This window comes from Nicotiana sylvestris, chromosome 12 (genome assembly GCF_000393655.2).
Source record: "Nicotiana sylvestris chromosome 12, ASM39365v2, whole genome shotgun sequence".
Lineage (NCBI taxonomy): Eukaryota > Viridiplantae > Streptophyta > Magnoliopsida > Solanales > Solanaceae > Nicotiana > Nicotiana sylvestris.
In genome coordinates, this window is record NC_091068.1 from 2,710,306 (window position 1) to 2,854,117 (window position 143,812).

Here is a 143,812-nt window from a genome sequence, read left to right on the forward strand (position 1 = left end):
CCAAAAAGTGATCGCAGCGGACTCAACCTAAGGAAGAGTGGGCGCTAATACTTTTACCCAATAGCGGTATCGGGGTCAATTTTCCAAAGGGAGCTTCAATTTGGAGTTGAGTGTTTGTATGGTCTAGGACTATGTTTTAGCTCCTAATTGATCTTCTAACATTTTTGGTTTTCTTTTGATTATCAACTACAATTTATCAACTACAAGTTTAAAGCTAAGTTAGGCTAAGATATAGATTCTAAGTTGTATGCAATATAGAGAAAGGCACTAGGGTCGTGGCGTGTACCTAGGTGGTCAACTAACGGGTAGAGATTCCTAATGCAAGAATGATGAATATGGGACTTATGCTATAACCGTTGCACTTTTGCACCCACTCTCACACCTCTCGGTAGAGAGAGTGATTTTGCCCAATTGACTCTCTCGAGACCAATTGGGTAGGCCAATTTGCCCAAGCAACTTATGGTTCAAGTTGGGTAATTACTCTCTCGAGGTTTAACCCGTTAATTGGGACTACCATTCTCATGGGTCCATCCCAATTCCTTGTTGGAATTAATCTTGGGGTCATAGACTCTCTTTCTCAAGAAGAGTCAAAACTCACTAAGCTAGACTTAGTGTTTGCAACCACCAAATCTTAATGAAAACATAAGATTAATCCAAATAACAAATACCCAACATCATTCATGCACTAAACAATCACACCCATTAATTACCCACACTAGGGTTGAGCCACAACCCTAGCTAATGAGTTTAGCTAGCCATAATAGAAATAGAAATTGAAGAAATAGTAGATGAATTGAGATAATAATTAACTACAATGTTAATCTACTCAAATCCACATTAATACTAGAAGAAATTGCCCAAAATGGACTAAAACTATAAAGTCTCGAGTTCAGCTGCTATCTGATAAAAAACCAAAACTGAAAACTGCACCTAAAAAGTAAAATATTCTATTTATACTACACAGGAAAAATCGGACAAAAATACCCCTGAGGGTTTGGCGCGGACCGCACACAAATGACGTGCGGCCGTGTAGGGGTTTGGGTCTTCATATCTTGCTTCTGACACTTGGGGACGCGGATCGCACAAATGCGATGCGCGGCCACGTAGGGAGTTTCCACGCGGACCACACTGATTAGGTGTTCGTCCGTACGGGCTTTTGCCTTGAATGACTGAGTATCTGACACTCTTGGGCGCGGACCGCGTGTAAAGGAGCGCGGACCGCGTATCTTGACTTGAAAATTGCATGGTCTCTGAACTATCCTGCGCGGCCGCGTGGCAAAGCAGTGCGGACCGCGCAAGTTGACCTGGAAATTGCCCAGCCTCTGAACTCTCTTGTTCGGTCGCGTGACAAATCAGTGCAGACCGCACAGGTCATTTTGTTCCCCACTTCAGTTATCTTTTGACACTTGGCAGATTTCACTCCTTTTTTAGCCGATCTTTGGTATTTGTCATCTTGTTGCTCAAACCTGTAATCAAGCGCAACTTGTAAGCATTTTGGGACTAATTTATGGCAGTTAATACACAAAGCTTAGGTAAGAATGGATATAAAACATGTAGAAATCACAGTTATCAGCCAGCTAGAGGTGGGGGTTGAGGTGCTAGAGGTGGAGGTAGAGGATTTAGAGGTGGAGTTCAGGCCACTAGATGTGGAGGCCAACCAACTGCAGGCCATCCCAGAGATGTAGTTCAGGGTAGTGGGGCCCAGCCCCGATGTTATGCTCTTCCAGCCAGGCCCGAGGTTGAGGCCTCAGATGTAGTTATTATAGGTACGGTTCGGGTTTGTGATAGAGATGTTTCAGTGTTATTTGATCCAGGGTCCACCTACTCGTATGTGTCATCTTATTTTGCACCATATCTGGTTATGCCTAGTAATTCACTCAGAGTTCCCGTTTATGTGTCTACACCGGTGGGTGATTCTATTATAGTTGATCGAGTCCATCGTTCTTGTATTGTGGTGATTGGGGGTCTTGAGACTCGTATATATTTGTTGCTTTTAGACATGGTTGATTTCGATGTTATATTAGGGATGGATTGGTTATCACCTTACCACGCTATCTTAGACTGTCATACCAAGACTGTAACCTTAGCTTTACCGGGTATGCCTCGTTTAGAGTGGAGAGGGACTCCTGGTCAGTCTACCCGTAGTGTTATCTCTTATGTGAAGACTCGGTGCATGGTCGAGAAGGGGTGTTTGGCCTATTTGTCATATGTTCGTGATTCTAGTACCGAGGTTCCTTCTATTGATTCTGTGCCCATTGTTCATGAGTTTCCGGAGGTATTCCCTTTGGACTTGCTGGGTATGCCACCCGACAGGGATATTGATTTTTGCATTGATTTGGCTTTAGGCACTCAGCCCATTTCTATCCCGCCGTATCGTATGGACCCGCCTGAGTTGAAAGACTTGAAGGAACAGTTGCAAGACTTGCTTGAGAAGGGATTCATTAGGCCCAGTGTTTCACTTTGGGGTGCGCCGATGTTGTTTGTTAAGAAGAAGGATGGGTCGATGAGAATGTGTATTGATTATCGATAATTGAACAAGGTTACAATCAAGAAAAAGTATCCATTACCGAGGATTGATGATTTGTTTGGCCAGCTTCAGGGTGCCAAGGTATTTTCAAAGATTTATTTGAGATCTGGCTACCATCAGTTGAGGATTAGGGCATCCGATGTCCCTAAGACAACATTCCGCACTCGGTACGGGCATTATGAGTTCTTGGTTATGTCGTTCGGGTTGACAAATGCCCCAGCAGCTTTATGGATTTGATGAACCGGGTATTCAGACCTTATTTGGATTCGTTCGTGATAGTCTTCATTGATGATATTTTGATATACTCCCGCAGCCGGGAGGAGCACGAGCAGCATCTCAGAGTGGTTCTTCAGAATTTGAGGGATAGTTAGTTGTATGCTAAATTTTTGAAGTGTGAGTTTTGGTTGAGTTTAGTTGCATTCCCGGGTCATGTTGTGTCAGCATAGGTTATTCAGGTTGATCCGAAGAAGATTGAGGCAGTCAAGAACTAGTATAGACCAGCATCAGCTACAGAGATTCGGAGTTTCTTGGGATTGGCTGGTTACTATTGTCGGTTTGTAGAGGGGTTTTCATCTATCCCAGCCCCGATGACTAGGTTGACCCAGAAGGGTGTCCAGTTCAGATGGTCGGACGAGTGTAAGGCGAGCTTTTAGAAGCTCAAGACAGCTCTGACTACGACACCGGTGTTGGTTTTGCCCACAGGTTCAGGGCCTTATACAGTTTATTGTGATGCTTCTCGTATTGGGCTTGGTGCAGTGTTGATACAAGATGGCAAGGTCATTGCCTATGTTTCATGGCAGTTGAAGATTCATGAGAAGAACTATTTAGAGTTGGCAGCCATAGTTCACGCATTGAAGATTTGGAGGAATTATCTGTATGGCGTGGCATGTGAGGTGTTCACGGATCACAAGAGTCTTCAATATTTGTTCAAGCAAAAGGAGTTGAATTTGAGGTAGTGGAGGTGGTTGGAGTTGTTGAAGGATTATGATATCACTATCTTATATCACCTGGGAAAGGCCAATGTGGTGGCCGATGGCTTGAGTAGGAAGTTAGCTAGTATGGCCAGCCTTGCTTATATTCCGGTCAGTGAGAGGCCGCTTGCTTTGGATGTTCAGGCTTTGGCCAATCGGTTTGTGAGGTTGGATATTTCTAAGCCTAGTCGTGTATTGGCTTGCACGATTGCTCGTTCTTCTTTATTGGAACGTATCCATGATCGGCAGTATGATGATCCCCATTTATGTGTCTTTAGAGACACGGTGCAGCACGGAGGTGCCAAGCATGTTACCTTAGACGATGATGGAGTTTTGAGATTGCAAGGTCGAGTTTGTGTGCCTAATGTGGATGGGCTCTGAGAGTTGATCTTAGAGGAGGCCCATAGTTCCTGGTACTTTATTCATTCAGGCGCCGCAAAGATGTATCAGGATTTGCGGCAGCATTATTGGTGGCAGAGAATGAAGAAGGATATCGTAGAATATGTGGCTCGTTGTTTGAATTGTCAGCAGGTCAAGTACAAGCATTATAGGCCTGGTGGGTTATTTTAGAGGATTGAGCTTCCTGAGTGGAAGTGGGAGCGGATCACTATGGACTTCATTACTGGACTCTCGCAGACTCGGAAGAAGTTCGACGCAGTATGGGTCATTATTGATAGGCTGACCAAGTCAGTGCATTTCATTCCTGTGGCAGTCTCCTATTCATCCGAGAGGTTAGCTGAGATCTATATCTGGGAGATTGTTCGTCTTCATGGTGTGCTTGTGTCTATTATTTCGGATCGAGGTACGCAGTTTACCTCACGTTTCTGGAGAGCAGTTCAGCGAGAGTTGGGCACGCAGGTTGAGCTGAGCACAACATTTCATCCTCAGACGGACGGGCAGTCCGAGCGGACTATTCAGATTTTGGAGGATATGCTTTGAGCTTGTGTCATTGACTTTGGAGGCTCGTGGGATCAGTTTTTGCCTTTAGCAGAGTTTGCCTATAACAACAGCTACCAGTCGAGTATCCAGATGGCTCCTTATGAGGCGTTATATGGTAGACGGCATTGGTCTCTGGTTGGATGGTTTGAGCTGGTAGAAGCTCGGTTGTTGGGTATGGATTTGGTTCAGGAGGCCTTGGATAAGGTCAAGATTATTCAAGATAGGCTTCGTACAGCTCAGTCCAGGCAAAAGAGTTATGCAGACCGCAAGGTTCAAGATGTGGCTTTTATGGTCGGTGAGCGGGTATTGCTCCGAGTGTCACCTATGAAGGGCATGATGAGATTTGGGAAGAAGGGCAAGCTTAGCCCTAGGTTCATTGGTCTGTTTGAGATTCTTGATCGAGTGGGAGAGATGGCTTATAGACTTGTGTTACCGCCGAGCTTATTAGCCGTGCATCCAGTGTTTCATGTATCCATGCTTCGGAAGTATCACGGCGATCCATCCCACGTGTTAGATTTTAGCATTGTCCAGTTGGACAAGGAATTGTCTTATGAGGAGGAGCCGGTAGCTATTCTATACCGGCAGGTTCGTCAGTTGAGGTCGAAGAGTATTCTTTCTGTTCGTGTTCAGTGGAGAGGTCAGCCTCCTAAGGCATCGACCTGGGAGTCCGAGTCTGATATGCGGAGCCATTATCCCTATCTTTTCCCCGACTCAGGTACTTCTTTCTTCTGTCCGTTCGAGGACAAACAGTTGTTTTAGAGGTGGAGAATGTGATGACCCAAAAGGTCATCACTTGCTTTAAATTAAATTCTGTGTTCTGAGGCCTTGGAAACCTCATTTAGAGTCACCTAGATTTGCATGCACAGTCCAGACGCATAGCTGGAAAACTTAAATATGAAATTCTGTGAAAAATAATAAAATTTGGTTATAAAATGAGTTAATTTGACTTCGGTCAACGTTTTGGGTAAACGGACCCGGACCCGTGATTTGACGGTCCCGGAGGGTCCATAGGAAAATATGGAACTTGGGCGTATGCCCAGAATCGAATTTCGAGGTCCCAAGCCCAAGAAATGAATTCTTAAAAGAAATTGTTTTCTGAAACTGTTTAAGGAAAATTGAAATGAAATTTGCTTAGAACATGATGGTATCGGGCCCGTATTTTAGTTCGGGCGCCCGGTACAGGTCTTATATATGATCTAAGATGTTTCGTGAAATTTAGTGAAAAACAGAGTTTATTTGACGTGAATTGGACTTCCGGTTGAGGAGTTATGAACTTTGAGAGTTCTTGATGAAAATGTTAAGTTTTGAGGTTTAATTCATGATTGTTCATGTTATTTTGATGATGCAATCGCACGAATAGGTCCATATGATATTTTTGAGTAGTATGCACACTTGGTTTGGAGTTCCGAGGGCTCGGGTGAGTTTCGGGTAGGTTTTGGAATGTTTTAGGCTTAAAATCAGAAGTTGCAGGTCTCTGAACCCCGCCAGTGCGGTCTGCGGTCGACCTTGTGCGGAGCGCGGTGAAGGCTGTGCAGCCGCGGTCGACTTTGTGCGGTCCGCACAGGGCACTGCTGTGCAGCCGCAGTCGACTTTGTGCGGTCTGCACAGGGCGCTGCTGTGCGGCCGCAGTCTACTTTGTGCAGTCCGCACAGGGGGTCTGATAGGGGTATAAATAGATGTGATTTTCAGTCATTTTTCAAAATCCCAAAAACATAAGAGGCGACTTTTCAAACAACCTTTCTTCTCCATATCAATTGTAAGTCGTTTTTAACTAGTTTTCTTCAATCATTAACATCTTTTAACATGATTTCAACTTCAAATCAATAATTTTAATGGGGGAAATTGGGTTTTTTGGGTAGAACCTAGGTTTTTCAAAAATTGGGGATTTGGACCTTGATTTGAGGTCCGATTTCAAAATAAATTACATATTTGAGCTAGTGGGGGATTGGTTCGAACTTCGGGTTTTGACCATTTAGGCCCGGGGGAGATTTTGACTTTTTGGGTAAAACTTTGGAAAACTTATTTTCATGCATTTGATTCATTTAGCGTTTATTGATGTAATCAAGTAACTTGTGGCTAGATATGAGCGAATTGGTGGAGGAATCAAGGGGTAAAGCTATCATTGAAACTTGAGTTGTGTTCGAAGTATCGGGGTAAGTGTTTGGTCTAACCTTAACTTGAGGGATTAGGAGTTGTGTCCTATTTTCTATTTGTTCCTTGTTGAGTACGACGTATAGGCATGGTGACGAGTATCTATGCGTTGGTGTCAAGCATGACCGTGAGCCTTATATTATGATTTTTATGATCTCGTTGTATTATTCATGCTTTGATAAAGATTTCTATTTGTTTTGTAAAGTTGTGGAAAGAATTGTGACCTATGAACATTGAGGAGCGTTGACTCCAGTTGTATAACGAATTGTGAAAATATAAGTGATAATCAAAACTCTAGAGTATCGGTTCGAGTTGTGAAGTGAATTGTAAAGTAAAAGTGAGAAAGAAAAGAGATCATTGTGTTACCCCTTGCCGGGATATTGTTGAGTTGAGGTTCCCTTGCATTGTGTTCTTAATTGATATTACTGACGCTTAGGTTGATGATTCTTTGTGCTAGGTGTTGTAACAAGTTAGGTTATAACTGAGGTAGTTAAATGTTAAAACTAGTTGAGTTATAGTTGAGATAGTTAGATGTTGGAACAAGTTTGGTTATAGTTGTTTCTCCCTTGCCGGGACGGTTAAGTATGATTATTGTTGACTGTATATTTGGAACGGGTTGCACGCCGCAACATTATTATATATATATGGATCGGGTTGGACGCCGCAACAGATATTATATTGGATCAGGTTGCACGCCGCAACAGATATTATATTGGATCGGGTTGTATGCCGCAACAATGTTAAATGATAAGGGATCGGGTTGCGCACCACAACAGTCATATATGTGGATCGGGTTGCACGCCGCAACAATGTTAAATGATAAGGGATCGGGTTGCACTTCGCAACAGTAATGTTATTGTATTGTTGTAGATATTGAGTTGTCCTTTCATAATTTATTAAGTTCTGTTGGTCTTGATATGTTTCCCCGAAGCATGTACCCCCTCCCACTTTAAACTACTCATTCCTGTTTATTTTCTGCCATATATTATATAACTGCACATGTTTATCTAGAGTCTGGTCCTAGCCTCGTCACTACCTCGCCGGGGTTAGGCCAGGCACTTACCAGCACATGGGGTCGGTTGTGCTGATACTACACTCTGCACTCTGTGCAGATACCGGAGCGGCACTTGATCAGCAGCAGTAGGGAAGTCAGCCTTCAGTCCACCGAGACACCGCTATAACCTTGCAGGCGTCCACATGCCCGACGTCTCCTCTATCTTTTATTATGTTCTATTATCTCATGTATCCGAGACAAACAGTGTTATTTTTTCTTCAAACTGTTGTATGTAGTACTCTTAGTAGTCCGTGGATATTGTGACACCAGTTTCTGGGTAGAGGCATGTGTTGACTTTCGAAACTTTGGTTTTATATTTATTTAAGACTTCCGCTTTAATCTCATATTCCGTTGTCATTTAGATGTTTATCACTTGTTAATATAAGTTGTAAAAAGGATTAAAACAGAAGAGCTAAAGAATTCTAGGTTCGTGGCTTGCTTGTTAATATAAGTTGTAAAAAGGATTAAAACAGAAGAGCTAAAGATTTCTAGGTTCGTGGCTTACCTAGCTTCTACGAGTAGGCGCCATCACGACTCCCGAGGGTGGAAATTCCGGGTTGTGACACTTTATTTTGCACATACAAAATATACCTTTTTCTCGAGAACCTTATCTAACTTTTCTCCCACGATCCAAGGAGGATTCGAATATTCAAAGGCTCGTCAATCATTCATCATTATCAGAAAGAATACTAAAGAATCTCACTCTTTTCGGGTGATTCACATGCTTTTATTTACTTAAATATCATTCATTACTATTACTGTTATTTAATGCTACCTCCTTCATTTTTGGATCATTGAATATAACAGTGTTATCACCATTTATTGTTACTTAGATAATATTTGTATTATCTTGCTACAAAATCGATTAATATATCTTTTAGATATTAATATTAGCTAAAATTAACTCTATTTTATTAGAAAATCTAATTGTTCAAACCTACATCTAATTTTTGGGTCAAACTTTGCTAATGTTGTATAGCTAAATTTCAAAGTTTCTTCAAATTCCAAGTTTTAGATTATACATCGATAAACTGAACGTGTTAAAATGAAATGGCTGCCAAGAACAACTGTCATAATGTTCTAAGAACAATCAATTTTGCCATAATTGCGTGTTAGAATTTTTATTTTTTTTGTAGTATGGATTCTATAATTAAATAAAAAGATTAATTTTCAAGTTACGGCTACTTATTTAATTTGGCCAGGACTACTTATTACTTCATATCACGAAATGTCGTGTTAATTAATCGACAAGGACAGACAAATGACTTGCAAAATTGATTCATTAATTTTGATCTTTGATTAGTCAAGACCTTGTTATAAATTGTAAGCATGATGGATACGCAACTACCTCCTACCAGGTCAGGAGCTAAAATACGGGTTCGGACGGATTCAGTAATTTTTATTTAAATTCTGTATTTGTATTGGAAAATTACTAACTACATATAAATATTTGTTGTGAACCAGTAACTAAAACAAGTTATAGATTTGATAGCAAGTGAGCAGTCGGAGATGGATCCATAATTTAACTTTATGGGTCCGAGTTTAAAATTCTACTACTTCCTCCGGTCCACTTTAATTGATTTTTGACTATTTTCACACATATTAAGGAATCAACCTTTTAGCATTAATTAACAAGAGAAATTGACCATATTAACCTTAATTTGTTCATTGAATATAACAAATACTCCTAGATTCTTTACTTCAAGGGTAACTTTGGAAAAAAAATTAATTTATTTTTTATATTTGAAAAAATCAAATATTGCAGACCACAAAAAGAAGGCCAAAAGATTAATTAAAGTGGATCAGATGAAGTATAATTTATCAGATTTATTGGTTTGAAATCAATTATTTGGATTTCTGTAGTAAATCAAAGTTATTTGGTTCAAATCAAAGTATTTACAGGGTATGAGTTCGATTTAATCATTAACTTGACATACTATTTACAGGGTTCATGAAGTGGTCCTTATTCACTTTCTTTTGATGTTAAGTAGATATTTAAAAACAATTATTCATGTAACTCTTGATTAGTTAATATATAGTGTACTTATCTTTAATGCAAATGTATATACTCTCTATTTTTCCTCATTCTTTTTTTGATTTTTATAACTTTTGAAGGTGGGGATGAGATCACGACCACTTTTACGCCGGGGCAGAGCTAGAGAATGAGTTATGGATTCTAACGAACACATTAATTTTGGCTTAATTTTTTATTTTTGCATTTTAATTCAGCCTTGTTTCGTTTTGGCCCTCCAACCTCATTTTTTTTGTTTCACTTTGACATAAATTTTTTTCTCTCAGGTAAAAATACAGCGCGTGCAAATACCCAGCTGCTACCCCCCCACCCCACCTTTTTTTTACTTTTTTTGTAATTTCAAATTATTATTTTTTTCGTTTTTTCTGCCCACATCCCGAGGAAAAAATATTTTTATTTATATATTTTCAGTAATAACTACGGGTTCAACTGAACCCATAACTTTCGATGCGAAGCAAAAATTTGTATGTCAAAATTCATTAAAATTGTAAAAAAATAGAGATAAACCCATAACTTTAAAAATATAATGGGTTCAATGTTAAAAACATTAAAATTGAATCTATCGAATTTAAATTCTGGATCTGCCTCTACGTTGGGAGTATGAAATTTGGCTTAAAAAATGGCTCTCACACGCCTACAAGGATGAGACAAATCACACATGGAATCTAGTCAACTTTTGTGTCAAAGTGAAACAAAAAAAATGGGGTTGGAGGGCCAAAATGGAACAAGGCTGAGTCAAAGTGCCAAAATGAAAAATTTGGCCAAGTTTAATGGGCTGTCTATGTATTTGGCCTATTTTATTTGTATTAAAATTTGTATTAACTATATATAATATTTAATTGTAAATTCAGTAACTAAAGTAAATTGTGAGTTCATTGGCAAGCTAATTACTCATAAATTTCAAATACTAACTATACCTCTATTTATGGCCACATGATGCTAACATAATGACATCATAAAATGGTCATTTATGTTCATCCTTAACGACATCACATGTTATTTGATATCCAAACAATCAAAATTTTCTTTTTATACTAGAAAAAAAATAACACATAATCAAACCAATAAATAAAATACATAAGATTTTTGATGAATAGGCTCAAAATAATTTTAAATTTTGGGTTGTATCTCAAGTAAATTTATTATGAATGCTAATTAAGCAAACTTTGTGGGGAAAAATATATGAATATTTAGATTCTTTGAATCAAATGGGGCCACAGATTGAAGAAAAGAATCTTAGATGAGATTCCATATAAAAAGAAAAAAGAACAAATTTCCAAGGAGAAAGGATCACATGAGAATGGGCCAATTATTTATACAAAATCATAAATCAAGGGTCCCAAATGCTAACATAATGATATCATAATTTTTCATTAATGTTGCAACATTGACTACTATATCTTATTTACAATGGTTGCTTTAAAGAAAATATTATGGTTGCTGCTTGTATGTTACCTAGTTTTTAAAATCTTATTTTGTATGTTACTATATTGTCAGTATTTTAAAAGGCGAAAGCGTAAGACGGGACAATTTATTTGATACGGGACGAAGCGTAAGCTTTGAGATGGGACATAAGCTCCGCGGATCTTTAAGTTTTTTAATTTATAATTAATAATATAAACTATAATACAGAAAACACAAAATATATATTAAAAGTTCAAAAAATTTAAAAAGAAATCATAGAAACAAAATTTCTAGCATATAAACCAACTACAACGCCTTAACTTTCAAACAGTTAAAAATCATAATTTCTTAAAAAAATATTAACAAATCTGCACATTTTATCTCCCAAAAAATAAATATTTAATAAATTTTATCAATGCTATAATTTAAAATATTATTATTTACTCCTTCACGAGTAAATGTAAAATTAGTTTTAAATAGCAAAATAATAAATGCTAATAATTAGGTTAGCTAAGATAAGAATTCTTTCCAAAATTTTCTATTTTGTTGGTGGCGGCTACAAAAAGACAGGATGAATTGACTCAACCAAAATGTTAGCCACTTAGCTGAATCAGTAAGAAAATAATTAATACGGTCCTGTAACTTAATTTTGTATAATTAAAATAGTAAAGTCTGATCAAATTAATATATACTACTATGTACGAGAAGGGGAGCCTTGGCGTAACTGGTAAAATTACTGTCATGTGACTAGAAGATTACGGGTCCGAGCCGTGGAAACGGCCTCCTGCAAAAACGCAGAGTAAGACTGCATATAACAGACTATTGTAACTTAATTTTGTATAATTAAAATAGTAAAGTCTAATCAAATTAATCTATAGTAGTATGCACGAGAAGGAAAATATTTCATAACCGGTAAAGTTGTTACTATGTGACTAGGATATTGTGGGTTCGAGCCGTGGAAACAGTCTCTTACAGAAACATAGGATAAGGCTGCATACAATACACCTTTGTGGTCCGACCCTTTTCCGGATCTCGCACATAGCGGATGCTTAGCGTACTAGAATGACTTTTTGTTTTTTTTGTTTTTTTACTATGTACTATGTTTCAAAAATTTAAATTAAAAAATAAAAATAATCCTAATAATAAAGATAGAGAACACGTGCTGGTTAAAACAGGAGAATTTTATTATTTATTCAAAACCAAAATAGTCCATAAGAGACTGAATTTCAACAATAACAACCCAGTATAATTCCATTTAGTGGGGTCTAGGTAATGTCTACGCATATCTTACCCCTACCTACCTAGACTGTTTCCAAATAGACCCCCGTCATCCTTCCCTCCAAAAACTTCCCGCCTTGCTCTCGGGGAGACTCGAACTCACAACCTCTCGATTGGAGAGACTGAATTTCCTTAACCATAATTATAAATCTTCTCGTCACCTCCTCCTCTCTATCAAAAAATTAGGAGAATTTGCGGATTTCTTCGTTAGCTATGAAAGAAGAAGAAGAAGAAATCTAGAACATATGGAATTTGCAGAATTAGCACTTTTTGAGCATATAATTCCAAATTTGTGTGCAGATTATCAATCATAACCAGGAATTATCTGTTTTTTTCTCTGTTTAAAAAATAGCCAGCTCGAAGTACTGTTGCTATCCTTTTAAGATTCCATTGGATTTTCTGAATCTCTGTTTCTGTATAAAAATACAAAAAATTAAAATTAGAGCTTTGTGTTTGTTGATGCTCATCTAAACAAAAATCTTCTGCAAATTACGGACACGTATAGATCAAGGTAATGTTTTCCATTATCAGAAACTTTTTGGAACTTTTCACGTGAATATCTGCACACACACACACATATATCTGTACATATATACATACACACACATAGAATACACACACATTTGTGTGTGTATGTGTTCGTCCCAATCATGTACTGCTATTGCTCATTAATTTGGCTTCTTTTTTAAAAAAAAATTGTGCTGTTTGGTTACTTTTTGTGTGTGTGTGTGTGTGTGTTTTGGGAAATTTTTGAGCTTTTTATATGAATGCTGAATTTTTGCTTATAAAGTTGCTGCCATGTGATCAGGGGGACACGGGTTCTAGCCGGGGAAATAAACTCTTGCAGAAATATCGGGTAAGACTGCGTACGATAGACCTTGTGGTTTGGTACTTCCTCGGACCCGGCGCATAGCGGAAACTTAGTGCACCGGCTGCCCTTTTTGTATGAATGCTGATTTTTTGCTTATAAAGGTTTGGTTTTTATATGGGATATGTGTGTGTGTGTATCAGTGTATGTATTAGATTGATTTGGAATTCTGTCAACTGAAATGATGTACAGCTATTGCTATTTAATTTCCCCTTTTTTTGAATTCTGTATTTTTTGTGAAATTTTAGATCACCTTTTGTATGGAATTTGAAGTTTTTTTCTGATCAAGTTTTAATTTTTAATTTGGAAATTGTAGTGATCAGGGGGGAGCTAGAGTGTCGGAGCAGGTTCGGCTGAACCTAGTAGCTTTAGGTCGAATCCTGTATTTGTCTAAAAAATTTCAGAATCACGTAAATTTAAACGATTAGAATCCCGAACCCATAAGCTTGAAATTCTGCCCCGCCTCTGGGAGTGATACTGGTGTAATCTACTTGAATTGCATGTGAATGACTGAGCTTTGATATAAGCATGTGGAAGAAAGAGAGTTTTGATGAGCTAGTTACTAAAGATCTTTTAAAACTCAAGTTTTGATTAAATTGGTTTGAATACAACTGGTCTCTGGTTCTGTATAAATTGCATTAATTTTTCTTTTTTTTCTCAACTGAAAAATAAGCATGTTTTCTTTAGCTTGAAATTGAAGATTGTAGAGAAAAAGTGTGTAATATCTAACTACAAAGAAAAAGATGCAAATCATAACATATTAGAATAAAATGAGAGGATGCCTTCGCGTTATTTCTGGTCAGAATTTCCAATGCTTGACTTAAATCTTGAATTGTTCCTTCCCTCTGAATTTTCACATGACATTTAAGTTGTTTAAGGTTGCCATGATATGTCAAACTTAAATGGTGTTTAACAATAATTTTGCTGATGCATTTCGTTTCTACATATAAGATGATTTTGTTCCCCTAAACCATAGCAAGGACTTGACAGCGATCTTAGCGCTTGGTTATTTCAGTAAGTCTAGCTGTGTTAATATGAAATTGGGATTCGTATAATTTCTTATTCGATGTCCAGAACCCAAATACTCTAGCTGCATACTCTGTGGAAATCAATTTCTCATCACTAGAAATGTGGAATCGCAACTTCTCTCATTCCCCTTATTTCTTTTTGGTAAATGCAGATAAAAAATGGTTGCTTTTGGGAAAAAGTTGAAGGATAGACAAATCCAAGAATGGCAAGGGTATGTCCATTGTCCTTTATGTAGAGTTAGTTTCCGCACTTTTTTTTTCAAGTTGGTGGAAACAAGAGATTGCACTAAATTTTTGTGTAAAATTATGCAGCAATTTGATCTTAACGATGCTCTAATTCTACATTTCTAGATGAACTTTTGAACTTGCCACGTTTCTTTTTAGTAAATATACAGTTCTAGAAAATGTCGCATTGTGAACCTTTCGACCACAAACCTTATTGCAGTCCTAATAAGACAACCCTTCTTATGATACTAATTGATAATGTGTCTTGATAATAAATGTAGTAATAATTGTGGCAATGCAGAAAAACAAAGTTTGCCTATTACATTGAATGGTGAAAATCAATTTTGTTGCAGATACTATATCAATTACAAATTAATGAAGAAGAAGGTTAAGCAGTATGCTAACCAAAGCCAAGCCGTAACATTGGATCGGCGATATGTTCTCAAGGATTTCTCCAGAATGTTGGACAACCAGGTGAGGAGATGGGACTGATGCACTTGTATCCTTAGATGTGCATATCAACTCAGTCGTATTAGATATTTTGTTCTTCCTGTGTTAATGGATCAACTTTGGAATTTATCAATGTTTATTGCGAGAGGTTTCTAGGATGTTGTATTATTAAGAGTGATTTTAAAGGCTCTTCGATTGACTACTAATTCTTCCACTAAATAATATTTGATCTTTTCTTGAATCAGGAAAAAGACTGTGTATATGCTATACATTAGTTTCGTGTACCTTTGAGTGACTGAAGCAACATCAGTATTCAGTCTCCCAAAAATAATCAGTTGTTGAACCCTCGTTTTGGAGAAAGATTTTTCTTCCTAGATGAAACTTGTAGGAAAAGGCGTTCTTGTTTCAATCACTGTCTTACTTGCCATATTTGTTTCCTGCTATGGCTGTTGCATCATTTGTTTCTTGCTCTGTTTATGTTCTAATAGGTTTGGAGCGGTAAATAATATTCCTTAGAAATTAGTCTATCTTTATTTGCTCGTACTATTTATGCATAATTGGATCAAAGGAATACTTCTTATAGCGAAGAATGCTTCAGGCACATCATGGTGATATGATATTCTTCTTCTTAACTTTTTGCAGATTGAAACAATAGTTCTCTTTTTGTTGGAACAACAAGGAGTTCTTGCGAGCAGGATATCTGAACTAAATGAAAAGAAAGATTCTCTTCAAGAACAGCCTGATATATCAAAAATAAATGAGCTACGAGAAGCTTATCGAGCTGTGGGACGTGATCTTCTAAAGCTTCTCTATTTCGTTGAAATAAATGCTATTGGATTACGGAAGATACTTAAAAAGTTCGACAAACGTTTTGGCTATAAGTTCACCGATTACTATGTCAAAACCCGAGCTAATCATCCATATTCCCAACTTCAGCAAGTTTTCAAGCATGTGGTATTATGCTAATTTCAAAGTGCTATTCTACTCTTCTACTTCTACTTTAATAATGCTACTGCTGCTACAACAACTGCCATTTCTTCTGAGATTTGCCTTTTAACTCATTACTACTACGTCGTTTCTTGACTAAACATGAGACTTGTATTTGTTTGCACTAGTGTTACCTAACGCAACCATCCCTGAATGATGATTGCAGGGATTAGGGGCAGTTGTTGGAGCAATATCTCGTAATCTCGCCGATCTGCAAGACCGTCAGGGAAGCTACTTGTCAATTTATGACCAGCCAGCTCTTCCTCTCCAGGTTTTAGTTTAACTCTGTTAATCAGCTTTGGTTATTTATTTAGGTTTACAAAAATTATAGTCTTGTGCTGTTAAGCTCTAGATTTAAATTCTAGACATGCTCGACTATTTTCTTATCTGGTTTGCAGGACACTGTAGTGGACTCAATGCAAGCAGCTGTTGATAGATTGAGTCATTCAACAAACTTCCTTAACTTTTTGGCTCAGCATGCACTTATCATGCAAGAAGAATTACCCTCTCCTGTTGAGGAAGAAGTTGATGATCAGAAATATCATTTTATGTCGCTGCTGTTAAACTTGGCAAATACTTTCCTTTACATGGTTAATACATATATTATTGTGCCAACAGCAGATGATTATTCTATGAGCTTAGGTGCTGCTGCAACAGTTTGTGGGATTGTGATTGGAGCCATGGCTGTCGCACAGATCTTTTCGTCTGTGTATTTCAGTGCTTGGTCAAACAGGTCTTATTTCAGACCACTGGTATTTAGCAGTATAATTCTTTTTATTGGGAATACCATGTATGCATTGGCTTATGATCTCAAATCAATACCGGTTCTGCTTATCGGTCGTTTATGTTGCGGGTAAATATCTCTACTCCCTCCTCTCCATCAAAGTGCATCTATACATGTGTTTTCATTTATTGATATTTTAAATATTTCTTTTTTGTACTTGGGACGGGGGTGGTGATGGTTGGGGGATAGTTTATTGTGTATTTTGTGTCTTCTTTTTATGTTCTTAATTTTGCAAGTGTGTTATCTAAACTTGGTGATACATTGTCAATCTTGTAGAAAGCAAAGTCGTTTAGTTAACTTTTATGTATTTGTTTTTAACCCTTAAGTACATTGTCGTCGATGGATTTTCTTAACTGTTAGCTATTTAAATTACATGACAAGATAGACCTAAAGTCACGTGAACGGAAATTGTATACAAGAACCTACAATCTCTCAGAATCAATATAAATTTAGCTAAGAACAGAATACAATAGAAGTAAGGATTCTATAAGAAGAGACCGGCTAGTTGGAATTATGATATATTTGTGGTTGTTAAACTTACATTAGGTTCGGTGTTTTTTAGGAAGATAGAGACTTATATGTCAATGTAAAGACAAATATGATATTTAAAGGATCTCTAATTTTGAATAATTCCCTTCAATTGCCCTTAACAACAACAACAACAATAACCCAGTAAAATCTCACAAGTGGGGTCTGGGGAGGGTAGAGTGTATGCAGACCTTACCGCTACCCCAAGGGGTAGAAAGGCTGTTTCCGATAGACCCTCGGCTCAAGGAGATGAAAAAGATAATATATCAATACCATCAACAGAAATAATAACAGCATCATAAGTACCAGAAAATAGATGAAAAGCAATAACAATAACACGTAAGTTATGTTGCTCGGACTCTCCGAAAATGTGGCCGGATACGTGTCGGATCCTCCAAAAGTAGTGCATTTTTGAAGGATCCGACACAGGTGCGGCTACATTTTGGAGAGTCCGCGCAACATAGCACGTAAGTAAGGCTCTCAATTGCCCTTAAAAACAGGTTATTTATATAAGAGTGCAATAAGTCTGGATAAATCAGAATTAATATTGAGGATTCATAACCTCGACTAGTTTTGGGATTGAGGAGTATTTGATTGATTGAGTTTGCACATAATTATAAGACTACAAGTTGACAAGATGGTGGCTTGCCCTTTTTGCGGAATTGCAGATTTGGTTCCGCCAGAGCAGTGAACCGTCGCTACATCAGTGATTGTGTGCCACTTAGACTTCGGATGCAGGCTTCAGCAGGTTTTGTTAGTGCTAGCGCACTTGGAATGGCATGTGGCCCTGCACTTGCTGGTTTACTTCAGACAAATTTTAAGATTTACAAGTTGACCTTCAATCAAGATACTTTGCCCGGTTGGCTTATGGCTTTTGCATGGTTAATTTATTTGGTATGGCTGTGGATCTCATTTAAAGAACCCGCTCGCGAGGCTGAAGTAAACAATGTTCCTCAAGAATCTAATGCTGGTAAGTTCTACTTCTCGTTTTGGTTATTAGAGCTGTCACTACCCCAAACTGCATATATTAGTGCCGTTGCGCTCTCCTTTTCCCTTAATCTTTGTAATCTGAAGAAAAAGGGGAATTCAGGAGACTGTTGTGCGACTTTTAAGCAAAAATAATCACAAAAAATTGTAAGCTTGTAAGTAGCATGGGAGGTGCATTTAAAGATAATGATTAATGTCATTACTCATTACTGCAATACAAAATCCAAGATCTAGAGTGCTCTCATTCAAGGGGCTTTGAATGAAACCCACCTATATTAAATTCAATTCAGAGAGGTGGCAATGTTGAACATTTTTCTTTCCTTCTCTTCTATGTAGTTTAAAAATCGTATAATATTCACATGTGTGATGTGCACAGCGTTGTCAGTATTTGATATTCTGTTAAATGGTTCTCCTGAATAATAAACTTGGATTGGTAGACTTGCCAATCTTTACTCGGGCGAACTTTAAATATGACTAGAAGAAACTTTTCGTAACTTTTTGTGGACCTGTTTTAATTATGAGCCCATAACTGCCATGTATCGGTGTCTTCCCAGCGTATATTCATGTCGGTCGACAAATCTAGTCGCTCACAAACATACATTTTCCAACTCATATTTGAACCTTGTAGACTGGATTGAAGCATTATTGAAGATTAGGGTAGAGTGTGCTATTTACCCAATGTTGTGTAAGGGAATTGCAGTGTGCTACTTACATTTTGTTTCTTTAAATGTTCAAAATAAAAGTGTTGGTTTGTGAAGTAGGAAACATTCTCATGATCACTGTTTTCATTACGTGCTTCTATGGGTAAGGATACATATTAAATTTCTGTTGCTGAAGTAGGCATTAATGTGTAAAGACTGGTGTCATAAGGTCCATACTTATTAAATAGGATCTGATAATTCATCTTTTGGTTGCCCGAACCAGATGCCCTTGAAAAGGGTGTTGTGGAACCATTGCTATTAAAATCACCAGAGAATCAACAAGATGAGGATGAAGAAGATGGTGACGAGAGTGAAGAAGCTTCCAAGGAGTCTCATCAACCTGTTAATTCCATAGCAGCAGCATACAGATTACTCACTCCTTCTGTGAAGGTATGTTCAACTCTAAGCTCCTTGCTTCTTTTTGTTTGACAGAGTGATCCAGTGAAATCACTTGCTTTTATTGCGTGGAATGTTTTGTCTCTTTATATGGTTTTGGGCAATCCTTAACTCATGAGCTAACTTTTGGAGTTGAGTTAGATCCAGAGTTCTTTCTTTACATGGTATCGTTGTTACTTTGTATCCCAATATTAGGTCCCCGTGTTATGTTGTCCATGTAGGACCCAAAAAAAAAAAGTGAAACATTGAAAAAGATGAAAAAGAAGTCATATTGGGTGGCTTTGAAAATTTAATGGGCTGCTGAAAAAAAACATGGGCGGCTGATTTGAATGAAAAAATTTCCAAGTTGGGCGGCTGATTTGGTTACAACTTTGCCTATAAAAGGGCGTTTTGTTTCGGTTAAAAACACACCAAAATAAAGAGAGAAGCAACATATAGTTAGTGAGAGTAATCCACAGATTATTGTTTGTGAGATAATTAGTGAGTGGTAGTAATATTGTAGTGAAGTGTGTTAAATAAAGAGTGTTATTTCTTTCAAAGTTGTAGTAGTTTCTTGACACTACTAAGTTGCAATATTATAGTGATAATATTGCTCCACTCGGGTATTGTATTTTACCCCGCTAAAATATTTGGTGTCATTGTTACTCTCTTGTGTTATTATTATTTGCTGTGGATATTATTCCTGGGCGAGATTATTTATTTTATCCCAACAACGTGGTATCAGAGCCATGACAAATAATGGCCCGCTATCTTTTCAGTACCCCCGTCTCACAAAAGATAATTATGAGAAATGGTGTCTACGTATGAAAGCCATTCTTGGCTCCCAGGATGTGTGGGAAATTGTAGACAGAGGGTATGCAAAACCAGATAATGAGGAAGCTCTGCCTCAAACTGAAAAAGAAGTCTTGGCAAAGACAAAGAAGAAGGATCAACAAGCCCTCACGCTCATCCACCAATGTTTGGATGATGCCATGTTTGAGAAGGTGGCAGATGCTACCACCTCAAAGGAAGCTTGGGGGATTTTACAAAATTCTCTTCAAGGAGTTGACAAGGTGAAAAAGGTAAAACTTCAAACTCTAAGGGCTGATTTTGAAGCTTTAAAAATGAAAGAATCCGAATGCATCTCGGATTATTTTTCAAAAGTGAAGGCTGTTGTAAATCAACTAAGAAGATACGGGGAGGACATAGAAGATGTCCGTGTGGTAGAAAAGATCCTTCGCACTTTAACACCTAAATTTGATTTTGTGGTGTGTGCTATTGAGGAGTCTAAAGATTTAGACTCTATGATGGTGGAGCAATTGGAAGGTTCTTTACAGGCCCATGAAGAAAAGATCAAAAGGAGACAAGAAGTGCCATTGGAGCAACTTCTTAAAACTCAGGCATCCTTCAAGGATTATGGAGGTGAAACAAGCTATCGAGGAAACGGACGAGGACGAGGACGAAGTCGAGGAGGTCATGGAAGAGGAAGAAGTAATGGTAACAACTTCAACAATGAAGTTAAAATCCACCAAACATTCAGAGGTCGTGGTCGTGGACAAAGAGGAGGAAGAGAACGTGGATACTACCAAGAAAATAATGGACAAAGGTATGACAAATCAAAAATTGAATGTTATAATTGTCATAAATTTGGCCATTACTCTTGGGAATGTCGTAGCAATGTTGAAGAAAAGGCTAACCTTGTTGACGACAAGAAAGAAGAAAATGAGTCAACGTTGTTGATGGCACTCAAGGAAGAAGACAGAGATGATTGCAGCTCGTGGTATTTGGACAATGGAGCAAGCAATCATATGTGTGGATGCAAAGAGAAGTTTGTGGAGATCAATAAAACAGTGAGAGGTAATGTGTCCTTTGGAGATATCTCAAAGGTTCAAATCGAAGGGATATGTACGATTCTGATCTCCTGTAAAGATGGTAGTCACAAGTTAATTCAAGATGTTTATTATGTGCCAAAATTAAAAAGTAATATTTTAAGTTTGGGCCAACTTCTTGAAAAGGAATATGACATCCACATGAAAAATATGCATCTTTGGCTTAGAGATTCAAGTGGAATTCTAATTGCTAAAGTGCATATGACAAAGAATAGATTGTTTTCTCTGAATCTTAAAACAATTGATGCAAAGTGTTTGAAGGCTAATGTGCAAGATGAATCATGGTGTTGGCACATGCGATTTGGGCACTTAAATTTTGAAGCGCTCAAATCAATGGGAGAAAAGAACATGGTACATGGGATACCATCAATCAACCATCCAAATCAATTGTGTGAAGCTTGTCTTCTTGGGAAACATGAAAGGAGGAGTTTTCCAAAGGAGGCCATGTCAAGATTAACCAAGCCGCTCCAGCTTGTCCACACTGATGTGTGTGGACCAATCAATCCACCTTCTTTTGGTAAAAGAAAATACTTTCTGCTTTTCATTGATGACTTTAATAGAAAGACTTGGGTTTATTTCTTGAACTAAAAATCTGAAGTTTTTGCTGCTTTTAAAAATTTCAAAGTACTTGTAGAGAAAGAAAGTGACTATGAAATTAAAGCTCTAAGGTCCGATAGAAGAGGGGAATTCACCTCAAACGAATTTAATGACTTCTGTCAACTTCATGGAATTCGTCGCCCTCTAACGGTACCTTATTCACCTCAACAAAATGGTGTTGCAGAAAGAAAGAATCGAACGATTCTTAATATGGCTAGATGTATGTTGAAAGCTAAAAGTATGCCTAAGGAATTTTGGGCCGAAGCTGTTTCTTGTGCAGATTATTTGAATAACAGGTCTCCAACAAGAAATGTTAGAGATCAAACCCCTCAAGAAGCATGGAGTGGAAGAAAGCCAAGTGTCAAGCACTTAAGAATCTTTGGGAGCATAGCCTATGCTCATGTGCCACATCAAGGGAGAGCGAAGCTTGACGATCGAAGTGTCAAGCATGTATTTGTTGGCTATGATACGAGTTCAAAAGGCTACAAGCTATACAACCCAAGCAGCGGCAAGGTAGTGGTAAGTCGTGATGTTGAATTTGATAAAGAATTGGCATGGAATTGGGAAGCTGAGGAAAAAACTTCATATGATTTTCTTCCATACTTTGGTGATGAAGAAGAACCAGAGACCGTGGAACCTGTGCAGGACACAACTCCACCTCCTTCTCCAACAAATGTTGCATCTCCCTCTTCTCAAGAAGGTTCAAATGAACAGCCGCAAAGGACAAGGAGCATTCAAGAGCTCTATGAGGACACAGAAGAAGTTACTAATTTTGATTTTTTATGTTGTCTCTTTGCTGACAGTGAACCAATGAACTTTGATGAAGCTGTTACAAACAAAAGGTGGAGACAAGCCATGGAGGAGGAGATCAAGTCAATAGAGAAGAACAACACTTGGGAGTTAACAACTCTTCCCAAGGGTCATCGAGCAATTGGAGTGAAATGGGTATACAAAATAAAGAAGAATGCTGATGGAGATGTGGAGAAATACAAGGCACGACTTGTGGCTAAAGGCTACAAGCAAAGGCAAGGCATTGACTATGAAGAAGTCTATGCACCTGTTGCCCGCATGGAGACAATTCGTTTGCTGATCTCTTTGGCGGCGCAAATGAAGTGGAAGATTCATCAACTAGATGTCAAGTCAGCCTTCTTGAATGACTATCTTGAAGAAGAAGTCTATGTTGAACAACCATTGGGCTTCGTGGTCAAAAACCATGAAGATAAAGTGTTGCGATTAAAGAAAGCTTTATATGGATTAAAGCAAGCCCCACGAGCATGGAATAGTTGCATCGACAAGTATTTTCAAGACAATGGGTTTACTCGTTGTCTCCATGAATATGCTCTTTACCTTAAAGTTCATACTAATGGAGATATTTTACTTGTTTATCTTTATGTTGATGATCTTATTTTTACGGGTAATAACCCAAGTTTGTTTGAAGCTTTCAAGAAAGATATGTCCCGTGAGTTCGAGATGACAGACGTAGCGCCCATGTCATATTACCTGGGCCTAGAAGTGAAGCAGATGGAGGATGAAATTTTTATCTCTCAAGAAAGCTATACAAAGGAGATATTGAAGAAGTTCAACATGCTCGATTGCAACCCTGTGAACACACCGATGGAAAGTGGGACAAAATTGTCCAAGTTTGATGAAGGAGAAAAAGTGGATCCCACATTCTTCAAAAGTCTTGTGGGAAGTTTGAGGTACTTGACTTGTACCAGACCAGATATACTTTTTGCAGTTGGAGTAGTAAGTCGCTTCATGGAGGCTCCTACCTCTACTCACTTGAAGGTCACTAGAAGAATTCTTCGTTACCTAAAAGGTACGATCGATTTTGGGTTATTTTATTCTTCTTCTAATGATTTCAACCTTATGGGATTTTGTGATAGTGATTATGCGGGAGATATTGATGATAGAAAAAGTACAACTGGTTTTGTATTTTTCTTGGGTGATTGTGTTATTTCTTGGAGTTCAAAGAAACAGTCCATTGTTACTCTCTCGACTTGTGAAGCCGAATATATAGCAGCAGCGTCATGTACCTGTCATGCTATTTGGCTAAGGAGATTATTAAAGGAGCTCAATTTGCCACAAATGGAAGCTACAAAAATTTGTATTGATAACAAATCAGCGCAGACACTCGCAAAGAATCCAGTGTATCATGATCGAAGCAAACATATAGATACAAGGTATCACTTCATCAGAGAATGCATTGCGAAGAAGGAAGTCAAGCTCAAATATGTGAAGTCTCATGATCAAGTTGCGGATATCTTCACAAAGGCTCTCAAGTTTGAAGATTTTCAAAGATTGAGATCAAGACTTGGAATGAAGAAGAAAAATCAAAATTAAGGGAGAGATTTGTAGGACCCAAAAAAAAGTGAAACATTGAAAAAGATGAAAAAGAAGTCAAATTGGGTGGCTTTGAAAATTTAATGGGCTGCTGAAAAAAAAAACATGGGCGGCTGATTTGAATGAAAAAATTTCCAAGTTGGGTGGCTGATTTGGTTACAACTTTGCCTATAAAAGGGCGCTTTGTTTCGGTTAAAAACACACCAAAATAAAGAGAGAAACAACATATAGTTAGTGAGAGTAATCCACAGATTATTGTCTGTGAGATAATTAGTGAGTGGTAGTAATATTGTAGTGAAGTGTGTTAAATAAAGAACGTTATTTCTTTCAAAGTTGTAGTAGTTTCTTGACACTACTAAGTTGCAATATTATAGTGATAATATTGCTCCACTCGGGTATTGTATTTTACCCCGCTAAAATATTTGGTGTCATTGTTACTCTCTTGTGTTATTATTATTTGATGGGGATATTATTCTTGGGCGGGATTATTTATTTTATCCCAACAGTCCACGCTCTAATTGGAAGGTCTAGGCGTGTGGGAGGGTGTTGAGTGTCCCGCATAGATGAGATGTGGAATATTTGGTCTATTATGTGGTTTTGGCAATATTCACCTCATGAGCTAGCTTTTGGGGTTGAGTTATGTCCAAGGTCTATTTCTTTACCTGGTATCAGAGCTAAACCTATTGCAATTTTTTGTTTTCCGGTATTGGGTCCCATGTTATATTGTCCACCCATTAGATGTCATATCCTAGGCGTGTGGGTTTTTTTGGGGGGGTGGGGGGGTGGGGGGTCTCTTAGAAGAGGAACGAATAGGCGTCTATGCTCTTAGGCACTCTTCACCTCATGAGCTAACTTTTTGTACTTGAGTTAGGCTCATTATATTCAAACCCCATACCAATTTTTGGTTTACCCGATATTAGGTACCCATATTAATTATGTTTGTCCACACTATTTGACAGGCCTGAAAATGCAGGGATGTTCAATTGCCCCACATCGGTGAGATGTGGAATATTTTGTCTCTTTATATGATCTTGGAAAATAATCATCTCATGAGCTAACTTTTAGGGTCGATTAGGGCCAAGGTTCATTTCTTTACATATTATTCACTGCGAATTTGACTCTTGGAGTTCAACAACTGGTATCTGTCACTTGCTTCCCTGATGTTGTTTGTTTACAAATACACATTGTAGATAAACATGTTGTGCTTAATGAATACATATAGAGCTTGTCTTGCTAAATTCAGCATACGACTGGCAAGGTTATAATGTCTGACAATTCCATATAATTACTCATTATAACCAGATCCCTGAAGGAAAATCTCTTTGTTTGCTGGTGGTCGTACATGCTACGGATCAAATTAGAACATTTCATCTTTTACTACATTGAAATAGTTATATGTGAAGCTTGTATCTGATATTATGTATTGTCCTCTTACCTATCAAGAAACATGAACTGTATTCTCTTTTCCTGATTTGTCACACAAAGTGGAAGATACATACTGCTAACAGATTTTTTCTTCTTGGGCACTTTTGAAGTCTATATTTTGGTTGTCTAATAGAAAGGCATTTCATTTAGTGACCACTCACACGACTCTTTGTTGTATTCAGGTTCAATTGTTAATCTACTTTATGCTGAAATATGCCATGGAGATTTTACTTTCAGAATCTAGCGTCGTCACGACATATTATTTTGGCTGGTCAACAAGCACTGTGGCAGTTTTTCTTGCGTGTCTTGGCCTCACCGTTCTTCCAGTAAATCTTGTTGTTGGGAGCTATATTAGTAACATGTTTGAGGACAGGTAATTTCTTTTGTACAAGAATATACTATGGATGTTTGCTTTCTAAACACTTGTTCACTGGTTCCTTAAATTTCTCGCCGGAATGATCATGCATGTAATCTATATTTTTCATGGCTTCGCCTAAAATGTTTTGGCAGCTATGTCTGCATAAAAATATAACAAACTAGTAAACTTACCCGCGCTTCGCGCGGTAATAACGTTCACTAATCCACTACTTTATTACAAATGGATTGTCTTAAATCATTTTATTAGATCCCTATAAAACAAAAGGATATCTAAAATTGAAATTTTGGTTTAGTAGCCTTTTTTTATATAGGTCAGTTAGTAGCTTGTATATTTTTATAGGTATTTGTGTCTGATACATGTCAAACACAATACCTTAAGAATGGTATGATATATACACCTATAAGTAATTAATATATATACATATAAGTTAATAAAATATTAGTAGCATTTACAATTTCATTTGAAAAAGTAAACCGTAAAAATATAACCGAAGTTTTTTAGATCTAAATCGAATTCTAAAATCTTTCTAGCTTGATCTATAGAAAGATAATAAGGTGATCATCTAAAAAAGACAATGATGTTATATGTTGTTTTATAAAAATAAGTATTTGATTCCCTCACTCGATCTCTCTTCCCTCTGCACTCTGTATTCAATGTTCATCCATTTCCCAGCTCCCTCTTCTATTTCCTTCATTTTCTTATCCTCTTCACCAAATGCAACTATTTATAATCATTAGATAATACTAACATTGCTTATCATTACAGAAAATTAGTAGAAGGAAAATAATAACTGTTTGTAGTCATTAGACAACATATAAATGTTGCTTTTTTAATTACAAAAAAAAAGAGAGGAAAATAACAATAGTGTAAACTCTTATTCTTGCAATAGGATTGAATACAAAATTAAAGAGAAACGTTAAAAATGAGGAAAACGATAAAATGGGAATATATCATGTTGAGTAATAGTATCCTCTTGAGTACACAGTAATAGTAGTGCTAGTGCTGCAAGAGAAAATATGATCAAAAGGAGAGCTAAGCGATTAGTTCCATTGAAAATAGAGTTAACTTGCATACAAGAAAATATTTATCAATGAATGAAGACTGGACTTGGAGGGTGTTTGGATTGGCTTACTTTAAGTGCTTATTAGCTTTTAAGCACTTTTTTAGTTTGTGTGTTGTTTGGCAATGATAAAAAATGCTTAAAAGCACTTACGTTTAGGCATAAAAAGTACGAAAATAAGCCAAAAGCTAAAAAATGGTATTATCAACTTATGGCTTTTAGCTTAAAAGAGTACTTTTTATAAGCCAATCCAAACACCCTCTGAAACTTTAGAGTGTCTCATTGAGAAGAATAATGCATATCTCTAATTTTTCTTTTAGATGAAGGAAGAATACTACTACATACTTTAATAATTAAATACTGCTTTAGGGATGATAGTGATGGCAAGATTATCATTAAGAGACCACATGGTGCAAACATTCTCTCTAATTATGTGTAATGGATGAAAATAGTTAAAATCAAACCGAATCAATCCGATCAATGCCACACGGGTGATTTTGTCACTAAATATGTATATTAAAACAAAGGAAGATGAAGGAAGAATTTGAGTACATGTGAGAATCTTTAAGAAAAAATAAAACGAAGAACAAAGCAAAACAAATTACGAAAAGTAAAATATGCTAGGTTAGAAATAAAAGTAAGGAACAAAAATGTACAAAAGAAAAACAAAAACAAAGAGAAAACGAAGGAAAGGCAGCTTACATGATTTGGTTTTTGTTCTTCATTAAGCTTAAAGAATTTGGTTATGTGTGGGTAATATAAAGGGAAGCTAGAGTGATCCTTTAATGAGAATTAAGAGCAGAGGCGGATCCAGGATTTAATGTTTATGGGTTCCTGCAATGACTTCGAGTAAATTTTCAATAGTAACTGGGTTCACATTTAAATATTTGTAGATATTTAATGAATTTTTAAAACACATTTACACTGTTTGGACAAAAGCTAGTGGGTTCACGGGAACCCGTAGATGACATGCTAGATCCGCCCTTGAATTTAAGAGGTACTATCGACCTCTTCATATTTCACCATTTCAGAAGGGTACGTTATTGATTCAAATAAAAAAAGAAGAGGAAACTAAAGAGAAGCTGAATCTTCTTCTTGATTAATATGTAGTCTTATAGAGATTATTGGGCTACTAAAAATAAGATAAATGCAAAAATGAGGGGAAAAACTCAAAAAAAAAGGAGAAAAAAGATATGTGAGTTTCTTGGCCAAAGAGAGGTGACACCTCACACTTCTATTTCCCACAATTATATATATATAGATAGATAGATAGATAGATAGATAGATAGATTAAAGTTCAAGTCTCATCTTGTAATACCTAGCTATTAATATTGCGATCAAGGTGAAAATAAATGCATTTAATTAGACAGAAATTAAATGCATTACCCTCATATGAATTTCTTGTTTATATTTTCATTAATGTGGTGCTTATGCTTTCCTGAGTCGAGGGTCTATTGGAAACAACCTATCTATCCTCACAAGGTAGGGTTAAGGTCTGCGTACACTACCCTCTTCAGATCCCACGGTGTGAGATAATACTGAATATGTTGTTGTTGTAGTTAGACAGAAATTGGGCAACTTTTATTCAACGGTAAGTCAGGACGATAAATCTTTACCATCAGAATTTGAATATTGAGTTTCTTTTGTTTGCAGGCAAATTTTGTTGGCATCTGAAATTATGGTTTGTCTTGGTATACTCATGAGCTTTCAAGTTGTATTCCAGTATTCTGTGCCACAATATGTCTGCTCAGGGCTCTTATTGTTTGTATCTGCTGAAGTTTTAGAAGGTATGATCCCTTATGTTTTCTTCCTTGAAAAAGCTAACTGTAGCACATTTAGATAAATCAATCTTTCCTTAACAAAGGCGGATGTAGCCTTTTGACTATGCTTTCATCTGAACCCGGAACTTTCGATAAGAAATACAGATATGTATGTAAAAACCTGTTAAAATCTCAACAAATATTAGATCTGAAGTCGTAGTGTTAACAATATAAGGAGTTCAGCACAATAGACCCTTGTGGTCCAGCTCTTCCCCGGAACCCGCCGCATAGCGGGAGCTTAATGCACCCGACTGCCCTTTAATGAATTCAGTGCAATATTGAACCCATTAAATTTAAATCCTAAATCTGCTTCTATTCACCAACATATGTATATGTGGTGTTCATAGTTATATAGCACTTCTTTGGCATATAACAAAACTTATAAGGTGGCGATCTTCTTGATGAAAATGGCGATTTTTTTTTACTTCTTACACCTACATTATAAATCGGTGTTTTCGCTTGCTCCAGGTGTAAATTTGTCACTCCTATCACGAGTCATGTCCTCTAGACTTTCACGTGGAACCTACAACGGCGGCCTCTTGTCTACAGAAGCGGGAACCATCGCTCGGGTGATTGCAGATGCGACTATAACTCTTGCCGGGTATTTAGGGGAGAGTATGCTCTTGAATGTTACTCTTCTTCCTTCACTTTTTATATGCATAGTCTCCATTCTCGCCACATTTTGGACCTACAATTCTCTCTACTGATATTGTCTCATGTAATTAGAAGATATTCTCAGCACCTCTCAATTATTTTACCTTCATTCCTTCCTTTATGGTTTATCAATCAAAATGTTTCTTGTACTTTTAATTTATTATTGCTATATAAATTTGGAGCGAGTAGTAATTGTAAAAAAATATTTTACCTTGTGAAATTATTTTATTGATAATTTTTCTAGTGTTTGGTTCGATATAAAGTATAAAAGTTCCATATGATAATCATACTAGGTGCAAGCAACTGGTGGCAATTGAATGATCATGTATAAGTTGTGTAAATATAGATATAATATTTTCACAAATTTATATCCAACATACACATGATTTGAAACGTGTCTAATAACTTAAAAAAATTATGCCGCTGAGTTTATGTTTTGTGCACTGATGTTGTCATATTAGTTGATTTATAACAGACGACTTTCACATTAATAATAAGTATATAATTATAATATTTCAGAAATTAATGACTAACATACGTATCGATTTAAAACGTGCTAATAATTAGAATGGTTATGCCATTGAGTTTATAATTTTTTAAGTTGACTTATATTAACATACTGTCGCATTGATAGCAAATAGCAAACATTTAACTTAATCTATGCCTAGACAATAAATGAACTGTACGTCATGAAGCTAACTCGAAGTCTTGAACTACCATAATAAATAGTGCATGGTTATGATATCTTAAACTTCTTCATATTTCGTTGCACTAAATTCACTATCCACCTCGAGTGCAAATTTGAGGACGAGCCGACGGACGCGGGAGTAGAAGTGGGCTTGACTCTCAAGTCATACCTAAGAGGGGTAGTTTCAAGTACCTTGGGTCAGTTATCCAGGGGATCGGGGAGATCGACGAGGATGTCACACACCGTATAGAGGTGGGGTGAATGAAGTGGAAGTTAGCGACGGGAGTCCTGTGTGACAAGAAAATGCCATCGTTACTAAAAGGTAAGTTTTATAGAGCAGTAGTTAGACCTACCATGTTGTACGGTACCGAGTGTTGGCCGGTTAAGAACTTACACATCCAGAAGATGCAAGTAGCAGAGATGAGGATGTTGAGGTGGATGTGCGGACATACAAGGATGAATAAGATTAGGAATGAAGATATTCGAGAGAGGGTGGGCTTGGCCCCCATAGAGGACAAGATGCGGGAAGCACGACTTAGATGGTTCGAACACATTCAGAGGAGGAGCACTGATGCACCTGTGAGGAGGTGTGAGCGATTGGCGGTGGTGGGTACGAGAAGAGGTAGTGGGAGACCTAAGAAGTATTGGGGAGAGGTGATCAAGCGGGACATGGCGCGACTTAGGATTACTGAGGACATGGCCCTAGACAGGGAATTGTGGAGGTCGAACATTAAGGTTGAAGGTTAGGGGAAGTTGTGAATATTTCTACAGCGTACTAGAGTGAGCCTAGCCAGTTAGGAGTTAGGCTTAGGATGCTACTGGTCAGCTACTGATGCAGGGCTTTATGCGCTGGGTATTAGATTACCTTCCATCTCGCTCGTATATACTATATTCTCTTATATTCCTGTTATTTTGCTATTTTAGGTTCATTTATGTTATGTTATGTATTTTATGTTATTTTATTAGGAGTCTATCGATGGTACTAATATATCGTCACTTGGTGCTTTCTTGAGCTGAGGGTCTCCTGGAAACAGCCTCTCTGCCCCTCGGGGTAGGGGTAAGATCTGCGTACATACTACCCTCCCCAGACCCCACTTGTGGGATTATACTGGGTTGTTGTTGTTGTTGTTGTAAATTCACTATCCAAAGTTTCTAACCTCATTTCTTTACCTCCTAATCCTAATTTGAAAAAAAAAAAGAGAAGACAAACAAAAAAGAGATCGAAATTCCTGATTTTAGATGAGTCAGTAATTAATACAACCACGAAAAATATTTATGGAATCATGAAAATTGAAGATGTATACGGTCAAAACGGGGTTCATCTATTGCATGACGGATCGGGACCGAAACGTGATAGATTGAAGATCGACTCCGGATTTCATCGAACCAAAGTACGAAGTCAGAATATACGTCTTCAAGATCTTCGAGCCCGTGACTCTGGTACGTACCCCGACTCCGAGGAAACATTATCGGACCCAATATCGGAAAGCCGAAATATCTGCAACCGGTTGAATATCACGGCGGGAATCTCGGCACGTATCAATGAGAGACCGGTTAATTAGCATATAGAATTGTATCTAAAGCAGGACTCCCCTACTATAAAAAGGGGGTCTGATTCTTTGTAATACATATTGTAACACACATCCAGAAGTAATATACTGTTGTTATTAGTTCTTATTATCTTATCATTCTGTTCCGGCATCGATTAAGACACTTTTGACTCGAGGGTGACCAACCTTCAAGGCCAATATTGTCCAACTTGTGTGGTTTGCAATTACTTTTCTATTATTAATTTCAATATTAATCTGATTTCTCAATTTGTATCAAGTTAGATCATGTATCCTTAAAACCACGTATAAATTCAATTGTTATCCGATTTTGAGGGTAAACAGTTTGGTGCCCACCGTGGGGCTAAGGATAATAGTGGTTATTTGATACAAATTTCCATAACACACACTATTTTACACTTGTTCTTTGAAGTGTCTCTGATTTCAGGCCTAAGCTCAAAATGTCAAACTCATATTAGCACCTCTACCTGCTGACAATGCATCTGGTCACCGCGGTGAAAACAATAACATATCGCTCGGTAACGAGGTACCTCCCGTTAATCCCGTCGGAATTCTAATTACGGATCTGCTAGATGTTAATTCGCACGTGGCTATCGACACAAGCCCCCTACTGACCCCGAGAATAGCATCCGTGGTGGATCCCGGTCGACAGAACAAAATACTCAAAACAATGGAGGAGACGGTGTCAATCTACGGATGATCTTCAAAATGTTACAGGCTCAACAGGCGGCAAAAGCTCAGTTGCAAAACCAGAGCCGCGTACTGAGCAGGATCGAGCCCGACCCGTCTCGAGAAATCACTCGCAGGGAGGAACCGGTCGCGGAAAGGTCGAGTGGGTACGCGTCGGGTAACAACCCCGAGATCATAAAAATGCTCGAAGAGCTGACAAAATAAACAGAATCAGTGGAGAAGAAAATCGAAGCAGACGACAGCAAGGTCGAAACCTACAATTCTATGGTCAACCAGATCCCGAGAGCGCCGCCGATATTGAATGGCTTGGATTCCAAAAAGTTTGTACAAAAAACTTTTCCTCCGAGTGCGGCTCCAAAACCGATCCTTAAAAAATTCCGCATGCCTGAGATTTCTAAGTACAACGGAACGACTGACTAAACGAGCATGTCACTTCATACACATGCGCCATCAAAAAAACGACTTGGAGGATGATGATATCGAGTCTGTCTTGCTAAAGAAATTCGGAGAAACCCTATCAAAGGGAGCTATGATATGGTATCACAACTTACCCCTGATTCTATTGTCTCATTTGATATGCTTGCAAACTCTTTTGTGAAAGAACACACCGAAGCTATCTAGGTCGAAAACAGGAAATTAGACCTCTTCAAAGTAAGGCAAAAGGATAATGAAATGCTCAGAGATTTTGTATCTCTGTCTCAAATGGAACGGATGGATTTGTTACCAGTCGCTGATGATTGGGCCGTTCAAGCTTTTACCCAAGGACTCAATGTTCGAAGTTCGGTGGCTTCACAGCAGTTGAAGCAGAATGTAATAGGATATCCGGCTGTCACTTGGGCTGATGTGCATAATCGATATCAATCGAATATCAGAGTCGAAGATGATCAACTGGGGGCTCCTTCCGGGTCCGTTTATCCTATTAGACCCATCGACAGAGTCAAGAGAGATATCGATCGTGAACCACGACCAAATAGGGATCGGTATCAGCCGTACAATGAGGATCAAATAAACAGTGGGTCCGGACGGGGTTCTATGCAAAATGAAAGGAAAAATGACCAAGGCTAGAGCAGCCGGAGACTCATGAGCAAGAATACTTTTAACAGGCCTATCGGACCTAAAGAAGCACCAAGGTTATCAGAATATAACTTTAACATTGATGTTGTTGCCATCGTATTGGCTATCGGACGCATCAAAGATAACAAATGGCCTCGACCTCTACAATCTGACCTAGCCCAAAGGGATCCAAACCAGATGTGCAAATATCATGGCACTCACGGCCACATAATAGAGGATTGTCAACGGTTGAGGGAGGAGGTGGATCGGTTATTCAAAAAAGGGCATCCTTCGGGAAAGACATAATGATTGACCGCTTCCGATCAGGATCTGCACTCGGAGCCGGGAACCAGTCCACTAATCTCGGACTCGAAGAAAACCCAATGTTTCTCGAAGACGGTACCTTCTTTGATAGCGATAAGTCACCAAACCCGGTGACGTCCTCTAAGGCGGTAAACTCTAAGCCATCAAAAGTTATTGAAAGAATTTGCTGCCCCTTGAGGCCCCTCGTGTGAGCACCCTTTCAGCATATGGGCCTCGTTGATCATGAAGTCAGTAAATAAAGGTGATCCGGAGAGATCTATCACCCCAAGTTCATCCTTCGAGTCACTTTCCTCTGCTCGAGGAATATTGGCCATGGTCTCCTTGTCGACCTCCCTAACTTGGGGCAAAACGACCTCGCCCCTCTGTGGTTCGGAGGCCTTGGCCACTACCCCCTCAGTAGCCTCCCCGGCTTGAGGAAATGCTATGTTGCCTCGCACATGGGCCACTAACTCGGAATTCTCTTCTTTTTATTTGGACTCAACCCTAAGTCGGTGGACTGAGTCCGAGGGAGAGCGCCAGTGCTTTCCTTGGGTTGCGTTCTAGCCTCATTTTTGTTTTTTCTTCTCCGAGTTCGGGGAACTCAGAGCCCCTTTTCTTTTCTTCTCTTTATCCTACCTCAAAGTAGGTGATTGTGGGAGGATATCTTCATTTCCGGATGGGGGCCTCATTTCAACATCTTTGTTAGGCCTGCAAAGCAAGGAAAAGTGAGAATGAACATGGCAAAAGAGTTAAGTATCATTCATTCAAATGAGGAATCTCATCGTAGGAATGTGACTCCCACCGGCCCTTTGAAAGTTCGGGCCATGCACGCTCGAAATAGGGTTTTTATGATACGATGCCCTCGACCCACTTCTTGAGTCGAGGAACTGCATCCGGCATCCGAGCAACAGTTGCACCATGAAACATCGATAAGAAGGGAGGAAAATAAAAAGCAATAAATGAAATCTTAAAGGCAAGTTTATACTTACGTTTAATGTTCCATTTCTCGGGAAATGGCATGTCCTCGGCTAGGATTAAATTCGAGGTTTTCACTCGAATGAATCGGCCCAACCAGCCTCGGTCTCGATCCTCATCTATGCTCTTACAGAAAGGGATGATGACCGGGTCCAAAGGGCCCAATGTGAAGGGATAAGTGTAAATACTTAAAAAAACTTCCACGTAAGTAGTATCGATTCCTCGGATGTAGGCACCACTATGTGCTACCGACCCAATTGCAATTTTTCTTGACCATGGTGAGGAGACTGTCGGTGATCGAGCATATATATCTCGAGATCGGCTCGCACCGAACCGGTACGGAAGAGGTTTTCTCAACCTTGAAATCAGCATTGGTCGGGCACCCCGCTGGAATGTACATCTTCAAGGAGGGCTCTGGTGTCTTTTCCTCCGTAGCAGCAGATGGAACATTTTCCTCTTCAACCGGTCGCGAGGCAGATGGAGCTTCTTTTTGGGGAACGGACTTTGAGGTCTTCGCCATTCTTTTTGGAACGTTAAGAGAGAAGAGGGAGTTAAAAGGATATGCTTGATAATTTGAGATAAAGAATAGAAGTTCTATAAAATTATTTCAGGGTAATCAGAAAATTGATGTTTGGGAATATAGAGATTTCTAATGTACGAGGGCAGAGGTTTTTGAAAGTAAAGTTTGAATGAAATGATGAGGAGGTAATTATAGTTGCAAATAATGGTTCAAAACATGTAATGGCCGACCAACAACTGGCGAACATTTAATGTTATCAAGACGTGATTGACGAGACGTTTCGTCAGTGTTGTCGTTTCTAGCGCGAAGTATCGAGACAAGGATCGAGGGCTCATATCGTTTCTCTTCATTTACTCTCTAAAAAATTAGAGGACTATCTGTATGCGGCCGAAAACGGTCTCATCTATTGCATGACGGATCGGGACTGAAACATGATGGATTGAAGATCGACCCGGATTCCATCAAACCAAAGTACGAAGTCAGAACATACGTCTTCAAGATCTTCGAGCCCGTGACTCCAAAACCGACCCCGACTCTAAATAAGCTCGAGAAAACATTATCGGACCCAATAACAGAAGGCCAAAATATCCGCAACCGGTCGGATATCACGACGGGAATCTCGACAAGTATCAATGAGGGACCGGTTAATTAGCAAATCGTGAGATTTCTTACCTTTTATAGAATTGTATCTAAAGTAAGACTCCCCTATTATATAAAGGGGTCTAATTCTTTGTAATACACATTGTAACTCGCATCCAAAAGCAATATAATGTTGTTATTAGTTCTTATTATCTTATCATTCTGTTCCGGTATCGATTAAGGCACTTTTGACTCGAGGGTGACCAACCTTCAAGGCCAAGATTGTCCAACATATGTGGTTTGCATTTACTTTTCTATCATTAATTTCAATATTAATCTGATTTCTCAATTTGTATTAAATTAGATCATGTATCCTTAAAATCGCGTATAAATTTAATTGTTATCCAATTTTGAGGGTAAACCGGAGAAATTGTATAACTTGGTGAATAAACTTTGAAACTTTTAAATAAAAACACTTGATGTTAGGATTTGTTGAAATAAACAATAAGCAAGACAAAGAAGGTGAAGAGAAGATAAAGGAAGAAATACATAGAGAAGAATTCATCTTAAAAAAAATTGAAATTCCAGTAGGTCGCTGAAACAACTAGCGACTTATTTTTTTGGGAATTAGGTTTTTCTTTTTTCCAGAAGTTGTGTTCTTGATAAGAGTAATGACATTTTGTAATTTCTTACACTTTCCAATAATTATTTGATATTTTTTAAAGCTACACAATCACTGCTTTGGGCTTGAAAGTATTCTGGAAGGTAGCATATATTATGAAGAAAAAGATAAAATTTGAGTAATCAATTTTTCTCCAGAATGATTCAGTTATGTTACAAATATATAATTCGAATTGAAGATATTGAGTACGTCTATTTTCATACTATCACGTAAACTATATATATATAAAATAAAATAAAAATCACCCCACCTGAAAATTTCTTCTATACGTTTATCATACAACAACAACAACAACAACAACAACCCAGTATAATCCCACAAGTGGGGTCTGGGAGGGTAATATGTACGCAGACCTTACCCCTACCCCGAAGGGTAGAGAGGCTGTTTCCAGGAGACCCTCGGCTCAACAAAACAACAGGAGTCGATATATTAGTACCATAAAAATGCATAATAAAATAACAGCATAATAAGAGATATGAAATACAGAATACGAAATACGAAATAGATGACTGGTATAGTAAAACTAGCAGGTAAAGCCTTGCATCAATAGACGACCAATGACATTCTCAGTCTAACTCCTAACTGGCTAGTCTCACTCTATTGTGCTGTAGAAATATTCATAACTCTCTCCTAACCTACAACCTTAATGTTCGACCTCCATAATTCCCTGTCAATGGTCATGTCCTCAGTAATCCTAAGTCGCGCCATGTCATGTCTGATCACCTCTCCCCAATACTTCTTAGGTCGTCCTCTACCTCTCCGCATGACCACTACAGTCAGTCGCTCACACCTCCTCACCGGTGCATCAGTGCTCCTCTGAATGTGCCCCAATATTTATCATATTGTTTGAAAATCCAAGCTTATAATAGGTCTTGATCCTTTTAAAATGCAGAAGATATATACAAAATATGAGAAATACTTGACAGCTGTTGAGATGGCCGAGTTGGTCTAAGGCGCCAGATTAAGGTTCTGGTCCGAAAGGGCGTGGGTTCAAATCCCACTCTCAACACAAATTTTTATTTTGTTTTAAATACATTTTCCTTTGATTTCTGAGATAGTTAATTAATTATTATGATCTGAACAAAAAAAAAAAAGGAAAAAAAAAAAGCATCCAGTTCTACAAGAACGGGAAGAAAAAATACAAGTAATTCCATCGTAAAAATATTATTACTATATATTATTGATTTTCTTGATGAAGCTTGTACAAACATTTTCTTGATTACTAGCGGTAAAGTTTGAAGAGGAGTCTAGAAGCAACAGTTAGGTTCTTTCGGTGTAATCTCTAGGTTACGAGTTTGAGCCGCGGAATCAACTACGGATGCTTGCATCAGAGTAAGCTGCCTATATCACACCCCTTGAGGTGCCTTCTTTCTCCGAACCCTGCGTGAACGCAAGATACTTTATTAACCTGGTTGTCTTTTTCTTTTGCTAATGGTAAAAGTTGAACTTAACTTCCACCTAAACAAACATTTTCTTGATTACTAGTGGTAAAAGTTGATAGAGGAGCCTAGGAGCAACGATAAGGTTCTTTTCGTTTAACCTATAAGTTACAGGTTTGAGCCGTGAAATCAGCTACTGATGCTCTGCATCAGGGTAAGTTGCTTACATCACACCCCTTTGGAGTGCAACACCTTTCTCTGAATCCTACGTGAACGCAAAATACTTTGTGTCTCGAGCTGCTTTTTTTTTCTCTTAGTGATGAAAGTTGAACTTAACTTCCACCTAAATAAAATAGAGTCAAATGGAACCAAACTTTCTATGATTCATGGCCTCATTCCATTCTAATATTATATGATGTTATACCACTACTCAATCACTGTAGATTCCAATTATTGCCTAGGCCTTACATAATAAACAATAAATAAAAATAGATAAAAGCTTACTTAAGCTATTAAATTGTTTTGAAATATATATATATATATATATATGATGTTTATATTAAATCAATAAATGACCGATATATATCTTGTATAAATACTTTTTAACACTTAACTATGGTTAAGTTATATATATATATATATATATATATATATTACTTTGATTAGCTAATTCTTAAGATTAATTATTTAATTAAGGATAAACACCCGATATAAATAAATATTTACCTGAGGGAATATATACATGGGCTATGTTGAAAAAAAATCTATTTAAAAAAAAGGTAACATCATTTGGGCAAATCTTCAATTTCGGTTGCTGAACTCAATGTATGTGTGGTGGCTACTTACTCCTGTTTGGAGTAGTACTCTATTGACTCAACTAAATCCTATATATATATATATATATATATATCAAAAGAAAATATTTATATACATACATATATTTATGTATGTATATAAACATCCGTTGTAAGCCATTTAAATTCAGAAAACCCATGGTCAGGGGCAGATCCAGAGCACAAAGAACGGGTTCATCGGAACCTAGTAGTTTTTGTTTATACTTTGTATATGTATTAAGAAATTCATTAAATATCTATAAATATCACATTGTGAACCCATAAACTATATATATATATATATATATATATATATATATATATATATATATATATATATATATATATATATTGTATATTAAGTTGAGATTGTTGTAGGAACCCATTAACTTTAAATCCTGGATAAATGCAGTCTTTTTTAGTTGTTTTGAAATAAGGAATTTAAATTCTACCCATTGAAAGTGTAGAAAATATGTATAGTAGATCATTTATTCACTAATTATAGGTAAAATACCTGCTGTCAAATATTAAAATTCAACAACTCTATTAAATTGTTGAAATAAAAATTAAATTTATCGATATAATAATCAGAATAACAAGTGGTCGTAAGTCGTAACACTTCCTTTTTTGACTAACTGTATGAAGTTGCTCAATGGGTCAAGTTTGGCTGTCAGCACCATATTAAATTTCGTTAAAATATTCAATTAAAAAACAGAATTTGTAAATTCCCATTTAACCAATAAAAAATTAACTTGGTAAAAAGATAAAAATTCGAATTGAAGGTTTTCGACTTTGACCCATTTAATTAGGCTTATTTCATACTTTAATTTTATATTCGATATATTTATAAGTGGGGAGGAGGAAGTCGCAACTTATTTAGTCCCAAAACTTAAACTAAAAACTAGATCTAATCTTGCCAACTTAGAATTACATTAATAAGAAAAGTTTTCTTATTATTATCAACACTGCTTTTATTGAGCCGAGAGTTTATAGAAAATATTAGATTAAAAGAGAGTGAATGAAAAATGGAGGGGAAAATGAAATTTTGATTTTCTCTTCTTGACAAAGGGACATTGTCCCATATTGGAGGAAGAAAAGACATTTGGCGGGTATATATATAATTGCTCTTCTTCTAGCTCCTAAAGAGTTAAGAAGAAGGCAAATCTCGTGTCGTCATCGTTGCTCGACTTTGGTCAAATGATTTGATTGATTAATTTTGTGGACCAAATTTATTTGTTAATATTAACGCAATATTAATTAATCCAAATTAGATCGTTACTGTAACGATAATTTAATTTTTCTCAGTTTTAATTTTCCTGTTATAATTTGAATTTGGAGGTTTGCAGAAATGGCCGTTTTATAAAACACTTACATAAAGAGTTGTAACTCTTCGGTATGACACAACGTTTTTTGATATAAATACATGAACTCTCCCTCAGATTTTCCTTCCGAAAATTTTGATTTCTCCTTCTTTTTTCTGCATTGTTTTAACAGAAAAAAAAAACAGTAAGTGTGATTTACTACTGTTCTTTGCGTTCGTTCACTGGGGTTTGAAGTACCGCTACACCAGTGAGGGGTAATCCGTTCTATCTTGGGAGAAAATAATCATAAACCTCGGGTACTAGGAGGGGATTAAGTTTCTTAAGAAAACACTGTGAATTTAGTGGGCTCGTAATAATTCTGTTCTTCTACATTTATGATTTTATAGCATTTTTTATTTTTTGAATATATTTTCGAATACAGTTTATAACAAATTCCCAGATCGTACTTGTGGGATCACACTGAGTATATTTTGTTGTTGTATCAATACGAGTTTTGATGAAATAATATGTACTTCCTCATCCTTAATTAAAGGCCTCGGATTCGAGCTCTAAATATGAAGTCGTCTTTATTAAAAAAGTGTTTTACCCCTCAAATATAAATCTTCTCGATGCAAATTTAAATTTAATCGAATCTCAATACAAATATCAAACATCGACTAAAAGGGTAGCTTGGTGCACTAAGCTTCGGACTCCCACTATGCACGTGATCCGGGAAAGAGCCGAACCACAAGGGTCTATTGTACACAATCTTACACTATATTTTTGTAAGAGGTTGTTTTCACGACTCGAACCCGTAACTTTCAAATCATATGGTAATAACTTTATCAGTTACGTCAAGACTCCCCTCAACTACGAGACAAAAAATAGTTATTTATTTATTTATTTATTTATTATTATTATTATCTAGCTATGGCCCCGGACAATAAAGAACACACTGGCAAAAAATAAAAGGGAAATTGGAGTCAAGGTTGGCTGTTTAGTTGTACAACAGGTGTGGGGTCTTTTAGTTTTATTTCTATTTTTAAATATATATCTTGAAAGTGGATTTGTCCCTAGTGACAAAAAAACAGATATAGATCTGGTAATTTTCCATGTACCTTTTGAAACTAAAAATTCTCTTTTTTATTTCTTTTAAGTTTAAGTTTAAACCATTTCTAAATTTAATGTAATATGTGAATTTGGCGACAAATTAATTAACGCTCACATATTAATTATTAAATTGTCATAACATGTTTAAGAGCACACGATTTTAGGAATTTTTTAAACATGTTAAATATTTAGCTCATGCATTAAAAGTTCCATGTTTTAAATTTTGTGTCTAGTCAAAAACCGGTCTCATGAAAATATGTATTTCAAAGTACCGATTAAAGGCCACTTTATATAACTTCAAATTCTCATTTACCATTAACGAGATGATTTGTAACTATACAAATATTTGTAATCATTAACGAGATGATTTGTAACCATATAATTACAAATGTAATTTGTTTTGGGTTATAACTTAAATTTTATGCTCAATTAAATACAGTTATACAAAATAAAAGATAGAGTACTCTTCCCCTCCTAATTTATATGACACTCCTTCTTTTTTAGTCAAAGTTCCCCGGAATAATGACTTTTTTTTTATATTTAGTAATAATTTAATTTTAACCTACTTTGCTCTAATAAGATGATTTATAGCCACACAATATACAATCGGATATCTCTATAACATCATCCTTATATAACAACACTTTACTATAAAAGCTATATTTTTTCGGAACCAAATATTATATTTTGTTATAATATATGTTCTCTATAATAACAATTCGCTATAACAGCCAAAAATATCCGGAACAAACGAGGTTGTTATAGAAAGATTTGACTGTATAAGATTTGTACTAAACCATAACTTTCAAAAGTCTTAAACTCCATGTTCAGTCAAACACCACTATATTCACGGAATGCAAATTCTAAATCCGTATCCAATCAAAAAATTTAAACTCATTTATTTCTTAAACTCTGTGTCCAGTCAATTGCGGAATAAGTCTGCGGAATATTTTTTTTTTCTTTTTTATTTTCTCCATAAGTCTGCGGAATATCAAAGTGGAAATTTCTCACCTTTGATAGTATAAATATGTAACTTAAACATGTGAAAATCTCCACACAAATCATTCGCTCCTCTCTCTTTATAAGCTTCCACTATTTCCTCTTCCCTTTCTCTCTCTTCTGCAAAATATTTTCCAGTTCGAAGAAATTTAGAGAGAGAAACAGTGTGTGTGCGCGCACCGTTACTGTGTGTTTTTCGATCTGTTCCGTTCTCCGTTTAGTAATACAGAGAAGAAATATCAGAAATGGCAGCTCAACCGAAGAATGTCGGAATTCTCGCCGTCGAAATTTACTTCCCTCCTACTTGCCTCCCACAGGTAAGGGATTATTACCTAAATAGCCGGCTAGATTCAATATTTATATTTTATAGCCGATATATATAGATTATATATGGTTATACATATATTAAATATAAATAATGCATATATTATATATCTAACTGCTATTTTTAATTTAAGAGATTAAGTAGATGGGTATTTGAGTTAAATCTTCAAAAGAAAAGAACATATTACTTTGACTAATGACTATATTTACATAAACAATATACTAAAAAATATTTACATAATTAGCTCACTTACAGTTAGAAGTAATTACAGTTAAAATCTCTATAGTAATTCAGTAAAAATAATACTCTATGTGTTTCAATTTAGGCGATATAATTGGCTTATGGAGAGTTGATTTGACTAAATTTTGAAGCTAAATTGGATTAATTTAACTCATTATTTTAAAATTTAAATTAAAATATTTAAAAACTATATGAAAAGTAGTATAAGTTGCAACTTTTTTCAGGTCAATATGATCAAAAAAAATATATTTAAAATATTGGTCAAAACTCGTACAATTTGGCTCTCATAAGCGTAAGCCATTTAAATTAAAACGGATGGAGTAAGGAAAAATCTTTGCATTATCAGTCTATATAATTTAAATTCATACTTCGGCAAATGAATAAGTAGAAAAACTTGATCATAGATATGTGTAGTAATTACTTTGATTACTGAATAATTAACATAGCTTTAAAATATTTTTAATATTCTATCTGTATCATTTTATAGGACAATATTACTATTTGAGGACTAGATAAATAATTTTTCACATATTTTAAAAATAATACTTAATTATTAAAAAATGTGATATGTAGTTTATACCAACATGTCATGGATATTTTGTACATTTAATTCGTGACTGTATAGCATATTCACGTGCTCTGTTCTGAGATTATTTTTTGAAATCAACGTTTTCAGTTTATTTTATTTTACTTTTGGAATCCCATATTGCAGCCTTTAACTTTAGTCCGTTAAAACCTATGTGCTTTTTAAGGGTCATGTAATATTCAATTATTTTATCTGATTTGCAGTAATTTGGATCTGCTAATACAAGTTTTTTAAAAAAAAAAAACCCCTCCCCTCCCCCCCCCCCAAAAAAAAAAAAAAAACTAGAATAAATACCACCATAAAACTGTATAATCAAATTCTTGGCATAAAATCACGCACTGCCATGTGTCTATTTCGTAATTTTTAAACCGTTTTCTCTTTCTTATCCTATTACATTTTCTTTCTTTTTATTTTTCTTTTTCATTCTTTCTTCACATCCAAATTTTCCCCGGAAAGAAAATGCAGTCTGGTGCACTAAGCTCTCGTGGGGTTTGGGGAAGGATCGGACCATATTGGGTCTTTAAGTACACAATGTGGCTTGAACTCTTTAACTTTTTGGTCACGCGGCAGAAACTTTCTTATTGCGTCAAGACTCCCCTTCATCTGCTAATTTAAGGCAATATTCTGATCACTTAAAGAATTTAAATTATATTGTAATTGTTATATAGGAAGCATTGGAGGCTCATGATGGAGCAAGCAAAGGAAAATACACAATCGGTCTTGGACAAGATTGTATGGGCTTTTGCACTGAGGTTGAAGATGTTATATCTATGAGGTATACATCCATTACTCTCGCCATTCCAAAAAGAAAACTTTTCATTTTACCTTTTAGTGACAACTGACAAACTTTTACAGCCACACAAATATTATTGCATGATTAAAACCACAAGTTTCAACAATGTTACAACCACATAAATGTTATAATATATTTAAGAGCACGAGTTTCAAAAGTTTTTATTTTTTTCTTAAACTATATGCCGCGTCAAACTGTGCACCTATAAATTGAAATGAAGGGAGTAGTTTGAAAGTGTTTGTAATTTCTTCTGCTAGCTGATTAATTTGATTTCTAGAGTAAAATAATTTAGCTTGTGTAATTTTGGTCAATATACTGTTTCTAATTAAAATGTTCATATTCAGTTTGACAGCAGTTACTTCCCTTCTGGAGAAGTATGAGATTGATCCTAAGCAAATTGGTCGTCTCGAGGTTGGAAGTGAGACTGTGATTGATAAGAGCAAATCCATCAAAACATTCCTCATGCAAATATTTGAGGTACTGGCTCACAGTTCTAGCAAATATTTGAAATTTATTGGTTCTTCACGTATATATAGCAAAGGTCGCATCCACCTCTGCTCAATGCAGACTAGCTCATGAAGCAGAATATATGAGTTCATTGTTTGTTGTACATCATCCTTAATAATTGATTGTTTGGTTGCACCTTTTTTGTTTTTTTGTTTCTGTTGACCTTCCACTTCACCAGCAAAGCTTTACATTATGACAAACAGAAATATTGTTCAACAAAAACTTACCCTGCTTCTGTACCGTGTGAAACAAACAGAAATGTGGAAATACTGACATTGAAGGAGTCGACTCAACTAATGCATGTTATGGCGGAACTGCTGCATTGTTCAACTGCGTGAATTGGGTCGAGAGCTCTTCATGGGATGGGCGCTATGGACTTGTTGTATGCACTGACAGTGCGGTATGATCATTACAATATTGCGTATGCATTGCTCATTTGTTGCATAATTTGCAACGAACTTGAGCCTTTTCTTGATTAACATGCACTTATTCGGAAGCTTCTTTTGACAGGTCTATGCTGAGGGAGCTGCTCGGCCAACTGGAGGAGCTGCAGCAATTGCTATGCTAGTAGGACCAGATGCTCCTATTGTATTCGAAAGCAAGATTAGAGCTAGCCATATGGCCCATGTCTATGATTTTTACAAGCCCATCCTCGACAGTGAATATCCAGTAATTATCTTAATCCCCTGCAAGTCTCGTTAATTATTCATTTTCACAAGAATGCTCCGATTTGTTGTTTCCTGGACACAATTTAGAAGAAATATAGGATATTGTTGTTTGTACATGAATTTATGGTAATTGTTTGTTGCAGGTGGTTGATGGAAAGCTTTCACAAACTTGTTATCTTATGGCACTTGATTCCTGCTACAAGAGCTTATGCGACAAGTAAGCCGCTGGTTGAGCACATTTTCATATTCCGAAAATCTCTTTATTATCTTCTTTAATAACATCTCATTCACATTTTTAGATATGAAAAATTGGAAGGCAAGCAGTTTTCAATTGACGATGCAGCCTATTTTGTTTTCCATTCACCATACAACAAGGTACTTTATGGATCCAATACAGAATTTTGATATTTTTTTCCTATAATAAAGCGATGGTAAGGATTACCTGAACGTTTTATTGAATCCTGCAGCTAGTACAGAAGAGCACTGCTCGATTGATGTTCAACGACTTTACAAGAAATGCTAGGTGGGTTGCAAATAATCCGTATTAAAGGAATCATTTTTTATTTTGTGACCGGGATTCAGTTGACTGATCTTGTTTGGTTTTGCATTTGCAGTTCCATTGATGAGTCCACCAAAGAAAAACTTGCACCATTTTCATCCTTAACTGGTGATGAAAGTTATCAAAGCCGTGATCTTGAGAAGGTCAGTACAAAACCTTTCATATTCTTTGTTCTCCAAAAAATAGTTTTTTTGTCATTTTCAGATTTATATAAGTTGAGATTGGAACTAACTAATGAGTTATAAATTTTGCATATACAGGTATCCTGGCAAGTGGCAAAACCATTTTACGATGAGAAGGTGAAACCGGCCACGTTAATACCAAAACAAGTTGGCAACATGTACACCGCGTCTCTCTATGCTGCTTTTGCCTCCCTCCTTCACAATAAGCACAGCTCATTGGTAAATACAAGTTACTTCTTTCCCTTTTGGTCCGGTTTCTTGTTAACATCTATCGCGTTTCATCTAATTTTCAAATGATTTTGGCAAACTCAGGCTGGACAGCGAGTAATCTTGTTCTCTTACGGAAGTGGATTGACTGCAACAATGTTCTCATTAAGGCTTAACGAAGGTCAACAACCTTTTAGCTTGTCAAACATCGCAGCTGTTATGAACGTTGATGAGAAATTGAAGTCGAGACATGAGGTATGTTAAGATTTTGTTTTGTAATTTACTCGTGGACTTTGAACTCGTTACCAACTCTGTAATGGTTAGAGTTCCATAACTATCTTTGACAACCTATCTTTTGTGCAGTTCACTCCTGAAAAATTCATCGAAACGATGCATATAATGGAGCACAGATATGGTGGTAAGGACTTTGTGACAACCAAGGATTGCAGCCTCTTAGCACCGGGTACCTACTACCTCACAGAAGTCGATTCGAAGTACAGAAGATTTTATGCCCAAAAATGTGTTGAGAATGGACTTGCCAATGGTCACTGAAGATCAGTCCTAACATGATCTAATGTCATGAAGTTGGCTTATGCTCTTTTAGTTATTGTCAGCATATAAAAGAATAACTATTGCCAATATTATATTTTTTCCTAATGTTCAGCGCCTTTTTAGTTTTCAACAAATTCAATGTTTTTTGGTTCACTTGTTTGAGAGATGATTGCAAAATCATCAATGTAATGTAGTCCATATTTGAATGAAATCCATTGAGCAAATTATCTGAGTTGTGCCTTAATTGTTTAAACGCTACGCCTTTGGGAACTCTTAAAATGCTAAAAGTAGTCTGTGTGTCGACAATATATCAATCAACTACAATTTGGGATCGACTGTATGAATTCATTATATCCATTTCGCCCTATTATCTATTAAGATTTAGTAGCACATCTCTAGGGTAGGAATGTTGCGATGAATTCATCATTTAAAGGTTTCATGATGTTAGACTATTCTTACTATGACCGTTAACCTATCACAACTTCTCTCTTTTATCTAGAGCGGGGACAGCTATGACCGTTAACCTAGCACATCTCTAGAGACGTATAGCACTACCAATTATGAGCGTGTCAAGAGTTACATGTTGTATATCAGTTTTAACGCGATAATGTAAAAAGTTCTTTATACTGTCTATGTATAGATAGAAAAATGGCAATACTCATAACTAAAATTGTATCGTAAGCTTTTCACTAGTGAAACATCAGTCCATACAAGAACAATCGCAAAATAAAACTCGAGAAATGATTAAAAAGTTAAGAATAAATGTTGCATGACTTAATCAATGAAAATTGACATTGGCTTGATAAGTCATTCCTACTTGCCAATTAGAAGGTGCAACATTAATAGCTATAATTGTTTCATGTGATGTGTAGGAAGTGAGTTTAAATGAAAGTGCTTGACCACTTAGAGTTGCGAATGCTTGATATGAAGCTCCCCAATTATGGCTCATACTTAACCAATTTGTTTTAGTTCCTTTTACCCACATACTAGCCACATCTCCACCTCCACCAACATTCATCACATATACCAATAACCAATAGCCATTTCCTTGGAAACTAAACTTGATTCCACCTTTTCTAACACAAGGTACCCTGCAACCATGAAGCAATAGTGCATGTCAGAGGTAGTGGTCAGCGGTGGAGCCAGAATTTTCAGTAAGAAAATTCAAAACATAAAGAACTAAATACATTAAAAGCTAAGTGGATTTAATATATTGTGTGTGTATACATATATAAATTGATTTATCCACGCAGTGTAGTTTTTCGGAGCGAAGTGTGTCAATTGACTTCCATCGGACAAGGGTAACTCTGTGTAATAGCCCAACCTTCTAGTGATGTTGTTCACTTTGAGCCTAGACCCGCACCGGCTTTAAAATACGTCACTAGAGTCTAAGGTTTGTCTACTTATATACTCAACATCTCTCCCGTATTTTGTCGATGTGGGATTCCCCTCGTGCAAACTTGAACGGTGGTGGGGCTGGGCTGTTACACTCTGCCCCTAATAGCAGGTATTTGATAGAATAGTCAAAGCGTGCATAAATTGATGAGAACACGACCATACGAAAAAGATAGAGAATAGTAGAGGCAAGTAAATTTAGGGTCCATTTTTGCTGTGTTTCGTGGATCCTTAGGTTGTCTTGATTTACTAATCATGTTGAAAGTGTGTGTTTGAATATGGATTTTGTGAAAAAAAATATTCAAAATACTTGCATGGCATTGTCAAGAAACGAATTCACGATCTAGATTCAGTAGGTTCACAATGAGTGCAATCTTATACTAACATCCACAAACATTTTAATTTTTTTCCGTTTATATGTATAGTTAGAATAGAAAGTAATCAGTTCAGTTGAATCATACCTGCGATACGAAACAGGAACAATGCCAGCTTTCCATTGAGCAATTTTCATGAAAGCAGGTTTAGCCATGTCAAAATGTGTACGAGGTGGGTTGCACCAACCACCATGATCTGAGTCTTGTGACCAATTTGGTGGGCAGAGATTGGTTGCAGTGACTGTGACAATGGTTGGGTAGCAATCTTTTGATTGTGTACATTTTATTTGGTAACATTGTCCACATGAATATCCATTGCTATATAACACTGAACTCAATGCTGCTGTATCTGTTCCATAACCTGAATTGAATAAATTTCCATATCCACAAGCTCCACCTAAAAAAAATAGGAAAAAAATAAATAAAAACATTAGACTTATTAACTAAAAGAAATTTAGTATTTGCAACGGACATATTCGTCATAAATCCGTCACAGAATCCAGATTGTGACGGATTTGTGATGGATAGATGGTCGTCTTAGGAAAAAATGACGCAAATTCTTCTTTTGACAGATCTTCAATTTCGTCACAAATTCAAGATTGTGACGGATAAGTGAGGCTTGCTCTAGTGGCAGAGCACCTCTAACCTCAAGCTATGTGGAGGGTAAGAGAGAACATAGTTGTTCTTCTTACAACGGGCCAACCCCTGATTCACAAAGCATCGTGTGTTCACGCAGGATTCAAGGAAGGTCGCACCCCAATGGGATGTGATATAGGCAGTCTACTCTGATGCAAGCATCAACGGCTGATTCCAGGGTTCAAATGTGTGACCTATAGGTCACATAGAGATAATTTTACCGTTGCTCCAAGTAAAATTAAAATGACAAGAAAAACGAAAAGATTGGATAGGTTTAATAAAATGTACAATATTTTTTAGCTTCGTGTAACGCACCCATTGTCTCACTTGCAGTCTCATCGCCATAAAACGTGGCATGAGCGAGTTGCCAAGGGGTCGCTTTAAAGGTGACGCTAGGGGTGGAATAGCCCGCGGCGTGTGCTTGAGCGATGAGTGCTAGTGTTGCAACAATGAAGAAGAATGTCAAGCTCCATCTATGGTGGAAAGAGGCCATGGAATTTAGCTCCTTTTGAGAGGAGGAATGATGTTCTTTAGAAAATTGCAATTGCCTTATTTGATTTTGTAAATATAGGTCTTAATATATAGTTTTTGTATCTAAATAATGTTTCAAATGTATAGGCTTCGTGCTATCACGAACATATGTAAAACTTACAAGTCAACTTTTGCATTTTAAAATTGGTTATGTTTATATCTTGTAAGTTGTAATCCAGCTTTGGGGGGGGGGGGGGTTGAAATATTATGTAAACGTGCAGGGGAGTTATAAACTTACATAGTTACATGTTATATCATACTATTAGGTTTAGTGCCTATTCTTGATTTAATGCCTTAATAATGGAACCCAAATAGAAGAACTAAAACTAAAACCTTATATTATCTTGTATTTTCTGAATTTTGTAATGATTGATTACACCTCCCTTTTGACAGATCATTGAAAGAAAGTTTCAAGATATTAATAACAATTAGTATATTAGTAGTTATGAAGGGCAGCCTCAGCGTAACTAGCAAAGTTGTTGTCATGCGACCAGGAGGTCACGGGTTCGAGCCGTGAAAATAGTCTCTTGCAGAAATGCAGGATAAGGTTGTGAAGGATAGACTCTTGTGGTCCAGCCATTCCCCGGACCGCCCCGCGCATAACGGGAGCTTAATGCATCGGACTGCCCTTTAATATTAGTAATTATAATATTAAGAGAAGTAGGATGCATGTAATGCATGTAAATAGATGAGAGGAAAGATAAGTTGTCTAGATTCTCAAAGTTAAAAATCTAGGCGTAAATGATTTTTACCCTCTTCATAAACAAATTTGAATTTTGCTTCTACTGTCAACTGCTATCTTTTGGAAATTTCTTTTCAAGTTAATGACATGAGATATTAGATGAAAAAGACGAAAAGAAAGGAAATTTTATTATTAAAAAGTTTAAAAAAAAAAAATGGAAGCTCAGTTTTAAACGTCGACACCTAAAGTTGTAGCCTAATGGTTGTAACTTCACCTAGTATAACTTAATTAGGAGAAAATGACATGAGAAAATAGAAGAAAATGACTCTGTAAAGATCTTTCGTGTGTAATTTTTGTATCTCTTTCGTATAAAAAATATAATTTTCTTGTAAAAAAGGCGTAAAACTAAAAACAAGCACATCGACACAACTTCAAGGACCTTGATATTCTTCATCACCTGTGCTTAAAAGCTGTTAATTTTTTTTTATTCATATACTTATATGCACACATTACATAACATATTGGACACAATACAAGTTGCAAAACATTCACAATTTCAACACTGAAAATGCTTTTCATTTTTACAACCTTGACTCATGTATGTTATTTGGCTCTTCCAATATATGCAACTTGTTCTAGTGCAATCTATTGTGCAGATGTCTCCACTCTCCACATATATAATCATCCTGCATTTTGCAAAAGTTATCAGTAAATGACAATGGTTTTCCTGTACGAGGAAAGTTCTCATCGGTTATATACTTCTCCATACAAGCGATAAAATACAGATAAACTCGTGAAAAGAACTCTTTTTTCCTAGATCGAAAATGATCTGTAATCTATGTTGCTCGGGCTCTCCAACAATGTCTCTAGGTGCATGTCGGTTCCTTCAAAAGTAGTGTATTTTTGGAGTATCCGACACGGGTGCGACAACATTTTGGAGAGTCCGCGCAACATAGCCTGTAACTCAAGGACAACAGAGGATGTAGAACAGGTCATGTTCAAGTAATATAGTGTAAACTGAGAACATAAAAGATGGTTGTTATGTGAACTATTATGTGGCGTTTGGATTGAAGAACAATAAGTGAGCAATGCCAACTAAAATGCCTATATTTTTTCGAGAAACAATAATAGTGTATGTTACACCCTAGGCAAATTCTATATTGGCAAAACACAGAAAAGATGTTGGGTAAGAAAGCAAGCTTTAGACCCTTCTGACGCTTGTTTACAGCCGTACAGGCCTAAGCCCAAAGCGGACAATATCATTAGTGAACTGGGTTATTACAAATAGACTACAGAGCATAGGTACCTCGAATCATGCAGTACTTCCTTCAGGCAACGTGATCAAACGCGTGTCTGAATCATAGACCAAGTCCGTCCCACAACTGCGAAAGATCATGGCGGTGATTACACTACGTACAGATCAAGCAGAGAATGATTAAAAATACCTCAAAACTAACGATCATGGACTTACCCTGAGCATTTTATTTTGTTGGTAGAACCACCACTAGATATCGATAATATGGTACCAAAGAAGGAAGTATTTTCTGTTCCACAATTCGGACAAGGGCCCTGAAAATTGAACTTATTGTGTGTTAATATAAAACACACAGATTATAAGATAATACTATGCGCACATTGTTAATGAAATCTTACCTTTAAGATCAGAAAATCTTTAACGACGATATTTGTGATTGTAAAGGATAGATACAATATCAAAGGCAAAGCAGCAAACCATGTGAAAATGAAACTGAAAGGCTCTGGAAGCTGCAAAATTGACAAAATTATAGCATTTGACAAAGGTTAAACGAATACTCTGATCTTTTGCAATTAACCACTTGATAATATAGGGATACAAATAAACAACCAGGCTAGGTAACAAGATATGCTTACCTCCAAAAGATAAGTGATCTCGAATCCAGTCAAATCGTCGAGGAAAAAGAACCTAGCAAGAAATTAGCCAAACATGTTTATTACAGCAAAATCATGTTGGTTGCTTCATGAGATAAGAACACAGAGAAGTGTGGTATCAACAGTTCATGTTTCAAAAATATAACTTCACCTAATGCACTTAAGTTTTTTTTTATCTCAAGTTGGATATCCACAATATTCTCCCTTGACTATCTCAAGTTCAGTAAATATCATATAGCGCAAACTATAGAAACCAAGTAGGCGCTCAAAGCAAGTACATGTTCAAGAATCATTAACTCCTTATCAATCTTGAAGCAAGATATCTACAACTCTGTCTTTCTCTTTTTAAAAAATACTGGACTAATCTTGCTCGAGCCGAGGGTATCTTGGAAACAGTCTCTCTACCTGCACAAGGTAGGGGAAAGGTCTGTGTATACACAATCCTTCCCAGACCCCACGTATGGATATATATTGTGTGTGTCGTTGTTGAAATATTGGACTAAAAAAGAAATTTATGGGAACCTTATGTTCTCTAATTTAGCATTTCAGTAAACACATCTTTCTGCAAGTGAAAAAATGAGCAATTTAGGATGGAGTAAGTAGTGATAGAAGAAATCATCAAATTTCGGTGGGGTTTATAAATGGCTTATTACATAGGAAAAAAGATGTAATGTATAACCAGGTTGAGAAACTAATGATAATATATAAAGAAATGAAATTTTATAATGCTGAGAGAGTTAAGTAATACTCACAATCCAAGAGCAACAACAGCAGCAGGGACATTTAACAAGAACATCTTCAGATAATCAACAGAAAGGTCGCTATAAACCTGCAACAAGTAAAGTTTATTTAACCACTTAACCTCATAAACGTCTTGCGTAAACGCATGATGGCAAAAAAAAAAGGGCAGCCCGGTGCACAAAGCATCCCGTGTTCACACAGGGTCTAGGGAAGGGCCTCATCCCGAGGGGAGTGATGTAGACAGCCTACCCTAATACAAGCATTAGTGGCTGCTTCCACAGCTCGAACCCATGACCTATAGTCACATGGAGACTCCAAGGATTCTCTTCGAACGTATGATGGCACAAAATAAGTATTTTCACAGATGCAATATAAAAGATGAGTACCTATTAACCAACTAGTAAATGTCTCATTGAGCAGAGAAGTAGTACAAACCTTTCTACTTCGAAGACTGCACCGAGGACCCTCAACCACAATATCGCTGCCATCCCTCTAGAAAATTAAGAGGTGTCAATACAGGAAAGACTACATAAGACCGCGATATTATAAGAAACAAAGAAAGCAACAGAAAGAACAGTAACAACTAACTTGGTTTGTTCATATTTGTAAGGGCAATAAGTTGAAGAATAGCAATGACTAACATAGTTCAACTACTTCATAAATTGATAAGCTTAAACTACCAACTAAATGGTGATAAGAATAGAAAATAAAACACCCTCAGTATTATACAGTAAAATCATTTGCTTTCTTTGAAAAAGCTGTCAAAATAACAAATCTTTTTCATTTATTGGATCTTCTCTTATCTTATCAATAACAATAAATAATACAGTCAAACCTCTCTATAACAACCTTATTTGTTCCGAATTTTATTGGCTAATATAACGAAATGGTGTTATAGAGAACATATATTATAGCATAGCATAGAAATTGGTTTCATAAAAAACTTGGCTTTTATAGTAAATGACTGTTATATAGCGATGTTGTTATAGAGAGGTCTGACTATATAATGCTAATAACTAAGTACCTTAAGTTTCATCTTCAGCTTGTCATACTCTTTATCAGTCATAATTGGATTCCCAGATACATAAGCCATAGAAGCTTCCAGAAACTTCTGTTCGTCCGTGCCTGCATTGTGAGGAATTTGCTATTACTATACCTATTTTAAGTGCCAATGCGACAAAAATAGACTGAAATTCTTCCATACTTAGCATGACGACGCTGCTCCCTTCCCACATTAATTCTTCCTTAAGGTTATCGAATTCCTCATTTGACATGATCGCCTTTCCTTCATAATAGAATGACTGTGGTACAGAGCCAAGAAAGTGTTAATAACTTTAGTAGAATGATAATGAAAACAATCGACGAATTAGTAACTGATTCTGCTTCAGTACTTGCAGTGCTTGAAGAAACTCTTGCTCCATTTCCCCTAAAGACTTCTTTCCTTTCCCGTCAATGCTACAATATTGCAAGATTTTACTGTCTTCAACCTCATTCTCGTTGAGCTGACCTGAAAGCAAAAGTGAGTCGTCAAATGATGTGGTATACGCCACCATAAAAAGAAGAATTTGGAGAAGAAGAAAAAACATACAAACAGATAACAAACACACACACAGAAGGTATAAGAGTATTTTTCAGTTCATATAAAAACATCAGTTATTGGTTGTCTACATTGTCTTGATGGTACATAAAGGTTGCTTTCTTTGAGTAAATAGAAAGAGAACCAGCAGCTAGAAGTAGGCTGATATTACCATTTGCTACATTCCCCCATATTCTTGCAATTAACGCAACGAAAATGTGAGAAGGGAGCCTTGGCATAACTGGTAAAGTTGCTGCCATATGACCAGGAGGTCACGAGTTCGAGCCGTGGAAACAACCTCTTGCTAAAATGCAGGTAAGACTGCGTACAATAGACCCTTGTAGTCCGGCCCTTCCCCGAACCTCGCACATAGCGGGAGCTTAGTGCACCGGGCTACCCTTTTAACATAACGAGAATGTGAGTTCTTACTATTGACCTCCTCAAGTTCTAGATATGAATATTTTATGGATTTCATATGCGATTACTTACTTACCTAAAGTTCACTTTTGACTTGCCAAAAATTTTGGCTGAAGGAACTGACAAAGCAACTAATAGGCCTACCTATAGGCTATAGTCTAACTTGACTATCAGAAGTATTGAAGTGGTAAGATTACCAAATTTTAGAGCAACAACAAAAGGCAACACATTGAGATACTCACAAGAACAACATCTATACAGTTTGAATATTGAATAGGACTAATTCCAAAAACATTTCAAATAGCATGCACCAACTATTTGGTTTACAACCTATATTACTCGGACTCTTCAAAAATGTTGTTGGGTGCGTGTCAGATCCTCCAAGTTTAGTGCATTTTTGGAGGATCCGACACGGGTGCGGTAGCTCTTTTGGAGAGTCCGAGCAACATAGTTTATAACTAACTATACTCCTTAGTAAGAGTATACTTTGATCAAATCTCAATCAATCAACTAATCCTCAATCCCAACCTAGTCACGGTCGGCTATACTAATCCTCTATCGATTCCTTTCTTTTTGAGCCCATTTCGTCCTTACTAGTTGAGTTTTGCTATATGAATCATCTTTATCTATTCCCCTTTTTTAAACTCCATCTCATTACCATAATGATAAAAGATTTATCTTTTAAGCCACCTATTTGATATTCCTATAGTTTAACCAGATAAAAGGAGAAATATTGCAGTAGGCTGACTACATGTTAAAAATAGTCGTACTAGAGTTTATGTTCAATACACTGATAGTGTAAAGAATTTACACTATTAAATTAAAGTGATCTACAACAACAAATAACTATGCATATCAAGCCTAATACGATAACCTGGAAAATAGAGTAATAACCTTAAAGACTACAACTAGCCAAATTGCACTGGCGGTGTAAAAATTCTTGATACCGTTAGCATGCGCAACTTAAATATTCATAGCATGAGATGAAACTTTGATCAAATAAGGAAAAAAAAGAGTTTAAGTTGTATGCACTGGCAGTCTAAAAAATATTTACACAATCAGGTCACTTAGTAGATAATCATAAATAATAAATCTCTTGATAAGCAATAATCGATAATCTAGTAAAAGTGGTTATTGATAGTGTGAAAGAAGCTTACATCCAGAGGCGGATGTACCATAGTGGGTACGGGTTCAACTGACCCACAACTTTCGGTGTCGATCATAAATTTATGTGTAAAATTTCACTGAAATTGTAATAAATAATAGACATGAACCCATAACTTAAGAAATATAACGGGTTTAATGCTAAAAAACTTAAAAGTTGAACCCATAAAATTTAAATGCTGGATTCGCATCTGCTTACATCACCGTCTGTGTACATAGCTTAAATCCAAAAAAAAAAAGAATAATTATTAATTTACCTGGCTGATCAGTCGTGGCCTTAGGAGAGAGAACCAATAACCTACGCCTAATAGCTAATTTTCTTCCACCAAAATTAATCAAACGAAGCTTTGAACAAGAAAATGAAGCACCTTGTAAAGAAGCAGAAGATGAAGAAAAAATGGGTTTTTTCCTGAAAGGGGCATGAAAAAGGCGAGGGCTAGTTATAGTAAACCCAAATTTAGTGGCCATTTGTGGCGGCGACGGCGGCGGCAGCAGCAGTGGTGGTGGTGGAGGGAGTGAAGTGGAAGTAGGGTAAGTAGAAATGAATATTGCATTTGTGAAAAATCTGAAAAATGGAGAATTTGATGAGTTTTGATAAGAGATGAAGATAAGGTTATGTGTATGAATGTGTGGAGAATATTGAAAGTTGAAAAGCTTTTGTTTTGATTTTCTTGATTTCAAGAAAATCGTTTCCTGGTTTTAACTGTTTTTTGATGTAACAGAATTTGCCAAGTCAGCTTTATGATTTTTGTCGAGAATCTAGAATCCTATATATGGTTGACACGTGGGTGCTTGTTGCTTTCATGTATTTGCCACGTGAGATTGTTCGATTGGTTCGCGGACAAGGTTATCCTGTGATTATAATTCTGGAATTAATAATCTCACGTTTATTTAGTGTTATATGCTTCGTTTAGTATGTCTACAAACCTCCAGCTTCTTGTTAACACTATCTCATGTTTCGTCAATCAGTACTATATCATCGGCGAATAACATACACGATGGTACCTCCCCTTGAATATGATGCGTCACTGTATCCATCGCCAATGCAAACAAGAACGGGCTGAGTGCAGATCCTTGGTGCAGCCCCATCCAAACCGGGAAATGGTATGAGTCTTCCTCCATTGTCCTCATCTCATCCGAGTCTTACCTCCATCATACATATCCTTAATCACTCTACCGGAACACCTTTAGCCTCCAAACACCTCCAAAGAAGACGATCATCCGTAGTCGAACAATCCAGCATGAAACCAAATTGATTCTCGGATATAGACACAATCATCCTTACCCTCACTTCCACCGTCCTCTGCCAAACTTTCATAGTGTGACAAATTAAAAATAAGATATGCAATGTATAATCTAAAATATGTATTTGGTTTAAAGCTAGATAAAGCTGGGTAATTTTTGTTTCCATCTTTAACCCAAAATATATTTTTCTACTGAAAATTGAAATTTTATGCTGGTTTATTGTGTGTTGCACAAATGTAATGAGTCCGAAAGTGCAAATTGCCTCCTCTTCGTCACCAAACTTTTATGAAATAAGACTTTGACAATCATTTTTTAAATTGGACAAAGAGTTATCAGTATATATCAAACGAAAAATGGTCAAATATATCCCTTTATTTTCGAATACTATTTATATTTAATCTCCGTTATACTATCCGACCAAATTTATCCTATCGTTATACAAACCGGCCAAATTTTCTCCTACCATCAACAAATTTTTGAAAATTACACCTTAATCTGTTAGGTAATCTAAAATCTCCCAATTTCCTTTTATTTAAATCACTTGTTGTTCTTCTTGCTCCACCGTTTTCAGAATTACTATTGATGTAAATGCTAAAAATTAATGGACTATACAAATTATTTATGGATATTTTTAATTACCATTGCACTCACTTCTCTTCTGGTGATAATGAGTTTGGAATTAGTTTAAAATTTTATTTATTTTTCAACCTTATACACACCATAGAATTAAATGGTTTATCTATTATGTATTATATGCATCTGCTAATCATGTATATACATGTATATTCGAATATATTTTGTTATTGTTTGGTTAGTATAAAGGTCGATCGACTAACTTAAGAGTACACAATGCGTAGGCATTGGTTATAGCAAAGTTGAATTCGACGATGTAAAGTCTCCAAGGAACTTCAACTTCTATCACCGATACTTGCAAAGTCTTCATACCTTTGGTGCAACAAATTCATTAAAGTTGGTGTATCGTAAATACTTTTGGAATTTAGATAAGCTACCTAATTTAGATTCTTCAATTTGTCATACTTTGTTTATTAATCATTGTATTATTTTAACATTTTTTTCCAATTAAAAAAGCACATAAATGCCTATTTCGAAAATAGTGAATCAAGAAGAAGAATAAGTGACTTAATTAAAATAATTTGGGAGATTCGGGGTCACCTGGCAGACCCCGAGGTAATTTTCAAAAGTTTGCTGATGGTAAAGATAAATTTGGCCGGATAGTATAACGGCAGGGATAAATTTAGCTGAATAGTATAACGGAAATTAGACGTAGACAATATTCTAAAGCAGAGGTGTAAATTTAGACCTTTTCCTATCAATTCAACAATTACATAGCACATGTTTATATACTTAATCATATAATTAATTAATTATCAAATATTTACTATGTTTAAAAAAATTATAGAAAGACAATTTTTTTAATGCTTATAGATATAAGTATAAGGATATCATGTATCTTATATACAAAAAAACAAAAGTAATAAAACACAATTATCTTATGGTACTTATATTATAGGGATATATTTCTTCTTTTTCCTCAAATTTAAACCAATAAAGTATTATTCGGGCCAAATTGGGGGCCAAATTAGGGCACAGCTTATCTCCATCAAACTGGACGCTACTCTGCTCCATCGCTCCAACTTCCAAACCTGAAACCCCAACTCTCTCTCTCTCTATCTGAATTTTAAAGGTAAATAAATTCCCTTTTAGTTTTCAATTTCAAGGCATTAAACAACTTTTAAAAAACCCTAAACCCAAATTTGCATTCCGTTTCTTCTTGTTACAAATGACGTTGTAAATGAATTACTTTTAGTTAAATAATTTGCATAATGAGTTGTTTTATCATGTGGGTTTGTGGGTTTCTTGAATTTTGTGAGCATTTTATTTACACTGTTGAAGTTGTACATGAATAATTTTTAGTGAAAGAATTTGCTGATTGAATTGTTTTATGATGTGGGTTTGTGGGACTTTTCTTTCTTCTTCACAAAGAAAGATGAAGAACGAACTAAGTCTGATATTTAAGTGGAAAAGGGTAGAGGAGTGGACCCATAATCCCCAATTTTCAGAGGCTGCGGGTTGGCTCAGACAGATTTCTCGATCATTAAAAAAAAGATGAAGAAACTGTAGCTGTCAATTTAGATGAAGTTTTTTGAAATCACGAGCATGTTATTACAATGTTGAAGAATTAATGGCACTTGCTCGACTATTGTTTGATCACTATTATGTATATCGAAGAGTTCATTTTGTGTAGCCAGTAGCTACACTGAAGCACAGGCAGATTTAGTGCATAAGTTATGGGTTCATTCGAACCCAGTAACTATGGCTCACGTTAAAAGTTCTATTAAATAAGTATGATTATAGATTTTGAATTCAGTAAATTGAAGGGGTTGTGGTAGAATTCCTAACTTGAAGCATAAAGTTCAAATCCTGAATCCGCCTCTGCGTTGAAGTCAGGGAGTGAAAAAAGGCAACTGAAGAAAAAAAGCGGAGAAAAATGTTCACAAAAGATAGTCTTTAACATTACACATCCAGAATGTATCAAGAGATAGTTTATAGTAGGGAGACGTTCCCATCAGGCGGAAAACTTAAAATGCTAAATCAGATTTGTTGAATTGAAAGAAAATGGATTAAAGTGGACTGAACATAAAAAATCTTTAACTTTAATTTAAAAGTGGATTGAATTTGAAGCTTAACATCCAACAGACACGTAAAACTCCGGAAGCTATGTGTGCCACACATAATAAGAATGCTGGTCCTTGAAATTTGTTAGATGACCTTTGTCTTGTAAGTTGGTTTCTACTTTTCTTACATATGTACTATAGAGCATCTTGAAGCGGGTGCTCGATATGGACGTTGGAAACCTAGGACATAGGGCCACATAGGGCACCCCAAAGTTGAATTTATATGTTTTGTTCACGGAAGAGTATAGCGAAGCAACTTGTTCTTGTTGTTTTAGCTTTCTGCAAAAATAAATGATGCGGGAACATTTGGTCTTATCAAAACTTCTTCTCGTGCATTTTCCACAAAAAATGATGAGTTTTAATTCATCTCATTCATAATCACTTCATGACCAAATAGTTCAAGCATTGCATAACAAGAAAGGTCCTCTTAAATCGTTGACTTTCTTTTTGGGAAAATAATGTGAAATCTTGAATTACTTAAGGTTTTTCTGAAGTTACCTTAGTTTTTCTCTCACCATCAACTTTATAGCATTCACAATCTACGGAATTTTGATGCTTGAAGGCTTTGCTGAGTACTGTTCAGCATATTAATGTTGTTACTACACTCTACAAATGCTAGTTCCATTTTCCTCTCCTGATTATCGAGCTTTGATTAACTCAACACTTGTCTGCCTTTCCTTTTTGTTCCATTTATTTCACATTAGATGAGATTTCTAGATTTTTAGTTTTTAGCTTTCTGGAATGTCATGTTGTTGCCAGTTGCCAACACAGCACCATATGAGATATCAAACTCTATTTGTTCGAAGGTCGGTGATGTGTACTAGTTTTGGGTTTGTTTGGCGATAATTTTTATGGCATTTAAACATGATTCCATCTGAGAATTTTCTTTAGGTGATCCAAATTATTATATACAGCCTTAGGGACCAAGTATATTACTCCCTTCGTTTCAATTTATGTAAACCCATTTGACTGGGCACGACGTCTAAGAAAAGAGAGAAGACTTTTGAACTTGTGGTGTAAAATGAAGTACATATATTTTGTGTGGCTATAAATCATTGCATAAAGGTAAATTGTTTCCAAATAAAGAAAGAGGCCATTCTTTTTGGCACGGACTAAAAAGGAAATAGGTTCACATAAATTGAAATGGAGGGAGTATTATTTACTGTATGACAGATTTGCTTTCTGAAGGTTTCATTTTTTTGGTAACTAACTTATTTTATTAATCACCAAGTAGTAATTACAAAACTTTAGCATAGCTAACACAGCTTGCTATCTATCCATTTACATTGAATACTCAACTATCTAGAAATATAATCTATACACAAGCGACTTATTTCTAGGAGTGACTCTAAGACTAACAACAAAAGCTATCTTTTTTGTAATCTGCTCCCAAACTCTGCCTTTTTGTTCAAATATACGCCTGTTTCTCTCCATCCAAATGTGGTAAGCAACTTCTGCATAAACCATTCTAAAAACCTAAGCATGTTGAGTTTCCCTTTAGCACATATCACTGACCATTGGCTGAATTGTTGCCAGTTGGTATACCCCTGAAATTGCTTCTTCATCCAGTTGCACATTTTGATCCATACTTGTTGAGTAAATTCACACTGCCCAAACAGATGGTCTCTTGTTTCCACTGCTTTTCTGCACATTACACATTGTGTGTCAACATTGATCTTCCAGTTAGCTATCCTGTCACTAGTCATCAATCCCCCATGCATCATCAGCCACATTATAAATTTTGCCTTTGGTCTTGTTGCATTATTGAACATTAATATTTTCCATTCCACCCTGCTATAGTCACCAAGTAGATGTAGGTATATTTGTCTGATCAGGCTTCTGTTGTGAGTTTGCATAAACTGTCTAGTTTCCAGAATTCCATGTGCCTCTATCACTTTTCTTACCATCCAACAGGCTTGCTGGGGTGTTGGCATTGTACTCATCTGTTGGTTCTTGATGTAGTAAGTATGAATCCAGCGGATCCACAACTTATCTTGCTTGTGAGCTAAATCCCAGCAGTGTTTGGCAATGGCTGCTTTGTTCCATAGCTTCAGGTTAACAATATTCAGTCCACCTCCTGCCTTTGGCAAGCATACTCTATCCCAAGCAAGCAAGGCCTTCCTTGTTATTTCATTTGTACCAGACCAAATATAAGATCTGCATAGCCCCTCTACAATCTTGGTCACTTTTGTTGGAAGAATGAATATGTGCCCAGAAAAGCTGAATTCCAAACAAAACACTTTGGACTAACTGGACTCTTCCTGCATAAGATAGAGTCTTAGCAGTCCAAGAAGTAATCCTTGTAGTCATTTTGTCAATAAGTGGTTGCCACTGCATTATACTTTGTTTCTTTGTAGATAGAGGTACCTCTAAATATTTAAAAGGAAGTTCACCATTTGAGAGCCCCAACAGCTGCAGAATTTGTTGTTTATCTACCAAAGAAACCCCTCCAAAGTAAGCTTCACTCTTACTAAGGTTTGCTTGTACACCTGAAACCTGAGTGAATTGATAGAATTTTTGTTGCATCACTTGTACTGTCTTTAGATCACCTATGGCAAATAGTAATAAATCATCTGCAAAACTCAGGTGAGTGATCCCAATCTTTGCACATCTAGGGTGATACTTAAAGTCCCCCTCCTGCTTCAGACTAGCCAAGTTCCTACTCAGATACTCCATTGCTATGGCAAACAAAAATGGAGACATGGGATCTCCCTGCCTCAATCCTTTAGCAGCATTAAAGGTCTTAGTTGGTTCCCCATTAACTACAATAGAGTAGTTAACTGTCTGAACACATTCCATAACCCAAGATATGAATAGCTGAGGGAATCCTAGTTCTTCCATAACTTGCTTCATATAAGGCCACTCCACAGAATCATTGGCTTTCTGGAGATATATCTTTATCATGCACCTAGGAGATATATTCTTCCTAGTATAAACCTTCACCAGTTCATGAGCCAAAAGGATATTGTCTGCTAGGTTTCTCCCAGGTATAAACCCTGCTTGTGCTTCATTAATAATTGTACTAATGATACCTTGCATTCTTGCTGCTAGAATCTTGAATATCATTTTGTAGAGGACAGTGCAACATGCTATAGGTCTTAACTCCTTCACAGTTTTAGGCCTAGACACCTTAGGGACCAAGGTTATGGCTGTGCAATTTATAGCTCTATACAGAATCCCAGTGCTAAAAAACTCCATAACAACTGCAGTGACTTCATCTTTAATAACATGCCATGCTTTCTTGAAGAAATATGCATTATAACCATCCACACCAGGAGCCTTCATTGTTAATAGAGCATAATCCTTCATAGATCTCTTCTGGAGTCACCTCTCTGCATAACTCAATCCTTTGTTGTTGATTAAGTTTAGTTCCCATACATATAACCCTTTTGTCTATAGCAGGGAGTGAATGGGCAGCAGTACCCATAAGTGATTTATAAAATTCTACTATCTCCCTTTCGATGCTTTCTGAATCTGTAATCCTGCTGCCAGTGCTGGAATGCAACTCCACTATTTGCTTCCTTTGGCTCCTCTCTTTCATCACAGCTGAGAAATATTTAGAATTAGAGTCACCTAGTTGTATCCATTTTGCTCTGGCTTTTTGTTTCAGAGCTCCCTCTTCTATCATATCCCATTTTTCCAAATTCTGAATTAATTCCTTTTCTTGCAGTAGCAACTCAGAGGAGCTACTTGTGTCTATGCTTTTTTGGACCTGTTCAAGTTCAATTTTGGCTATCTCTATCTTTTGTCTAATGAACTTAAACTCCTCCACATTCAGTTTCCTCAGTACTAGCCTTAGTGCTTTTAATTTCATCCACACATTCTGCATCTTCTGTCTGTGAAAACTTTGCTCCCAAATTTGTTGCACTTCATAATTGAACCTCTCATGCTCAACCCAGATATTGAAAAATTTGAAAGGTATTTTCCTACTTCTGTGCTGATCATTGAAGGTTAGTGTCACAGGAGCATGATCAGAAATAAATGGTAGTTCATACACAGTGGATATATGACCCCATTGCATCATCCATTCATAATTACCAAACATCCTATCAATTCTGCTCCATGTCCTGTCTCCACCACCTTGCTTGTTGGACCACGTATAATAATCACCCTCCCAAGTCAATTCACTAAGCTTCATATCTTGGATACATTTGCTGAAATCTTGAGTCTCAGCCTTAGTAATTGGATTTCCATGCATTCTATCTTGTAGTTGCAAAACAGCATTAAAATCTCCCCCAATCACCCATGGTATGGATGTCATTTGCTCTATCTCTTTCAAGTTATCCCATAACAGTTTCTTTTGTTCAACTGTATTAAAACCATAAACTATGGACCCTGCATATTCATGATCATTTCTGATATTTGTGACAGCACAATGTAGTACCTGTGCCTCTGCTTTAATCACCCTGACTGAGTAGTAATTAGTATCCCATAGTAACCATATTCTTCCATTGACTGCAGCATTATAGTTGTTGAACATCTCCCACCCAGGGGCTATATGATGGCTGACGCTTCTAGTATTGTGTTCCTTTACTCTTGTTTCAATGATCCCAGCTAAACTAATGTTTTTATTCTTTAGATAGTTTTTCAGCTCCTTCCTCTTGTGCCACTTATTAATGCCCCTAACATTCCGGATTAACCACCTCATTAATTGAGTTTAGATCCCCCACCTCTATCATGGGGTAGGTTAGAGCTTCCACTAGCACCTGCTGTTCCACTTTTCAGACTGCCTCTACTAGCTAAAGGTGTTAACATAGGAAAGTTTTCAAGGCTGAAGTCCAATACTTGCTTCTTGCCCTTATTAATTGCTTCAACTCCATAACCCTCTGCATCTCTAGCCAACTGGTGTTGGCTTGCTTGTTGTGACTGCTCTGTTGGATACTGCTGAGGTCTTTCCTTGGCAATTTCATTTGACTTTGTCACTCCAGCTGCCTTAGGTACCTCAATACCAGCTGCTTTTGTGTGCCCAGGTTCTGAATTGCTTGTAGCATTTGTGACTGGTCCTTTAGTTCTCCATTCATAAGTGACTTTCTTTGGTTCTCTTCTCCTCTTTGGTTGAACCTCCTTTTGCTATTTAGGCTCTTGGTGAGTAGAACTGACATGGCCAATAGCTTGGCATTTGTCACAATACATTGGTTTCCACTCATATATTAGATCCTGCTGGAAAACTCTCCCTCTAGGATCCCTCACCATAATCTCTGTCGGCATAGCTTTAGTCACATTCACTTCAATCAACATTCTTGCATATGAAATTCGTGTTTGCTTGGTAGTACACTCATCAGCAAATAAAGGTTTTCCAATAGCACTGGCAATTTTACTCAGTGCTTCATTTCCCCGGCTACTCATTGGCAATTTAGGGAAAATTACCCACAGAGGTATATCAGTTAGGAATTCCTTACTTAGATCAAAATCTGGTGACCAGGGCTTAAGAATTATTGGCTTATTTCTGAAGGTTTGAGGTCCAGCATAAAATATTCTATGCATATCAGCTAGGTTTTGGAATTTTATCACATAATATCCATCCTCATGAAGAAATAGATCTGGCTCAGCGACATCAAGCCAATGTTGAGTAATGTACCTTTGCATAGCATTATAGCCCGGATTTTCACCCACAATATAGGCTATCATCGCAGCACTCCACTTTTCTTCAGCTTCCTTCACATCCAGCATCTCAAGTTGTACCACAGTTTGCCCTTCTATAATCTGACTCTAAGAGCCATTCCATGAGTTGCAACTTGATTCTGTTGGAACAAGTTGGACCACTTTTTTGGTTCTTCTCTTCGATCTACATGGTTTCCCTCTTTAGCCTCTAGATTCACATGTTCTCGAGTTTCAATAGCAGCTTCTCTTTGTTCTGTAGTTGCCTCTGTGCTTATGGTCTTCTGCATGTCCTTAATTGTCAAGTCAGCTACTATTCCATTGAAATTCCCAGCAGCTATAGCGGTACTGGTAGTCTCACTTTGCTTAGATTGAGTTGATGTGCCTAGATTCAGCTTCCTACTAACCTCCAAGCTAGTCAATGGACTATCTTCACCTTTTTCTGCTTCTACTCCTTCATGCTGATCTGGTGTTTGCATGACTTGGTTTCGCTGTTCAACTTTCGAATTGGTACTAATTAAGTTTCTAATAGTCGAGATCGGCGTCTTAGGGACCTTTTTTGGGCTTCCTTTTCCTCTACCTCGCCCCTAGCCATGGCAGCCGCACTCGGTGCACGTTTAGCTAACGTGAGCTGAGAGCATGGAGAAGACGAGTTCCATTCATTCAATTTAATTTTTTTACGGCTTACCTTTCAATATTTTTTGTTTCATCTATTTGGAGGTCTTGTAGTTTTAAACCTAATTCTACTGTCATTCTGCTGGGTCTTTTTTGGTAGGTGGTCGTAGCCAAGCTAATGTCATCAGATACTGCAAAAGAAAATGCATCTGTAGTTGATTCCTCAGTGACTGAATGGAAAAATGAAAGAGGGAATATGGACGAACCAGGTAAAAGTGATGCTAAATCTCTTCATAGTTGAATTCTGTGTTTTTTTGTCTGAATAGTAATGGCTGTCATTGAGATTTGTTACAAGGTTGACACCCTCCATGAATTTATATGCATAACATACAGATATAGTCATTTAGATGCACAGGTTTAATTCCCCTTGAAAAAGTGTTGTCATCCCTCAACGTTTTTGTTGGCTTTGCTATGAAATTGACGAGCAATAAACACTTCTTAACTTTTCAGTTGAAGAAGCTTGAAGTAGGTCAAATGATGGCCAAACATGGTGAGATTTGGTTTATTTAACTGGATTTTCACTTGAGAAATAAAAAGACTTCTCAACTTGGATGTTGTAATGCAATTTCAAGCCTTCGTAGAACCTGTGGGTTACGTAAAGTTGTTTGGAGATTTGTACAGAGCTTTTCACCTTCTGTCCTGTTCCTATTTTGTGGTTGTAACTTCCTCTCTCTTTCTCCCTCTGTAAAATTTTTGGAATATCAGGCTTATAGGATTCTTAAAGTATTTACTTATTGTATCCCGACTTCTTTTCTTTTTCAGTTTCCGCTTCTTTTGGTGTATTCATCCATTATAATAAGTGCAACCTGAGTATATCGACGTTAATAATAATACCTCTGATTTGATGACCGAGAAATCCCCGAGGCCACTGGTGCAGTGTTTGAAACTCGGTGGATAGGAGGCCGGCCCTCCTACACTTCTCCACTTAAATACCAAGCTTTTGTCAGCGGCAAAGTTTGAACATGACCTTGTATTCTTCTTTTTTGTTTTTGGTGCAAACAAATTTACATAGAAGATACATTGACAATCATAGACATACTAGGATCTTGCTAGGTCTCGAATTAGAACATCTACTAATCCTCTTCATGTAAATTTGGTTTTCAGTGCAACCTATGTACTGATGTTTTTAATATATACAATAGTTACCAATTCAAAAAAAAAAAAAAGTTTGAACATGACCAAATCCCCGGGGATCATTATAATATTTTACCTGCGATCGATTTTCCAATCTCAACTTGATTATATTATTCAAGAGCCATACCACAATCTAACTTCTTGTCAAGTTTTACTTACTGAATCTTATATCAATAATTATTAGTAACTTGGCGGAAAATGGCTGTGTGCTCATTTATTTTCTTCTAGGAGATGTTTTGAGTTGTTGGAACCAGATGATTAATTTCTATGCACAAGCAGTTCAAGCTAGCTCCTATGCTTGCTCCATTATTTTTTTGGTTGTGAAAAAATGCTTCTTTTTCTTACTTTTGTTACTGTTTTTAGATCATTATGATATATGCTGTAGCTTCCTTGTCATTGACATGGCAGTGGTAGTTAAATAACAGAGCTTATGAATTACGTTGTACAAGTATATGCTGCTTCAATTAAATATGTGAACTCTTTTTTCAGATACTCCAAGCTACAGAGCTAATGAGGATACCTGTCGTTTTGGAGCAGAAGAACGCACAAATTCATGTCAGCAGATCGGAATTTCAAGTGCAATTGAAAATGGTAAATTCTATGGCATAAGATATTTCATAATCAAGAGTTTGAACCATGAAAATATCCAATTATCAGTAAACAAAGGGATTTGGGCTACTCAAGTCATGAATGAGCCCATTCTGGATGAAGCATTTAATGTAAGTCGTTTTTCCTTTTATATCCTTATGAGTAGTATGAATATCTGTCATATATCTTACAGTACAGACAAATAGACATGCTTTTTGTGGGCAGAATTCCAGCAAGGTGATACTAATATTTAGTGTCAACATGAGTGGCTTCTTTCAAGGGTACGCCCAAATGATTTCTACAGTTGGTTGGAGGAGAGACCAAGTTTGGAGTCAAGGAAATGGTGGACGTAATCCTTGGGGTCGCAGCTTCCAAGTGAAATGGCTACGATTGTATGATCTGCCTTTCCAAAGAACTCTTCACCTTAAGAATCCATGGAATGACTACAAACCAGTCAAAATTAGTAGAGATTGCCAGGCATGGGTTATATTCTTGTCACTGTACTATTAGCTTATTTTTCCATGTACTCTTGTTTGTAAAGAGGCTTTTATGACTCTGGTACATGTACTGCTGTCAGGAGTTACCTCCAGATATTGGTGAAGCTTTATGTGAGCTCCTTGATGGACAAGATGCTTTGGATGTTAATTCGAAAATGTATAGCCCTTTCCCCAAAGTTGAAATAGTGTTTCCGTTCAGTTATTTGGAAACATAAGAGTGTTTTCTCAAATTTGAATTAGTGCTAGAGTTCTGGAAAAATTGGTCCAAATGATTTTTCTTTTTATAGTAGTTATTGGCTCATTCAGGGATAGATTTGCAAGGAATGATCTCTCTTTTAAAAGACCATATGTAGAGCCTTCAGTTCATCCTGGGGGTGGAGAGTGTAATGCATCTCTACATATGGGGTCCATGCTTTATCCCTCTTTTCTCTACCAACATCAAGTTAATGGTAATGGACTGCACGTAGCACCTCAAAGAATAAATGATGTATTTGCTGCGGAGGAGTCAGCCATTGCATCAGGGGAAGAATCAAAGTCGAAACAATCAAGGCATTCACAGAGAAACAGAGGCCTTGCTAATCTTCATGTAGACCCTGACGTGGGTCCTCGAATCAACATGTGGGGTTTGTCAGCAGAAAGGAGCCCACTTGCGAGTAATTTGACTGAAGATGACATTCTTGAAATGGTCTGTGTTTCTTGTCTTACTCTTGATTGTACTTATTGATGCACATAGCTCAGAAAGATTGTTCTTGTAATTTCCATGAAGACAAAATAGTCTTGTGTACTTTTTTCAAAGTTCACTGATGATTTCGGTCATTAAAGCTTGATTTCTCTGTAGTTTTTAATTGGTTATTTGATATATAGCATCCTCCTCTTTGAATGAATATGAAGCTGTACTTTGTGTGTGTCTGATACGTTTGTTGTCTAGTGTTAGAAAGCATGTGCAAGAACTTGTCAAATTCAGTAATTTTGAACTTGAAAAAACTGCCAGATTTTCTGATATTAGACTTTGCATCACTTGTTTCGGTAGTGGGGCTCTCAGTTGTTCTGTTTGTATCATAAGACTCACAAGTGTAATGACTTACAATTTCTTAAAATAATTCTATTACTACCTGATGTTGCTTGTCTTTTGACTGTTCTTTTTCCTTGTTGTTGTCACTGCCTTCCTGACTTTTACACTACTGCATTTCTTCTCTATACTATCGTGTTTTGCATGTTTGCTTGGAGCCGAGGGTCTACCGGAAAACTCTCTACCTGCACAAGGTAGGGGTAAGGCTGCGTACACACTACGCTTTCCAGACCCCTACTTGTGTGATTACACTGGGTTTGGTGTTGTTGTTGATTAGCCGTAATGCACAGATGTTGAATCAAGAATCATATCAAGTTATAGTTATGAAGTGTAGGGTGTTTTTTGTTCATAATAAGCTTTTTGTATCTAAATGGATTATTAAATTTTAATTTATTTAATTTCCTAATTTTACTTGGGAATCCTAGTAGTGTTAGAAGTCAGTATATGGAAGTTTACTTTTTCTTTGGATAGTAATCCTTAAAGAGATGATGAACTGGTTAGAGTGGAAAGTTATCAGGTTATTCCTATTTTGTTGCTGATGCTTTTGTTTTTTCTTCTTTGGTGCTTCTAGTCCAAGGAAATGCTAGGTGGGATTCGTAGATGTTCTTCTTCTCTTTTCATTGGTCTCCCACCTCACTGCCAAAACTTGTTCGCTCATACCACACTTCTACGACCTCACACTACTCCTTATATTTCCGATATGATAGGACTAGAGCTTCAAGCTTTCTGCAACTTAATGTTTTCCTTGAACTGTCAACCTTCTTACAGATCCGGCTATCTTTCTTTTGCCCATCTGACGGGCCGTAGAACCTCAAATTCTCTATGCAACTTTCAGCATGCAACATCTTATCTATATCATCCAAAACTTGCTCGTCTTCTTATTGCCTAATTTATCTCTTCACTTGTCCTAATCAGTCCCTAGTTAGCATATCATTATATTGACTAGTAATGATTTTAGACACTTACTAACAACGTGCGCGGTGCGCCACGACCCTTCCCGCTATTCTCTCTCTCCATCTCTGTTTGTGTGTGTGTCCCTCGTTTTCGAAGAAGTTGCATGGTTGCTTACAATTTAAGCCGTTTTGGCTCGTATGAAGTCACAACATTTCTTATGTATTTAATACATGAAGGTGTTGGTTTATGTTTAGTCAACAATGGCATGCCAATTGGAAGAGTTGGTGGAAAGAGTTGGTGTGGATGCTAGGAGGAAGCTTCCTCCTTTGATGTCACCCATGACATCAAGAGGAGGTAGTTTGATGTCACCAATGACATCAAGAGGAGGTCTTTACCTCTATAAATAGATGCACTCCTTCATTTGTAGAAACCATCCCAAAAATAATACAACACATTGTAGTGAGTAGAGAGTTTAAGAGAGAAATTCTCTTAAGTGTAATTAGGAACTCTCCCCTTCCTTTGTTAATATTAAAAAGACAACTGTTCTCTGGTGGACGTAGGATTATTCTGATCCGAACCACGTTAAATCTTGTGTTCTTTCTTTTACGTTTCCGCTAACAATTGGTATCAGAGCAACATGATTTTTTAACGATCCAAGGAAGAAGAACAAGCAAAGATGAGTTCCATGAAGTTTGAAATTGATAGATTCAGTGGATGCAACAACTTCAATATCTGGAAGATCCCGATGATGGCGTTACTGCGGAGGGAAGGTTCAATCCATGCTATTGACGGAAAGTATCCTAAGGATATATCAACTCCCGATAAGGAGAAGATTGAAGGGGATGCATTGAGTGCAATCCAACTATCCCTTGCACCTAACGTGCTTTGTGAAGTGAGTACGGGTACCGAAGAGACGACCAAACAGTTATGGGAAAAGCTAGAAGGGCTATACCAAGACCGATTAGTGACAACAAGGATGTTGTTACAACGGCGTCTTCACACATTTAAGATGGGGTCAGGTACTTCGTTACAAGATTATTTAGATGCGTTCAATAAACTTGTCATGGACTTACAAATTGCAGGAATTAAAAAGGAGGAGGAGACGCTTGCATGTGCTTTGCTTTTTTCATTGACTTCAGGATATCGTGATATTGAGAATTCAATGATGTATAGCAAGGAGTCTATCAAGCTTGAGCAAGTGCTGCAGGCACTTAACTCTAGTGATGTGCGGAGGCACATTGAAGGAGATAGAGATGACCAGGCAAGTGGGCTCTTTGTGAGAGGCCGGACTAGCCAACAGGGAAAGAGCAAATCAAAGCACAGATCAAAGTCTCGTGTGAACAAGAAGAATACAGAGTGTTGGGGTTGTGGCAAGAAGGGGCACTTTGAACGAGACTGCCCAATGTCAAAGTCCAAGGAAAAGGCGAGTGCATCCACAGTTGAACAGGTACATGATTTTGATAATGATTATGTACTAACAACATCGTGTAATAATAATAGTAGTTATGGAAACAAATGGGTGTTAGACTCTGCTTGCACTCTGCATATGACGTTCCGAAAAGACTGGTTTAGCAGCTATGAGAAAAGTGGAGGAACCGTAGTAATGGGCAATAATGCAACTTGTGCAATAGTTGGCATTGGCTCAGTTCGGGTTCGCTGCCATGATGGAGTCGTGAGGACTATTACACAAGTCCGTCATGTTCCTGATCTGAAGAAGAATTTGATCTCTCCGAGTACTCTGGATGAACAAGGCTACAGGTACATGAGCGAAGCAGGAACTATAAAGGTGACTAAAGGTTCTTTAGTCATGCTGAAAGGCAAGCTGGAGAACGGCCTTTACACATTGGCCGGAAGCACCATTGTTGGCTCTGCAAATGCATCTACAGTGCAGTTATCTAATGATGACAAGGCAAGACTATGGCACATGAGACTGGGTCATATGAGCGCACGTGGACTGGAGATGTTGAGCAATCGTAACCTTTTGGAAGGTGAGAAGATCAGCACACTTGACTTCTGTGAGCACTGCGTTCTAGGGAAGCAAAAGAAGGTCAGCTTCAGCACTGGCAAACACAAGACAAGAGGAGTGCTAGACTACATCCATTCAGATTTATGGGGTCCCTCTAAACTTCCATCGAAGGGCAAAAAGAGGTATCTTCTCACTTTTATTGATGATTTCTCACGAAAGGTTTGGGTGCATTTTTTGAAGGCAAAAAGTGATGCTTTTGAAGCATTTAAAGAGTGGAAGATTTTGGTTGAAAATCAAATGGAGCGGAAAATCAAGTATCTTCGCACAGACAATGGCTTGGAGTTTTGCAATGAAGAGTTTAATGAATTCTGCAAGGTTCATGGGATCTCAAGACATAGGACTGTCAGGCATACCCCACAGCAGAATGGAGTTGCCGAGAGAATGAACAGAACTCTTCTTGAAAAGGCTCGTTGTATGCTCCTACAAGCCAAAATGTCCAAAGTATTTTGGGCTGAAGCAGTTCACACTGCTGCTCATATTGTCAATCGATCTCCAGCATCGGCAATTGACTTTAAGACTCCGAATGAGGTATGGTCAGGTGAACCCTCTAACTATTCATACTTACGAGTATTTGGGTGTCCAGCTTATTATCACGTTAATGAAGGAAAGCTTGAACCAAGGGCTAAGAAGGCCATATTCGTAGGGTATGTGGATGGAGTAAAAGGGTACAAACTTTGGTGTTTGTCTTTACTCAAATTTATAGTTAGTAGAGATGTCACCTTTGATGAATCCTCTATACTTGATCCCCGTAAAGTTTCCGTGGAGTTTTCAGGAAACAAGAACGACGAGCAGGTGGAGCTTCCGGTGGAGCTTGCCAAGGAAAAGGATCAAGAGACTCAGGTTAAAGATGAGTCAGAAGATGTAGACCTTGAAGAACTTGCTGTCAATGAACCATACACAATTGCAAAGGGGAGGGAGAAGAGGCAAACACGAGAACCGGAACGCCTTATAGATCAAGCAAACTTGATTGCATATGCGTTCGTAACTGCACAAGAAGAGATTAAGGATCTGGAGCCCTCCTCGTATATTGAAACAACTTCTTGCAAGGATGCTGTACAATGGCGGTTAGCCATGACTGAAGAGATGGAGTCTCTTCACAAGAATCAGACATGGGTCTTAGTGAAAAGACAAAAGGGGAAGAGGACAGTTGGATGCAAGTGGGTCTACCGAAAGAAAGAGGGAATTCCTGAAGTGGAAGATGCTAGGTTCAAGGCGAGATTGGTTGCAAAAGGATTCAGTCAGAAGGAGGGAATTGACTACAATGAGATTTTCTCTCCAGTCGTGAAGCATAGCTCAATTCGCGTGCTACTAGCATTGGTTGCCCAATTTGACTTGGAGCTTCAACAGCTTGATGTCAAAACTGCTTTCTTACACGGTGATCTAGAAGAGACAATCTATATGGATCAGCCTGAAGGTTTCCTAGCTGAGGGAAAAGAAGATCACGTATGCCAACTAAAGAAGTCTTTGTATGGTTTGAAGCAATCCCCTAGACAGTGGTACAAGAGGTTTGATGCATTCATGACTACACATGAATTCTCAAGGAGTGCATTTGATAGCTGTGTGTATCACAAGAAGATGTCTGGTAACTCAATGATTTATTTACTGTTGTATGTTGATGATATGCTTATTGCTGCTAACAACATTACAGAGATAAATGCTTTGAAGAAACTGTTGAGTAAGGAATTTGACATGAAGGATTTAGGAGCTGCAAAGAAAATCCTTGGTATGGAGATTTCAAGAGAAGACGGTGTTGTACATCTTTCTCAGAAGAGGTATATTGAAAGGGTTCTCAAGAGATTCAATATGCATACGTGCAAGCCTGTAAGTACACCATTAGCTCCTCATTTTAAACTTTCAGAGTTACAAATGCCTCAGTCCGAGGATGAGGTGGAGCATATGTCAAAGATTCCTTATGCCAGTGCAGTTGGTAGCATTATGTATGCTATGGTATGCACACGTCCAGATATTGCTCAATCTGTAAGTGTGGTAAGTAGATACATGTCCAGCCCAGGAAAGAGGCATTGGGAAGCTGTCAAGTGGATATTGAGATATCTCAAAGGAGCTTCTGGTGTTGGTCTGACCTTTCGAAAAAGTGGTGGAGGTATTTCAATTCTCGGTTATGTAGATTCTGACTATGCAGGAGATCTTGACAGAAGAAGGTCCACAACTGGATACATCTTTACCCTCGTTGGCAGTGCCGTTAGTTGGAAGTCGACTCTGCAGTCGATTGCCGCTTTGTCTACGACAGAAGCAGAATACATGGCAGCAGCGGAGGCGGTGAAGGAAGCTATCTGGTTGAAAGGTTTAGTAGCGGAATTGAGTTTGGTTCAGCTGGAATCAACTCTTAGATGTGATAGTCAGAGTGCTATTCATCTAATGAAAAATCAGAGATTTCATGAGCGCACTAAACACATTGATGTCAGATTTCATTTTATTCGAGATGTTGTTGAAGAGGGAACTATCAAGGTCGTGAAGGTTATCACAGACGATAATGCTGCAGATATGTTGACCAAGATAGTCCCACTCGCTAAGTTTGCACACTGCAAGGACTTGGCGGGGGTGTGCATCAACTGATGCAACTCCGAAGAGAACAGTTGTTAGGTGGAGGTGGTATGTTCAACAATGGTTTGATTCTTCTTGTTTCTTACAACGGGGTTGCCCAGTAAGCTTAGAAGTTTTGGCCAGAGTTGTTCACACGCACGCTCGAAACGCAAACCAAGGTGGAGATTGAAGGTGTTGGTTTATGTTTAGTCAACAATGACATGCCAATTGGAAGAGTTGGTGGAAAGAGTTGGTGTGGATGCTAGGAGGAAGCTTCCTCCTTTGATGTCACCCATGACATCAAGAGGAGGTAGTTTGATGTCACCAATGACATCAAGAGGAGGTCTTTACCTCTATAAATAGATGCACTCCTTCACTTGTAGAAATCATCCCAAAATAATACAATACATTGTAGTGAGTAGAGAGTTAAGAGAGAAATTCTCTTAAGTGTAATTGGGAAATCTCCCCTTCCTTTGTTAATATTAAAAGGGCAATTGTTCTCTGGTGGACGTAGGATTATTTTGATCCGAACCACGTTAAATCTTGTGTTCTTTCTTTTACGTTTCCGCTAACAATTGGTATCAGAGCGACAGGATTCTTTAACGATCCAAGGAGAAAGAACAAGCAAATATGAGTTCCATGAAGTTTGAAATTGATAGATTCAATGGACGCAACAACTTCAATATCTGGAAGATCCAGATGATGGCGTTACTGCGGAGGGAAGGTTCAATCCATGCTATTGACGGAAAGTATCCTACGGATATATCAGCTCCCGACAAGGAGAAGATTGAAGGGGATGCATTGAGTGCAATCCAACTATCCCTTGCACCTAACGTGCTTTGTGAAGTGAGTACGGGTACCGAAGAGACGGCCAAACAGTTGTGGGAAAAGCTAGAAGGGCTATACCAAGACCGATCAGTGACAACAAGAATGTTGTTACAACGGCGTCTTCACACATTTAAGATGGGGCCAGGTACTTCGTTACAAGATCATTTAGATGCGTTTAATAAACTTGTCATGGACTTACAGATTGCAGGAATTAAACCCTTGTGGTTCGGCCTTTCCCTGGACCCGCGCATAGCGTGTGCTTAGTGCACCGGGCCGCCCTTATCTTTTGATAGAACGAATTCTGAATGAAGCATGAGGTTTCCCTTGTGTTCATAAACAAGACGTAGTACTGTAATTAAGTATATGCTGGGGATGCTTTTTCTTGAAATGAACATGGAAATAATTAGGGGTGAATGCCGAGATTTTATTGCTTCTCTGAAGTTTTCTTAAAAGCAAGATATTGTGAAAAAAGCTGGCAGTTTTTAGATGTGCTTGCTGTAAGGTTGAACCGAATGGTTACAAAGGTCTATGCTAAATATATCTATTGCAACCTATGGAAATTCTCTTGATGCCCATTTGATTATAGCAATTTACCTTCTTTCTCTTTATCTAGGTTTCAGGACCATCGCGAAGTACACAAAGGTCATTAGGCAGTGAAGAAAATTGTGATGATTCGTAAGTGTTTTGACTTCTCATTTCCAAAACACTTGATTTGCAATGAACCATCTGCATAACTTGTATGTAGTCTATCGTTGCAGGCAGTCGGGTTGCAGTTCGAAGAAAAGGAGAAGTCACTGAATCTAAATCCGCTAAGTGGTTCCGCTGATTTTCATGGCAAGCAAAGCAGTGATTGATATTTTTGTGTTGTAGCATTCGTCGCGAAGTGGTGGCTTTTGCAAAATTGTTCAGTTTATTTTTGTAAAACTTAAAACATAGGAGCACATATTGCTATGGTGTTGTATTATATCTGTACTGTATTATATGGTCCTCTTGTCACCTTCCTCCTCCCCCTCCTGCATTTGAATGGAAACTTTTACTGTCAATGCAAACTTGTACAGAAAAATTAGCAGTTTTTTATACTATTTATTTATTTATTCGTAATTTTTTTCTTCTTTGACAAACTGAGAATCCTGTATGGATCTGGATATATTTCCATAAATTAGGACGGAATAGGTATTGATTATTGGGATGTAGAGAGGATATTATCCTTTTATTCTTTTTGAGAGCATTTTTTTTATTGATAAAGATTTTTTATTTGTAGTTTATGGTTTGGAAGTTATTCCAAATAGGTCAACAACATACACAATGATCCAAAAAGTCATTGTGATGATTATGAAATTGGAATGATGACCATGAGAAATTATTGCACAACTCTCAACAGAAGCAAAAAAGTTTGGGGCTTTTTAAAAAAAATATTTCTACACCGCAGTAAACCAAGAGTTGAACGATATTTTTATCGATTAAAGGATATATATATATATATATTAGGTAAACCAAGAGTTAAAAATATTAGGTGATTTTTTTCCATCTATCCTAACCTTGATGGATAGAGTTACCTAATAACTGTTGTTGGTGGGAGATGACAGTTATCCTGTTGAATATCAAAGATTTCAAAATCGAGCCTATGAGAATTGAGCTCACTGAGAGTGAAGAAAGGTTTAGAAGTACCCAAACTAGTAACAAGAGGCGTGGCGAGATAGATTGACATCTCTCAATATAGCCCTCTATGAGTTAACTTGGCGCGAATTAGTGCTGAGATGGATTGACATTTCTCAAGATAACCCGAGATTTTCAAGTGGAGCACTCAGAACTAACAGGCTTGGAGTGAGCCTTTTATCTCCCTCTATGAGTTAATTTGGCGCGGATCAGAATTAGTCGACGTGAAATTCAAATTAATAGGATGACTAAACACGGAATGACTAAATTAAAAAAAGAAAAAGAAAAACAAGGTAATTTAGGCTTAGCAGACCCAACTTAAAGCCTATTTTTTTTTTTGTCTTTTTAACAGCGCGACACCATCTGTCCAAATCTTATAGCCCGTTTGGCCAAGCTGCAAAAATCAGCATATTTTGAGAAATGTTTTTTCTCAAAAGTAATTTGGTGAGAAGCAATTTGTATTTGACTAATTAATTTGAAAAGCAATTTAGAGCAATAATTAGTGTTTGACCAAGCTTTAAAAAACTACTTCTAAGTGTATTTTTTTCAAAAGTGCTTTTCAAAAAAGTGTTTTGGGAGAGAAACTACTTTTTATGCTTTTTTCCAAAAGTTTTTTTTTTCTTTCAAAAGCTTGGCCAAACACTTTAAGTTTTTTTTAAAAAAATATTTTTGACCCAAAAAAAACTGCTTTTGTTTCAAAAAAACTCGGCAAAATAGGCTATTAATCACTGTTTCCTCCTCTTCAAAAATCGGCTCAACAATTTAAAAAAATAATATTTTCCCTTATTCCAAAATTCTATATCCAATATATACTTATAGATTTGCCTTTTAGCTCTGCAACTCAACAATGGAGAATAATAGCAATGGAACGAATGGGAAAAGAATTAGAGCTGAAGATGTGATATGTAAGCTCAAAGACGACGGTGATTTCGATAAACTTCGCCTCAAAATTCTACGCAAAATCAAAGAAAACGTCAGTATTTTGCTTTTTCTTCTTTTATTATAGCTTTTAGGGTTTCTCATTGGGCTAACCTATTTATTTATCTCCGGTTTCTGTATTGTTATACTTGTTTAGGGTTTAAGTTATATACATTGATAGAGTACAACAATAATGACATACCCAATGTAATCCCACAAGTAGGGTATAGGGAGCGTATTGAGTATGCACTCTTTACCCCTACATGTAATAGAGTGATAATGTAATAAATTTTTCACACTATCATGTAATTTAACCTATTATATCATGTTACTAACATTTATTCTGGATTACCAATTAATGCTATTTAATAGAGTAAGTGACCTGATTGTGTACATAGAATTAAACTATTAAACATATGAGTTTAAGTTCTATGCACCGATGAGATAAAACATATTTTGAAGGTCACTTAAAATATAATGGCAGGATTCTTTTTAATAGCATTGATTGGTAATCTAGAATAATTGGTAAGTTAACTTGCTATAATAGGTTAAAGAGTTTAAGTTATATATACCAATGTAAGGAATTTATCAGCTCACCTTTACCTGTTGTAGCAGATAGTCCGTAGTCTGTCTTTTAAAAAAAAATAACAAATCCTATATTTAAGGAGGCTGGCTTACCTGTAAAAATATCCGTTGGTTGAACTGATAATGTTCTTTACAGTGCTGATGTACATAACTTAAACTCAAAAAGAAAATATAAGAATGCTACATATGTGATTTGAATTAAAAAATTATTATTACAACAAAAGGAGTTTGTTCTTCCCCTATTTGCGCAGTATAACTTCCCCATTAATTGCATGTGGCTCTGGCCTTTGGCACTGATTGGACATTGGAGATCAATTTTAGGATTTAAGTTATATACCCGGAAGGTGAGGTATGTAATTTATTTGGGGAAGGCGCCTCCTAAAGAGAAACATGGGTGTTCAAAAGTAGGCTCAAGCTAAGATTCTGCTCAGTAGAATGGTATAGCCGACCTGACAATGAGACCAACAGATGGAAGCAAAAGTTGATCATGGTGATCCGGGTGTCAATTGATCAAAATTCAAAGAGTCAATGGACTTTAAAGAATTGTTACACTGTAAGTGAAATTTAACCTAACCCATACCTATGTTGCTCGGACTATCCGAAATTATCGCCGGTTGCGTGTCAGAACCTCCAAAAGTAGTGTAGTTTCGGAGGATCTTACACAGGTGTGACATCATTTTGGAGAGTCCGCAACATAGACCCATACTATCTGGTTTACCAATTTTCTAACCCTTTTTCTAGGTTACACATCCACTCTTAAACTAGACTGCTATTTGCAATTGGTTTTTAAGTAACTTACAGGTCCATTATCAGCGTATAAACGTTAAAACTCTAATTATGTAGTGCACGTCCTACATACATGTTTATGCTTGTTTCGGCTTTCATTTGGAGGCTTAACATCATTGAAAAACAAAAATATGCTTCTTTTTAGTTTAGAACTGTAGAAGTACAGATAACGTCGGTTAAAGATTCAATAAGGACTTTGCCGGATGCAGAAGATCTGAAAACCCAACATATTCCTTGGTTGATTTTTGTTACTAGACTTACTGGCAGGATTTATTGGCATGTTAAACCTGGCCAGGCCTTTACTTAAAAGCTCTTCTAACTCCATATGAATTTCCATGGGAACTCTTGACTTCCATTGCATCCAAGGAAAAATTTGTGAAACGGAACTAATTGTATACAGTCAATCAGCGAGCCTTTCCAAAGTTCTGATGTCTTCTCTTTTGCCTAAAGAATACCTTGAATATTAATCTACTTGGATTGCTAGTTAAGCCAGGTCAGTAGAAGCTTGCGCGCTGAGCTTTAATTAGGGCTGGGTTTTAAATCAGTATGAGTTGAGTTGAGTGTGAAGTAAATTCAGATCAATTTTGATTGAAGGCACAAGTTCAGGTTGAACTCTCTTAGAGTAAGGATCTTTAGTGGTTCTTTTTCCAACCCTACAACAATGTCTTGTAACAGCCCACCTATGAAAGGTCTGGACTTTACTTTTGTGAAATATGGGTATAAGTAATTCCCTTGAGCCGAAGGTCTATCGGAAACAACTCTCTACCTTCGCGAGGTAGGGGTAAGGTTTGCGTACACATTACCCTCCCCAACCCCACACTATGGGAATATACCAGGTATGTTGTTGTTGGGTATAAGTAATTAAATTTTTTTGACGAGACTTGCAGTTTTGATTGCATTCGTTCTATTGTTTGATTTACCCTGGCAGTTGTTAGTTATATTTGGGCTTAGCAATGAAGCCTGGACTTTTAGGCTAGAGAAGAGCTGTAAAAGGTAAAACTGACTTGGTGCCCCACAATTTTTTCGTTATATTATGTTTGTTTTCTGTCGAGAACCAATCTCTTTTTTTCCAATTAATGTCAAAACTTTTAACCTTCCACAAAGGCGCACCTTTTGAAGAGCTGTGCACATTTTTATACACAGTTAGAAGCTAAGCAAAATTACATCACACTAGCATTACGTTGAACATGGACATGGACCTGGCATGAAAATTTTGAAAAATTATGGGGGCTTGACATGTATTGGAGATGATGTTATATCGGTATATGGTCTACACGTAAAACTAGAACTGTACTAACTACCAGTTCTTACCTAAAAAAATATAAAAATTAGATTAGTAACTAATTAACTATAAACTAAAGGCATAAGGGACAAACTTTATTAGCTTCAGGGGTCCAACATCATAAAGAATCTATTAAGTGACATCATAATGAACATCGAGGAATCACCTAATAAAGTGCTTGCTAGTACAAAAAAATCACACTCCAAAATGTCTAGTTCCAATAATTCAAGTTTAAAACGTAATATCTGGGACTTAACTGTATTATTGTTGTACATGAATTAATGTGGTGTCAAACTTGATTAAATTTGATGTTGGTGCTTCCTAATGTTTGCAATGGGGCACGGGGGCAGAGAAAATTTCACTGTTAGTTTCCCAAAGCATAACATATCTGCCTAAGCTTGGTAAAAATAAAATCTTCATGCTCATTGTTGAAGACATAATTAAGTAAATAAAAATATGTTCTCTCTAACAGCTTAAGCTTTTAGATGAGATGATTACACACTTCAACATGGTATTAGAGCAGGCTGAGGTCCTGGAGTCTCACCGCTATCCAATATCAAAAAGAATTTTCATGTGCTTGGCTCATCAAAAAGAATCAAGCCCGCACGTACGGGGGTGGGGGTGAGGGTGGGGGTGTTGAAGACATAATTAAGTAAATAAAAGTGTTTTCTGTCTAACAATTTAAGTTTTTAGATGAGATAGTTACACACTTCAACACTCATTATCATTTAAAACTTCGTTTCTGCTAGAGCGGAACAGTTATTTTCTCATAGAAAACTTGAGAACAACGTACTATTCATGATAAAGTTAAAACGTCTTTCTTGCCTTTGGTATATCTCTATATACAAGAAGATCAAAGAGAAGCTCCTTTTACACATTGAAGGTAAACGATGCATTTCTGTTTTGAAGTTATGTGATTATCTACTTACTACAAGGGTATGAGAGGCTAGTTAATTTATTTAATTATAAGAAAAGGGGACCTTATCTATATACTTTAATCCGGTGTTTAAAGACATAGGAAGCACGGATACCAAAATTTGTAGTTGTCTAGTTCAAGTGTTAGTCAAGTTCATCTAGCTGCAAATTGAGAAGCAAGATAAGCATAATTCATTAAAGAATATGATGAGTGTTTTCTATCAAATTCTGAAATCTCCTTTAGTATATTAAGCTACTCCAACTGATTCTTTTATGCTAAATGACCATTTTATGTTAAGTTTAGAATCAACGAAATTGATGAAATGCTATCTACATCATTTAACATCTTTTAATAGGTTAACGCCAAATATATTGTTAATAAATTTATGCTTTATTCGTGTCCCGTCACATTTACTTTTGAAGGTTCTTGTCTCCTACTTACTATGTTAGTGTTAAACATATGATGACGGTTATTACATTACCTTCTCACTAATATGATGAGTGGTTCACCCAAAAAACCATTTGCTTTAAAGTGAAATTGCTTATAAAGTGGTATTTTTGTTTTGGGGCAAAAACATCGTGCGCATTGCACTTTTTTCTATCCATTCCTCATTTATCTTTGATACATTTTCTTAAAGGGCATGTTAGGGCTTAGTTTGAGGCAGGTCGAATTATTTGTTTTAAGGGCTTATTAAGTTTTATTGAACTATCTTCTCAAAGATGCCAATTATCTTGAGCCAACATCTCCAGCACTGGGGCTCTGCTTTATTGCGTGTGTTTTATTCAAGATATTAGAAACTAAAGGTACGATTTGAGTTAACTAAAAATTCAACATGCATGAACTTCCTTTTTTTTTTTTGGGGGCACTTTGCAATATCCACAATGTAGGTGGATTTGTTGTATGTCATTTCTTTTGGCTTTTGGGTATGTCGTGTTTTTACTTTATGTTCAGAAAAAGAAAAGGACAAGAATGAGGCTATTACACTTTTAAGTTTATATATGCTCCAAGTTGTCTGAAATTATTGTGTTTTGCTTCAGGAAGAGTTGCGGAATAGCATAATAGCCACTGTGAAAGAATCAGCAGCACTTAACCGTCCAGGTGCAGAAAATATGAAACCAAGGCAACTGTCGGATGCTATATATCAAGAAGTTGGGTAGGTCATATTTCAATTTTTTTAATGGTTTTTATTTTGCTCTTTAAGACACTAGAAGCACCTAAACACTGAATTCATTCCTAAGCTCTGACCCCCCCCCCCCCCCCAAACACACACACACACACATTTTCTAAATTGGTATCTTCAACTAGGTTCCATTTCTTTATGTTTTCACTAGCTTAGAACCTGTTCGATTCGAATACCTTTAGAATGACTGTGTCCTCCAAACTTGTGTTCAGATAACAAATAAAATAATACATGCGTGAATGCTTTGAATAGGTTAATACACAGTTGTGTTTACTTTCTTTGATACATAAGTACTAGTATTTATGGGAGGGGGAGGTTTTTTATATTTAAACTTGTCTATTTTATTGAATTTAGAAGTATTCTATATTTTTCTGGAAAATATGAAAAGAAGATAGATGAGAAAAACTTAGCAAAGAAAAATATCTGGTGTTACATATTTAAGCACTTAAGCATGTGTTTTTATTTTTATAATTTATTTCCTTGTCTATTCTATACTCGTTCTTGTTTCCCTCTAGGCTGATTTTCGTCTCATAAATGAGCTCTTTCTTGATCCTTTTTAGGCTGTAATTTTCATGAAATTCAAAATGTGACTAGGTTCGGCCTACTTCAAGAATTGAAGGGTTTATTTGGCTTTTGAAAGCTTTTTTTTTTCCAAGTCAAAATATGAATATTCTACCCTTGTCCCAAACAAACTTTCACGTCTAACTTGGCATGAAAATTAAGGGACAGTTGAAGTTGTCTATAGCTTAGTTCTAAGTGAAAAGCTGATGTTGGGCATATAAAGAGAAATAGGTCGATTAAGTGGTAAAAAGTTCTGCCTCGTTATTGTTTATTGCTATAGGATAATCAATAGAAGTTTCTTTTCTGGAGACTGGAAATTGTTTTGACATGTTCTAACACAATCTGGGCATTCAATTTGGTATTGAGGGAGTAATTGTTTATTAATAAAATAAAAAGTAAATTTTATGAGTGCAACATAAATGTTGGGGGAAGGGGGGAATTAATAAAGATAGAAATAAGTTACAGGGGGCTAAGTGACGAATTACTGAAAGCTCAATTGCTTGTAGCCCCTTTCCCTTTCACTCCAGAAGCGAATCATAACCTTGCATCTCAACTAATGATATGGAAAGTTAATCTATTACTTGATATAGGGTTTTCACATGCTACATTTTTAACCTGCTTTGGTTATGAACTATAGGGACAAAGTCATGGGTAAAATTTCAGAAGATTTATGGAATACCATCAGAACTGGTGACGGCATTCAAACTGAGATAACCCAAACTGTTCAATCAGTTTACAATAAGTTATTGTACCCACAACTAAATGAAGCTGGTGAATCATCCTCTCATTCAGAATTGCAGCCTGCTCCGAATGGCATTGAAACTAACGGACATAGTGCTGCGTCAGACAGTGTTATTGATGCCACAGTTTCTGTTGATGCGGAGCCAAATGAACCTCCTGGTTTTGCCCGATTAGGTTCAGACCGGAACAGCAAAAGTAACTGTTCAAATCAGATCAACAAAAGTAACCATAAGGAATCACCCAAAGAGAAGTCAGGAGTTCCTGTTCCTGCTGATGGAAAAGCCAGAGAAACTAATACTGAGTCGGAGACGAATTGCGCCCCCGAACTATTCGGCGCCCCCGAACTTTTGGTGCCTGACAGTATGGATGTGGATGCACCACCTGGGTTTGCTATTGTCACGAAGGAGAAGAATCTAGATGATGTTGATGATGAAGATCCTGACGTGCCTCCAGGATTTGGCTGATCGCTTATTAATTTATTATACTTCTAGTTATATTTTTTGGAAAAGGTTAGCCGATTCAGTTGGTCATTGTCGTATCAAGTTCAAACAGCTCGTGTTGACACTTACAGAGAGTACTTTACGTTGACTGCGCCGGCTAGCAGCTCATGACTTCTCTTTCTTCAATTTCCCAAGGTTAGAAGCCTTAACTATGTCACTTGTGTATGATCTTGGATTAAAGATTAGTAAGAGGCTTCAAGTATGAGCGTTGTAGATGACATGATGTCTTGGTGTACGATCTAGTATAAACTAAGTTAATTTGTTGGTTCTCCAGATGTTAACTTTAATATTACTTCCTAACCTGTACAAAGACCACCTTTTTTGCCTTTGCGTTTTGCCTTTTAAATGTTATTTCTTTAGCTGGGTTTGTTTTTTCCAAAATTTCTAGGAATTGATGCTGTGGATTGGACGAAGGAAAAATTAGTTGCTCACACCAATTGGCAAGAAGGTATCCTTTGTAAATGCATTTGCGTGATTTATTAAGCAATTTATTTTTTCCTCTTGGTTAAAAAGATACTGCATTATGCCCCGGTGAGGTGCCACTTTTCTCTTACGGATAATTATACTAGATATGGCACAAATACTATTCTTGCACTTGTCTCCTGTGATAGTCCGAAACATTTACACAGTAAATCTTTGTAGGAGCAATGTATGTTAAAGCTGCATTGTTAAACTTAGAGAGAACACTTCTATTTACTTAATAATATCGCCGACATGCTACGTGAGAGCTTGATTCTTTTTGATGGTCCAAGGACATGGAAGTTCTTTGATGAAGGGTGGCAGTGAGATTTAAACTTAAAGACCTCTATGTGTTTTGGTACAAATTGTGTGACCGCCTCATGTCTTAAAAGCTTAAACTGTCGGAAAGGACACACTTCTGGTTACTTAATTATATCATTCAGTATATACTTTCTCTTTTGTTCTGTTCCTTGCTACATGAGGTGATGACATTTTATTGACTAATTAAGTCTATGGATATGCAGGTATATAACACTAACTTTAGGTACAGGATGTGTTATTTATTGTTTTTAGAAATTCAAACATGATGGTTGGAATTCGAAATTTGGTTCGTTTGTCTAAACACTCTTGTAATATGATTCGATTTTTTGTGGCATGGAAAGTTAGGCTTTTTCGAAGGTCTATCGGAAACAGCCTCTCTACCCCGACAAGGTTCTACCCCTACAAGGTAGGGGTAAGGTCTGCGTACACACTACTCTCCCCCGACTCCACTTATGTGATTACGGTGGGTATGTTGCCGTTGGAAAGTTAGGCTTTTGCAATTACTTGATCTATTTTTAGTTTTGGCAGTTTCATTAAAGCATTGTATTACCATTTTAGTTGTTAATGAAATAACTGTCATTTAATTGTGTTACTAGGTGTATTTTTCTCATGTGGAACTAGTCAGCTTAGCACTATACCTAGATTTACTCAATTTTGAAATGTTACAAATTTCAGACTAAAATAAAACAAATTATTATGAAATTAAATGTAACCTGATCTAATATACTGCTTTCTCATCCAAACTGCTTTTAGTCTTTCAAGATTATGAATACTGTGTTAGCATTCAAATTATAACAATTCCAATTCCAATCTATGAGGAAAATCTATAAAAAACAGGTACCATCACTGCATTGCGTCAATCAAGCACTTCAAAATATTATTTCTTATATTCAGAAGGAGAATGTCAGCATCAAGACTGACTGATTTGAACTCTAGTCATTTCGGCCAAGGTATGTTTTAGCGGTCAATGAAACAGGATGCTACCTTCTCCGGACCCCACTAAGTGGGATTATACTGGGTTGTTGTTGTTGTTGGTCAATGAAACAAGAGAGGTCATTGGAGATTAGAGTTCAAATCAGTCTAAGTCTTGATGGACAAGAGTTACCCGATAGGTGCGTCGGTGGGAATAGTTGTATTGGTGGTAGTAGCAGATGCACGATGAATTAGTTGAGGTACGATACAAACTTTTCCCGACACCATCCTTATCCGGAAAAGGGAGGTTGATGCGTGATAGAAAGGGTCAAGAAAAAGACTAACGAGGATCTTGGAGGATGGATTTATTTCAATTTAGATGGATATTTTAACTTTTCATTACTGCTGTGGTTATGGTTATCTTAGTCGAGAGTCTATCAGAAACAATCGCACACACTATCCTCCTTAAACTCTATCTGTAATATTATATTGAGTTTGTTGTTGTTGTACGAACACTTTAACATGTTTGCTCTAGTGGGAATTCAAAAGAGTTTAGTATTTAATAGGATATAGGGCATGCCAATAATAACAGAGACCAACTCCTACATCAAATAAGTAAATAAAGTAATATCCACATGGTCCATGTCTTATATACAAAGAAATTAAAGTACCCAACTTTATATAGTTATTATAATATGAAGAGAAGAAAGCATGCTGAATTAGCCTTGCCTTATTTAGTGCCATTATTAACTTCTTTTTTTTCTGACGCAGGTACGTAACTTTATACACTACAACTTCATAAAAATAAAAAAATAATCTTAAAGGTAAACCACTTTCAATTAGAAAAAGAAAAAGTAGAGTCATTTCCTTCTTATTTAATATCAACGCAACATTCTAAAGATTTCATCTTAAAAAGGATTTTCCTTAGATCCAACTCTTCCACAATTCGATGAGGTCAAATTAGGCTGGCCATAAACACAATACAGGTTAGCACATTGAGAGAGGGCAGCCTAGTACACTAAGCTTTCGTTATGCGCGGGATTCGGGGAAGGTCGGACCTAGGGGCGTACATAGGCCGGGTTGGTTCGGATTTTACAATTATCAAACCAAACTAATTGTGTCGGGTTATTAAATCTAAAGACCAAACCAAACCAATAAAGCTCGGGTTTTTCAATCTCGTTTTCTCTCGGATTTTCGGGTTATTCGGATTTTTTCAGGTTTTTTTTCCCGGTAAAATCTTCGTAGAACAAAACATATAATGTATGCTCAAAATATTTCTTTAATCCTAGTAAGATACAATTATATAAAGTATTTTCCAAAAATAATACAAAATATGAGATGTGTCGTGGCATTATCCTAAAATATTCAACAATAAAGATAATAAAATTATGTAATATAAATATTGCTAATTAAAAAGCCATAATAAAAATAAACATAATCTAAAAGTACCAAGTCATGCTAAAATAAATAGACTAATAAGGGAGTATTAATTACATGATTAAACGCTAAAGAAAAATAGAAATAGGTTATGCATTTTTATCTAAATTATTGCAAAACAAAAAAGAGATATTCAATACATTCCCGTTCGTAATATTAAATTGAATGTCTTTTGTTAGCATTAGTATTGATTTGATTTTAGTTTGGGCTTTTGTTTGCATTATTTAATTTACTAATATTAATGGCTAAGCAGTCAAAAGTTCTAAGTCCAATCTTGAAATAATACCTTAAAAGATAAAATTATGAATTTTTTAAGAAATATTTATAAATTACATCACAATAAGTATATTTATATATTAAATATATCTAAAATTTCTATATATATAATATCGGGTTGGTTTGGTTTCGGTTTGACTTTCTTTAGTTAAAACCAAACCAAACCAATTATGGTCGGGTTTTTTTTCCAGCACAAACCAAATCAAACCAAACCATAGTCGGGTTTTTTTTTCTCGGTTTGACTGGGATTATCGGGTTGGTGCGATTTGTCGGTTTCTTTTGTACACCCCTAGTCGGACCACAATGGTCTATTGTATACAACCTTACATTGTATTTCTGCAAGAGTCTGTTTTCACGTTTCGAACCTGTGACCTCCTGGTCATATGATAGCAACTTTACCAATTATGCCAAGGCTCCCCTACGGGTTAGCACACTACTCTGCAAAAATCAATCCCAATGATTCTCTCTTCAATTAAGTGAATTTCACATGGAGTTTAAATTACTTATACTTATAGTGTAAATTTCTTTTTACCTATCAAATCATTTAAAAGATAACTGGAAAATAAAGTCGACCAGTCTATTGCAACATCTTAAATTAAACAGTATAGTGTAAGGGTGTACAAACCGAATCGAAAAATCACATCAACCCAAAAAACCAAAGCAAACCAATTAAAAACCCGACTAGGTTTGGTATTGAGTAAAAAAACTCGAACCAAACCGACATATAAATATATAATGTTTATATATACTTTTAAGGTTTTATAATAGAATTTTATTTAAAAAATCTCGAGAAATATTTGAGATTGTCTTGCGAGATATAATATTTAAGAGTATATGAAGTGCTCCATATTTATTAACCTTAAATAATGGGTTGTATGATCATTTTCTCATCAAGTGTTACTGGAATGCGTTTATCTCTGTGTTCGTCCATATTCATATCATATGTTAAGATCTACTAAATTGTTATATCTTTTTTGAATGTGAAGTGATTATTATTATTTAGGTATCATATTGATTTTTATATTTAATTACTAAATCCGGTAAACCTTGAAAGTGTACAGAACGAGATATTATTGTCAGACGACTAAAAGAATAACTATTATGTGTTACTAAGAAAATTCTCTCATAAGAATATTTTAATAGAAATATGTTTGTCAATTTCTTATATTTTTACTAAACATATAATTATTTATAAAAAATTTAACAAAGTAAGATTGAAATAATATTTAACTAACAAAAAATTCGAAAAACTCGAAAAATTCAACAAAATCGAACCAATCCAAACCGACAAAACCAAACCAATCCGGTTCATATAATAGTATAGTGTATGTAAGCAAAATCCTTTCATATGCGCTCTAACAGTCTAACTACTAAGCGAATGATAAGAATTTCAAATTTCACTCCTGAAGCGATTTTATAAATAAAAAAAAGAGTGTTAATATTAGAAAATTTATTAATATTTTATGCAGCATGTCTGCCAAAACTAACCAAAAATCAAATATTCAAGTTGAAACTGTCACCCTTCACGGAATAATGCAAATTCAAATATAATAACAATTTCAATCTTGTTAGTAAAATTTTGGTCATCCCAAGAGGACAAATAAGAGAAATCAAGTTTTGGCATAGGGTCATTAAGAATAATCAATTATAGTAAAGATCTACCTCAAACGAGATAGGGGTAAGATCCGCATCTACCCACCCTCCCAAGACTCCACTTATGAGATCATACTGTATATGTTGTCGCAATAAAGATTTCAAATAAAATCAGATTTTTTTTTTTTTTTTTTTTAAAATTACATCAGGGAAGGGAGAGGGGGGGAAAGCTGTTAGGCTTAGCAGACCAGACCCAACTTAAAGCTTACTTTTTGTCTTCTTAATTGTGACCTAAATTAAGAAGAGGCGATGTGTGTTCTAGTGGTTAATGAAGTGGCAAAATTATGAAAGATTAGCCGAAACAAAATATAGTAATAGACGATTCTTCTCAATCTATCTAAATTTTGGTGGACAAAGTAACGTAATACCTTTGTTGGTGAAAAATAACATGTGTCTCGGAGACTAGTCGAGACGCTTTGATGGACAAAGTTAGACGCGACCCGAGCACTACTTTATGATCCCAAAAGAAAAAGGAAACAAGAGGTTGACGCTGGAAAAAAGAGTCAAGAATGAAAGAAACATAAAGAGTAGTGAGGTTCTTGGAATTCAAAAGAGTTAAGCATGCCAATAATGACACAGGCCAACTCCAACTTTTAATAAGTGAACAAAATAATATCCACATGGTACATGTTATTTACAGAGAAATTAAAGTTCCCAACTTAGATCGTTATAATATGCATAGAAAGGGAAAGCATGGCTGAATTGTCCTGGTCCTTCATTTCTTTTAGTGCCATTACCACCTCTTTTTGACATAGTGAATAACTTCACCTTTTTCTTTTGGTTTCCACATATCTGCTATGGGGTTCGACTAATCGGTCTTTGTGACCGGACGTCCTACTTTGTGAGTGCCCGTAAAAGCAGTGGCAGAGCCACCTTACAGGAAGGGGTATTAAATGACACCTCTTCGCGGGAAAAATACACTGTGTAGGTAGGTAAAAAAAATGTTTATATGTATATATACTATGTGTTGACTCCCCTTAATTTTCTGGTATGTTTACTTTTATATATTTTGACACCTTTAATAAAAATTCTGGCTCCGCCACTGGCGCTCCCTACTCAAAGGCGATTCTATACTCAAGACTCGAAGCTGAAACCTCTTATTAAGGATAAAAGAGTACTTGCTACTCCACCGCAACTTTATCCAAAAAGAAAAGATAAGCTTAAAGGTAAACCACTTTCATTTAGAAAAAGAAAAAGTAGAGTGATCTATTTTTTTCTTTTAATCCCAATGGACCATTAGAAGTAGTAGATAAAGATTAATGCTCAATTATGCATTAATTCCAAGAAAGTTGTGATCGGCTATATAAATTTTTATTGTCTACGTCGCTCCATATATTGTGAAGAGATCAAAATTGGCTGGCTGCAAACATAATACAGGTTTGTAGATGGTGATTAAGAATAATCAATTATATAGGAAAGAGTTCAACAATACTTGTTTACATCAGTGTCTTTTTCTTTTCCTGCTTTACTTGAGTCTTCCATTAACTTTGTTTGTTCTTCTCATAATGGTATTCATTTTTCAACACAATAATGATATAATCAACATGAGGTGCTTTATGTGAATTAATAATTGAAAAAATCTTCCAGAGTGTTGACTGTTGAATCAGTCAAAATTAAAGGGCCAAAGCACTATATATACTACTAGTTATTTAAAGAATTTCAAGTATCAACTGTACTTCAGAACAACAAGAAATTAGAGTTCTTTTAGCCCATTGCAGCCATGAAATTCTTGAAAATCTTTCTTCTTTTTTGCATGGTTAGCTATTTTCCATGGCCAACTATTCAGAGCCCTTTAGATACTTATATAGTTCAAGTTGAATCACAAGAAAGCCAAATTTCCACTCAATCTTTATCAGATCAGGATCTTGAGAGCTGGTACCGATCTTTTTTGCCAAATACGATAGCAATCACACGCTCAAATGACGAAGAAGGACCACGTTTAGTGTATTCATATCGCAACGTGATGAAAGGCTTTGCAGCAAGATTATCAGCAGAGCATGTTAAAGAAATGGAGAAGAAACCAGGCTTTGTATCTGCATGGCCTGAGAGGATAATGTCTTTACACACTACCCATACTCCAAGTTTTCTTGGATTGCAGCAGCATATGGGCTTATGGAAAGATTCAAACTATGGAAATGGTGTGATCATTGGAGTCTTGGACACTGGCATTTCGCCTGACCATCCTTCATTTAGCGACGAAGGGATGCTTCCTCCGCCTGCTAAGTGGAAGGGCAAGTGTGAATCAAATTTCACTACAAAGTGTAACAACAAGCTCATTGGTGCGAGGTCCTACATACAAGAAGATCGCTCGCCAATAGATGATGATGGACATGGCACCCACACAGCCAGCACTGCTGCTGGAGGTTTTGTGCAAGGTGCCAATGTATATGGGAATGCTAAAGGTACTGCAGTTGGGGTTGCCCCTCTTGCACACTTGGCTATTTATAAGGTTTGTGACTCTTCTGGTTGCGCTGACAGTGAAATTTTAGCTGCCATGGATGCAGCTATTGATGATGGTGTCGATATCCTGTCCCTTTCCCTTGGTGGATTTAGTAGTCCCTTGCATAGTGATCCCATTGCACTCGGTGCATATAGTGCGACAGAAAGAGGCATTCTTGTAAGTTGTTCTGCCGGCAATGAAGGTCCATACAATAGCTCTACTTCAAATGAAGCCCCATGGATTCTGACAGTAGGTGCAAGCACTCTCGACAGGAAAATTAAGGCTACTGTTAAGCTTGGAAACAAAAAGGAATTCGAGGGCGAATCAACTTTTCATCCAAAGTCTCCCAATGTAACATTTTTCCCTCTATTTGATCCTGCAAAGAATGCAAGTGATTTTGACAGCCCTTATTGCGGAACAGGTACACTGACTGACCCTGCTATTAGAGGCAAAATAGTTTTGTGTATGGCAGGTGGTGGTTATACAAGGATTGGAAAAGGACAAGCAGTAAAGGATGCTGGAGGTGTTGGCATGATCATCTACAATGGGCTAGAATATGGTGTTACTACGTTAGCCGATGCTCATGTCCTTCCTGCCCTGGATGTTACTTATGCTGATGGAATGAAAATTCTTGACTATATGAATTCAACAGAGAAACCAGTAGCTAGAATTACGTTTCAAGGAACGATAATCGGAGATAGAAATGCACCAATGGTTGCTTCATTTTCTTCTCGAGGACCAAGCATGGCTAGTCCTGGAATCTTGAAGCCTGACATTATTGGTCCTGGTGTTAACATTCTTGCTGCATGGCCTGCTTCTGTAGAGAACAACACAAACTCAAAATCTACCTTCAATATTATTTCTGGCACCTCCATGTCTTGTCCTCACCTCAGTGGAGTTGCAGCATTGCTAAAAAGCGCACACCCTACTTGGTCTCCTGCAGCTATTAAATCAGCAATCATGACAACTGCTGATACAGTAAACCTCGCCAACAATCCCATCTTAGACGAAAGGCTCCTTCCTGCTAATATCTTTGCCGTTGGTTCAGGACATGTCAATCCATCAAGAGCAAATGATCCGGGACTAATTTATGACACCCCATTCGACGACTACTTACCTTATTTGTGTGGTTTGAATTACACAAATCGACAGGTAGGAAACCTTCTACAACGCAAGATCAATTGCTCGGAAGTGAAAAGTATTCCTGAAGCACAACTAAATTATCCGTCATTTTCCATCACACTGGGAACAAATACTCACACATATACTAGAACAGTAACCAATGTTGGCGATGCTAAATCATCTTACAATGTAGAGATAGTTTCACCACGAGGAGTTTCCGTGATGGTTAAGCCCTCTACTCTAACATTCTCCGAGTTGAACCAGAAGTTGACATACCAAGTGACCTTTTCCAGAACAGCCAATAGCTCAAACAGTGATGTAGTTGAAGGATTCTTGAAATGGACTAGTAATAGGCACTCTGTACGAAGTCCAATTGCAGTTGTGCTAGTCTAGTAAAACTGCAAGTTTGGATGTCTATTTGCTTTCTCTTTCTAATAATTTCATCCTTTTACAATAAGCATGTGATAATATGTTATTAGATTCTATGATTAGTCTAATTCAAAGGGTCATTTTTAAATGCATTTTGCTTTTCAATCATCTTTTGCTTCAGTCTATAAAAGTTACTGTATCATGAATACATCCCTCTTATAACTTAAACTCTTACTGATGTAATCATACACATTCCATATATAATAGAAATTAATAAGTCATCAATGCATGATAGAGGGTACTTGTTCTTGACTGTAACTTTGTTCAGCTGCCTGTAATCAATACACATTTGCATAATACCGTCTTTCTTCTTCACAAATTGAACTGGAGCACCCCTAGGCGAGACACTCGGTCTAATAAAACCCTTGTCAAGCAACTCTTGAAGTTGTTCCTTTAATTCCTTCATATCCACTGGTGCCATATGATACAGTGCAATAGAGATGGGCTAAGGGCCTGACACCAAGTGAATATCAAAATCGATGTCCCTGTCGGGTGGCATGCCCGGCAAGTCTGCTGGACATACATATGGGAAGTCCCTCACTACCGTAATTGACTCAACGGTAAGAGCATCAACACTAACATCCCTCACGAAGGCCAAATATGTCAAACATCCCTTCTCAAATATCCGTTGAGCCTTCAGATGTGAAATTACCCAACTAGGAACATAATCCAGGGAGCCTCTCCACTTTAACCTAGGCACCCCCGGTATCGCCAACATCACGGTCTTAGCATGACAATCAAGGATAGCGTGCAGCTGTAAATTTGAGTGTGTGATTTTAGAAGACATGGCGTGCAGCTGTAAATTTATATAGGCCTTTAATCCAGAATCTAAGTGCCTGATTAAAAATGCAGAAAGTGTATCCATACTTGAGCCATATTACAAGCACAAATAATTTACTTTTCAAGTAAATGATATCAAACCTTTTGAAATATATATCAAAATTAAAAGAATGTTTCATAAACTAGAACATACAAGTAAATTAGAATCAATATAAATTTGGATGCAGCTAAAGATGAAGGATATAAGCAATCAATTCAATATACAACGAAGTAACTAAAATAAGTCGAAGTATAAAAAATATTACTGACGATTAAGAAAATAGAACTGATGTTGTGAACTTCACATAAACTGAAAAGATGTAGAAAACCATTACAGAAATAAAGTAAAAGAATGAAGTAGAAATATTAGCCCACAGCGAAAAGGAAGTAATAGAAGGGGAGCCTCGGAGTAACAGGAGGTCACGAGTTTGAATCCTGGAAACAACCTCTTGAAGAAATGCAGGGTAATACTGCGTACAATGGACCCTTATAGTCCGACCTTTCCCTGAACCCCGCGCATAGCGGGAGCTTAGTGCACCGGGTTACCCTTACTGAAAAGAAAGTAACACTAGTATAATAGAATGTGGGTGGCTGCACTCATTCAACATTGTCAAACAAACCAGTAAGGCAGACTTATTATTAAAAGGAAAAGAGACTAAAAATCCAATGTTGCAGTTTCTTCTAAGACAACTGCAATTGGATTTCTTACGGAATGCCTATTACTAGTCCATTTCAAGAATCCTTGAACTACACCACTGGTTGAACTATTGGCTGTTCTTGAAAAAGTCACTTGATATGACCTTTTCTGGTTTAACTTCGAGAACTTTAGAATAGAAGGCTTAACAGTCACAGAAACTCCTGGTGGTGAAACTATCTCCACATTGTAAGAAAATTTAGCCTCCCCGACGTTAGTCGCTGTTCTTGTATATGTCTGAGAATGTGTTCCGAATGTGATGGAAAATGAAGGATAATTCAGTTGTGCTTCAGGAATAGTTTTCACTTCCGAGCAATTCACCTTACGTTGTAGAAGGTTTCCAACTTCGCGATTTGTGTAATTCAAACCACACAAATAAGGCAAGTAGTCCTTGAATTTGGTATCATAAACTAGTCCTGGATCATTTGCTCTTGATGGATTGACATGTCCTGCACCAATGGCAAAGATGCTAGCAGGACGGAGCATTTCATCTAAGATAGGATTGTTGGCGAGGTTGACTGTATCAGCAGTTGTCATGATTGCTGATTTAATAGCTGCAGGAGACCAAGTGGGATGTGCGCTTTTAAGCAATGCTGCAACTCCACTGAGGTGAGGACATGACATAGAGGTACCGGAAATTATGTTGAAGGTAGATTTTGTGTTAGTGTTGTTCTCAACAGAAGTAGGCCAAGCAGCAAGAATGTTAACTCCGGGACCAAGAATATCAGGCTTTAAAATTCCGCGAGTAGCTATGCTTGGTCCTCTGGAAGAAAAACCAGCAACAATTGGAGCATTTTTGTCTCCAATAATAGTTCCTTGCAATGTAATACGCGCAATAGATTTTTTTGTTGAGTTCATATACTCAGTGATTTTCATTCCATCATCATAAGTTACATCCATAGCTGGAAGAACATGAGCATCAGCTGATGTCGTAAAACCATCATCTATGCTATTTATTAGAATCATGCCAACACCTCCAGCATCCTGAACTGCTTGTCCTTTTACAATCCTGGAATAACCACCACCTACCATACACAAGACTATTTTGCCTTTAATAGCAGGGTTAGTCAGTGTACCTGTTCCGCAATAAGAACTGTCAAACTCACTTCCATCTAGTGCAGGATCAAACAAAGGGAAGAATTTTGTACTAAAAGCCTTTGGATGAAAGGCGGACTCGCCCTCAAATACTTTCTTGTTCCCGAGCTGAACAGTAGCCTTAATTTTCCTGTCAAGAGTACTTGCTCCTACTGTGAGAATCCATGGTGCTTCATTTAGAACCGAGCTTTCGGATGGACCACTATTACCTGCAGAGCAAACAACAAGAATACCTCTTTGTGTTGCACTATACGCGCCAAGTGCAATCGGATCATTATGGAACGGACTTGTACTTGTACCAAGGGAAAGGGATAAGATATCAACTCCATCATCAATAGCTGCATCCATAGCCGCTAAAATACCACTGTCAGAGCAACCAAAAGAATCGCAAATCTTATAAATGGCAAGATGAGCAAGAGGGGCAATCCCAACTGCAGTGCCATTAGCATTTCCATACACATTAGCACCTTCCACAAAACCTCCAGCAGCAGTACTTGCAGTGTGTGTACCATGTCCATCATCATCTATTGGCGAACCATTGGCTTGAGGAAATGTCCTCGCGCCAATGAGCTTGTTGTTGCATTTCGTACTGAAGTTCGATTCACACTTTCCCTTCCATTTAACAGGCGGAGGAGGCATTCCTTTGTCGCTAAACGAAGGATGATCAGGAAATATCCCACTGTCCAAAACTCCAATAATCACACCTTTTCCATAGTTTGAATCCTTCCACATTCCCATGTTCTGCTGCAATCCAAGAAAACTCGGGGTATGTGTAGTGTGTAAAGACAATATCCTCTCTGGCCATGCATATACAAAGCCTGGTTTCTTCTCCATTTCTTTCACTTCCTCTGCTGATAATCTTGCTGCAAAACCTTTCATCACATTATGATATGAATATATTAACCGCGATTCTTCATTTGAGCTTGTACTTGATATTGTATTTGGCAAAAAAGATTGGTACCAACTCTCAAGATCATGTGATAAAGATTGAGTAGAAATTTTGTTTTCTGGAGATTCAACTTGAACTATGTAAGTCTCTAGGTTGATCTGCATACTAGGCCATAATATACAGCCAAATATGCAGAAAAATATAATGATATTCAGTAATTTCATGGCTGCAAATGAGCTAAAAAATAACTCTAAGTTCTTGATATTTTGAAGTAATACATGAACTACTAATGTATTTAGGAAATTAAAGAAGAGTTTATGCTTTTCATTCTTTGAGGTACTAACATATATAGTTCAATTGCAGTAAATTCTCCTGAATTGTTTAATCAATAGATCTCCTCATGTTTATTGATGTATTATTGTGTGTGGAAAAAAGAGATGCATCATGTGATAGAAAAAGACTAAAGTTAAGGGAACAATTAAGTAAGAGTAGAAAAGAAAGTATAGTGATGTGAATGAGTGACTAGACTAGGAATAGTTTAATGTAGGAATTATTTTTTAGTTTTAGTCATTAGTATATGAGATTCACTATTCTCACAGCTCAAACCAAAAATATCGAATTAAAGATGGAGGGATCACTTTATCTCCATTCTTTGTAATGTAGTGCATAAAATAATACACAAATTTTCATTTAACTTATGTGTATATTAGCAACGCAAAGTTTAATGAGGCCACAAAATATTATATTGAGTTATGCGACAATTATTTTTTCTTATACGACTAACCAAACATGATATAAACTCATGATAATCTTTCGTTCGTTGTTATTATTATTGTTATTATTATATATTTATTTTTTAAAGAAAATGACCCCTAAATGCACTTGGCTTATCTTTTAAGATCTTTTATTTTTGGATAAAAGTTGTAGCACATTATTAAAGTTATCCATGTCATGATAAAAAGGTGACAATAAATTAAGTGCCAGGTTTCTTGCATGGAAACTTAATTTTCCCAATTGGCTTTTAAGAATTCTAATTATGAATAAAATGCAGATTTTTTTATGAAAAGAAACTTAAGTGCCAGACCAATCGCAGCCATGCTTCTCTTTTTCTTTATTATGTGCATATTATAAGGATCTAAAGATGGGAACTTTAACTTCTTTTACACATATTACATATACCATGTGGATGTTGCTTTAATTTTTGTTTGATGTTGGATTTAGTATCTGGCATTTTTGATATACCCTATGTCCTCTATAAAATATTCAGCTATTTATAATATTCAATTTGGCAACATGTTAAAGTTTACATCTAATGAATAATTACTTCTTTCAAGAACATAGATAGGTTCAAAATCATATTACTTAATTTAGGCCACAAATTAAGATTGGTTTTCTTGATATTTTATGTTGGGAACTTGGTCACATTTGTCATATATACTGCCTGAAACAATTATTAATTTTGCCATCTATTAAATTTTTGGTCTAATTTTAACCTCGCCATTAGCATTAAGTCTCACACCCTTGACCCATAATGGAACTTCAAACTTAGGGTAATTTTAAACAATAGATAAAAGTTCAAAGGTATATTTAGACCTTTATCTTGAAATTTTTTGACGGATGGAGTCTGACCATTTCACGTTGGAGCTCGTTAATGGCAAGGGCAAATATAAATCGATTTGCTAATTACAAGGGAATAAATGGACTAAAAGTCTAACCAAGAGTAAAATTGAGCAATTTTGAATAGTACAAACCCAAAATTAGATCTTTCTCCTTTTATGTGTTTCTGACTCCTCCTTTGTTGGATTTTAACATTTTTCCATCTAATTTCTGGAGGTATTTTTTTTCTTCCTCTTTTTACCTCATAGGTTTGTATTAGTTGTTGTAGTCTGAATATAATTTGTACAATTTTCATAATCATGAGGAAAATGCAAAAAAAAAAAAAAAAAAAAGGCAAAAAGGCCTCCTGGCCAGTTGAACTTGCACCCGATTGTTATGCCGGTAGATAAAGTTTCAAAATTCTTATATGAACACTTCAACTCGAGAATAAGTTAACTAATAAACACGTTCGACAGTTGAATCATAGCACGTGCATTACAATTTCACAAACGTGGCAATCCAATCTGCAAAAACCAACTAAAACCTATTAGGTATATGATAAGTGTAAATTGTGTATGTTTTAAGTATATATAATATTAAATAAATAATATTTTATTTCTAAACATATTACTTTTTATTCAATATTTGTGTAAATAAAATAAATACTGCAGGAAAAGAAAAAGATCAGAAAGAAGAATACAAACGCAAAGAAAGAAAGTCAAGGATGACATCCGTGGGAGAAACAATTGGAGAAAATTGAGTAACTCAAACGAAGGATGACATCCCAGACCACATCTAAGGCCAAGGATGGCATCCTTGGGAATTTTTGCTTGTGCTTGTCTCTATAAACAGGACGTAAACTTCAATTGAAAAGGGGAACCATTCTTGTGCAGAGAACACCAACTTTAATTAGCTTTGTTTTAATTAGTTTTAAAAGTTATTTCTCTTATTGTAGGAATAGTATTCTTCTATTTTATCTTTTCTTCATAATGGAATAATTTTCTTTGGTTGGGATACTAGATGAAGCTACCTAGTGGCCCAATAGGCATTGACCCTGGATTTGAAAACATTTACAAGGATAAAACTGCTAAATATGTTGGCAAATTGGGAGGGAATAAGCAGTACCTAGACCGTTCAGATCTAGGTAGTGAAGATACTAATGATGATGATGTAGATGAAGATGACGAGGCACAAAACCTTCCTCCAAGAAGATACAATAGAAAGGTCTACTTTGACCCTAACTATAAGAAAATTGTTTTCCAACTGGAAATGGTCTTGAAAATGTTAGACAATTTAGATCTGCTTTACAAGACTATGATGTACAAAGAAGAGTTCAGTTAAAGTTGAGGCCAAATGAGAGGAATAAGGTCAGGGCAAAATGTTTGAACTCCAGTAGATGTATATTGTAAGCACGTGATTTTTGCCCAATATGAGAATTACTCCCAAAAAATTCAAAAATAAAATAATTTTTCTTTGGTGTGCAATTTTGTGATATTTTGAATAATTATTTGTATTTGTCTGTGCGTGTTTATTTGCTAAATTAATAAAAAAATACAAAAATATGTCGCATTTTGCATATAGGATTTAATTCTACAATTGTTAGTAATTAAATTTGTTTTACAAAAATTAAAAATTACAAAAATAGGCATCGTTTGCATTTTTAGCATTTAATGTCCAAATATACAATTTTGTGCTTAATTAATGCTTAATTGGGCGTTAATTGTTATTGGGAGTTAATTTGCGCTTTTATAACTTAATTTAGTTCTTAATAATAGTTTAAGTATTTTTATAATTTAGTTTTAGAGAAATAAAAGAAGAAAAGAGAGCGAAAATATAAAGAAAGTCGGAATTGGGCCTCTTCTTCGATTTCAAGCCACAGGCCCAAAAAATGGCCCAATCTTCCCTACGACCCAGTCCATTTCGAACTGGGTCGACCCAGTCCATAACCCAAAAGACCCAAACCCCTTTGTCTTACATTTTACAAAACAAAACAAAAAGAAAAGAAGAAAAACCCTAAAAAGACCTAAGTCATCCGCCCCCCCCCCACTTTTGCTTCTACTTCTCCAAGTTTTTCCAAAGCTCATCCATGGCTTCCCCCTTAAGCTCCAGCAACTTCGTCTCCTTCGACACAAGCACACACACCACCAAGAAGCCCATCTTCTCCATGTCAAGCTCAAAAGGCTCGTCCATGGCTGCGTCTTCGTCGTTGACCCATCGCCATGGCCATAACGCCATGTTTGTTGCTTCTTCTTGCTGCCTCTGCGTCATCCATGGCTTCCCGAACTGCTGCTCCAACGCCGTCGTTGCTGCTACTCAAACTTGCTTCAACTGTGCAAGGTTGCGGCTCCAGCTCCTCGCCATTGTTGCTAGCTGCGAGCTTCTGCTTCATGCTGCCATGGTCGACCAGCTGCTCCTGTTCTGCCGCGTCAACTGCTGCCCGTGTCTAGCTGCGACGAGCAGCCATGGCTGCTCCGAACGGATGTTGCCGCTGTTTCTCCTTAACCTCCATTGCTACTGCTTCGATGTTGTTTCAGCCAACTCCTTAAGTTCGTGTTCGTCGTTGGTTAGTCGTTCGTCGTTTCAATCCGGTTAGTAGTTTTGAATTTTATTTTGTCCATTTTCGTTTTTATATTTCTCAAAGTTAAAATCGTTAAATATTTGATTCTTGTTTTGTTCGTTGTTTATCGTTGAAATCATTTTTTCTAGTTTGTTCATGTGCATGTTGTTTTGTTAAATTAATTTTCAGATTTCAAAATAGAAGTTTAATTAGTTGTTTTCATATTCATTTCATGTTTGTATTATTGTTTAAGTGAATATTTGTTAGTTTGATGTTTGCTAGATTCAAATTGAAATTTAATTAACTATTTCTTCAATTTGTTTCATGAGTTTATGTATTGTTAGAAATTGTTAATATTGTTAAGTTCAAGTTTAAGTTCATAATTGTTTCTTCGTCGATCTTGTTATTTGTTTAAAGAATTTAGTTGTGTTAGAGAAATATGTTGGTTTAATCATTTAAATCCATCATGTTTGTTGTTTAAAATAGATTTAATTCATGTTCATACTTTGTTTGATTGTTCTTGAATCCGAAATTTGTATAGCTTGATTTCTTGTTTACCATTTGTGATTATTTCTTGAATTTGTCTCATAAAGTTTAATATAGGAATTGTTGGTTGTAATGTTGTTAGAATTGATTTTAAGTTCAATATGATTGAAGTTAGAAATCTAAATATACTTGTTTGTTGTAGTTGTTGAATCCGAAAATAGAATTGTTTGTTGCTAAAATATTGTTCAATCAAATTTTAGTTGTTCTTTGTTGTTCAATTTGTGTTCATGTGATTTGTTGTTGAAATATTGTTAAAATCGTGTTCATGTGATATTGTTGTTATGATGTTCATCCGTGTTCATATTGTTGTTTGAACATTGTTAGAAATTGATCATATTGTCTATATTTTGGTTAAGTTTGATTAATTGATGTGTTATAGCTGATGGGTAGTTTGGTAAATTTGTAGTACGTTCAGGGGTAGTTTGGTAATTTCAGTAAGGTCGTGAGGGGTAGTTTAGGAATTGTACATTTTGAAATTGTTTATTTGAAGCATGGGGGACAAAATGAAATGGGGTGGGTTGTGATATAGTTGTTTAATATAAAGGGGGGACAAGATTTAATTTAAAGGGGGAATCTTGCATTATTTTAAATGAAGCATGGGGGACAAAATATAATGGGGTGGTGTGATATGTTTATTTAATGTAATGGGGATGAGTGAGAAGATAATGGGTTGGGTAGAGAAAAAGTATTGATTTTAATTAATGAAAAGATTTATGGGATGAGATTATATATATGAAGTCTTGAACACAAGACATGGACAGAAATAGAGAGAGATACGAAAAAAAATACACACACAGATAGAGAGAAAAAACGGACAGAGAATAAAAGAGAGAAAAATTCCGAAAAATATTTAAGCTTTCAAAATAATAATAAAACTAAAAAAAATCTACTGCTTTCTTTCTTTGTTTGAAATTAGTATTAATGGTTGTTGTTTCATTTAAAGCTTAAAGCTTTTGTTTTTGGGATTACTACTCCACCGGTCTGTTACTGGGTTGTTACTGTTGCTGGGCAGTTGTTGCTATTGTACTGTTATTATTGCTGCTGATTCTCATCATCATTTTCTTTTGCTTCCAATATCAGGTACATATCTGTAAATTCATGTCATGAAAAGCTTCAACATGGCAAGTAAATGAAGTTTGGAATTATAAGGATGTCTTCTACTCATTTAAATTTTATTAGTTTAAGTTTCAGTTTTGTTTTAGTTGGTTAATATAGTATTAAATCAATTGGTAGATTAGTTCTCTTTCTTAATAACAAATGACTTAGTTATTTTAGGAACGCGATCAACTCATTTCTTTTAATATATGAAATAATGTCAACGATTTTTTACAAAAATATAGAGTTAGTTTTTGCAAAGTATTCACATAGGCAGAATATAAGAATTGGTTTATTTATCTCAAACTCAATCTTCGTAAGCAAAATTAACCAAACAATTATAACCTCGGACTAAAAACAAGTGGTGTAAAAGAAGGATGGGATTTATAGATTGTAACATTTTAAGTCAAAAAATGTGTAAATAGCGTTTGCTCCAAATATAACAATGAAAATTCTTCAAAAAAAAAATATTACTTCATTTATTAAATCAATTGTTTTCCTAAGTTTATACGCAATTCGCTTTTTGGGTAGATAAATATTGTATTTACCATAAAAATGGTAGTATTAATCACACGTTGTTTATTTTTATTTTATTTTTATTTTACTCTTTAAACTCATGGTTTTTGAGGAATATAATTCACACGTAAAAATATAATTTGCGGTCAACACTTAATGAATTGTGAATTCTTTTCAAGGAATTTAGAGGCATCTCAAATAGTGATTTCTCATGACTCTTACATTTAAAAATAGATGGATGCAATAAACATTTGTAGAGAATTTATATTACTGTCAAGAATATTTGCATAATTAAGGATGCGTTCGCGTGACTTGATTATACTTCTAAAGGCGATTCGGATTATGCGTTCGCGCAACTTCGAGCAAATTTTTACTAAAAAGAGATTTCTCGGAGAATATCATTATTAATTTCATAAAAACCCGAGATGTGATGTTCACTACTTAATTATACCAAAGGGCGAATGTTCTTGATTTTATTTAAAGCATAATTTCGAAAATGATTATTTTAATAAAAATATTATCTATATTATTGTGTACACGTGCGCGTGACACAACTCCGCATGTTTAAAAAATATAATTTATAACACGAATATACGTACGCGTGATTCGATTCAAAGAAGGGTCTTTAAATCTAAATAGAAGCGGTAACAATAAAATCATGCAATAAAAATGTATTTAACAAATCAAAAATAATCAAGCCGAATATAACAGTTGAGCGACCGTGCTAGAACCACGGAACTCGGGAATGCCTAACACCTTCTCCCGGGTTAACAGAATTCCTTATCCGGATTTCTGGTGCGCAGACTGTTAAATAGACAGAGTCATATTCTCCTCGATTCAGGGATTAAAACCGGTGACTTGGGACGCCTTAAAATTCCAAGTGGCGACTCTGAAACAAACAAACAAATCCCGTTTCGACTGTCCTTTAATTGGAGAAAACTCCCCTTGCACCCTCGCGGGCGCGGAAAAAGGAGGTGCGACATATATGACATATTTTAGATAGTTTACAGGGCCACACACAGAACTTCATTGTTAATACATACTACCCTGTTCATCCATGCTTCCTAGTCACAAGGAACAAGCTTGCTAACACAACTTGGATAGTTAAATATTACAAAGATAAGATCATTAATCATCCTGACATAAATCTTAAAGAGTTGCTGATTAGGATTAAGTATGGTGTGTATGAAGAAAAAACAATATGTGTTAGAGCTAGACAGAAGGTAATGGGTAAGTATTTGGGTGATTACAAAATGAAGTTTGCTAGGATTTATGATTATGCTGATATGATAAGAACTACTAACCCTAGCAGCACTGTTGTGGTGAGGGAGAAATTTTACTTTGAGTCTCACATACCATGTCATATGTGTGTGAGGCTCTTCAAAGCTGGATATTTGGACTAGTGGGTCCCACTTTTACCCTTTTTTTTCTCTCTTTTAATTCGACTTTCTCCCCCCAAACCGCCCCTTTTAATTTTTCTTTATTTTACTATATCAAAAACTTCTCCTTCCTTATCCCAATCAGAATTTCAAGATATCACTCTCTTCTTCGATCCTTCCTTAGCCCAAAACTCGTTTTCTCACTCTTTTAATTCTTCTCTCACTTATTTTCAGAAGAGATAAAATCACTTCCTGAAATCACAAAGCTTTTCATCTAAAACTAGCCGCAGATAAAATGATAAAGCAGTTTAATCAGATAATTTTACAGTAAAATTGATATCCTTAAAATTCTTCATCATTATTTGGAAAAGAATAAAAAGCAAGAAATATGGAGATTTTGTTTAAGGATACCATGCCAAGCCATTTTTTATTAACATAATGACCCACAGTTATTCAATTAATATTGCGTTGCTCTGACTGCTTTGGGTTCTTTCAGGCGATGGAAAAAAAATCTATATGTTTAAATAGATAATTAACAATTAGTTAATAATAATTTGATAAATTTTAAATAGAGAAAAACAGAGAACCAAAGTTGATATGTGAGGAAAAAATACGTTAGAGTCACTTTTTCACCCTAGTTTGTCCCACAATCCCCTTCACAAACTATAAACCCATTTCCCATATATCATTTTTTTCCATCGTTAACCCATATATTCCCCAAGAGTTGTCGTTTCCTCTACACTAACGAGTTTTGCATTAAGGATAAATAAAGTGATGTCTTAGCTAGCGTTTGGCCATAGATTCCAAATTTATTTTGAAAAATCTAATTTGGGTGAAGTTTGGTTTGAAGATGAAAATGTGTTTGGACATACGTTTTCAAAACATATTTTCCAACTTTATTTTGGAAAAACATGTATATAATTCCCAAATTTTGGGATTTTAGCCCAAAATCAGCAATTGGGGTGCTTTTGGGATTTGGAATTTTGCCAAAATATGAGCAAATTTATGGCCAAACATGAGTTTTAAAAATAAATTCCAAATTTATTTTGGCCAAACGGGGCCTTAGAATTCTAAAGTGGAGAGTAAAGGAAAAGTTTCTGGTAGAGTAAAAAAAAGAAAAATAAAAAGGGCTATTTGGGATGCGAAAGACGAATTAGAAGAGAGAGAAAAATGGGACCCACTAGTCCAAATGTCCAACTTTGAAGAGTCTCACACAAATATGACATGGCATGTGAGACTCAAAGTAAAATTTCTCGTGGTGAGGACTTCCAAAGAAATAGAATCTGGTAAAGAGGTCTTTGAGGGGATATACATTTGTCTACATGCTTTGAAAACAGTTTGGTTAGAAGGGTATAGAAATGTAATTGGCTTTGATGGTGCATTTCTAAAGGGAGTGTGTAAAGGTGAGCTATTGTCATGCATTTGTAAAGATGGTAATACCAGATGTACCATGTTGCTTGGTCAGTGGTTGAGAAAGAGATCAAAAATAGTTGGTCATGATTTTTGACAAGTACGGCGTATAGGTATGGTGACGAGTATCTATACGTTGGTGTCTAGCATGACCCTGAGTCTCTATATTGTGAATATCTTGATTTCTTATATCTTTCATGCCTTAGTGATGATTTCTAATTGTTTTGAAAGGTTTGTGGAAGGAATTGTGTCCTTTGAACATCGAGGAGCATTGGCTCAAGTTATATTACGAAATGTGAAAGTATATGAGATGATTGAACCCTTTGGAGCATTGGCTCAAGTGGTAAAGTGAGTTATGAAATAAAAGTGAAAGAAAGAGAAAGAGTTATTAAATTGTTCCTTTGCCGGGATATTGTTGCTTTGTTGGTTATCTCCCTTGCCGGGATGATGATATTATTGATGTTGTTCCCTTGCCGAGATTTAATTGCTTAATTATTGTTCCCTTGCCGGGATTCCTATTATGATTTTATTTATTCACTTGCCCCTTTATTTGTGATTGTTGTTTGGGTGAGGAAGAGTGTTAAAGCACAAAGGGTGATGTCGTGCATTGTTTGTTATTGTGAGGAAAGAGTGTAAAGCATGAAGGGTGATGCCGTGCCGCACGATGTACCATTCCGTGCCGATTTTATTGATTATATGGTGAGGAAAAGAGAGTAAAAACACGAAGGGTGATGTCGTGCACATTTTTATCATATGATTATTTTGGTGAGGACGAGAGTAAAAGAACGAAGGGTGATGCCGTGCACACTTTTATTATATAATTGCTTGGTCAGGACGAGAGTAAAAGCACGAAGGGTGATGCTGTGCAATTGTTCATTTCTGATTCTTTGTTGATATTCGAGCCATGTTGTTTCTTTCTTTACTTGGTGCCTTGCTATTCGGAACTGTTATCTCCCCCACAGCATGTTTTCCCTCCTACATTGACTGGTTATTTCTGTATTTCTTTTCCTGTTGTACATATTGGAACTGCACAGGTTTATTTGGTAGTCTGGTCCTAGCCTCGTCACTACTTCGCCGAGGTTAGGCTAGACACTTACCAGCACATGGGGTCGATTGTGCTGATGCTACACGCTGCACTTATGTGCAGATACCGGAGCAGCACTGGGTCAGCGGCAGTAGCTTGGGAGCCATCATTCAATCCACCGAGATTCCGAGGTAGTCCTGCAGGTGTTTGCAGTCCCGACGTGTTTTCTACCAGTTATTTTGTTCTGTTATCATTGTATCCGAGACAGACAGGGTTCCTTCTTTCAAACGTTTGTATGTAGTAATCATAGATAGTCCGTGAATATTGTGACACCAGTTTCTGGGTAGAGGCATATGTTGATTTCTGTATTATTTTGGCTTATTTTGTTTAAGTCTTCCGCTTAATCTCATATTCCGCTATTATTTAAATGTTTATCACCCGTTAATGCAAGTTGTTAAAAGGATTAAAACAAAGGAGTAAAGAATTTTCTAAATTTTGTGGCTTGCCTAGCTTCTACGAGTAGGCGCCATCACCATTCCCGATGGTGGGAAATTCGGGTCGTGACAAGTTGGTATCAAAGCAACTTGTACCTCATTCTTATGGATTTTTAAAGATGTTAAACTCTAGTATCTATGAACGTGCATTGCACGTTAATAATAAGACATGGTGATTTAAATATTTATTTATATGAAGGAACAATACAATTTAATTAATGAAAGAATTTTATAAGATGTTAAAAATTGTGACTAAAATGTCACAATTTTAGTCAAATAACAAATTTTTTGTTGATTATTAGTTGAATTAAAGGTCCTATGTATTGAGTAAAATCTGAATTATTATAATTTTATTCAACATGAAATTAGTCTTTAATTAAACAAAACTTTATTATAAATTTCAGTATAAATTCTTAAAAACTCTGTTTTTAGTTAAATTTAAAGCTTTAAATATTATATTTTTATCCTACACGAAGTAATTTATATAAAGAACACTTTAGCTTTCGAAGATTATAAATTTAGTTGGTTACAATTTTGACTTGATAGGAATAATAAATTGTTTTACTTTGCTATATTTTCTTTGATCATTTTATTATTTTAGTTATCAGATTACTTTTTCCTTTATAAAAAATAAAAACAAATAAACGTAAACCTAAAATAACAAAGCAAATTAGGGGGAAAAAAATTACTAAACAAAGCACCAGAAAGACCTAATTCACGGCTAACCCAATTTTGATAAGAAGTCTATTTCATCCGGAACTACTTATTTTGTTAGAATTTGATTTTTATTCTTTTGACAAAAGTAACCTATAAATCTATTGTCAAGAATAGTGTTAAAAGGGATATTTTTGTCCATCAACATTATATTCGTGCCTTTATACTAAATAGGATTCCTAGAGGTATGTAGTATTATGTCCTAAAACTAATAGGATTATAAGGCTAATATCTAGAATTTCAGTTATGTCTTTTTTTTACAAGTTATTATATTTAATATTATAAGGTTATTTTTGTAAACTGATATTATATTCATGCTTTTATAATAACTAGTTTCTGGGCACGCGCGTGGCGCGTGGACCCAATGTCAATAAGTACATAATTCATAAAATCACGTGAATATTATTTTCTTTAGAAGTTAATTCAGGTATAGTAGCTTAATGTGTTGACTTCATTGTTGACAACAATATCTCAGGTATTACATATATAAAGTACAATGGAACATCAACTTCATTTTGTGTATCATTGGTACTGCGTAAGTGCATATTAGTTTAAATATAATCTTTAATGGCAATTAAGCTTATTACATTAGACGATTTATTTAACGCTGTAACTATAGCTTCGCAGTATTTCATGTTAGTATGCTACTATCGTGCTTAACTCCCATAGAAACAACTACAATTTACTTTCATGATCGGAGTTTTGTTGCAGATGCATCATTGTTTTCACTCTAGGTAGTTTGCTTTTTTCCTCCTTCCTTTGTCGTATTAATTTCTGTAATTTTTTTAAAGGAAAAAACACCAAGTCATGAGGCATGCTGCATATGTATTTGGTTAATGATGAACTATCATAAAGGTAGATAGAAGGAGGAAAAAAGCTCTTGTAATTACAAGTACTTTTGCAAATTAGTGTCATACCTCAGAAGCTGCTGGAGTTTGAAGGAATAAATGTTTGTATTGTCTCCCTTTGAGACGTCGTGCAACACCAACATCTCGAATTGTCCTTTTTGCTGCGAAATGTCATATAGAATTAGCTTCCTATTCCATACTCCTCTTTGATCATGATTTTTCTATTTTATGAGTTCGATTATTGGACTTCAATGATTATATGTCGTCTGAACCTGAAAAGTAAAATCAGTCAATTTAGTTAGTTATGCAGTATAGATAATAATCTAATTACTTATGTTATTCGTTGCAAATATGTTAGATGTCTGTGTCGTACCTAACACTTCCTTGTAGACGATGTTTTTGGTATATGTTCCATTTTTACGTGTCGGTTGTTCTTCATGACAAGAACTTTTGTTGTGGACATTGATATCCCTCTTGAAAGTGCAACATACAGTTGTCCATGCGAAAAAACATCTTGTGACAAATACAAGCCAACATTGGGAATGATTTGCCCTTGTACTTTATTTATTGTCATGGCAAAGCAAAGACGTACTGGAAATTGCTTCCGAATGAACTTGAAAGGATATCCTTCATTCTCCGGGGGTGAAAGCTGAATGCGTGGTATAAACACATGCTTTGTCGCACAATGACCAATCATAATTTCTGCATGTAAAACGTTGTTGTCAAAGCCTCTGCATATCATTCTTGTTCCGTTACATAAGTCATTTGAAGGGTCTAGATTCCTGAGTAGCATTATGAGTGCATTCTCCTTTAATACTAACCTGCATAAGAAATTAAAAGTTAAAAGGAAAATCATTTTTTATTGCATGTTCCAGGTGTGTATGCTTGAGGCAAAATAAAAAGAAATAGTGGAGGAACAAAATATATATATTTATAAATCATGATGTCTATGACAAAATACCTCTGCGGGGAGACCATTGGGTGTTAAAGTATTTAGATATTCTTCCAGGTAATAATTATTAGTGTTATCTTCTGCAGAGTCAAAACTAATAAATGTTTTGCTTTCACTTGGGAACATATCTATCAACCTCTCATTTAGGTTATCTGTTGAAGTTTGGCAAAATGCCAAAGTCCCACATTGGTTGGGAGTTAAGTTTGGGGGGGGATTTTTCCCCTATAAAAGAAGGCCTAATGTTTAGGATTGAAACACACCTCTCATTTGCCTTCTCATCTGTTTAAGGCATTTGTATCTTCTCTCTTTAGTATTATTTCACTTGTATTTTTGGAGTGAAATAAAATATTGGTTGTGTCCGAGGAGTAGGCAAAATTAGCCGAACCTCGTAAATTCTGGTGTTCCCTTTATTGTTGTTTTATTGTCTTATTTATTATTTGGTGGCTGTCATAATTTTTGGTATAGTAGTTGTGACTTATTCACACTATATACATTTGGCTTCCGCAACAATTGGTATCAGAGCCAAGGTACTGTCTAAGTATGCTCTGTGGTTGCAGCATAGTCTGATCTTCCACATCAGAAAAGATTTATCTTGGTAACTGAGTCAAGGTTCTGTCTGAGTATGCTCTGTAGTTGCAGCTTAGTCTGATCTTCTACATCAGAAAGGAAATAATCTTGATTTGTGTCGTCAGCTATTAAATAATATTTGTGTCAAATATGGGGGACAATAAACAAGAAGAATCTACATCAAGTGTCAACAATACGTCATCATTGGCATCTTCGCTTATGACAAGAATTGTGTCAAATGCGAAATTTGCGGTAGAAATTTTTGACGGGTCCGGACATTTTGGGATGTGGCAAGGCGAGGTTCTAGATGTCCTTTTTCAACAAGGGCTAGATCTGGCCATTGAAGAAAAGAAACCAGATGTTATTGGAGAAGAAGATTGGAGAATTATCAACCGTGTTGCTTGCGGTACCATTCGATCCTACCTTGCTAGAGAGCAGAAATATCCATACACAAAGGAAACTTCTGCAAGTAAATTATGGAAAGCACTGGAGGATAAATTTTTGAAGAAAAACAGTCAAAATAAATTGTACATGAAGAAGAGACTGTTTCACTTCACCTATGTTCCTGGTACCACGATGAATGAACATATCACCAGTTTCAATAAGTTGGTCACAGATTTGCAAAATATGGATACAACTTATGATGATGGTGACTTGGCCTTAATGTTGTTGGCGTCACTTCCTGATGAGTACGAGCACCTTGAAACTACTCTACTCCATGGAAATGACGAAATTTCTCTCAGAGAAGTTTGTTCAGCTTTGTACAGCTATGAACAAAGAAAGCGAGAAAAACAGAAGGGCGGAGAAGGAGAAGCACTGTTTGTGAGGGGTCGTCCTCAAAATCAAACGAGGACAAAGAAGGGAAGATCCAAGTCAAGATCCAGACCCAGCAAAGATGAATGTGCCTTTTGTCGAGAAAAAGGGCACTGGAAGAAAGACTGTCCGAAGTTGAAGAATAAGGCCAAACATAACAATGGAAAGGCCATTATGGATTCAAATGTAGCTGATTGTGATGATTCAGACTTCTCATTAGTTACAACAGAGTCATCAACATCATCAGACATATGGTTGATGGACTCGGCTTGTAGCTATCATATGTGTCCCAACAGGGACTGGTTCATGGAATTTCAAGAAGGAGAATATGGAGTCATCCACACAGCGGATAACAGCCCTCTTACCTCATATGGCATTGGTTCAATACGATTAAGGAACCATGATGGAATGATCAGAACATTGATAGATGTTCGATATGTACCGGATTTGAAGAAGAATCTCATCTCTGTGGGAGCCCTAGAATCAAAAGGGTTCAAAATCATTGCAGAAAATGGAGTGATGAGAGTATGCTCCGGTGCACTAGTGGTAATGAAGGCTAATCGGAAGAATAATAATATGTACCGCTATCGTGGCAGTACAGTTATTGGGACAGCGACAGTAACATCCAGTGACGACAAAGAGGCAGAAGCAACCAAGCTATGGCACATGCGCTTGGGACATGCTGGAGGAAAATCCTTGAAAACTCTATCAGATCAAGGATTGTTAAAAGGAGTAAAGGCTTGCAACTTGGAGTTTTGTGAGCATTGTGTCAAAGGGAAACAGACAAGGGTTAAATTTGGTACAGCGATCCATAATACTAAAGACATTTTGGATTATGTACACTCTGATGTTTGGGGTCCTTCCAAAACACCTTCATTGGGTGGGAAGCACTATTTTGTAACCTTTGTTGATGATTTTTCTCGAAGAGTGTGGGTGTATACAATGAAAAACAAAGATGAAGTGCTGAGAATTTTTCTCAAATGGAAGACGATGGTGGAGAATCAAACAGGCAGGAGGATCAAGTGTATTCGCACAGACAATGGAGGTGAATACAAAAATGATCATTTCAATAAGGTCTGTGAAAATGATGGCATCGTCCGACACTTCACTGTTAGACATACACCACAACAGAATGGAGTGGCAGAACGTATGAACCGGACCTTGCTGGAGAAGGTACGGTGTATGTTGTCCAATGCTGGCTTGGGCAAAGAATTTTGGGCTGAGGCAATTACATATGCATGTCACCTCATTAATCGTCTACCATCTGCTGCTATTGATGGCAAAACACCATTTGAAAAATGGTACGGAAAACCTGCTGTAGATTATAACTCTTTGCACGTGTTTGGCTCAACTGCATATTATCATGTGACGGAGTCAAAATTGGATCCAAGGGCAAAGAAGGCTATTTTTATGGGAATTACTTCTGGAGTCAAAGGATATCGCTTATGGTGCCCTATGACAAAGAAAGTAATATTCAGCAGAGATGTTACCTTTGATGAATTTGCTATGGTAAATAAGGTAACAGAAGATACCAAACAAAATGAAGGTGCTTCTAAGCAGGTGGAGTTTGAGGGAAAATTTATTTTTCCTACACAAGAAGCAGAGGAGGAAACAAATGAAGATTACCCTCTGGAAGGAGAGCCAGTAGAGGAGATTCCAACTCAGGAATCTCAACAACAACTTGAATCAATAGCAACCAGCAGGCCAAAAAGAACAATAACGAAACCTGTTCGTCTCATAGAGACGGTTGCTTGTGCAACCTCAATTGTAGCTGATGATGTTCCTACTACTTATAAAGACGCTGTCCAAAGTTCAGAAGAAGATAAGTGGAGGATTGCCATGAATGATGAAATACAGTCCCTTCATCAGAATCATACATGGAGATTGGCCAATCTCCCGAAGGGAAAGAAAGCAATTGGGTGCAAATGGGTATTTGCAAAGAAGGAAGGATTTCCTAACCAAGTAGATGTTCGCTACAAAGCAAGATTGGTGGCCAAAGGATATGCTCAAAAGGAGGGAATTGATTACAATGAAGTGTTTTCTCCAGTTGTAAAACATTCCTCCATTAGAATTATGTTGGCTTTGGTAGCACAATTGGATTTGGAACTAGTTCAGATGGATGTAAAAACTGCGTTTTTACATGGAAACTTGGAGGAGGAAATCTACATGACTCAGCCAGAAGGATTCAAAGTTGCTGGAAAAGAAAATATGGTGTGCAAACTTGAAAAATCGTTGTACGGATTGAAACAATCTTCTAGACAATGGTACAAGCGATTTGACGAGTTTATGTTGCGGCAAGGGTACAAGAGAAGCAAATACGATCATTGTGTGTATTTGCACAAGCTTAAAGATGGTTCCTTTGTATATCTTCTCCTATATATTGATGATATGTTGATAGCTTCCAAGAATTCGGAAGAAATTGATAAGTTGAAGATTCAACTGAAGAAGGAGTTCGAGATGAAGGATTTGGGTGAGGCAAAGAAAATTCTTGGCATGGAGATAATTAGAGATAGACGTTCAAAGAAACTCTGTTTATCTCAAAAGGAATATTTGAAGAGAGTACTTCAACGTTTTGGCATAGATGACAAGACTAAGCCAGTTAGTACTCCACTTGCTTCCCATTTTAAGCTAAGTACTACTATGTCGCCAATGGATGAAGCTGAACGAGAGTATATGTCAAAGGTACCATACGCAAATGCTGTTGGTAGCTTGATGTATGCAATGGTTTGCACAAGGCCTGACATTTCACAAGCTGTTGGAGTTATTAGCAGATATATGCACAATCCAGGGAAGGAGCATTGGCAAGCTGTGAAGTGGATTCTACGGTATATTCATAATACTGTAGATGTCGGGTTAGTTTTTGAGCAGGAAGACAATCAGTTTGTAGTTGGATATTGTGACTCAGATTTTGCGGGTGATATGGACAAACGAAGATCAACTACTGGTTATGTGTTTACTTTTGCAAAGGCACCAGTTAGTTGGAAGTCTACTTTGCAGTCAACAGTTGCTTTGTCTACAACAGAGGCAGAGTACATGGCTATTACAGATGCTGTGAAAGAGGCAATTTGGCTTCAAGGATTGCTAAAGGAGCTTGGTGTTGAACAAAAAGGTATCACAATTTTTTGTGATAGTCAAAGTGCTATTCAATTAGCGAAGAACCAAGTTTATCATGCAAGGACGAAGCACATTGATGTTCGGTATCATTTCGTACGAGAAATCATAGAAGAAGGTGGAGTCACGGTGAAGAAAATTCATACTACAGAGAATCCTGCTGATATGCTGACAAAGGTGGTGACTGCGGTCAAGTTTCAACATTGTTTGGATTTGATCAACATTGTTGAACACTGAAGATTGAAGATGAAGACACAACCAAAATTTGTTATTGAGAGAGAATTGAAAATGTGGAATTTTGCCAAGGTGGAGATTTGTTGAAGTTTGGCAAAATGCCAAAGTCCCACATTGGTTGGGAGTTAAGTTTGGGGGGATTTTTCCCCTATAAAAGAAGGCCTAATGTTTAGGATTGAAACACACCTCTCATTTGCCTTCTCATCTGTTTAAGGCATTTGTATCTTCTCTCTTTAGTATTATTTCACTTGTATTTTTGGAGTGAAATAAAATATTGGTTGTGTCCGAGGAGTAGGCAAAATTAGCCGAACCTCGTAAATTCTGGTGTTCCCTTTATTGTTGTTTTATTGTCTTATTTATTATTTGGTGGCTGTCATAATTTTTGGTATAGTAGTTGTGACTTATTCACACTATATACATTTGGCTTCCGCAACATTATCAACATGCTCATTTCTGCTTGCTAAGATAGCCCTCTCCGTTACATATTTTGCAGAGTTAGCATTCTCTTGTAGTGATGGGTATATTTCGTTTATTAAGCATTCTTCAGCAATACCATCACTATTATACTTGACAATCAAATGTTCTGGAAGAAGGATCAAATTATCTTTTATTGTAGGCTCTTTTCCATTGCCAACACGAAGTAAGAACTCACTAAATGTTGGATCAGTTCTTGCTCTCATATTTCTGATAAATTTTATTTTTTCCATCATAGGCCATAGATATGATTTTACCAAACTTGCATTGACTATTTCTACTATTGTAGATTTTGGAAAACTGGTAATACCTGACGAAAATCTCCTCCAAAAATCATGACTTTTCCACCAAAAGGTTTACGATGTCCATTATATCTCTAAAGCTCCTATCGACTGTTTCTATTGTTTGTCGCTTGGCCATTGGCGCTTCATCCCATATTATTAATTTTGCTTTTTGAATCAATTTGGCCGCACCACTTTGTTTGGACATGTTTGTCATGGTCGTTTCATTTGTTTGGAGAGGAATGTCAAAACTAGAGTGAGTTGTACGGCCTCCTGGTAAAATTGAAGCTGCTACACCACTGGTTGCTGTTGCTAAGGCTATCATACCTCTTGATCTAACATTTTCCAGCAATGCTCGATATAAGTATGTTTTTCCAGTTCCTCCAGGTCCATCAACAAAGAATAAACTATCTGTTCCACAATCGACTGAATGCAAAATGGTGTTGAAAGCTTGCTCTTGTTCAGGATTTAATTTTGATTGTGCCTCTAAATCTTCTGTGAGTATTTGCACAGACATTTCTTCAACAACTTCTCTGCATTCCGATTGGACAACTTCGGGCAATTGGTGATCAATGCAAGGCAGATCATATTTGTTGATGCTTTTGCCCATACTCTCCAAATAATAATTAATACTCTTAAGAGTACATTGCAGCTGAGTTGTGGGTGAGTTTTCATGTATCCTTCCAAAGTCTTCAGACATATCCTCGAAATACGTATCCCAGAGTTTTCTAATGTTTGTGGGGGTTACAGTGTACTAAAATTGTTGCGAAGTAGCTGATGGCATTTTGAAAAGGGCAGCTTCACGCAAACATTCTGATATGTTGTCATCTGATTCTGATAACCCTCTTTCTTTGGCTGCTTCTTTAAAGGTGTCACACTCTCTTCCATTGACATTAAGTCCGTCCTTGAATGAAAATAGTCCTCTAACATGGTTTAGTAATAACCGCTCATAATACCTTTCTCCCTCCGTAGGATTAGCTGCATTATTTAGTATATGTTAATAAAATTGATAAATGAAGGAGCTGTGTATATATTTAAAAACTAGTGTTGTATGCCTTACCAGTTGCAATTCGACCAATGACAGATCTTGTTTTTCTTTTTGTCCAAAGCTTTCCCTGAGGATTCCAAACATAATGTTGAGGGAATTCTTTTCGGTGTCGATGGAGCACGTCTTGAAATACTCGGTAAGCAGGGTTTGCCTGTTGTTGTCCCACGCGATGATACTTTGCAAATTACGGTTCTTCCAATAAAATACTAAGGGTTGATATAAAGTTAGAATTTTCATATTTATAATTTTGTATCAAAATATGCAGCAATTTTAAGTGTGTAACTTTAAAATTTGTGTACCTGAATGTTTGTCGGGGAGATGTAGTTGAAGGTTAATAACTGGAGGTTGCATTTCATTTAGACTGAATTCATAAATTCTCCATACTGCTTCTGGTGGTGAAACCCACCTCGCATCTTGAAAAATTTGGATCTCATTAATGATTTTTTCTCCATCACCAGACTCAATATAAACGACACACCTATCATGGCCTTTATATATATATACTTGTAAAGGTATTTTTTTGCCTTTACCCCGAGCAGACCTCGACATTAATTTGACAATTGTATCTCGTAAGAAGATAAGCATTATATGGCACAACCCATTGGTTATTCATTTTCATTCCGCGAACGGTCTCAAACCTTCCATCATTTCTTCTTTTGTAAATTGGATAGCCATACTTTGCTTGCATTGATTTGTTGATGAAAGAGCGAGGATAATGATACCTGCATTGTCCATCTTGCATGCATGAATTCGTTGGACGATGTTGTCCACATGGACCATGCATCATATGCTTGACTACTAATTCATGCAAGAGCGGATATTTAGATTTGTTTGGAATTTCTGCAGATATAAACTTATCGTACTGATCTGCTGTTTTTATCTTGTGGCCTTCTTTCAATATGAGGATAAGGTGTATATGAGGTAGCCCTCTCTTTTGCAACAATTCCAAATATTTCTTTTTTGAAAATTTGGTCTTTTAAGTCCTGCAGTTTTGTCACAAAAGCAACTAATTTTTTTTCACTTTGATCTTTTTATCAAGCATTGGATTGTGTTTGTCATTGTTATCTTTATTCTTGTTGCTCCTCTTCCTTCTTAGCTTAATTAATGGCGTGTCAACGTAATTTCATCGGTCGGAACAACTTTTATAACTTCATGTATTTCCTCAGCAACCAAATTGTTGCTCCTATCTTCTTTTGCAATTGTTCGATCAATCTTCACGAGAATATTGAATTCTTTTCCCTTACTCAAAATCAACTTGCGATAATACTTTGATTCCTCTTTCTGTAGGAGTAAAAATGCAAATACATTAGTATAAATATCGGCTAAAACATATGGAGAACTTATTCAACCTGAATGTTTCTTTTGTCTAATATGTATTTTACCTTTTCAGATGGTGAATCAACATACTCTTTGACATCGCAACCAAAAAAGTATCATGCACCGTCAAACAACCTAATACTTATATATTGTTCTTCCGTAGAAACATCAAAGTTTAACCTATATCTAAAGCACAATTCAATAATTAGATCATTAACTCTTCAATTGTTAGTTCTGGATAATATATATGTTCATGTATTTTACCTTTCATCATAATCAATATCTTCTATCTTACAGTAGCCACAAGTGGCACTACTCTTTATAACAGTTACTCGCTTGTGGCATTTCTTGCAAGCATGGTACCATGGGTCATGGTTACTGTTGATGTCAGTAATTTTTGCTTTGAACTTACAATATATGCCCTATACTTAAATTAGGAGGGACATTTTGTTAGGTTGTAAACATATAAATGTAGGATACATTGTGCTAGATTTTTGAAGGTAAATGTACCTTCAAGTTGACAATTGAGCCGTCTATAATATCAGTGATTTTGACTTCTCTAGCTATTTGCATTAGTCTACTTGGCATTAAACTTATGTCTATCTTGCTTGCCTTCATATTGTCATTCCTGTATTGTAAAACTTCCTTTAGAATGCTCCATATACCTAACATATGGAGAGTAAATAAGTTAAAAGAGAAATTGACAATTTACCATTTGTTGAGATCTTTCGCCTTCTCAAATGTTGGGTAGATTAGCACGATACTAACAGACGTTGTCGAAAGGACAAATCCCCTATTTAAAAAGGATTAGCGAATTTAGTGTTACCTTAAGGCTGTCAAAAAAATTATGGAAATACATAAGGTATGAGGTGTTATACCTTGGAAAGTAGAGCTTTTAACATCACAAAAGGCTACTACCGGCTTGGAATTTTCAATGCTCTCTAATAATTTCCCCTCAATTTCAGCTAAGTCTCCCCACAAAGTCAAAGTTTTCCTATCATACCTACATATTTAAAATTGAGTGTCTTAAAAATTACATTCTACTTTTGCAAGTACTAAAGTTTAAAACATGAGTGACGAATAACTGCTGGTAACTTACCTCTCGTTCGTAACTATTACTTCTCGCCTTTTGCTTCGTCCTTCTCCATTTAGTGCTTTCACTTTTATTACAATACAAACCACATCTAAAAAAATAAATTATTAAATATTGAATAATTGCAGTTGCAAAATACTCAATAGATATATGTAGTTATTTACCAAATAAAATCTCATTAGTGAATTGTTCTGACTCGTCCAAAGAAATAAAACCATTAGAGAATTGTTGATACATAAATTCAGTATTGCACTGTATTACTTCTGTATTGCTATTAAATGCTACTTCAAGGTCCTTGTGCACAGATAAGAAGTTTGATTTTTTGCCGCTTATCTTTCCATTTATAATGTAGTAGCTTTTATTTTGGTCAAAAAAATTCTTTCATACTTGAACATCATTGTTGAAAAGAGTAGTTTGTATTTTTGTTCCCTGTGTCAATACGGACAAGCAATAAAGTCACCAAAGGAGGCAGTGCATTGAGAATTGAATAAAAGAAAATATTAAAATTAAATTAAATTACCTCTTCATCAATGAATATTAGTTGCCAACATACACCTTCATCATTCTCTGTCACGACTCAAACCCCGATCCGATCGTGATGGCGCCTCTCGTGAAGACAAGGCCAGTCAACCAACCCATTTCACCTTTTCAGAATAGTTAATATTAATAAACAGTTTTAGCATAATTAAATAACCACAGTCCAAACAAAAGATTTCTTTATTAAGTGTGGAATACAACCCAAACACAGCCCAAACCGGGGTGTCACAAGTCACGAGCATCTATTAGAGTATAAATACAACTCCAAGGTCTGAAATCTATAAAATAGGACTGATAAACAAAAGGAAGAAATGCGGTGCTGCGAACGCTGACAATCACCTCACTAAACTCTGATAACTTAGCCTCCAACCAGCTCAAAACCCGCTACCGGGTGAACAAATACCTGCATCTACACACGAGGTGCAGGAAGTAAAGTGAGTACTCCAACTCAGTGAGTAATAAAGGTAAATAATAAGTGAGCAGTAAGAAATCACGTAAAACAAACCATCATGCTGTATAGAGCAGTGTAAAACCCTTTGAGAAAAGCAGTGAAGCTGTGAAATCTTTAGAAAAACATCTTAACTCAGTTTAAATCTCTTTTGAAAATGAGTTTTCAACGGTTGCGCAAATGAATGCAAACAAATAGTGCAGATAAGCACAAAAATCCGCCTCTCGGGCACAACACTCAATTAATAGATAATGCCAGGCAATCAGGTAGATATCACATGAAGTAGCACAAACAACAGATAATGGCAGACAAATGAAATAAAGTAAACACATAGAACAGTACCAGCACCGTTGCAGCGTGCAACCCGATTCATATATCTCCGCGGCGTGCGGCCCGATCCATATATCTCGTCGACGGCACTCACTCGGGGTGTGCAGACTCCGGGAGGGGCCCCTTACGGCCCAAACGCAATATCAAGTCATCTTGTAGCAGCAAATCTAGGCCCTCGGCCTCATTCAATCAACAAGCCACCTCGTGGCGTACATATCTCAGGCCCTCGGCCTTATAATCAAATCAGTATCTCACTGCTGCAGCGTGCAGCCCGATCCAAAAGTATCCTTACAATACAGGCCCTCGACCTTACTCAGTCAAAAATCACATAAGCCACTCGGGCAACAGTAAAACATGATGCTCAACCCAAACATGATGTTCGAAATATCATTTCAAGTGTTAAAGCAAAATAAACTTGGCTGAGTTTTGAAAACAGTGGATAATAACATGACTGAGTTCAACTATAAAATCAAAACAGTGAAGAAATATCAACAACAAATCCCCGAAGGGTTCAAATAGCTGGCACTAGGCCAAAATATGGCATTCAGCCCAGATAATGATGATAACAATTAGTTTCTAGTTAAATACGTGGTAAAATCATCAATCGGGACGGACCAAGTCGCAATCCCCAATAGTACACGACTCCACGCTCGTCGTCAAGCATGTGCCTCACCTAAATATATCACTACGATGTGCAATCCGGGGTTTCAAACCCTCAGAGTATCATTTACTATCATTACTCACCTCGAACCGGCGAAATCTCTAGCTCGCGACGCCTTTGCCTCTCAAATTGGTCTCCACGCGCATCGAATCTATCCAAAATCAGAACGAATACATCACAACATGCTAAGGGAGCAAAGTCCAAGCGAAAACAATTGAAAAATATCAAAAATCCCAAAATTAGAAAAACCCGAGCCCCGGGCCCACTTCTCGAAACTCAGAAATTTTTATATCAACAGGTTTCTTATCCCTCCACGAGTTCATACATATCAAAAGTTCTCAAATTCGACCTTAAATGGTCCTTCAAATCCCAATTCAAAAGTTTCAAAATCCCAAGCCCTAGTTCTTCCATTTTTAGCTTAGTTTCCATAAATTTCTAGGTGGATTTCACAATAGATTCGAGTTTTAGGTTCGAAAATCTTACCTCCAAATGCTTCTCCTTGAATCCCTCTTCGATTTCCTTCAAAAAGCTCTCAAAAAGACCAACTATGGAGGAAAAATGACCCAAAAATCGTGGATTAAATAACTTAAAATATTCTGCCTTAGGTTTTTTGCATCTGCGAACCCACCACCGCTCCTGCGGTACCGCTTCTGCGGTCATTTCTCCTCATCTGTGGAAATCACTCAACTGTCCAACAATCGCATCTGCGATCAAATCCCCGCATCTGCGACATCGCAGATACGGCTCACCTAACCGCTTTTGCGGTCTCAGCCCAGCAGGCACATTTTCGCTTCTGCGACTAATCAACCGCACATGCGGCTCCGCATATGCGGTCCACAACCCGCAGATGCGGAAATAACAGAAGCAGCAAATCTGAAGCTGCAACAAATTTCCAAATTCTCCGATAACCACCCGAAATCACACCGAGGCCCCCGGGACCTCAACCAAAAGTACAAACATAACCCAATACCTTATTCAAACTTGTTCCAATCATCAAAATACTTCAAACAACATCAAATCTACCAAATCACATCGAATTCAAGCCTAAGTTTTCTAAGAACTTCCGAAACACGCTTTTGATCAAAAACCCAACCAAACCACGTCCAAATGACCTAAAATTTTGCACACACATCCCAAATGACACAACAAAGCTACTGAAACTCTCGGAATTCCATTCCGACCCCCGGATCAAAATCTCACCTACCAACCGGAAATCGCCAAAATCTCAACTTCGCCAATTCAAGCCTAATTCTACTCTGAACCTCCAAAACTAATTCCGATTACACACCTAAGCAATAAATCACCCAACGGAGCTAACCAAATCATAAAAATTCCGATCCGAGCTCATATACAAATAAGTCAAATCCTTCAAATTTTTAAGCTACAATTGAGAACTGTTCTTTCAATTTCATTCCGATTTCCGTGAAAACCAAAACCAATAATTTACATCAGTCATAATACATCAAGCGGGGCAAGTCATGCCCGAGAACTGGCGATTAAAATAAAAAAGCACAAAACGACCGGTCGGGTCGTTACATCCTCATTTTTGTATTTCTTTATTAAGCCTCGTCCAATGACTAAAACTTTTATTACCCATTCTGTAGCATATTTCTTCAACTTGCTAATAGGTATGCACAACTTTCCTAGCTCTTCTTCGTTTCCTATTGTAAGTTATCCTGTAGTAGCTAGGAGAATAAAGGCAAACACAATATATTGTTGTAATGTAGAATTTTTTACCTATCGAATATATGTCCTTTAGAAGATGAAGCACCAAATGCAATATATAGTTGCAAATATATATCATTAGAAGATGAAGCACCAAATGCAATATATAGTTGCAAGATAAGAGTAATGTTCAAAGAAGCTACTGATTCTTAAGGTTTAATTGAAAAATCAAGCAAAGTTAGTTGGCAAAATATATGATTATCTTAATAAAGTTTAAAGGTAATGACAAGAGTGTAGAATTATTACCAATTTTGTGATGCGGCAACCAAAAAGCCTGTAAAAAACTGTACCAGAAAGAATACAAGGATGGTGGGACAAAGACACCTTATTGTGCATTTATATAGAGTGCTGGGAAGAATCTGAAAAGGCATGTTGTTGCGACCAAAAACACTCACGCAAGTGCACGTGATCGTCAAGTAATAAAGTAGTGAGTAGAGTATCGTTCCCACGAAGACTTATGATTAACTGTTGACTAATTCAAACTCAATTAATTTGTCTACCCAAGAGGTTTTTTTACAAAATAGAGATGTAATTATTTTACTACCTAAATTACCAAGCAATAATCTAACTAGAGCAATTAACCAAACAAATAACAATTTCGAGTAACAAACAGTAGGAGAGGATATTCCAGGGTCACATGCTAGTTAACAATCGTGTTATGTTCTTGGCTTAAAATGACTAATCGATTTATCTGAATTGTTGATTGATAGGGTTAATGTTACTCATAAGAATCTGTCGAGTTCTTACTCGCCTATTCAAGTTAACCCAATGCCTATATGTCTATGGAATTAAGATTAACAAGAATGTATTTACAATTTCTGTATTTCAACCAAGCAATGCAATTAGGTATATGTCTATCCCAATTGCTAATCCGTTCCCCGAGGTCCAGGTTCAAGAACTTACTCTATTTAATTCTATATGCAATCTAAGGTTCCCACTTTCGAGTTCAATTAAAGATTTGTAGATAGTATTTCACTGTTAGCTACTCAGCAAAATAAATTAAAGCAGAATTAAATAAACAACCCAATATGATAAACCAACTTTGTCAAATTAAACTTCAAACAACAACATTCATGTTTCACCCATGACCCTAGAACAATGGGTTTTCGCCACTCATACTAGTGTTCATCACAAATAGGTTCAATTTCATCACAAATAGCAAAAACCAAGAGAAGAAAAGAAGAACTTGATGGTCAAATCTCCTCCTTTCCTTTTGCCTCTCTATTTCTTGCATTAGACTCTGAAAACCTCTCCCCTCTCTTCCTTGGGCGAGCTTGACTTTATATAGGTTAAGTGAGTTTTCCTCCAGATTTCCAATTCTGCCCCTAAATAACTCTTTCCGGATTTTGGACTAGCGCGACCGCGCACCTGGCCGCGCATCTGGCCACGCTAGTTGGCTGAGATTCTGTCATGGAGGCGCTAAAAGGAGCGCGGTCGCGCACCTGGGCACGCATGTCCAGTTCTGTGTTTCATTACTTCTTTTCCTCATCTTCAAACGTACTCAGCTCTAAGGGGTCTTTCTTGCTCCAAAATGGTTCCAATCACAACTTTTTAAGGTATCACATAGGCTCCTCATCTTGCAAGGTATACAATTTACAATTAGAGCCTATTTTTCATCAATTAACCATATTATGATATTGGAATATAATCAAGTGAGAGCATAAACAATCGCCAAATTACCTAGATTTAACCTATTATCACATGTAGAAGGAGTTATCATGAAAGATGAAAGAACAAAATATAAAGAGTAAATTACTGCAAATAATAAGTAAAGGAATGATTTCTATAACTTAATTAGGGAAAAGAAACGGAAGGGGTGTTCTTCAAAAAGAACCGTGGGGGTTAAAAACCAAATTAATGATTTCAGTAACTTTATTAGGAATTGAAACTGAAAGAAGCAGCCATTAATGTGCATATGATTTCAGACAATTTATTGTTTATATGTTACCCAAGCTCTTTTCAACGGATTCATCCTTTTTAATTAGGTCATGTACTTATAATATTACTATTTCATATTTATTATATTAAATGTTTAATATTTTATTACATTTTACTTAAAAATAATTTACAATAGGAGCAAAATAGTAATCCAACTTTGCAGGAAGGAGCTTCTCACTTTTAGTATAAAATATGATATAGATATATAAACAAAGATTTATTTGCAAATGTTTTTTTAAGTAAAGGGGAGTCTTGAGCAACATCAAAGTTGTCTATGGGTGTCCTATAAATCACGGATAGGAGTGACAAACGGGCGGATCAGGTCGGATATGATTGGGGTCGAAAACGGGTAATGTAAAAACGGATCAATTATCCGACGCGACCCATATTTAATATGGATAAAAAACGGTTTAACCGGCGGACAATATGGGTAATTATATTATCCATAAATTCTTGCATATGATCACTTTTGGGAGAATTCTTAGTCTCCATAACTTGAGGAACCCTCAATTTGAGGCTTTACAAATGTAAAAGTTAGACCATTGCTTATCCATTTTCTAAATGGATAATATGATTCTTATCCATATTTGACCCATTTTTAAAAAGTTTATTATCCAACTCATTTTTTAGCGGATAATATGGTGGTTAGCTGTTTTCTTTTAACTATTTTGTCACCCCTAATTATGGATTAAAATCTTGGAATCACCCTATATCACACTTCTCAGGATACGGCCCTTTTTCGAACTCTACGTGAATGCGAGATAGTTCGTACATTGTGCTAGTCTTTTTAGGTGTACCTACTACTGGAATATTTAGGAGCCTGTGATTTATTCTCTTTATGATTGTGACTAGACAAATAACAAGTGTCAAAGGACCCTAGCTCTTTAATTTTCTGGAAACATGAGATGGCTCTTTTCTTTATTTGTATGTATCTTGTCAGTTCCAACAAATTCTACATGAGAAAAGCATAATCATCTCACTAACAACCAAAGCTATTGCATAATCTATTAATGAAACTATCAGCACTAGGGATATTTTGAATGCTTACAAAACTAATTGATAAAACATTATATGGGTATTTTACCATAATAATATGGGAGAAAGATGCCCTAAACTAACTTGAAAGGGCAAAGAAAATGATCCTCAGGAAAGATAAGACATGAAATGAGAAATTTAGCTATTTAGCTATTACTTTTGTTTACCGTTTAAAAAAGAATGACATGTTTAAATTTGAAAATAATTTAATTTTCAACTTCTCATTATAGCCTTAATGACATGCTTTTACAGTCTCATAATTATCATGACATATATAAGATAATAAATTTCAGAAGTCATCTTTCTTAAATATTGTACTCGGTCAAACACCGTCATATAAGATGAAAAAACGAGAGTATATAAGAAGTGGAAATATGCAGTCGTGTCGATGTTGACTTCTAGTACTTACTACTTCCTTTGTTCTATTTTATATGATACTATTTCCTATTTTAGTATGTTCAAAAAATAATGGCATATTTATATATTTGGAAACAATTTAACTCTAAAGTTTAAACTTCTTATTACCCTTTATGGTATGTTTTTATAGCCAAAAAAAATATCACGATGTAGTTAATACCAAAAATTTCAAAAGTCTGTATTCTTTTTAAACTCCATTCAAACAAACAGTGCCACATAAAATGAATCCTAGCCGGGTGGATGTTGACATGTCTACTGACTAGAGGATTGAGTTGGGAGATCTGTATGATTTTTTCACTATAAACCCAACCCGTGATTTAGCAGGGCTGGGCTAGAATTTTTGGAGCCCTTTAAAAAACGAGGCTTTTATGCCCGGCCCGAGTAAGCCCGTGGCCCGTGAGGCTTGATTGAGGCTGGGCCGGCCCCGTGGGCCTAATAAAATATTTATTTAAAATATATAAAAAATAAAAAGTATACTGCTTTTAGAGATGGAAAGTCAGAATTGGATCTTTATTAAGAGGAACCAAAACTTGATCTTGAGAAGTTTCAAGAGATGATGTTGTCATGTATTGGAAGGACCATTCTAGAAAATATCACGATCTTTCAATGATGGTGCGTGATGTACTTAGCATTGTTATTACCATTGTACCATCGGAATCAATATTTAGCATTGGTGGCGTGTTCTTACAAAGTACAGAAGTTACATTTATTATGAAAATGTCCAAACACTTGTTACTACTCGAAATTGGCTGCACAGATTTTTCCAAACTCAAACTGGTAATATTTTTTTATGTGAATTTAAATATTATTAATTTTTAAAATTTAATTTTTTTTAATATTTAACTAATTAATATTGCATATGAATTGTAGATGAAAGTGAAGATGTTAAGACGACCTTGTCACAAGCGGATTCAAATGTATTTGATGAAGATGATGTGTTGGATATCTCATAAGCATCATGAACGTTCTCTTGAATAGTTTGTTTTAAGTTTTGACTTTTAGTGAATGAAATATAGTCCTGTCTTTTACTTTTTTTAGTATTTATTGTGATATATTGGAACAATATAAAAAATTATTAAGTTTTGCGAGTTTTTTCCAATAAGATATTTTTTAACTTTTAAATAATTATCTTTTTTAGGTCAGAACTTAAAGAAAAAATATAAAATTATATTTTTAAAAATGATGGGCAGGCCCGTGGGGGCTCGCGGCCCACATAGGGCTGGGTTGGGCTGACCATTATAAGGCCCATCAAAACGGTGGGCTAGCCCAACCCAGCCCGTTAATTGTGAAAGTCTACGTGGGCCGGGCTGGCTTAGCCCGGCCCGACCCATATTGACAGCAGCCTGGCCCGGCCCATATTGACAGCTATACTGTAAAGTTTGCAACCACAAACTGTTCTATAGGTTGCTTTTCTTGATTTTCACTATGGGACTGTTTGGTAAATTGACATGGCTCAAGTTTGAACACACCTTGAATATTCCATTGAATACATGTTACCTCTCACCAGCACATATATCGAGCAACTCTATCTATCAAAACTTAGACTGATGATAAAAAATTACCTACCGTTTCTTAAAGAATCTACTAAAATTTGAACCTTGGCTTTTCATCCATGACTTTCCCCGAATTTATTGACCGATAAATTACACCCTTGAGTGCAGATCAAGCACAACATATGCAGATCATTGCTGAAGTTGTTACTAATTTTCTATTCTTTAGGTTCTATGCATATACTACATACTTAATACAATGTGCTTTTTACTTGCAGTGATGTGGTTCTTGAATACCATGTGGGGGGAAATGATTGACAAAGTAAAGTTAATTTCATAAAACAACCACCAGATTGGAGACAATATGTCAATTCAATTTAAAGTAATACTTGGTTCTTTAAAACTTGTAGAGATTTCTTCAAAATGTTAGAAGCAGATCCAGGATTTTAACACGACGAGGGCACCAATATTCTGCTCAACCAGTGCTCTCTAAAGGCTTTTAGTGTTTAGGGAGCCAAGTGATTTAAATTAATCATTTTCAAGGTGTACAATACAGGATTTCTGCCGAAATTTACGGGGTGTGATGACCCCTCAAGGTTACACATAGGTCCGCCTTTGATTGGTGTTAACTAATATCGGTATAAGCGAATATCGATATAAATTTTATGCCAAAATCTTGGTATTACCTAACAGATATAGAAGGTGGGATTATAATTTCACAGAATAACTGAATCTGTGTGGCCAAATAGAATGTGAATACTTTTGGAACTTAGTCTACAGTTTTTATTGAAACCACTAATATATAGACTTGTTATACATTGTTCCCATTACTAAAAATAGAAATTAAACTAGAAACCAATTGTAGTGTCTAACACAACTGCAATTGGACTTCTTACAGAGTACTTATTACTAGTCCATTTCAAGAATCCTTGAACAATACCACTGTTTGAGCTATTAGCTCTTTTTGAAAATGTTACTTGATATTTGAACTTCTGGTTCAACTTCGAGAATTTTAGAGTAGAGGGCTTAACAATCACAGAAACGCCCGGTGGTGAACCTATTTCCACATTGTAAGATGATTTAGCGTCCCCAGTGTTAGTTACTGTTCTCGTATATATCTGAGAATTTGCCCCGAGTGTGATAGAGAATGAAGGATAATTTAGTTGCGCTTCAGGAATACTTTTCACTTGTTTACAATCCACCCTACGTTGTAGAAGATTTCCCACCTGTCGATTTGTGTAGTTCAAACCACATAAATAAGGCAAGTAGTCCTTAAATCGTGTATCGTAAACTAGCCCTGGATCATTAGCTTTTGATGGATTGACATGTCCTGCACCAACGGCGAAGATGTTAGCTGGAAGTAGCCTTTCATCTAAGATGGGATCATTGGCGAGGTTTACTATATTAGCCGTTGTCATGATTGCTGATTTAATAACTGCAGGGGACCAAGTGGGATGCGCGCTTTTCAGCAATGCTGCTACTCCACTGAGGTGAGGACAAGACATAGAGGTGCCAGACGCGAGAAAGAAGTTAGGTTTAATGGTTGGTTTGTTATCAGGAGAGGGAGGCCAAGCCGCGAGAATGTTAACACCAGGGCCAATAATATCAGGTTTCAAGATTCCTGGACTAGCTGAGCTTGGTCCGCGAGAAGAAAATGCAGCAACCACCGGTGCATCTTTATCTCCGATTATTGTTCCTTGAAATGCAAGTCTTGCAATAGGTTTTGATGTTGTGTTCATATAGTCAAGAATTTCTATTCCATCTTTGTATGTAATATACAAAGCCGGAAGGACATGAGCATCGGCGAATTTGGTGAAACCATCATCAGGTGAACTATAAATAATCATGCCAACACCACCCGCATCCTTTACTGCTTGTCCTTTCTCAATCCTGCTATAACCACCACCCGCCATGCACAAAACTATTTTGCCTTTAATATCAGGGTCATTCAACGTACCTGTTCCGCAATAAGGGCTGTCGAAATCAGTTGCATTCAATGCAGGATCAAACAAAGGGAAAAATGCTGAATTGTGACCCTTTGGATGAAAAGCTGATTCGCCCTCGAATTCTTTTCTGTTTCCAAGCTTAACAGTAGCTTTAAGTTTTCTGTCAATAGTGCTCGCGCCTACTGTCATAATCCAGGGGGCTTCATTTGATAATGTGCTATCATATGGCCCATTATTAGCACCTGAACAACTTACAAGAATACCTCTTTGTGTTGCACTATACGCGCCAAGCGCAATTGGATCATTATAGAATGCCTTACTACCTCCCCCTAGAGACAGGGACAGGATATCAACACCGTCATCAATAGCTGCGTCCATTGCAGCTAGAATGTCACTATCAGAGCAACCAAAAGAATCGCAAACCTTATAAATAGCAAGGTGAGCGAGTGGAGCAATCCCAACTGCAGTGCCATTAGCATTACCATTCACATTAGCACCATCCACAAAACGTCCAGCAATAGTACTAGCCGTATGTGTACCATGTCCATTATCATCAAGCGGCGTTTCACTAGCTTGTCCAAAAGTCCTCGCGCCAATGAGCTTGTTGTTACATTTTGTAGTGAAGTTTGATTCACATTTGCCCTTCCATTTAGCAGGCGGAGGAGGCATTCCTTTATCGCTAAATGATGGATGGTCAGGATAAATCCCAGTGTCCAAAACTCCAACGATCACACCTTTTCCATAGTTAGAATCCCTCCACAACCCCATGTTCTGTTGCAATCCAAGAAAACTTGGACTATGTGTTGTGTGTAAAAACAATATCCTCTGCGGCCGTGCAGATATAAAGCCTGGTTTCTTCTGCATTTCTTTCACATGCTCTACTGATAATCTTGCTGCAAAACCTTTCATCACATTGTGATACGAATATATCAATCGCGGCTGATCTTCATTTGAGCCAGTAGTTGCAATGGTTTTTGGCAAGAAAGAACTATACCAACTTTCCAAATCCGTTCGTGATGATTGAATGCCAATTCGGCTTTCTGGCGATTCAACTTGAACTATGTATATCTCCGAATCGCTTTGCATACTAGGCCATGAAAAACAACCAAGTATAGAAAAAATAACCAAAAGGATTTTCAACATTTTCATGGCTGAAAATTGGCTAATGATGTAATAGTTAGGAAAGTAGAGTTTGATATTTTTTGCATTATTCTTACTACTAATATATATAGTGTTCTGGCCCTGCAATTATTATTGCTCATTTGGTGCAAGACCCGGTAAACTCGCCATGTAAGTTTCCTAGATATGATTAGTCTTAATCACCATGTGCCTAAGCTTGATTCTCATAATCTTTTTCTTAAGTACAAGTTTTTATTTGCAAGGACTTAAACTATATTGGCATTGACATTTTTGGCTGTTTTAATTGCGAAAAAAAAAAGATTTTTGGTAATTAGCTTTGGAAAACCTGCTCTAGAATCTATTAACACCTTCTTGTAAACCAAGGGGTGATTTGCAAGAATCGCCTTGGAAGTGGGTGATCTTGATTTTTTACCGCCGCTTGCACCATTGGCAGAACTTCAAGTTTAACAGGTGTGCCCATCGCTTGCATCATGGGTAACTCGTTTGACTTTTGACCTTAAAGATTTGCCCATAGGGCAAGTGGCGGTCAAAAAATCAAGACCATTCGTGTTCAAGGTCATTGAATGTAATTTTACTGAAACCAAGGAGTAGAGTTACATGACCCAAAGAGAGTTCAATTATAGATTTCTTTAGTCGAAAAATTATAATGTAGAAATAAGCTAAAGACAACTTTAATTCAATCATAGGTGTTGGTCAGTATAATCTCGTATATTTGCGTATTCTCCGGGGGATTTTGATTTATTGTCAAAAAAGCTTCTATATATAAAAATTGTTAATTCCCTTGACATGTAGCACTACAAAAAAAAAAAAAAGGCTTCTAGCGAGGGAAGATCCGATTGCTAAAAATCTTAATCCGGTCATTATTGGTCAATAACGATCGAAAAAAATTCGGTCGTTGTCAGTCTCTAAAAGTCCTCACGTTAAAAGTTAACGATCGAATTTCAAGAAATCCTGTTGTAATAGAACCTTTAGCGACGAAAAGAAATCCAGTCGTTATACATCCTTTTAGCGATCAAATTTTTCCTTCGCTAAATTGTCATTATAGCATTAATCTTTTAATTACCAAAAATTACTCCGCCGTTAAAAGTGCTTTAACCTTCACTAATAGTCCACTATTAATCTTCCACAACTACCAATTGTTTCTACTATTATGGTAGATATTTTAGCCAAGTATTTTATTTTCGTCTTAATTAGTGACCAAGACGTGATTTTTCAGTGGACTTTAGAACAATTCTACTATTTAATTTCATAGTCAAAAACAGACATGTGATGTTCATGTGAAATTTATTAGAAGAGAAAATAGCGGGATAGATTTCTTACATTGCAAATGTGCCAACTTTGTAGCATATGTTTACAGCCTGCCAATTTTGACTCAAGATGAGTTGGGTATAAGGAAAAGATTTTTAAAGTTTTAAGAATCATATGCTTAATTACTTCCAATGGATTTTTTTTTTGTTATTTTAGAAAATCTAAACAGTATATAGTCATCTCTAAAATAATAGTCGGCAAATTATATTAATATACAGTATACAAATAATATACACATTTTTACGTAATCAGTATGACAGTGCATATTTTTCTTGTATATTTAACTAGCGAATGTAATTATTTTTGGCCGACCGGTAAAATGTATTAAAAGTCCTCATATTTTTTGTTTGCTCTAGAGATCCGATATCTAAAACTCACTAACCCGACTAATCTGTAATCATGTGGCATAGGCCCACTAAGAGGGTAGTAAGGGGGTAAAGCACTCTACCAAGAAGTTGTTCATTCTCAAGGTTCGTCATCGTGCGAAGTAGGCTCACCAAAAGAGTCCCTATCAAAAGGTTCTTTATTTTTAAGGCTCGAATCATAACTTCTAATTAAGAGTAGAGATACCACAATCATCTTACCACACCCTTTGATGATTTTTCGAATGGTCTATTAATATTTTTTTTTAAAACGACCTCCTTTTTCTGTCCCCTCAAAAGAAGTTTGGTTTGCCTTTAATTAAGATAGTTTTTTAAAAAGGCAGTCCGATGCATTAAGCTCTCGCTATGCGCGGGGCCTGGAGAAGGATCGAACCACAAGGGTCTATTATACGCAGCCTTACTCTACATTAATTTCTGCAAAAGGCTATTTCCACGGCTTGAACCTGTGACCTCCTGATTACATAGCAGTAACTTTACTAATTACGCCAAGGCTCCCTGTTATTCATATCATAAAGTTGTAGCACTAAAGTTATTCCTTGCCCAAAAAAGGAAATTGTTGCACTAATAAATTAAAGGTTAGAGGAATTGGCAGCCATGATTTCCCTTATTTTCTATTCTGTGCATGTTATAACGATCTAAAGTCGGGTAATTTAACTTTCTTTGTACTACTATACCATGTGGACATTAATTGAGTGACTTATTTGTATTAATTAATCTTGTATATCTGTCATTATATTGACCTGTCCTATTTGCTACATAAAATACTCAACTCTTTCGAATTATCAGTTGAGCAGCATGTTAAGTGTCCAACTAATGAGTAAACTAAATGCATCTTCCAAGAACCTCAGTAGGGTCAACCTGATCCGATACACTTCATTGCTTAATTTAGTCCCCCAAAAGACTCGTTTGATATTTTATGTTACCAACAAAAAATGTGATAGTGGTAAGTATTGTTAGATCCAGTTTTAATGATGCAAATAATATACCTATGCAGGAAATCAATTATAAGGAATTAAGAAGATACTACAAGATCGCTGGAGTCAATCTTGATGCTTAAGAAAAGAAATCAATCAACAAAGATTACAATCCAATCAGCAAATCTGGATGCCTAATAAAAGAACTCGCAAATCTGGATACCTAAGGAAAGAACTCAATCAGCAAATCACTCAGCAAAGATTAACGACTAGCTGCGATGGACAGAATCAAGCAAGCTTAAATATAAGGCATGAATCAAGGCCAGCATACCCGGAAGATCGAAGATCCTGTAAAGATTGATACGCGGCTAATTTCGGAAGAACCAACAATCAAGGAGCAAGCTTTCATTACATACATCTGTTAAAAGAAGGAAATCACGGAAGAGCAACGACTAGCTATCTTATTCTTGGAAAGAATCAATCTCTTTCCAAGGATCAAATCTCTTGGGTTGTCAAGCCTCGACCTTCATCAAAGTATTTATACCCAGCCTTAAACCTTAGTCAGATATACTTTGATCGAACCAAAAATCCCTCTCTTTGTTCTACTGCAAACAAACATTGTAGTTCACTAAGATCTGCTGTGTAACAAATCAGAGAAAAAAGAGAGAGTATAACACTAGTGAGACATTGTATCAAAAAAGAAATGAGTGTTAGAGGAACTGTGTTGTCAAGTCATTTCAACTGTACTCGAAAAACGCATTTGCTAAAGAGAACTCCCTTGCAATCCAAGGGAACTGGACTAGGATTCACATTGAATCCGAACCAGTATACAATTCTGGTGCCTTTAATTCCTGCATTTACTTTCTGCATCTTACCTTTTGTCATTATAACTGTTAGGTTATTACATCTAGTCGACTATTCGATAAACTAGTCAACTAATAAGCGATTAAGCTTAAAAATATAGAATTCACCCCCTCTTGTACTTTCAATTGGTATCAGAGCAACATTCTACTTTTGCTTAACAGCTTGTGAGAAAAGATCATGGTAAATCAAGTTATCATAGGAACTCTCTTTCAGGAAGGAACTTCACAAGTTAGACCACCATACTTCAATGGACAATATTTCTCCCATTGGAAAGTGCGAATGGAGATCTTTGCCAAAGTTTATGACGTCAAAGTTTGGAGAGTCATCAAAAAGGGAAACTATCCCTTACCAGCTGCCACTCTAAGATATAGATTCATATACAAAAGAGCAAATGGAAGTGGTACAAGTTAACAACAAAGCGAGAAATTTGCTTCATAATGCTATAAGTGGTGAAGAATATGAGAAAATCTCAAGCTGTAACATAGCCAAAGAAATGTGGGACAAGCTTGAGGTCACTTATGAAGGAACCAACAAAGTAAAGGAAACACATATCAACATGCTGGTCCATGATTACGAACTCTTTTCAATGAAAGAAGGAGAATCTATTGAAGAGATGTTTGCCAAGTTTAGCAAAATAATTAGCGATCTAAAGGCATTTGGCAAGCCTTACACCAGTGGTGATCAAGTTAGAAAAATTCTCAGGAGTTTGCCAATCACTTGGCAGACCAAAGTAGTCACATTAGAATCTCAAGATCTAAACAAATTATCTTATGATGAGCTACGAGGAGAACTCATTGCTTTTGAAAAGGCGCATCTCAAGAAGACCAATCAAGAAGAAAAAAAGAAAATATGCACATTCAAAACCTCTACTGAAATTGTTGAAAACGAAATTGATGATAATCCTGAAGCTTTGCAAGAAGAGATTGCTATGCTATCAAGAAACATGGATGGATTGATGAGAAGATACAGGAACACAAAGAAAGGAAGAATTCCACCAAGACGATCCAGGCAATACAAAGAACAGGACAAGAATGATGGAAAGTGCTATGAATGTGGAAGATTTGGAAATATTCAAGCTGAGTGCCCAGAACTGAAGAGAAAGATCTCTAGAGGCTTCAACAAGAACAAATCCTTCGGAAGTTGGAGCAATGAGAACAATTCAAACCATGAAGAGATAGCAAATCTCCGCTTCATGACAATTCTGAAAAACGAAATGAACAAATCCTCAGGATGCTGGATAGATGAGGACACTTCAGATGAAGAAAATGAAAATTGTTTGATGGCACGAGGTGAAACTAGTGAGTTAAGATCTTATAACTATGAAAGATGCAATGAATTACAGGATATTCTTGATTTAACTTTGAAAGAGTCTCAAAAAATGATGAATGAGTTTAAGAGACTCACTAAAGAAGTTAAAGACTAGAAACTCAAACTTGAAGTATATGAAATCGAAAAAGAAGTACTTCAAGAAAAGTTTGAGGAATTACAAATGAAACTCAATGGCATGCACAAGTCCACCAGTCACAGTTCTGTTAGGTCAAACCAGACAACTTACAAGTCAACTGGAAAAGGACCAGCCAGAACTAAGTCGACTAGTACTAACACTAATGAAAGACCTAAAAGTAGGTCAGAAGTTATGTGTCATTACTGTAACAAAAGTGGGCATAAATATTCCTTTTGTCGTTTTCGTAAAACAAACATTTCAGGATGAGTTTGGAAACCAAAAAACAATCCTGAACCTGGTAACACTAACCCTCCAGGACCAGGCAAACTTGGGTACCTAAAAGAAAGTAATCATCTTGTTTTGCAGGAACACCACAGAATAAGCCGCAAAGGAAAATAGTATCTAGACAGTGCGTGTTCCAGTCATATGACAGGTGACAAAAATCTGCTTAAAGAAGTTACAAAAATTGATGGAGGAAGTGTTAAGTTTGGGGATGATTCAAAAGGCAAAATAATTGGTACTGGAACAATTCTTTCAATAACAATTGTGATATCATTGAAGTTTATCTTGTCGATGGCCTCAACTACAATCTCTTGAGCATAAGTCAACTCTGCGACTCAGGATATGAGGTAAATTTTAAGAAAACAAGATGTTCTATTGAAGATGAATCAGGTAAAATAGTCCTTCCTGGAAAAAGGTATGGAAATGTTTATATCCTTGATAGTTTTTAAAAGATAGATGGTCATATTTGCTTATCTTCTATGTCTGATGATCCATAGTTATGGCATAGGAAACTTGGTCATGCTAGCATGCATTCGATAGAAAAATTGTCCAAACATGAGTTAGTTGTTGGTCTACCCAAACTGAATTTTTCTAGAACTCATATTTGTGATGCATGTCAAATGGGTAAGCAGACCAGAAACTCTTTCAAAAACAAAGATATAGTATCTACTTCAAAGCCTTTGCAATTACTTCATATGGATTTATTTGGGCCTATTAGAACTGCTAGTATACGAGGAAAGAGGTATGCTTTTGTTATTGTTAATGATTATTCACGTTTCACTTGGGTAATTTTCTTATCTCATAAGGATAAAGCATTAAGAAATTTTGAAGTTTTCTGCAAAAAGGTTGAAAGAGAAAAGGGACATCTGATTTCAACAATTCAGAGTGTCCATGGAGGAGAATTTGAAAGTAGAGCGTTTGAAGATTTCTGTAATAATCAGGGATACACACATAATTTCTCTGCACCACGCTCACCACAACAAAATGGGGTTGTAGAAAGAAAGAACAGAACCCTCCAAGATATGGCAAGAACCATATTACTAGACCATTCACTGCCAAACCACTTCTGGGCAGAAGGTGTAAGTACAACATGTCACATTCTCAACGGTTGCCTCATAAGGCCTATTCTAAAGAAGACTCCATATGAATTATGGAAAGGTAAATGTCTCAATATTAGTTACTTCCATCCCTTCGGAAGTAAATGTTTTATCCACAATAACTGTAGGGATAATCTTGGAAAGTTCGATCCAAGAAGTGACGAAGGTATTTTTCTGGGCTACTCATTAAATAGTAGATCTTTTAGAGTCTATAATAAACGCACATTATGTGTGGAAGAATCTGTACATGTTATATTCGATGAAAATAATCCCTTGGTCAAGAAAGGAATTACTGTAGGTGATGAAGATCAAGCTCAAGAAACTTAGGAGACAAGCAAATCTCTAGAGTCGATTGATATATCTGCTGTGACAGAGTCAACTGGTGAAGACAGTGACAATGTACCAGATCAACCAATCAAGTTAATTACAAATGTAGTACGTCCAAATGAATGGAGAAGCGATCCCGAATATCCTCAAAAATTTATTATAGGGGATCTAAATGAAGGAATGAAAACCAGGGGATCTCTCAAAAAGAAAGCAAATATTGCATTAATCTCTCAGATTAAGCCAAAGAAGATAAAGGAAGCACTAAAAGATTCAAGCTGGGTGCAAGCTATGCATGAAGAGTTAGATCAGTTCAGTAAGAATCAAGTGTGGAATCTGATACCCAAACCTGAAAATGTGTCTGTAATCGGAACAAAGTGGGTTTTTAGAAATAAATTGAACGAGGATGTAAAGGTCGTAAGAAATAAAGTCAGACTAGTTTCTCAGGGATACTCACAACAGGAAGGAGTCGACTATGATGAAACCTTTGCCTCAGTAGCTCATTTAGAATCCATACGAATTCTTCTGGCATACACATCATTTAAAGGATTCAGGATTTTCAAATGGATGTTAAAAATGCCTTTTTGAATGGATTTATTGAAGAATAAGTATATGTGAAACAACCTCATGGGTTTGTAGATTAAAAATTCCCATACCATGTATACAAGCTCACTAAGGCACTGTATGGGCTAAAACAAGCTCCACGTGCTTGGTATGATAGACCGAGTTCCTTTCATGTTGATCATGGATTCACAAGAGGTAAAATAGATACTACCTTGTTCATTAAAAGATCATCGGAAGGTAACCTCATTATTCAAATTTATGTTGATGATATTATATTTGGTAACCCTCTCATGTGCAAGGAATTTTTAAATCTTATGCAAAGCGAATTTGAAATGAGTATGATGGGAGAGCTAACGTTCTTCCTTGGACTACAAATTCAACAATCTGAAAAATGAACCTTTATATGTCAGACCAAATACACAAAAGAGCTGATTCAAAATTTTGGTATGAGCAAGGGAAAATCCATTGGCACACCAATGAGCCCCTGTGAGCACGTGATTTTTGCCCTATATGAAATACTCCCATAAATTCAAAACAAAGTAATTTTATTTCATTATTTGCAATCTTGTGGATTTTGTGGCATTTGCTGTTAATTATTTGCGTTTTTGTCTGTGCATTTCGTTTGTTAATTAATGGAAAATACAAAATATGCTGCATTTGCATTTAAGATTTGATTTTTTGCATGTTTGAAATAATTAGTAATTTAGTGTTTATAAAATGGAAAAATCACAAAAAAATAGTTCATTTTTGCATTTAAATTTTAATTTCTCGAATTTTGTTAGCTTTCTTTAATTTGGAATTTAATTAGTATGGTAATTATTTTTAGAGGTTAATTAGTTAATTTTGTAGGATAATACTAGTTTTAATAATTAATTTAGGATTTATTTCTAATTTTTGAAAAGAAAAGAAATTTGTAAATTGAAAAAAAGAAGAGAAAAGATTCAAAAGAACAAAGGGAAATTCGGATTTGGGACATTTAATTAAACCCCCTTTAGCCCAATTGCCTCCCCTTGCACCCGCCCAATTCTAGCCCAAACCCGCCTATACCCGGTCCGGATCCCCCTTTCAGGCGAAACGACGCCGTTTCGACCAGTGCCAATCTGAGCCGTTGATCCTCACTTGATCGAACAACTCGGAACTAAACCTGGGGGAGTATATATATGTCCGAACACGCACCCCCCCTCAGTTCATCGTCCCAACATCCCCCAACTTCAGAATCCTGCCCCAAACCCTAGTAGCCGCCCCAGAATTCCCCACCGTCCGGTGGCGGCGCCGGCGTCCAATCGCCACCGAATTAACACCATCAACTCCCTTCCACCTCCCCATCCCAAATCTCCAAATAGTTCCTCTCAAATCCCCCCTCCATCGCCTCGAATCTCAGATCTGAGGTTAGCGCTTGAAACCCTAAAATTCCCAGATCCACCCAAAATCACACCATGCAACCCCTCATCTCCTTCCTGCCTCAAATACACGTTGGTTTCATCTCAAAATGGTCCGTTAGTGGTAGAGCAGAGGTCCGGATGGCCAAGTCTCTCCTTGGGTTCTTTTCTGGCTTAGCAAGGTCAAGTGAACCCAATACCGTCATTAATCGTTTGTCTTTTGCTAAGGACAACCGATTAATGACCGTCAAAGGTTCACTGTCTCCTCCAAGTTTGTTCGGGTTCAAGCAGTTCTTGCTGAAGCAGGTTTGGGAGAATTTCCTTTGCGTCGATTGGTTTCCGTTGATCTCTTCTGTTTGTTTGCTTGGTTGTTTGTTTTCCAGTTTTTCAGAATTTTCGTCTCTTGATTAATTGCATTATGTTCTGGTTGTAAGTTTGTTAGTTAGCTTGTTTGCGTAGTTGTTGATGAAAATCGGCTTCGTAAGGTTTGAGTTTAATTGGGTTTCAATTCACGAGATTTTCTTTTTTCTGTTGGGTTTCATTTCACATTTGTGAATTAATTTTAGAACTGAGTCAAGTATAGTTCATCGTTCGCATTAATTCTTGTTTCATGAACATTTTCTGAATTCATGTTTATGTGTGAAGGGTATTCAAGCTAGCTTCTCATAATTCCAATAGTTGTTTTGAGTTTCAATTTGTTTGAAAGTGTCAGCCCGTTTGTTTACTGTTATTGTGATTGTGAGCATTCAGAATTTAAGGGGGGTAAGTGAATAATGGGGAACTTTAGGGGGTAATTTTAGAGATTGTTTCAACCTAAGGAATCTTTAATAACTGATGGGAAGCTTCCTAAATGGACAGCTGCCCAAAATGGTTAGGGAAAACAGGCTGTAAATTGAAAATATCTTAAGGAAATGGACAGCTGTCCAAAAATCAGTTTTGAAAGATGCCCTATGAGGGTATTTTGGAAAAAATCTGACTACCTTGCCTTGAAAGACATACAGCAGACCCTCAGCCTTTAAAAAGAAAGCCCTCTTATCATTCAAGTCAGTTTTTTTTACACCTGAGAGAGACCAAAAAGGGTGAAAATACAGGAGAAAACAGAACAACTGAAAAAGAAAACAAAATCACTGTTCCATTGAAAGTTTTTCTGTAATTCTTGATGCTCTCACTTCTGAAATGATCTCTAAACAATCGAGGGCTAAAATGGTTTGATCTTGGTTAGTTTGCAAAAGTTTGGTTCAAATTTTGGCTTTTTTTATTGCTAGGTGTTAGTGGTTATTTCTGCTGGTTTAAAGTTGTGCCTAAGGCTGGTCTCATTGATCATTTTGAGCTTACTACTACTGCCGAGTTAGGGATTTTGTTCTGTTGCTGCTGCCTACTGATCTTTACTCCTTCTTGCTTTCCCCTTATTCCCAGGTACATATTCTTTGAGCTCTGTCTAGTGTGAGGCCTGATTCAAAGATGAAATGAAATCTGGAAATTTGAGCATAATGTCATCATTGTTTGCTCATAGATCTAGCTTTATTTTGTTTTAATTGCTTTATTTTGGAATCATATAGTGCATGGTATTCTGTTGATTGCTGATAGTATCCCTCTGAGAGCAGAATTTGTTTGTAATTGGTGGGTGACTCCATTTTCTATCAAATGTCTCGTAGTTAAATGTTGGTTTTGGGCATGTTGAACTCCTATCCTTGAATCTGATCCTGGACCATCATAGAAGCTTGATGAACAATCTGTTTAGTCGAAACAGTAGTTGCGCTTTATCATCAATCATGCAAATCGAGTAATGTATGCTGTATGGAAGCTTCTTTTGCTGCGTAATTTATTTGAACTGTCATGGCAGGGTTGATGTACTTAGACATCAAGAAAAATGTTTCGTATTTAGTTTTTTAGGAAATGTATATAGAACTACCTTGATTATCGGTAAACATGTTCAATATGAGTCAATTATTGAAGTTCAGATTCAATTACTTAACAGTCTCATGGGGTGTACTTTGTTATCGAAAAGGTTTAATCAGGTGTAATGTCTCGCGTGATTGCCTTTTGTTGAATTAGCTGAAGGGCTGACTTGTTTGAATGTGATGGTCCGATCTCGGGTCTTGATTGGCCTTACGTCAGTTTGTTTTAAAATAAAATTCTTCTTTGCCTTGTGGTTTGGATTTCGAACCCCTGTTGAGACAAAGGGGATTGACTTGTATTCACAGTTTTTGTGGGCTCATGATTAGAGCCCATTTGCCCCTCTTTATTCCTGAACGGACACGCCACTTAAGTAACTGGGCCTGTCTTTTGGGCTCTCTTATTGATTGAGTGAGGGTCATTTTGGTGACAGCCTTGTAGTCGAACGAGCTCGGATTAGGTTACTCATGCGATAGTATGGGTTAGAATTCCATTAGTGCTTAATTAACTGGATTTCGCCAAATAGATTTGAGACAAGCCATAGTTAGACATTTAGTAACAAATGACTCATGTGTTGATTTCACAATGTAGATGTAAAATAACAAATATTCGTGGAGAAATCTTCAGGGCCGTTTAAAATACAATTGTGATTGTGTACACGTTCGTGTGACATAATTACAATTCTAGAGTATGCGTTCGCGCAACTTCGAGCAAACATTCTTAATAATAAAAATGGGTTTTCGTAGGTTATTAATTAAATTAGCTCATATAGTCCGAGGTGTGCCGTCTACCATTTAATCATACGAAACGGCAAAATGTTTATAGTTTGCTTTAGACACGCGCAACTTTGGCCAAATATTTTTTTTATAGTAATAAAGTATTATTAATTGTGGACACGTTCGCATTACATGATTTTTCATACGCCAAACAAATGGGTACATGTACGCGTAACCCATTTCGAGATAATTTTCTTAATTAAAAACGGTTAATAGACAAATGCACATAGGATCTAAAATCAGTAGTTAAATAATTTTAATAAGCCAAGTATGATCAAAGCGACCGTGCTAGAACCACGAAACTCGGGAGTGCCTCACACCTTCTCCCTTGTTAACAGAATTCCTTACCCGGATTTCTGTGTTCGCATACCGTAATTAGAGTCAACTTCCTCGATTCGGGATTTTAAGTGGTGACTTGGGACACCATAAACCTCCCAAGTGGCGACTCTGATTTTTAATAAACAATCCCGTTTCGATTGTCCTTTAATTTGAAAAACTCCCTTGAATTTATGCCCTTTACGGGGTGTAGTAAAAAAGGAGGTATGACAGCCCCTCCACAAATCTAGACAAAGACGAACAGGGTATTCCTATTAATGAAACTAAATATCATGGAATGATTGGATCACTGTTGTATCTGAAAGCAAGTCGACCGGATATTATGTTCAACGTATGTAAATATGTCAGGTTTCAGTCAGCTCCTAAGGAATCACATTTGACCGCCGTAAAAAGAATCATTCAATATCTTATTGGGACTGTATCTCATGGACTATGGTACCCTCGCTCTAACTCTTTTAAATTAGAAGGTTTTTCAAATGCTGACCTTGCAGGTAATAAGGACGATAGAAAAAACACAAGTGGTACATGTCAATTACTGGGAAAGGCATTGATATCCTGGAATAGTAAAAAACAAGCATCAGTTGCATTGTCTACTACTAAAGCTGAATACATTGCTATTGGACAATGCTACGCACAACTACTGTGGATGTCTCATCAACTGGGTGACTATGAACTTTCGTTTAAGCATATACAATTTTTTTGTGATAATTCTACTGTTATTTGTCTTTCCAAAAATCCTGTGCATCATTCTAGTGCAAAGCATATAGATATCAAGCATCATTTTATTAGAGATCATGTTCTTAAGGGAGACATATAAATATCTTTTGTTAGAACACTGATCAGTTAGATGATATTTTTACTAAACCTT

The 143,812-nt window shown here is 36.5% G+C and overlaps 10 protein-coding genes, 2 long non-coding RNA genes and 1 other non-coding gene across 20 annotated transcripts; 8 read left to right on the forward strand and 5 right to left on the reverse strand.

The window, feature by feature from the left end:
* Positions 1-12,406: 12,406 nt before the first annotated feature.
* LOC104246564 (SPX domain-containing membrane protein At4g22990-like) lies at positions 12,407-29,699 on the forward strand. 3 transcript variants are annotated; one of them, XM_070165025.1, is made up of 12 exons: positions 12,407-12,867; positions 13,165-13,212; positions 14,405-14,464; positions 14,831-14,951; positions 15,570-15,881; positions 16,081-16,185; positions 16,313-16,767; positions 17,895-18,196; positions 19,138-19,304; positions 25,726-25,916; positions 28,636-28,769; positions 29,271-29,699. In XM_070165025.1, exons 3-12 carry the CDS (start codon positions 14,412-14,414, stop codon positions 29,507-29,509), a joined length of 2,079 nt encoding a protein of 692 aa, XP_070021126.1. In that variant the 5' UTR covers positions 12,407-12,867; positions 13,165-13,212; positions 14,405-14,411; the 3' UTR covers positions 29,510-29,699. The 3 variants fall into 3 exon arrangements, with proteins under 3 accessions (XP_070021126.1, XP_070021128.1, XP_070021127.1); XM_070165027.1 differs by lacking the exons at positions 12,407-12,867; positions 13,165-13,212 and adding an exon at positions 13,233-13,328; XM_070165026.1 differs by lacking the exons at positions 12,407-12,867; positions 13,165-13,212 and adding an exon at positions 13,276-13,299.
* A 7,743-nt stretch (positions 29,700-37,442) lies between these two features.
* Positions 37,443-37,523, forward strand: TRNAL-AAG (transfer RNA leucine (anticodon AAG)). The gene has a single exon. It is a non-coding gene; the product is annotated as a tRNA-Leu (tRNA).
* Positions 37,524-42,187: 4,664 nt separating this feature from the next.
* Positions 42,188-46,987, forward strand: LOC104225983 (hydroxymethylglutaryl-CoA synthase-like). Its single transcript, XM_009777866.1, has 12 exons — positions 42,188-42,453; positions 43,956-44,062; positions 44,425-44,557; positions 44,844-44,987; positions 45,098-45,256; positions 45,399-45,472; positions 45,555-45,630; positions 45,723-45,778; positions 45,870-45,957; positions 46,075-46,215; positions 46,309-46,458; positions 46,567-46,987. The coding sequence occupies exons 1-12, from the start codon at positions 42,382-42,384 to the stop codon at positions 46,753-46,755; spliced, it is 1,389 nt and encodes a 462-aa protein (XP_009776168.1). The 5' UTR covers positions 42,188-42,381; the 3' UTR covers positions 46,756-46,987.
* Positions 46,988-47,493: 506 nt separating this feature from the next.
* On the reverse strand, positions 47,494-49,667 carry LOC104225982 (expansin-A7). The gene is made up of 3 exons (XM_009777865.2): positions 49,476-49,667; positions 48,612-48,921; positions 47,494-47,846 (listed from the first exon to the last, which is right to left on the reverse strand). The coding sequence occupies exons 1-3, from the start codon at positions 49,651-49,653 to the stop codon at positions 47,534-47,536; spliced, it is 801 nt and encodes a 266-aa protein (XP_009776167.1). The 5' UTR covers positions 49,654-49,667; the 3' UTR covers positions 47,494-47,533.
* A 1,166-nt stretch (positions 49,668-50,833) lies between these two features.
* Positions 50,834-56,773, reverse strand: LOC104225981 (PGR5-like protein 1B, chloroplastic). The gene is made up of 11 exons (XM_009777863.2): positions 56,437-56,773; positions 54,414-54,529; positions 54,227-54,323; positions 54,047-54,147; positions 53,458-53,514; positions 53,034-53,110; positions 52,264-52,315; positions 52,027-52,137; positions 51,845-51,942; positions 51,680-51,755; positions 50,834-51,059 (listed from the first exon to the last, which is right to left on the reverse strand). Exons 1-10 carry the CDS (start codon positions 56,645-56,647, stop codon positions 51,686-51,688), a joined length of 990 nt encoding a protein of 329 aa, XP_009776165.1. The 5' UTR covers positions 56,648-56,773; the 3' UTR covers positions 50,834-51,059; positions 51,680-51,685.
* Positions 56,774-58,990: 2,217 nt separating this feature from the next.
* On the forward strand, positions 58,991-69,482 carry LOC104225980 (uncharacterized). Of its 4 annotated transcripts, none has more exons than XM_070164992.1 (7): positions 58,991-59,129; positions 66,494-66,602; positions 66,844-66,883; positions 68,017-68,246; positions 68,341-68,592; positions 68,693-68,769; positions 68,919-69,482. In XM_070164992.1, exons 2-7 carry the CDS (start codon positions 66,576-66,578, stop codon positions 69,334-69,336), a joined length of 1,044 nt encoding a protein of 347 aa, XP_070021093.1. In that variant the 5' UTR covers positions 58,991-59,129; positions 66,494-66,575; the 3' UTR covers positions 69,337-69,482. The 4 variants fall into 4 exon arrangements, with proteins under 4 accessions (XP_070021093.1, XP_070021094.1, XP_070021092.1 ...); XM_070164993.1 differs by lacking the exon at positions 66,844-66,883 and having other exon boundaries at positions 68,017-68,118; positions 68,185-68,246; XM_070164991.1 differs by lacking the exon at positions 66,844-66,883.
* Positions 69,483-76,188: 6,706 nt separating this feature from the next.
* Positions 76,189-77,013, forward strand: LOC138884133 (uncharacterized). Its single transcript, XR_011404269.1, has 2 exons — positions 76,189-76,645; positions 76,729-77,013. It is a non-coding gene; the product is annotated as an uncharacterized lncRNA (long non-coding RNA).
* Positions 77,014-78,364: 1,351 nt separating this feature from the next.
* LOC104225979 (uncharacterized) lies at positions 78,365-86,485 on the forward strand. Of its 3 annotated transcripts, XR_710719.2 has the most exons (5): positions 78,380-78,599; positions 83,151-83,266; positions 84,492-85,230; positions 85,484-85,543; positions 86,079-86,485. XR_710719.2 is itself a non-coding variant. In XM_009777857.2 (3 exons), the coding sequence occupies exons 1-3, from the start codon at positions 78,474-78,476 to the stop codon at positions 85,057-85,059; spliced, it is 810 nt and encodes a 269-aa protein (XP_009776159.1). In that variant the 5' UTR covers positions 78,365-78,473; the 3' UTR covers positions 85,060-85,469. The 3 variants fall into 3 exon arrangements, 1 of the variants encoding a protein (XP_009776159.1); XR_710718.2 differs by having other exon boundaries at positions 85,484-86,485; XM_009777857.2 differs by lacking the exons at positions 85,484-85,543; positions 86,079-86,485 and having other exon boundaries at positions 78,365-78,599; positions 84,492-85,469.
* Positions 86,486-91,445: 4,960 nt separating this feature from the next.
* Positions 91,446-94,236, forward strand: LOC104225978 (subtilisin-like protease). The gene has a single exon (XM_009777856.2). The coding sequence runs from the start codon at positions 91,874-91,876 to the stop codon at positions 94,106-94,108; it is 2,235 nt and encodes a 744-aa protein (XP_009776158.2). The 5' UTR covers positions 91,446-91,873; the 3' UTR covers positions 94,109-94,236.
* Positions 94,237-95,250: 1,014 nt separating this feature from the next.
* LOC104225977 (subtilisin-like protease) lies at positions 95,251-98,058 on the reverse strand. The gene has a single exon (XM_009777855.2). The coding sequence runs from the start codon at positions 97,863-97,865 to the stop codon at positions 95,619-95,621; it is 2,247 nt and encodes a 748-aa protein (XP_009776157.1). The 5' UTR covers positions 97,866-98,058; the 3' UTR covers positions 95,251-95,618.
* An 18,285-nt stretch (positions 98,059-116,343) lies between these two features.
* LOC104213204 (uncharacterized) lies at positions 116,344-117,697 on the reverse strand. Its single transcript, XR_011404531.1, has 3 exons — positions 117,600-117,697; positions 117,313-117,506; positions 116,344-117,230 (listed from the first exon to the last, which is right to left on the reverse strand). It is a non-coding gene; the product is annotated as an uncharacterized lncRNA (long non-coding RNA).
* An 11,361-nt stretch (positions 117,698-129,058) lies between these two features.
* Positions 129,059-131,413, reverse strand: LOC104213205 (subtilisin-like protease). The gene has a single exon (XM_009762651.2). The coding sequence runs from the start codon at positions 131,384-131,386 to the stop codon at positions 129,140-129,142; it is 2,247 nt and encodes a 748-aa protein (XP_009760953.1). The 5' UTR covers positions 131,387-131,413; the 3' UTR covers positions 129,059-129,139.
* A 3,824-nt stretch (positions 131,414-135,237) lies between these two features.
* Positions 135,238-136,269, forward strand: LOC138882607 (uncharacterized). The gene has a single exon (XM_070163211.1). The coding sequence runs from the start codon at positions 135,238-135,240 to the stop codon at positions 136,267-136,269; it is 1,032 nt and encodes a 343-aa protein (XP_070019312.1).
* Positions 136,270-143,812: the final 7,543 nt, after the last annotated feature.

Bases quoted from the DNA above. Each gene is read 5' to 3' on its own strand.
- LOC104246564 (XM_070165025.1), top strand. From the start codon at position 14,412: ATGGTTGCTTTTGGGAAAAAGTTGAAGGATAGACAAATCCAAGAATGG. The intron at 16,186-16,312 runs GTTTTAGTTTAA...TCTGGTTTGCAG, and splicing joins AGCCAGCTCTTCCTCTCCAG to GACACTGTAGTGGACTCAAT. The intron at 28,770-29,270 runs GTATGATCCCTT...CGCTTGCTCCAG, and splicing joins ATCTGCTGAAGTTTTAGAAG to GTGTAAATTTGTCACTCCTA.
- LOC104225983 (XM_009777866.1), top strand. From the start codon at position 42,382: ATGGCAGCTCAACCGAAGAATGTCGGAATTCTCGCCGTCGAAATTTAC. The intron at 42,454-43,955 runs GTAAGGGATTAT...ATTGTTATATAG, and splicing joins CTCCTACTTGCCTCCCACAG to GAAGCATTGGAGGCTCATGA. The intron at 45,958-46,074 runs GTCAGTACAAAA...TTGCATATACAG, and splicing joins AAAGCCGTGATCTTGAGAAG to GTATCCTGGCAAGTGGCAAA.
- LOC104225982 (XM_009777865.2), bottom strand. From the start codon at position 49,653: ATGGCCTCTTTCCACCATAGATGGAGCTTGACATTCTTCTTCATTGTT. The intron at 48,922-49,475 runs GTGCGTTACACG...TATTTTTTTTAG, and splicing joins GACTGCAAGTGAGACAATGG to GTGGAGCTTGTGGATATGGA. The intron at 47,847-48,611 runs GTATGATTCAAC...TCATGGTTGCAG, and splicing joins GTTCCTGTTTCGTATCGCAG to GGTACCTTGTGTTAGAAAAG.
- LOC104225981 (XM_009777863.2), bottom strand. From the start codon at position 56,647: ATGGCCACTAAATTTGGGTTTACTATAACTAGCCCTCGCCTTTTTCAT. The intron at 52,138-52,263 runs GTAAGCATATCT...TCAATTTTGCAG, and splicing joins AGATCACTTATCTTTTGGAG to CTTCCAGAGCCTTTCAGTTT. The intron at 51,943-52,026 runs GTAAGATTTCAT...TTCAATTTTCAG, and splicing joins AAGATTTTCTGATCTTAAAG to GGCCCTTGTCCGAATTGTGG.
- LOC104225980 (XM_070164991.1), top strand. From the start codon at position 66,512: ATGTCATCAGATACTGCAAAAGAAAATGCATCTGTAGTTGATTCCTCA. The intron at 66,603-68,016 runs GTAAAAGTGATG...CTCTTTTTTCAG, and splicing joins AGGGAATATGGACGAACCAG to ATACTCCAAGCTACAGAGCT. The intron at 68,593-68,692 runs GCATGGGTTATA...TACTGCTGTCAG, and splicing joins AAATTAGTAGAGATTGCCAG to GAGTTACCTCCAGATATTGG.
- LOC104225979 (XM_009777857.2), top strand. From the start codon at position 78,474: ATGGAGAATAATAGCAATGGAACGAATGGGAAAAGAATTAGAGCTGAA. The intron at 78,600-83,150 runs GTCAGTATTTTG...GTTTTGCTTCAG, and splicing joins TACGCAAAATCAAAGAAAAC to GAAGAGTTGCGGAATAGCAT. The intron at 83,267-84,491 runs GTAGGTCATATT...TATGAACTATAG, and splicing joins GCTATATATCAAGAAGTTGG to GGACAAAGTCATGGGTAAAA.
- LOC104225978 (XM_009777856.2), top strand. From the start codon at position 91,874: ATGAAATTCTTGAAAATCTTTCTTCTTTTTTGCATGGTTAGCTATTTT.
- LOC104225977 (XM_009777855.2), bottom strand. From the start codon at position 97,865: ATGAAATTACTGAATATCATTATATTTTTCTGCATATTTGGCTGTATA.
- LOC104213205 (XM_009762651.2), bottom strand. From the start codon at position 131,386: ATGAAAATGTTGAAAATCCTTTTGGTTATTTTTTCTATACTTGGTTGT.
- LOC138882607 (XM_070163211.1), top strand. From the start codon at position 135,238: ATGGAAGTGGTACAAGTTAACAACAAAGCGAGAAATTTGCTTCATAAT.